At 38.7% G+C, this 139355-nt stretch overlaps 14 protein-coding genes, 6 non-coding genes and 1 pseudogene across 28 annotated transcripts in view; 9 read left to right on the forward strand and 12 right to left on the reverse strand.

The window, feature by feature from the left end:
- Positions 1-10505: 10505 nt before the first annotated feature.
- LOC121808446 (myb family transcription factor PHL7-like) lies at positions 10506-13689 on the forward strand. 3 transcript variants are annotated; one of them, XM_042208945.1, is made up of 7 exons: positions 10506-10661; positions 11154-11369; positions 11846-11922; positions 11998-12040; positions 12163-12220; positions 12724-12793; positions 13027-13689. In XM_042208945.1, the coding sequence occupies exons 2-7, from the start codon at positions 11240-11242 to the stop codon at positions 13489-13491; spliced, it is 843 nt and encodes a 280-aa protein (XP_042064879.1). In that variant the 5' UTR covers positions 10506-10661; positions 11154-11239; the 3' UTR covers positions 13492-13689. The 3 variants fall into 3 exon arrangements, with proteins under 3 accessions (XP_042064879.1, XP_042064881.1, XP_042064880.1); XM_042208947.1 differs by lacking the exon at positions 10506-10661 and adding an exon at positions 10799-10944; XM_042208946.1 differs by lacking the exon at positions 10506-10661 and adding an exon at positions 10878-11031.
- A 186-nt stretch (positions 13690-13875) lies between these two features.
- On the reverse strand, positions 13876-16749 carry LOC121808448 (uncharacterized protein At3g52155, chloroplastic-like). The gene is made up of 5 exons (XM_042208948.1): positions 16278-16749; positions 15996-16095; positions 15741-15920; positions 15185-15302; positions 13876-14432 (listed from the first exon to the last, which is right to left on the reverse strand). The coding sequence occupies exons 1-5, from the start codon at positions 16498-16500 to the stop codon at positions 14352-14354; spliced, it is 702 nt and encodes a 233-aa protein (XP_042064882.1). The 5' UTR covers positions 16501-16749; the 3' UTR covers positions 13876-14351.
- A 761-nt stretch (positions 16750-17510) lies between these two features.
- LOC121806198 (isocitrate dehydrogenase [NADP]-like) lies at positions 17511-21629 on the reverse strand. The gene is made up of 15 exons (XM_042206157.1): positions 21474-21629; positions 20833-20876; positions 20642-20751; positions 20456-20493; positions 20196-20273; positions 20057-20110; positions 19855-19956; positions 19592-19683; positions 18891-18994; positions 18699-18767; positions 18503-18618; positions 18311-18345; positions 18086-18228; positions 17881-18003; positions 17511-17810 (listed from the first exon to the last, which is right to left on the reverse strand). The coding sequence occupies exons 1-15, from the start codon at positions 21520-21522 to the stop codon at positions 17717-17719; spliced, it is 1251 nt and encodes a 416-aa protein (XP_042062091.1). The 5' UTR covers positions 21523-21629; the 3' UTR covers positions 17511-17716.
- A 2953-nt stretch (positions 21630-24582) lies between these two features.
- Positions 24583-26284, reverse strand: LOC121808782 (serine/threonine-protein kinase AGC1-7-like). Its single transcript, XM_042209362.1, has 2 exons — positions 25650-26284; positions 24583-25453 (listed from the first exon to the last, which is right to left on the reverse strand). The coding sequence occupies exons 1-2, from the start codon at positions 26282-26284 to the stop codon at positions 24583-24585; spliced, it is 1506 nt and encodes a 501-aa protein (XP_042065296.1).
- A 1990-nt stretch (positions 26285-28274) lies between these two features.
- On the forward strand, positions 28275-46480 carry LOC121809467 (nuclear-pore anchor-like). Of its 2 annotated transcripts, XM_042210105.1 has the most exons (34): positions 28275-28773; positions 28857-29003; positions 29268-29366; positions 29949-30077; positions 30193-30285; positions 30378-30443; positions 30799-30888; positions 30988-31065; positions 31187-31296; positions 32732-32852; positions 33003-33095; positions 33218-33266; positions 33616-33719; positions 33818-33886; positions 34073-34216; positions 34300-34404; positions 34693-34806; positions 34899-34977; positions 35397-35440; positions 35536-35606; positions 37071-37173; positions 37335-37469; positions 37545-37643; positions 37832-37873; positions 37945-37998; positions 38167-38346; positions 38462-38509; positions 39325-39369; positions 40575-40649; positions 40725-40799; positions 40884-41068; positions 41566-41668; positions 42017-42133; positions 43446-46480. In XM_042210105.1, the coding sequence occupies exons 1-34, from the start codon at positions 28468-28470 to the stop codon at positions 46293-46295; spliced, it is 6222 nt and encodes a 2073-aa protein (XP_042066039.1). In that variant the 5' UTR covers positions 28275-28467; the 3' UTR covers positions 46296-46480. The 2 variants fall into 2 exon arrangements, with proteins under 2 accessions (XP_042066039.1, XP_042066040.1); XM_042210106.1 differs by lacking the exons at positions 28275-28773; positions 28857-29003; positions 29268-29366; ... (4 more) ...; positions 30988-31065; positions 31187-31296 and adding an exon at positions 31323-31347.
- Positions 46481-46983: 503 nt separating this feature from the next.
- Positions 46984-50135, reverse strand: LOC121810082. The gene is made up of 4 exons (XM_042210979.1): positions 49171-50135; positions 48941-49090; positions 47800-47985; positions 46984-47326 (listed from the first exon to the last, which is right to left on the reverse strand). The coding sequence occupies exons 1-4, from the start codon at positions 50098-50100 to the stop codon at positions 47246-47248; spliced, it is 1347 nt and encodes a 448-aa protein (XP_042066913.1). The 5' UTR covers positions 50101-50135; the 3' UTR covers positions 46984-47245.
- A 178-nt stretch (positions 50136-50313) lies between these two features.
- On the reverse strand, positions 50314-51851 carry LOC121807226 (annotated as a pseudogene).
- A 1750-nt stretch (positions 51852-53601) lies between these two features.
- Positions 53602-66902, reverse strand: LOC121807511 (DCN1-like protein 1). The gene is made up of 11 exons (XM_042207756.1): positions 66737-66902; positions 66383-66444; positions 65668-65804; positions 59580-59638; positions 59434-59457; positions 58236-58318; positions 58081-58145; positions 57732-57781; positions 54977-55078; positions 54221-54280; positions 53602-53929 (listed from the first exon to the last, which is right to left on the reverse strand). The coding sequence occupies exons 1-11, from the start codon at positions 66737-66739 to the stop codon at positions 53795-53797; spliced, it is 780 nt and encodes a 259-aa protein (XP_042063690.1). The 5' UTR covers positions 66740-66902; the 3' UTR covers positions 53602-53794.
- A 5261-nt stretch (positions 66903-72163) lies between these two features.
- LOC121810114 lies at positions 72164-72238 on the forward strand. Its single transcript, XR_006052375.1, has one exon. It is a non-coding gene; the product is annotated as a small nucleolar RNA snoR117 (small nucleolar RNA).
- A 65-nt stretch (positions 72239-72303) lies between these two features.
- Positions 72304-72390, forward strand: LOC121810111. Its single transcript, XR_006052372.1, has one exon. It is a non-coding gene; the product is annotated as a small nucleolar RNA snoR116 (small nucleolar RNA).
- Positions 72391-72660: 270 nt separating this feature from the next.
- On the forward strand, positions 72661-72783 carry LOC121810127. The gene has a single exon (XR_006052386.1). It is a non-coding gene; the product is annotated as a small nucleolar RNA SNORD14 (small nucleolar RNA).
- Positions 72784-78231: 5448 nt separating this feature from the next.
- Positions 78232-82954, forward strand: LOC121806903 (ribosome-binding ATPase YchF-like). The gene is made up of 11 exons (XM_042207079.1): positions 78232-78557; positions 78854-79042; positions 79147-79200; positions 79545-79655; positions 80529-80591; positions 80678-80932; positions 81059-81205; positions 81290-81317; positions 81578-81648; positions 82051-82110; positions 82672-82954. Exons 1-11 carry the CDS (start codon positions 78330-78332, stop codon positions 82738-82740), a joined length of 1275 nt encoding a protein of 424 aa, XP_042063013.1. The 5' UTR covers positions 78232-78329; the 3' UTR covers positions 82741-82954.
- Positions 82893-86172, reverse strand: LOC121806902 (scarecrow-like protein 21). 3 transcript variants are annotated; one of them, XM_042207078.1, is made up of 3 exons: positions 86006-86172; positions 85691-85830; positions 82893-84897 (listed from the first exon to the last, which is right to left on the reverse strand). In XM_042207078.1, the coding sequence occupies exon 3, from the start codon at positions 84708-84710 to the stop codon at positions 83118-83120; it is 1593 nt and encodes a 530-aa protein (XP_042063012.1). In that variant the 5' UTR covers positions 84711-84897; positions 85691-85830; positions 86006-86172; the 3' UTR covers positions 82893-83117. The 3 variants fall into 3 exon arrangements, with proteins under 3 accessions (XP_042063012.1, XP_042063011.1, XP_042063010.1); XM_042207077.1 differs by lacking the exon at positions 85691-85830; XM_042207076.1 differs by having other exon boundaries at positions 82893-85830.
- Positions 86173-106596: 20424 nt separating this feature from the next.
- LOC121809521 (OBERON-like protein) lies at positions 106597-109436 on the forward strand. Of its 3 annotated transcripts, none has more exons than XM_042210211.1 (3): positions 106597-106705; positions 107028-108165; positions 108625-109436. In XM_042210211.1, the coding sequence occupies exons 2-3, from the start codon at positions 107028-107030 to the stop codon at positions 109245-109247; spliced, it is 1761 nt and encodes a 586-aa protein (XP_042066145.1). In that variant the 5' UTR covers positions 106597-106705; the 3' UTR covers positions 109248-109436. The 3 variants fall into 3 exon arrangements, with proteins under 3 accessions (XP_042066145.1, XP_042066144.1, XP_042066142.1); XM_042210210.1 differs by having other exon boundaries at positions 106602-106710; XM_042210208.1 differs by having other exon boundaries at positions 106606-106801.
- Positions 109437-113306: 3870 nt separating this feature from the next.
- Positions 113307-113429, reverse strand: LOC121810124. Its single transcript, XR_006052384.1, has one exon. It is a non-coding gene; the product is annotated as a small nucleolar RNA SNORD14 (small nucleolar RNA).
- A 264-nt stretch (positions 113430-113693) lies between these two features.
- On the reverse strand, positions 113694-113780 carry LOC121810112. Its single transcript, XR_006052373.1, has one exon. It is a non-coding gene; the product is annotated as a small nucleolar RNA snoR116 (small nucleolar RNA).
- A 57-nt stretch (positions 113781-113837) lies between these two features.
- LOC121810113 lies at positions 113838-113912 on the reverse strand. The gene has a single exon (XR_006052374.1). It is a non-coding gene; the product is annotated as a small nucleolar RNA snoR117 (small nucleolar RNA).
- A 2380-nt stretch (positions 113913-116292) lies between these two features.
- Positions 116293-118228, forward strand: LOC121808619 (28 kDa ribonucleoprotein, chloroplastic-like). Its single transcript, XM_042209197.1, has 4 exons — positions 116293-116773; positions 117218-117319; positions 117555-117830; positions 117965-118228. Exons 1-4 carry the CDS (start codon positions 116372-116374, stop codon positions 118028-118030), a joined length of 846 nt encoding a protein of 281 aa, XP_042065131.1. The 5' UTR covers positions 116293-116371; the 3' UTR covers positions 118031-118228.
- Positions 118229-120113: 1885 nt separating this feature from the next.
- Positions 120114-123077, forward strand: LOC121808618 (protein SIEVE ELEMENT OCCLUSION B-like). 2 transcript variants are annotated; one of them, XM_042209195.1, is made up of 7 exons: positions 120114-120363; positions 120439-120543; positions 120781-121211; positions 121287-121393; positions 121459-121607; positions 121685-122143; positions 122236-123077. In XM_042209195.1, the coding sequence occupies exons 1-7, from the start codon at positions 120169-120171 to the stop codon at positions 122899-122901; spliced, it is 2112 nt and encodes a 703-aa protein (XP_042065129.1). In that variant the 5' UTR covers positions 120114-120168; the 3' UTR covers positions 122902-123077. The 2 variants fall into 2 exon arrangements, with proteins under 2 accessions (XP_042065129.1, XP_042065130.1); XM_042209196.1 differs by having other exon boundaries at positions 121293-121393.
- A 1383-nt stretch (positions 123078-124460) lies between these two features.
- Positions 124461-126156, reverse strand: LOC121806977 (protein MHF2 homolog). Its single transcript, XM_042207160.1, has 6 exons — positions 126000-126156; positions 125842-125890; positions 125706-125743; positions 125533-125572; positions 124845-124898; positions 124461-124694 (listed from the first exon to the last, which is right to left on the reverse strand). The coding sequence occupies exons 1-6, from the start codon at positions 126021-126023 to the stop codon at positions 124591-124593; spliced, it is 309 nt and encodes a 102-aa protein (XP_042063094.1). The 5' UTR covers positions 126024-126156; the 3' UTR covers positions 124461-124590.
- A 9651-nt stretch (positions 126157-135807) lies between these two features.
- LOC121808783 (agglutinin-2-like) overlaps positions 135808-139355 on the reverse strand; it is a 6146-nt gene continuing 2598 nt past the window's right edge. Inside the window, exon 2 of the mRNA XM_042209363.1 lies at positions 135808-136341. Within this exon, the coding sequence (XP_042065297.1) occupies positions 135808-136341 (534 nt within the window). The remainder of the gene's footprint in view (positions 136342-139355) is intronic.

Consider the following 139355-nt stretch of genomic DNA (forward strand, 5'->3'; position numbering starts at 1 on the left):
TACATGCCAGAACTAAACACATCGAGCTTGATATTCACTTTGTTAGAGACAAGGTTCTTAACAGAGACATCGAGCTAAGACATGTTCCTACTCAAGATCAAGTGGCTGACATCTTTACGAAGCCACTTGGACAGCAACTTTTCATGAAGCTCAGAAACAGACTTGGTGTAGTTTCTCTAGCTTCACTCAGTTTGAGGGGGGTGTTAAAAGTCTCAAGATTGGCTTGATCAACAAGAAGGAGATGGCTTGATCAAGCCATCGATCAAGTGTGTTGAACGAGATGGCTTGATCAAGCCATCGATCAAGCGTGTTGATCGTGGTTGTAATGGCGACCAACTTGATCAAGCTATGAATCATGGTCGTAATGGCCATGTTGATCAAGTTGTGGATCGAGGTGTCAAGCCACTGGACCTCACTGTACGTTGTGTCTATGCGAATGCGACAAAGAAGATTGAAGCATGTGCTGTGCAAGGAGAGCCACGAGCTGAAGCCAAGGACAAGCCAAGCAAGACAGCTAAGGTGGAGGACCACACTTGTACTTTGAGAGACGTGTCGATACGTGGATTAAAGAAGAAGGAATCGTTGAAGAGTTAGCTTTGATTAACATAGTTAGTTTTTATTAGTCTTGTACTATAGAGATTAAGGAAAGATTCTGGATCATTCCAATATTCAGTATAAGTAATAGGATCTGGCTGTAAGTTCAATCAATCAATGAAAAACTAGTCGTTGCCTTCTCAAAGTAATGTTCAAGTTTACTTTCTTTATTATGTTTTTGTGTGTATTCTTTCATCGGAAACGTATCGGAAGTGATCATGTGTAAGAAACAAGGTATTTTTTTATAAAATTAATTTTTTTTATATAACTATTAAAAGAGGAGTTTTTCTAAGAAATCAAATGAATCTAGATTTTAGGAGGCAACAAAGTTTTTTATGAATATTATCACTTTTATTTAACATATCTTTTACAAATTCAATATATTCTCTCGGAATAATGTTAAGAATAATTTTTGGCTTTCTATTCTACTCCCTCATTCCTGCTTTAGCAGTCTCAATTACTTTTCTACACTCGTTTTGTATCTCTACATTATTCTCTCTCTTAATTTACCATTTTTCTCCACTTTAACTATTTATTATCATTTTTACAAAACGAGTACACAAAAGTAACCGGGGCTGCTAAAGCGGGACGGAGAGAGTAGCATCTTAGCTTGCAATTTAAGAGCAGTATGTATGTTGTTCGGTTTTCGATTCGACATCAAGTTCGTCAGTGCCTACAAGTTTGAGGTGTTTTTAGTCGATAGGAGGAAGGTAGTTTCATTGCCTAAAGGATTTTAGATGAAAAATGCTTAGTCATCCGCCGCCACACTCTAACTTCGCCGATCCTTCGCGCCTTCACAAGCGCCAACCCAAGTAGGAAACCTAGAAGAGGTAGTTGTCGACTATGAAGAGAAGAGGCCGATGTGGAAGGAGATGAGGATGTGACAAGAAGGTGTTGGAATCGTGCTTGGTCAAATGAGTTTGACTAATAATAAAAGTTAGAAGACATTTAATTTTGTGAAATTAAATGCAATAGCGTCGATCTACGTTCCGAGTAGATGACAGTAGTATATTCATTTTCTCAAATCCGATTCCCGGTGAGTGAGAAATAATATATTAAAGTTGGTCACAATAAAGCTAGAAATGAGCTATGGGAAAAACTAAGGGATTAATTAACTAAGCGTTAATTATCCCACATCGGGGATGATAAACTTCTTTGATGAAGTATTCCCGCCGCCGCCCGCCCGCGAGCCGCGCACCGTGCCCCGTGCACCGAGCGTCGGGTGTCGGGTGCCGTGTGCCTTGTGCTTTGTGCCTTGGCAATTGGTCTTTGGGCTGTTCTTTGGAGCTGGTCGTTGAGCGTGGTTCAAGCCACGCTTGTTCTTTTTAGACCGCCCCAAACTCCACTCTATCCCCGACGGGTCCTGGTCCACGTCATGTTTCCGCTGGACCCCGACGCATAACGGGAGATAAAATGTCCCCTCTGGACCCCGACGCATAACGGGAGACAAAAGGTCCCCGCTGGACCCCGACGAATAACGGGAGACAAAAGGTCCCGACGGTCCATGGTGTATCCCATCGTGTAGCAAGTCCAGGTGCGTCGTGTCTCTTCAGCTCCCAATTGCTAGTGCACCAGTCAATAACCCCCGGCGGTTACAGTCAAGCCATCATGGCACACATAATGGTTGTTGACTCCATCAATGCCCCTGCGGGTGGACTTGGCCTATAAATATGCATGCATCCATTGCATTCTTTACACAACATACACAAGCATTCTTGCATACAAGCTCTCTCCCTCTCTGCATAATCTTTCCGTCGAAACTCTGCCCCCGTCTTACTCCCGTTCGCCGGAGCTCTGCTACTAGCGGTGCTGCTACTTCAGAGACGAAGTCGTTTTATCTTTGAGGACGACACGCCAAACCGAGAGCACTACCGGGGCGTATCTCGTCTTGCGGAAAGAGGACTCCTCGACTCGGCTTACCGCTTTCCACATATTCCTTTTCATGTAATATTTTTCAGTTGTTTCCGTGTAAATTTCCTTGTTTTATTTTCCGTGTAATTTTTGCCCGGCAAGTTTGTATCTCATATTTCCAGCAATCGCAAAATGAGATATTCTTGCCACTAAAGAAGCTTACACACACCAACTGAACTTAATCAACACCTTTGCTCGGAGATGTCAACTGACCCGTCTACCGCCGCTGCCACCGTTCCATCCACTATATCCCCCGTTGCACCCGTCAACACGTCGTCGGACATAATGATGATTCCGACTTCTGGTTTCTCAACTTCTTCCTCAACAACCCCTTGGGTGTTTTACAACCCCATTAGGATGGTTTCCGGATTCACCTCGAGTGGATTGGTCGGTTCCACTTTCAGTGGTTCCATTGGATCCTTCATTGGGTCGAGTGTCGGGGCATTCGGGAACGGCAGGGGTGCTGGATCCTTCAGGGTCAACATGAGTGCTAGCTCCTTCTGGGGCAGCACGGGTGCTAGCTCTTTCGGGGGTAGTACGGGTACTGGACCCTTCGGGGTCGGCACGGGTGGATCCATCGGGATCGGCACGGGTGCTTAAACCTTCGGGGTCGGCACAAATGCGGGGGCCTCCATGCTCTACGCAATTATGGGGGGTATTTTGTCCCACCCAATTGCTAGCTCCTACGGGGGCAACGGACTTGGTCCCTTTCATGGGACAAACTCGGCACCAATGGCACCAAGGATGATGCCACCCGCCGAGAAGCCATCAAAGTTCACGGGAACGGATTTCAAGAGATGGCAACAGAAAATGTTGTTCTACCTAACAACGTTGGGCGTCGTGAACTTCCTCAAGGAGAACAAGCCAACCCCGCCAAGTGAGGACGAGGCACGTGTCGAGATGTACGTCAAGTATGACGTTTGGCGCAAAGGACACTATCTTTGTAAAAACTTTATTTTAAGTGCTTTAGATGATAGTCTCTACAACGTGTACTGTATTATTCCCACATCAAAACAAGTGTGGGAAATGCTTGATAAGAAGTATCATAGTGATGATGCGGGCACTAAGAAATTTGTAATAGCCAAGTACTTGGACTACAAAATGGTCGATTCCCGACCAATCATGGACCAAGTGCAAGAGTTCCAGCTGATCATCCACGACATCGCCACCGAGGGAATGGCCCTGCCCGAAGCTTTCACGGCGGGCACGGTCATTGAAAAACTTCCACCCGGCTGGAAGGACTTCAAGAGCTACCTTAAGCACAAGCGAAAGGAGATGAATCTTGAAGACTTGATCGTGAAGCTGCACATTGAGTCAGACGTGCGCAAACGCGATGATTTGGCTAAGGGTCATGCCCCACCTGTTGCAAAGGCCAATCTGTTGGAGCGGGGTGGTCCCTCCATCAAACGCTCCCGTCCAGCTGCAAAGTACAAGGGCAAGAGGAAGCAGCCTGCGAGGAAGGTTGAAGGCAACTGCTACAACTGTGGCAAACCTGACCACTTTTCCAAAGACTGCCGCAAGCTGAAGAAGAAGCCGGCTGCCCACGTTGTTGAAAAAGAGTTCAAGGACTAGGATGAAAGTGACCTTATTCCTGTGGTCACGGAAGAAGTCAACCTTGTTGATAACAAAGGTGGTTGGTACATCGACACTGGAGCTACTGCCCACGTCTGTGCCGATAAGAGCAAGTTCACCTTCTACACCTCTGTTGAATGGAGGAAAATCAATATGGGGAATCAAGCCTCGTCTCAAGTCCTCGGCATTGGGGACGTGATTCTCATGATGACGTTCGGCGTCACCATTACCTTGAAGGATGTGCTGCACGTCCCGGACATCGGCAAGAACCTAGTGTCAGGATCAATACTAGTGAATAAGGGGTTTAAACTTGTATTCGAATCTGATAGGTTTTCTTTGTACAAGTTTGGAAAGTCACTCGGAAAAGGCTTTGTAACCGATGGACTTTTCAAGCTTAGTGTAGCTACACGCCATGTCCCTAAGCCGTTGGCTAATAATAAGAATGCATCTATTTCTTCTTACTTGACTGAGTGTTCTAACTTGTGGCACAATAGATTTGGACATGTAAATCCAAATGCCATTAAAAGATTAGTAAGTTTAGATTCACTAAAGGCAAATGAAGTAGAAACTCAAAACAAATGTGAAACTTGTCTCTAGGCGAAAATGATTAAGTTACCGTTTCATTCGGTTGAACGGAACACGAAACCCCTTGAATTAATTCACACGGACGTATGTGACTTAAAATTGGTGCAAACAATAGGTGGTAAAAAATACTTTATCACATTCATAGATGATTGCACAAGATATTGTTATGTCTATCTTTGAAGAAGTAAAGACGAAGCAATAGAAGTGTTCAAAAATTATAAGAACGAAGTCGAGAATCAATTTGGATGTAAAATAAAATGATTCGAAGTGATAGATAAGGTGAATACGTAGCCCCGTTTAAGGATTTATGCAACGCAAGTGGTATAATTCATCAAACGACTGCTTCATACTCACCACAATCTAATGGTGTTGCAGAACGCAAGAATCGAACTCTCAAAGAGATGATGAATGCGTTACTGATCAGTTCAGGGATGCCCCAGAATATGTGGGGGGAAACTGTTTTGACAGCCAACTACATCCTAAACAAAATCCCACGCAAAGGTAAGGACGTTACTCCTTATGAGTTGTGGAAAGGAAGGAAGTCATCCTACAAATACCTCAAAGTGTGGGGGTATTTGGCAAAGGTGATGGTTCCTCCGCCCAAAGAAGTTACAATCGGTCCTAAAACGGTTGACTGCATCTTCATTGGGTATGTACTTAATAGTAGTGCATATCGATTTGTTGTCCACAAGTTTGAAATATCGATTGTGACCGTGGGAACAACAATCGAGTCAAGAAATGTTGTATTTCTTGAAAATATATTTCCTCGCAAAGACAAGGAAAGTATTGCACTCAATTCTGAGACGAGAATTGATGATGAAACCACTAGTTCTAAATCAGTGGATGAAGAGCCAGAATCGCGCAAACGAACAAGGCCTGATCCAAACAATGCGGTACCAAGACGTGGTAGTAGGGTCAGAACACCAAAGACATTTGGTCCTGACTATATTGCATTTATGTTGGATGAAGAACCAACATCGATAAAAGTAGTCTTTGCTGGCCTAGACGGGTTGCATTGGAGAGAAGCCGAATTTGATTCAATTTTGTTAAACCACACGTGGGTGTTGGTTGATCTACCTGAAGGTGCTAAACCTTTAGGATGCAAATGGGTCCTTAAAAGAAAGTTTAAGGCCGATGGAACAGTGGAAAAGTATAAAGCTAGACTGGTAGTCAAAGGCTTTAAACAAAAGGAAGGGTACGATTTCTTCGATACCTACTCACCTGTAACGAGGATTACATCAATTCGAGTGCTTCTCGCGATTGCTGCTGTACACAATCTTGAGATTCATCAAATGGATGTTAAGACTGCATTTCTAAATTGTGACCTTGAAGATGAAATCTATATGGAACAACCTGAAGGTTTTGTAGTACCTGGACAAGAGAAAAATGTATGCAAACTGGTTTAATCCCTCTATGGATTGAAACAAGCGCTGTTGCAGTGGCACTTGAAATTTGATAACGTGATGTTATCAAATGGATTTAAAATCAACGAACGCGACAAATGTGTCTACATTAAGAACACTGATAATGGATATGTTATAGTGTGTCTCTATGTTGATGATATGTTAATCATGGGTAGTAACACCCAAGTGATTAACGACACGAAAGTCATGTTAAAGAGAAACTTCGACATGAAGGATATGGGTCTAGCCGATGTAATTCTTGGAATGAAAATTCTAAGAACATCCGAAGGAATCACCTTAACACAATCTCATTATGTTGAGAAAGTATTAAAGAGATTCAACGCCTATGATGGCATCCCGGCTAAAACGCCTACAGAGCTCAATGTCCACTTGAGCAAGAACAGTGGTGAGCCCGTTGCACAAGAAGATTATGCACGGGTCATTGGATGCATTATGTATCTTACTAATTGCACTCGACCTGATATTGCTTGCGCTGTGAACAAGTTGAGCCGTTATACGAGCAATCCAAGCAAAGAGCATTGGAAAGCTCTTGTAAGAGTTTTGGGGTATCTCAAGTACACTCAAAATCATGAGCTACACTTTTCGATATACCCCGGTACTTGAAGGGTACTGCGATGCAAACTGGATATCCGATAACAAAGACTCACTTTCAACAAGTGGATATGTCTTTACTATTGTGGGTGGTGTTGTCTCGTGAAAATCCACGAAACAGACATGTATAGCCCGATCCACCATGGAATCTGAATTCATAACTTTAGATAAAGCTGCGGAAGAAGCCGATTGGCTTAAAAACTTCCTTGAAGATATTCCATGTTGGTCAAAGCCCGTGCCTCCAGTGTTAATTCACTGTGATAGCCAAGCCGTTATTGGGATGGCAAACAGTGGCTTGTACAATGGTAAGTCTCGACACATCCGTTGACGACATAATACCGTGAGACATTTGATCACAACAGGGGTGATTACAATTGACTACGTGAAGTCATTGGATAATCTAGCAGATCCGCTAACCAAAGGGTTAAATCGTAATCAAATGAATAAATTGCTAGAGGGAATGGGTTTGAAATCCACAAACTAAAGAATTGTCATAGTGGTAACCCAACCATGATGACTGGAGATCCCAAGAACTTGGATCAATGGGAAAACTAAGCTGTGAGAATTCGTGTGAACACTCATCTACATCTATTCCCTAGAGAGTAATAGAGTGTTGAAACACTTGTCTAGTGGTGAGGTTAAGTATACGACTTTTAATGATCCCTAAAGGATCTTGTTGAGATGAAGTTCTCAAGGAGACCGAGTATGGCAAGATACTTAACGATGAATCACTTATGTAAGTGTGAAGTGGGACAGCTTCAAACAATACACTTATGAATCCAAAGTGGTGTCCAAGGCCTGAAATGGACACAAAACGTGAGAACGGATGAGGTTGAGGTGTTTAAGTGTTAACATCATTGTCTCGGTGCACGCCGTGGAGGAATAGTTCAAAGCATCGTGCTACTAGTCCGCCTGTGTATTCGATGGTGTTAACTATGGATGGTTCAAAGCCAAAAACTACCTATCATTATGCTTACATACCTCTTGATGGTTGAGCTTGTGTCTGCATACATATGCATTTGGCAATTTCCACTCATGTGGGGGATTGTTGGAATCGTGCTTGGTCAAATGATTTTGACTTATAATAAATATTACAAGACATTTAATTTTGTGAAATTAAATGCAATAGTGTCGATCTACGTTCCGAGTAGATGACCGTAGTATATTCATTTTCTCAAATCCGATTCTCGGTGAGTGAGAAATAATATATTAAAGTTGGTCACAATAAAGCTAGAAATGAGCTATGAGAAAAACTAAGGGATTAATTAACTAAGTGTTAATTATCCCACATCGGGATGATAAACTTCTTTGATGAAGTATTTAATCAGATGAATTATTATGTGTAATAATTATCGTGGAATAAGATCGGTGACAGAGCCCACACGCACGCGCACGCGCGCCGCCGCCCGCGAGCCGCGCACCGGGTGCCTTATGCCTTGTGCCTCAATAAAATGTATATGTTGTTTATGTATGACCACTTTCTTTATTGTGACCAACTTTATAAACATAATTTGATTATTGTTTTCAAAACATAATTATAACCAATTTTAATATATTATTTCTCACTCACTGGGATTATTATAACAACTGTAACCGTCGGGGGTTATTATAACAATTATGTTTATAAAATTAATTCCATTTACATAATTTGATTATTGTTTTCAAAATAAAATGTATATGTTGTTTATGTATGACCACTTTATTTGTTATAGACGAGTGTGAAAAATCTAGGTAATCTTACTATCAATAATCTTGAAGAAATTTAGGAAGAACTAAAATGAAAACTCAATAAATGGAGTATGAGTAATTCCATGGGATAAGTACAAATTATCAAGTACATACAAAATGTCTTATCAATATTTCAGTTTTGTACAAAAATTTTAAGTTTACATATTTCTACAGAAAGTTACTTAGTGTTTCTAATTAATATATCCCATCAAACTCATCTAACACTTTTACTTTTTTCTTCTTTTTTTATCTTATTAATTCTCAAATTATATCCTAAAATATTAAAGATTTTATATTATTTATATGTAATACTCCCTTCGTCCCTTAAAATTCATCACATATTTCCTTTTTCGTTCGTCCCTAAAAATTTGACACATTTCACTTTTACCATTTTTGGTAGTGGACCCTACATTCCACTAACTCATTCATACTCACATTTTATTATAAAACTAATACTCTCTTCGTCCACGAAAAATATGGCACTTTCATTTTCTGCACTCGTTTTGAAAAATTGATAATAAATAGTTAAAGTGTAGATAAAGTAAAGTACGAGAGAGAATAATGTAGAGAAGTCTCTTGTCTATATTATTCTCTCTCTTACTTCTTTCTCTCCCCTTTAACTATTTATTATCATTTTTTCAAAACGAGTGTAGAAAATGAAAGTGCCCTATTTTTCGTGGAAAGAGAGTATTTAAAAGTATGACCCACATACCACCAACTTTTTTAACTCACTTTCTATTACATTTCTTAAAACTCGTGCAGGGTCAAATGATGACGAATTATTAGAGACGGATGGAGTAATCATTTAGACAAAATTATTCTGTGCGAATGATTCCAAGTAAATATAACTATAAATTACATCTGAAAATTTCTAATGGCAGCCCTCTTATTAAGAAATGAGAAATAAATTTACTAGTAAGTATCTAACTAAATGCAAGTGCAATGTGCAAGCAGGCAAGCAACAAAATCACTATGTACCATCTTTTTATTGAATTTGATTGAAGAAAAAGTAGGAAGCAAATAAATAAGAGGGAACATCATTTTTGGTCCACGAACTTTGCCAAAGTATCATTTTAGGTCCGTGAACTTTGAAAATATCATTTTAGGTTCGTGAACTTTGAGTTAGTATCATTTGAGGTACTTTTTACTATTTCCAAGTTTTTTTGGGCGAAGATACCATCAATACCTTAAAGTGTATATATTTTTAATAAATTTATCATATACTCATATTTTTTAAATATCTTTACAATATATTTTTGACAAATTTTCTAAATATAATTTGACCTTAAATATTATCACTTAATTTTGTGACATGCAAGTAAAATTGCTTCTTCAATTCTTTATATTAATTTTTTTTAAATTGAATAAAGAACTTTCTTTAATAATAAAAAATTGAATAAAGATCTTTTTATAAATATCTTTACAATATATTTTTGACAAATTTTCTAAATATAATTTGACCTTCAATATTATCATTTAATTTTGTGACATGCAAGAAAAGATCTTTATTCAATTTTTTATTATTAAAGAAAAGTTCTTTATTCAATTTATAAAAAATAATATAAAAATTTGAAGAAGCAATTTTATTTGCATGTCACAAAATTAAGTGATAATATTTAAGGTCAAATTATATTTAGAAAATTTGTCAAAAATATATTGTAGAGATATTTATAAAAAATTATGAGTATATGATAAATTTATTAAAAATATATACACTTTAAGGTATTGATGGTATTTTCATCCAAAAAAACTTGGAAATAGTAAAAAGTACCTCAAATGATACTAACTCAAAGTTCACGGACCTAAAATGATATTTTCAAAGTTCACGGACCTAAAATGATATTTTGGCAAAGTTCGTGGACCAAAAATGATGTTCCCTCAATAAATAAATAGAAGAGAAGTAGGAAGGAAATGAAAAAAAGAAGAGAAGTAATTAGATGGAATTTGACAAAATATATCAATTTAGAACACTAAATAACTGTTTGTATATGTAAATTTAAAATTTTCTATGCTAAATTAAAATATGAATAAAATATTTTGTATATACAGTGTAATTATCCTACGGAGTATAATTTTTTTATAAAGTACTATACTATATTCTAATCAAACTTGAAAATAAAAACAGAAAGCTAATCATCCTTTTTGTATACCAAGCCCTCATTTTCTTTCCTCTTTTCGTTTTGTTAGTTCGGAGAATTTTGAATTTCCCAGCTCACTGCTGTTGAAGGATTGCGCCGTGAGATTCTGCAGATCTGTGTGAGGATTTTCTCACTATTTCTAAAATTTATGATGTTGAAAGTTACACCCGATTTTTTAGAACTATTTTCGTTTTTTGTGGGTTCCATGCTTTTGGTCAACTCTTGATATTTTTAAAAAATTCAGAATGCTGATTTCTGAACCTATATGCTAAATTCTGGTTAAATTATTCAAGGAGTGGCAAAATTGAAGCTATTTTTTTTCATTTTGATACTAAGTGCGAACCATTTCATTTGAATTATTGTTGTCAACTACAGCAGTTTGTTCGATATCCATTGTCTCTGTAATCCGCACATCCTTTGAAGTTTATGATTCTCTTGTGTATGACAAACTCATACAGAGGAAAATGAAACATGTTAATGTCGTAGAAGTATGCTCAGAATATGATGATAAGAACTATTTCTAGCGCATGTTTCAAGAATTAAGCTACATATAAGGGTTTCTCTTGCTTTAGTGTGTGGCTGATCAGTATTTTTTTCCTGATAACTTCAGGTTTTATTGGCTCGAGTTTTAGCTCCAATTTAGCTCGTAGGGATGCAATAGTCCAAAATCAGCCGTTGGACTGCGGTACCGGCCGGATGGATTCTATGGGTGGAGGTAACAATGTGACCACCAATGCCAACTTGGCATCAAAGCATCGGCTTCGTTGGACCCATGAGCTTCATAAGCAATTTGTCGATGCTGTAGCACAGCTTGGAGGGCCAGATAGTAAGTGTTTCTGGATCCGGCCACAATTGCAGTTACTATTGTAATGAAGAAGTCGAGTATCGATTAGTAACAACTATAGGAAAAGATTAACAGATTAGTAACCCAATAAAAAAAGAATTAAGAAGAAACAAAATTGTTGCTAGTTTAGCTAAAGTTACTTTGTTCCATCAATCAGGAGAAAGTTTATCTTGGCTTGTAATAGTTGATCGGGAATTGGGGAAGATAGGAGAGTTCCTATACATCACAATATGTTGTAAGGAATTGCACTAGCCGTGTCTTTCACTAGCCAGATATATAAGTGTCGTGCCTAATAGCTGAGACAAAACACATTTTGCTTCGTTTCCCCCACTCTAGTGGCATGGCAAAATAAACAAAAACAGTATCCTTGTTAAAATCCCCAATTGTCGAACATCCTTATATTTTAAAGGGATAGCTTAAACTTATAGCTGCTTGGATGCAATCATCTTTTGGTTCAGGGGCTACTCCTAAAGGCGTTCTAAGAGTTATGGGAGTTCAAGGGCTGACAATTTACCATGTCAAAAGCCACTTACAGGTATGCCACCCATCAGATCCCTTTTTTAGTGTGTTCATCAATCTAGTGTGTGAACTAACATAAAATCTCCCACAGAAATACAGGCTTGCCAACTATCTTCCAGATTCTTCATCTGATGGTAGGTTTTCTCTTGACTATGTTCTGTGTATGTACAGGTAGTAACAATACATTGGTCTTTTTTGTAGAAATTTATTGTGTTGTCGATTAATTTATTTATTCATTTATGCTATGATTTCGAAGGGACAAAAGCTGAAAAGAAAGATTCTGGAGACATGTTTTCTGGCTTAGACGGTTCATCGTAAGTGTATCACAAATTCACAACAATTACAGTATTTATATAATTTCTCATTGCAATAACTTGGCACCTATTTGTATGGCATCTTTTTTACCTTTTTTGTTCTTCCATGTATAATCCACTTTGATGTAGTCTCCTTTATTCTTATTGATGTATCTTCCTTGTGCTTAAATGGTACTCCCTTTGGCCCATTTCAACAGGTCATCTTACCTTATTTGGAGGTCACTACCTAAAATGGAAATTCATTACATAAGAAACACCCCAATGTAACCTACTTAATATTTATATGACATATGCCATTGTGGCCCCTCTTATTTTGTCTCTCTCCCCCTACTTCATTAATTATCTCGTACTTTTTGCACAAATACATCATCAACAAAAGTTACATACATCCCTTCTCCAATTTTATCATAAACTACTCATTTCTGAACAGTTCACTATAGGAAGTACTATGTGTTTATGGTGAAATATATCATGACAGTTCACTAAAAAAAATTTCATTACAGAGGTATGCAAATAACTGAAGCACTGAAGCTGCAGATGGAGGTTCAAAAGCGATTGCATGAGCAATTGGAGGTACCTCATGCTGTTCAACTGTCTGAGATTTATGGTCATTTCACAATTAATTGTGGAAAACTATTTGAAAGAGAAGAAAATTTAGTGGGATCAAAAGTCTTCTTAGCTAATGAACTAAGATGCATGGATTGTTATTTCACTAATCTGGGGCTGCTAGAGCAAATGAATTTTGCCCAAGATACTTGTTTCTTCTTTTGTCTATGAGATATTATGACTATTATAGAATCTTACAGGTGCAGAGGCAGCTACAGTTGCGGATAGAAGCCCAAGGAAAGTATTTAAAAAAGATTATTGAAGAACAAAAGCGCCTAAGTGGAGTTCCCCCAGAAGCACCTGCCTTGGGTGCTTTTGTACCTGAAACAGAGGGATTTTGCCCTGAATTTGAGAACAAAACTGACCCAGGGACCCCTGCTGCAACTTCCGAGCCCCCTTTTGGCGACAAACTTGCCGAAGAACGGAATCCAGCCAAGTGCATTTCGTTAGATGAGTCCTCTCATGACGCTCCACAAACCCCTGATTCTGATTGCCGTGTGTCTTCACCACTTGTCAGCCCAAATGAGAGACCAGACAAAAAGCAGCGCAGGAGCACTAACATTGCATGCACAGCACAAGAAATGGTTCTGAGCCACTCAGTACTGGAGTCGAGCTCGAGTCCCCCTTTTCAGGAGCCAGATTCTAATTTCTTGGCCAGAGAATAATCTGGTCATTAATCAGGGTTTGTCATTGCAGGCAAAAACCAGTTAAAGAGGGTCACAAAGAACCGATTAATACATTATGATGTATGCTTATTGTCACCGTGTATGTATGTCTTGTATCTGAAACACGTATTTGCACTAGGTAGATGAACTTCTGGTGTACAGGTCTAATGAAATGAGTATTTAGCTTTAATAAGCTTAGATTCTGAGGTGAATTCTGGGAAGACTACTGTTCTTTCACCTAAATAACACGCAGGTGATTGAATGCGATGGTTGTTCCTGATATCTTGGTTTGAGTTGTCAATACTTCTTTCCAGTGATCGTTATCCATAATTGGCTCAATGTTAGCTGGCATCAATCCTCGTTGGTTTTTATTAGTCGAACATATAGAAAGAGATAAGAATACACGTTATAATTAGTATACCAATACAAATGAACTGGTCATGATAACATATGCAGAAGATAAAACATCATCCGTGAAGAGAACTCCACCGGAATCTAATATCAACATAATTCCTCTCTACATTGCTGGATGCTCTGAATAGTTCCTAAAATGTACACATAAGATGGCTTTCTTCAATATGTACGTTCATCCGAAATACTATGAACTTTCATAAGCTGAATAAGTATACACGTGAGCACTCATATTTCCAGCAGTCAACACATAGGCTTCATGGTCATACCTAACTTATGGTGACCATAGCTGCTCTATAGTAAGAATACTCATAGAGCTTGTTCGGAAGATAGCAGCAGAAGGGAAATTGATTCCCATAGCTCCTCTATTGACACGAACATGTCAGTTCTCATGATTAGAAGGAGCGGAGCAAGTGCACTGCTATCTGTGATGATAATTTGGCTTCAACTTAAACAACACCTAGGAGATCAGACTCGGGTTTTATAATGGCATGAAGCTTCCAACCACCAAATCCTGCCAAAGAAAATGCCTGGAATTTGAAACAAATATGACGTTAGCTGGCAATGCAAGAGAGATATAAGTCCACTGCTTTTGAACTGATATGATGGGAAGGCAACAGCTGCTGCCTACTTCAACTATCCGAAAACAACAGAATGAATTGAAAATAATTGAAAAACAATTATGAAAACCTCCCAATATGAGGTTATTGTCACCTAGACCAACATTGTTATTCAGCATTTCAGCTCTACAACATTCCTATATGAGATTAAAGACCATTATAACTCACACACACTCACAAATGCACATATAAAGTCAAAATTATATTTAAAAACAAGCACATCGGTGCCTTTTGTTTTGAGCAGGGTCGACAGATCCAATCGAAAAATACAAAAATGCACAACAAGGGTTGACAGATCCCATCAAAAAAACACCAAAACTATTATCAGAAAAAAAAAATGGCTCAGTGTCTTTTGTTTTGAGGAGGTCTTAACTGTTTCTTGAATTGGAGATTGATAAATTTAAGAAAATTGGATGAAAAGACAGATTTCCTTTTAGACATAAGCAAAATGCATTGAAAAGCATCTTCTAGGCCCTTTTAACATGTTCCATATGTGAATCTACATTATCAATGATGGAGATGCACCCCAATCCATATTAATTAACATGTTCTAGCATAAATTAATACTCCATGTCAAACAAATTTTAGTTACTCACTATGTAAAAACTGCAAAGAACTAAAGTATTCAAACTACAAGCTACAGCATAGAGATTATTTAGGACCTCTTCCCATGAATTCCCAGTTGCTTCCAGCAGAGCAGCATTGCATGTCTTCAGTTCTATGGAGGCACCAGAGAACATGGAAGCTGCCTCCTCCCATCCTCTGTTATGGCCCATACACCTGTATATTTAGTACACAAAGAAAGAGTATTAAAAGAGTACAAGATAAAGGCATAGGTTCTTAAGAAAGAGTATAAAAGAAAAAGAATTTTAACAATTTTTACGACCTTGGATCCCCTTGCTCTTAAGGACAACTAGAAGCAATGCATAAATGCATAATTACATGTGTGCATGTAGGTTTGCGTGTTTGTATCTTACTTGTATATTCACTCATGGTCTCTCCATATATGGCAGGGCCAGTAGGACACAAAAAAGCTAAAGCTGTAATATAGGCCTATAAAGGTTCTCTCAATTAAAAGCTCACTACCACACGTAAATATAATTTAGTCGCGTATTCAGTAATAACTTAAAGATTACTATATCTTCAGGACACGTAAATACATCACCTTAATTTACCAATAGATGAAATGCAGAACGGTAATCTACAACCAGCACTCACATTACTGTAAGGATCTCATTTCTTGAGTATTTACAGATGGTCCGTTGAAGGTGTTCTGCTGTCTGTCCATCCATGGCTGCAACAGAGTAAAAGCTTGATATAAAATGTACCTCGGCTTCCAAGAAAGCACGCACTTGTTCCTGAATAATTTTCAATGTTTCCCGTGTTCTCTGTGCATCACTACAACAATGCACACAACTAAATACAAATTCAATCTATCAATCAAACCAAAATCAAGAGGCACCTATCTCCCACCTTGATAGTACAAGTTGAGGAATCCAGCCCAATTGCTCAAGTTTCTGACCTAGTTTGACAGCATCTGCTCGTCCTAATTTACTCAATGGCCGATCATGATCTGTTAAATAGCCGAAACAACATTTACATATTTCCCCCCCAAAAAATCAAAATTACTCTACCCCGATTCCGTCAAAATAGCTGATACACTAGTGCAAATGAGCATTACTTCCACACTATATACATACTGATTTTATTCACTTATTCCCGAAATTGGTAGCTTAGAAACAACAGAATAAGTACCTCTGAGAGAACGATCTTCCCAGGAACTCCTGGCGTGACGGAGCAGTATAAGGCGGCGGGACACGGATTCCGGCGGAGTTTCGGCCGAAGCCTGCTCGTCCGCAGGCGTATCAATTACGAGCGAATTCCGAACAGTAAGCAAGGGCTTTCTTCTACTCCGGCTCTTAGGGAAGCACAGATATTGTGGGGATGCAGAGATCGGTTGCAGCGCGGCAGCAATCATGGCGGTTTTCAAATAAGGAAATGAAATTTATTTGAGGACTTGAAATTTGGTAAGATTTTCTTAACTAACGTCTTCAGGTTTTGGAAACGTTCCCTCCACCATAGAGAAGAGATTACTTCCTCCTCTCTCTCTCTCTGGATGCAAACCGGTGATGGACGGATAGATACCAACAATACACAGACGATATTGAGACCGGGCCGGGCCGGGCCGGGCTTATCCGACCGACCCCATCGGTCCACCACATACAGTGAAACCCATCCAATTAATTCTTCAACTACAATATTTTTGGATAATTTATCAGTCCTCGTTTCCAAAAAGAAAAAAGATAATTTTCAGTTACAACTAATAATTATTTGACTCCTTTTTTCTAGTATCAAATTATACTATTAATATTCACTGTAAAAAATATTGATAGTGTATCATTATTTATCAAATTAAAATTTCACATTTTAGTCACAATATTAATGGAGTCATTTAAAATTATAATGTTATGTACCAACTCACAAAATGCTTTTATGTTAAAAGCAAAAAATTGTAAAATACTCATTTAGAATAAAAAATAAACTTTAATCCAACGTTTAACTAATAGTGTTCAAATTAGTTGTGTGCATTGCAGATTAATTCATAAAAAGTGGCAATGTCGTTTGTACTCTCAAATTTAACGAACAAAATAGATCAATTCATAATGCTAAAAAACTGAAACTATCTAACATAATATTCCCTCCATCCCACAGGAATATACTTTTCAATTTTAAAAACTCTTTTCATTCTAGTGAGATGAGACTTATTATCCATTAACAATACTTAATTACTTTTTGTCTCTACCTCTTTCTTACTTTCCTAATTTTACATTAAAACTCATGCCGAACCCAAAGTGCATATTCTTTGGAGACGGAAGGAGTATGCAAAAACAAAATCATGGTATATGTTAAAATGAAATAATCGTTGATCATCGACGTCTACATTTTTCACACAGTGTAAAAAGAAAAACTAAGCTAAAAAACTTACAATGATTTTAATGACTTTTCATCTGAATTTTATTACTATTTCATTCGACTTGGATAGCAGAATGCTTATGATGATGCCACCAAACGTTTCCGCACTAGTTACTACAGAAACTATGTTGAAAGTACACAATTTTTGATAAAACAATCAGTCGGATTAATAAGAGAAACTATAGCTTTGCACAACAAACATGGAGCTCCGACACTCCCGACTATAGCTTTGCCTTCTTCCACAGCCTACGTCTCAACTCCTCAGCCACCACATCAATGAACTCTTCGGTGTTCACATACTGATCTCTAGACACGCTGCAACAACACACCCGTGTCAAAGGCGACAAAACAGAAAGAAACATTTTTTACAGAAAATTTCACTCACTTGGCTCCATGAGTAAGAATGGCAAGATCCTTGGTCATCTTTCCAGACTCCACACTTGCAATGCAAGCAGCTTCTAATTTCTCTGTGAACTCCAAGAGTTTGGAATTTCCATCTAACTTTGCTCTACAAATATCAAAACAGAGTCGTAAATGAAGAAAGTAGTAACAGCTAATTGCCCCGGTGTCATGGAAAACTAATCATCTACCTGTGTGCAAGTCCCCGTGTCCATGCAAAGATCGATGCTATGCTGTTAGTGCTAGTCTCGCCTCCCTTTTGATGCACTCTGTAATGGCGCGTGACTGTACCGTGTGCAGCCTCTGCCTCGATGGTTTTTCCATCTGGACAGACCTATTCAAATACGAAAAGTTATTGCCAAACAACAAGGAATAGAAAACACAACTTGAAGAGATTAATGATATGGTTACCGCACCAGCACTGATGTCATTAAACCTAGAGATCCAAATCCTGCATCACGGAAAATAGCTAGTTGTAACTACACTATATTCAACAAAAAAGCATGTAACTCCAATGAACCCTATCAATGCAAGAGGCAGACTCCGGTGAATCCACCGTGCATTCAGATGTACGCAAGTCTTTGCCTAAATTTGAAGATTGCACAAACCTTGGGCTAAAAAGTCACTTTGAACATCTCCGTCGTAATTTTTGCAAGCCCAGACATAACCTCCGTCACTCTTTAGAGCATAAGCAACCATATCATCTATAAGACGATGTTCGTACCTATTTTCAAGAGCTTATATTAATATTTATAGATAAGAAAAATTAATTTGCATATCTACTCTTTCATAAACTTGGTATACCAAATCCCAGCAGCCTCAAACTTGGACCTCCATTCTTTTTCATAAACTTCTTGGAAGATATCCTTAAACCTTCACGAATAAGAAAGCAAACAAACGCATTTAAGAAAAACAATGTAAAAGGCTCAATTTGTTAAGTGCGGGCATGGTGGCATGAAATTCAAACTTAGGAGATTAGTCAAAAAAGATGAATACCTTCCATCATAGTTCTTCAGAATGGTATTTTTGGTGCTAAGATAAAGCGGCCAAAGCTTCTGATAAGCAGTGTTCATCGAGGCCTCCGCAAAAGCACGAATAGACTACGCAGCATAAAGCATATAATTACTCTTTACATGAAAAAAGATGCAAAATATTCTAGCAAGTGAATTTTAAGTTTTAAATGCTATCACAATGTTTAAAAAATTGAATCCTAGTAGTCTTTGCAGTCGGTCAAAATTTTTGTTTCAGGCTCAATAAGGAATCCTTCAATGAGAATTTGCTTAAGTCACACACAGTGGAATCTACATTAGCCACAGCATAATAGTAACATTATCAACTAACCAACCTACTTGGGACTTGGGAAGGGCAATAGACTGATAGAGAGAAGAGAAGAAATGAAACAAAGGAAATTACAAACTACTATCAGTTCATCCACTTTTTAAAACTTCTGTGGAACCTAAAGCCTTTTCCTGTATCATTCAAATAAAATTAATACCATGGAAGAAATTATCTTAAGGAGTGGAATTTACGCGTCTTTCAGTCAAAACCAGACATGATAAAGACAGGTGTTTTAGCCTAGGAGCAGAGAATCACACAAGGACAAGGCTATTCCCATCTATCCGATAACCATTATGTTCGGGAACTGCGTAGACATATCAGGAAACAAAAAAATTTAGAAAAATTGAGAGAATTCAAACCTCGTCAGTGTTATACATTGACAGAGCTACACCACCAGGTCCAGTAAAGTTGAACACCTCCATTTCAACGCTCTTAGTACCTCGATCTGGGACTGTAACATACGTCATATCATAATCATATGCGGTCTTTAATCGTCCATACAATATTAAGAGCATTGTAATAGTTTAAGTCAAGCCTCCTTTATAAAAAAGTGGTTCATAAAATACATGGCTGTATTTATGCACTGGGTATTAAGAAACTAGATAACAAACTACACACATACCAAAAACCATTTTGAGTTTTCCAGCTCCTTTAACTACTAAATCAGTAGCTCGATACTGATCCCCATAGGCATGTCTCCCAATGCATATCGGCTTGGTCCAACCTATGAATTGGAATAGTTGCAGGCCTTATATCAGAAAGACCAGATAAAATAAACCCAATTTGTAATCTCAGTAAAGAAATTCATAGTAAGAATTAAGCACCTGGCAGAAGACGGGGGACATTTTTGCATATGATTGGTTCTCTAAATACTGTCCCTGCAGAAGTAATATCCACATTCCCGAGTAAATATCGGTAATTATATTGAACATCCATGCTTATGCTTCTACAGAAATTTCCTACCATTCATGATGTTACGAATGGTCCCATTTGGACTTCTCCACATCTGTTTCAAGTTAAACTCTTTAACACGGGCCTCATCTGTTCAGCCAACCAAGATGACGAATATGTCAAACAGAATATATAAACAGGTTAAACAATTAATATGTATAGATGTGGTGATACTTCAGTTGCATTTATAGCCTAACAAATGTAACATCATTCAAGAACTGCTGAAACATAAGCGAAGTTTATCTAATGGCCTTGTGTCTTAAAGACGATACCTGGAGTAATGGTCGCACATTTAATTGCCACATTGTACCTGGATATTATCAAAGGATAGAAGAAAAATACTGAGGATTTCATTTACGGGGAAAGCTGATAAAAAAAATTGCTCACAGTTCAGTTAAAGCTTCACAACAAATTGATTACATAAGAAAGGAAAAAGAAAATATAAATAAATTACAAACCTAAGGGTGGCTTCTGCACTTTCAACTGTAACTTTGTCGTTTGTAGCATCACGGTGATGAATACCAAGGTCAAAGTACTTTATGTCTAGCTCCAGGAAAGGAAGTATGAGCTGTAAATGTTGTAAACCAATTAAGAAAGCAAAACATTACAATTGTGTTATTGGCAAGGTTTAGGAGATTAGTATCCAAACCTTTTCTTTGATACATCTCCATATCACTCGAGTCATTTCATCGCCTGCACCAAAACTACATTCTTTAATCATGACAGTCAAGCTTTCCGCATGTATACAATAAAGAGGAACTCAGACAAATATGCAGCATTCTTAGTCTCTACAGCAGAGGGTTTTCCTCCAGATATGTCAGCATAAATCTTCAGACAAATCGACTAAACACCTCGAAATGAAACCGACACACACAGAGAACTAGCCGGAGAGTATCACATCAGCGAAATGATTTAAAAAGCACTCAATTAACAAAGATATCTACAATAAAACACTGATCTAAACTTCTAACCCCAAATGACTTTTAACCATCACGAACTAGAATTTCGACTAAATGAACATTCAAAGAATTAAATTCAATAACCCCACTTTGTGAAAATGCTTATGTTACTATAAACAGCCAGCACGCCCAACTAATCAAGATTATGAGCATACATGTAAACTGGGTTTAATCAAGAAACGTTTACAGTCTCAATTTCAACAGCAAAAGCGCCTACTACATAATAAACTTAGTTCGATCAAGCCCACGTGATAAAACAAAGATCAGCAACGAATTGTGGCAGGCAATCAATTCTTAGAGAGGAAATGAGCGCAGAACAGAAGATACCGACCGTCCATCTCGACGATGGGGTTTTGGACTTTAATCTTGTCGAAACTCATCGTCAGATAGCGCAAATTCTTCCTTGGTGATCAACTTAAAATCTTTGCTGAACTGGGTTTACTCAAAGCCGAATTATGCTGGAATAATCTTTCTTTTATCAGCCTGCGCTGGTCCCATAAATGTTTTTTCTTGTTTTAAACGAGTGGGCGGTACTAAGAGCATCTCCAATAACCGGCGTCACCACCGCCACGCCGATTTTTCGCCCACGCCGGTTTGACGCCGAACCATTGGAACCGGCGTGGGCGAAATCGGCGTCGCCATGCCGATTCCCGCACTGACGCCGGTTCCGACGCCGATCCTCACGGGCGCCATTGTGCGTCCCGGATCGGCGCCAAACCGGCGTCGGATTTAAATTTTTTTTTTTTGTTTTTCGAACACACTATATATACGCGCGTTGAACCTCATTTTCATTCGCACCACTTGTTTTAACGAGTACTCTCTCTCTACCTTACTTTCTGTACAAAATCAATAACGAGCAATGGAGAACAACTACGAAGGTACTCCAGTTAATCCCGGGGGATGGTCTCAGACTCCCCCGCCTCCCGGTGTAGGGTCTCAGACGCCCCCGCCTCCCGGGGCAGGGTCCCATACTTCCCCGGCTCCTGGGGGAGGTGGTTGGCCTCCGATGAGCGGGTACTACAACATGTACCCGTGGCAGCATATGATTCCGGGGTGGGCACCCGGCATGCAGCCCCCTATGCAGATGATGCCGGGGTGGGCACCCGGCATGCAGCCACCGGCGCAGCAGATGATGCCACCGGCGCAACAGATTATTCCCCCGGCGCAGGGGACGCACGGGGGGACACCGCCTATCGGCCGACTTTTGATTTTTCCACCGGTTCTTCGCACACATCGACCCCAACGGATGCACAGTATACGGAGACCTTCTCCTTAGCGGACTTGGGTTTTGATATTAACGAGGTATCGGAAACTCTCATTCAAAGCCAGGGAGTAGGGCGGGGTAAGAAGAAGGGCAAGGCGAAGAAGGTCGGCGAGTCGTCGCAGCCCCAAGCCGAAATCCCGGCCGGAGGAAGTGGACAGACGCGGAGAACGTTGCGGTTGCCAAGGTGTGGGTGAGTGTCTGCGACGATCCTCTGGTTTCGAACAACCAGAGGATCGTCAACTTGTGGGCCAAGATAGCCGCAGCCTACAGGGCATTTTGCCCTGAAGGGAGACCGTGCACCGGGGAGGAGGTCCGGAAGTGCTGGGACCGAATCAGGGCTGGCGTCTCTCGATTTTCGGGTTTGTACGCCAACGCCCTCCGCATGCAGACCAGTGGCCAAACAGAGGAAGACTGCAGGAGGATTGCGGAGAGAGCCTACCCCGATCCGGTTAAGAAGTACTATGAGTTCACCTACTGGAACTGCTACGTTGTGCTCAACGAGTCGGAGAAATTCCGGGCAGGCGTCGACGCTGGCTGGCCGAAGAGGCAGAGACTGAACTATACCGGAGATTATAGCGGCAGCAGCGGTGGTTCGTCAGACCTCCCTGAGACGGCCCAGGAGGTCCCGACTCCTCGGTCGTTCGGTCGCCGACCTCGCCCAGTTGGGCAAAGGCGGGCGCAGCAGGTTGCGAGGGGGGCACCCCGAGTTCCCAGGACGTCCATTCGGCATCCCCCCTCGGCAGGTCTACCGAGGAGCTCAAATTCTTCGCGCGCCAACAAAGGCGCGCTCAAATGGTGAAGACCTTAGCCGACTTCCAAGCGGCGGTGGACCCCGAGGTGAAGGATTATCTTCGTGTATTGCTCCAGAGCCAGCGTGAAGAATTGGAGGCGATGAGGAGGGACACCGGCGGGAATAGCCGCGGCGTAGGTGGTGACGGAGGCGGCGGCGACGACGGTGAAGAAGCCCTGGGCGACGACGGAGACGAGGACGGCGGCAATGAGTGATTTTGTTTTACTTTTTTAAATTAATGTACTTTTTAATTTTTGTACTTTTTTTATATTATTGTATTTTTTTTATAATTAATGTACTTTTTAAATTTTAATATTATTATTTGAATTTTCCGTATTTGTCTCGTAAATTAAATTCCGTATGTTGATACAAGTGTAAATTAAATTATATAATTGTTATTAGTGATGTGGAAAGGTAGTGTGAAGGCTATGTGAGGGCTATTTGATGTCCAGTTGATGTGGCAAGCTGATGTGGCAGGAGAATTGTAGTGCTGATAATGTGGCAGTGTGAAGGCTATTTGATGGCTATTTGACGTCCAGTGCTATTGGAGATGCTCTAAATGTTCTTTCTTTTCGTTCTTGAGGAAAACGTGGTTATGCTATAGTGGGGTCCATCATTAGTAATACAAGCACTACATTTGGATGGTTTCGATTTCCGGATAAAATAGTACTGAAATTATTTAATTAGTTATTACTAATTATTATATGATTATTCATCTAGATTGAATTATTATATTGAATCTCATAAATCAAACCCATTATATATTTAAGTATGGTATTGAATGTTATAGACCAAACACATTACATATTTAATTCCAAATATAATTTTACAAATCAAACACATCTGAGACCATGAGATTATGGATAGTAAAAATTACAATCCGATTAGAAATTGGATTACTCGAGCTAATTCGTTCTTGCTGGTGGGTTAAGTAGACTAGTCCAATGGACTGGCGGTCTGAGCTGCAGCAAAATAATTTTTTTTACTTTTTACTTGTTTTTTACTTTAGTACTCTTTCATCGAACTAATCTGCACATTTTTTAAGTACTTTTCTTTTTCTCAGAAAAATATGCGTTCTTTCTTATGTAAAAATATTTAAAAATTCTATATAAATAAATGCTTAATCAATTTTAAGGGTGCTTTGGTTTAATCAGAACACTACTAAAGTTAATTTTTCCCCTGAACCTAGCTTTTTGCTCTAAACAATGCATAGCATATTGTAAAACTCATTCAAAAAATGATGGTTTTGTATTGCAACAACTTTTTTTGCTGTGTAGGGATGATCATACAATCTCAAGCTGCAGCTGCACTAATCCATAATCATCCTTGTATACATACAAAATGAAACATGTACATACAAATATATCGATCCATTGGAATTGACATTCAAAAATACTCGAACTCAACATAGGAGGAATCAGCCGTGGAGGTCTGGTTCTGGTTCTGGTTCTGGTTCTGGTTCTTATCGCTGTCCTCAATCTTCTTATCGGATTGCGGTGGATCTTTACTGGCAAACTGCTTGAAATCAACGGGCTCCGGCACGTGCGGAGGCGTCGCGCATCTAACAAGCGCCCAGTTCACCCCCTCGAAGAAGGGGTGCTGCTTGATCTCGGTGGCGCCCCTCTTGTAGGCAATCCTCTTCTGCGGCTCCTTTATCAACAACCCCTTTATAAGATCCTTCGCCGTGGAGCTCACTTGCGGGCCCTCCGGGAACTTGAGCGGCTGCCCGACGACGTTGAAGAGCGTCGCGCGGTTCCCGGCTCCCTTGAAGGGGGTCGTCCCATGGAGGAGCTCGTACAAGAAGATGCCGAACGTCCACCAGTCCACGGCGCTCCCGTGGCCCTCGCCCCGGATGATCTCTGGGGCGAGGTACTCGTGGGTCCCGACGAAGGACATGGAGCGGACGTTGGTGGGCTCGGCCATGAGCTCTGGGAGGGAGTTTTGGTTGCTGCCTAGGCCGAAATCGGACTTGGATTTGCGGTTTTTCTGTCTTGGGAGGAAGTAGGGGAGGAAGCCGGATGGCTGGATGCAGCCGCGGACGGCGTTTTCGTCGTCTAAGATGGCGTCTGTTGTGGCTTGTGTGGATGAGGATTTGACGAGCGTTGGGTTGACGGAGCAGCGGAGGGACAGGTCGAAGTCGGAGAGCATGATATGTCCCTCCTCTCGTACTAATACGTTTTCGGGCTTCAAATCACGGTACACTATCCCTAGCATGTGGAGATACTCAAGCGCTAAAAGCACCTCTGAGGCATAGAATCTGTCATAGAACAAGACCTTCAGTCTCAGTCGTATTAATTTTTTTTTGACAAAAAACTTTATTTCCTTTTTGTACTACTGTTTTACTTTCTCTATATTAACCTTTAAACATGAATTTCGTATCACCAAAAGAAACATCTCAACTAACTGGGACGAAAAAAGTAGAATGAAAAGAGAGAAGATAGGTGGTAAGTAACCTGGCAGCCTCCTCTGTAAAATGCTTGTTGGGCTGCTTCTGGCGAAGGGAGTGAAGGTTACCCCCACTGCAGAACTCCATGACCAAGCAATAGAACTTTTCAGTCTCAAAGTAAGAATAAAGGGTGGGTAAGAAAGGGTGGTCGAGTAGACCAAGAATCTCCCTCTCGGTCTGCGCCCGAAGCAGCTTATTCCTGCTGGCGAGGGAGGCCTTATCCATGACCTTCATCGCGAAGAAACTGCTGCTCCCACGGAGCTCAACCAGGTAGACGCTCCCAATGTCCCCATACCCGAGCCGCTTCAAGAGACGAAAATTGGTCAGCCCGAGAGGCGAGTCTCTTGAATTGGCGCAACTTATGGCGTCCCATCTGACATCGCCCCCCGTGTGGGGCTTGATGGGGGCGCTGCTCGTGCTGTCTAAGCTGTCGCTTCTGCTTCTGCTTCTGCTTCTGCTGCTGCCCCACCCCTGCTGCGATAGGCTGCTCTTGGCGTTGCTTGCCATGGTGCTGGGGGATGTTACGTTTGTGTTTCTCGATGTTGGGAGAGGGCAGGGGAATGTGTGGGGATTTACGGATACAGGCTCACACGGATTTGCATTTCCCTTAGCCATCTCGTCTTCTCTGCTAGCCTCGTTCATCTACATTTACAACAAAACTACTTATTTTTATCACAACAATACATGTACAATATATCCTTACCTTCAATTCATATGCTACTCAACAAACAATGTTCCTTGTATTCTGAGGCACTTATTTGATCTAATGTGCAAAAGAAAAGAAAAACACACATGCACACATACAAAATTTGTCCAAGTTTTTTTGGTCACCGTTGAAAATTACTTGATTCAAATACATTACCTTCAAATATCAGAGAAACATCAATCATAAGGTGCGGCTAGCGGATATGATCGGTGAATTAATATCTTGAGGAAATAAAAGGGCATTCGAGAAAAAATGGCATTGATGGGTCTACGTGAGAAGATGGTTTGTTGGTATTTGACTTAGCTAGTTAAGGTTGTTGCTAGAATCAGAGGTGTTGGTTTGGTAGATTAGTGACAAGAGAAAATTGCGGGAAACAGGTAATTGTATTATGAAAGAGAGAAAAGAGACGTGCAGGGAGGATAGGAGATACCGCGAGGATCGGCATTTGCAATTCAAGTCGTGGATGTGAATTATTTCCATAGATTCCATTGCCTCTCTCTCTCCTAATTCCATTTTAGTCTCCTAATAATATGTAATTAGTATTCTTTCAAATTTGATCTGAAAGGATAACGTCGATTCTGTGGAATTAGCTAGTTACTTAAAAAACACTACTCCGTATAAGTATATTTTTTGAGTCCAAAAAATGCAATAAGTATATAAGACCGTAATAAAACCATACTCCTAATACTCATTTCAACATATAACTCCCTCCCAACCATTGCATGTCGTGTATTTTTCAGTTTTTGATTTTTTTTTCTCCTACAATAATGACATTATATTTCTATATCATTAAGTCAAATTGTAACCTTAGGTCATCCGCGGCGCTCATAAAAAAAATGGGACTGGGCCGCATTTGGGGTCCGGCCTGGGACGCTGGAGAGGCCTTGGGCCGCACCCAGTTGTTGCCCGTCTCAATGTTTGTTCAACATTTTCAATTTTAAGAGTGAAATAGTTTGAAGTTGTGAATAGTGCAATTTAATGTTTATGGTTTGAATGAGGCAGGGTTATGAGAGTTGTGACCTAACACATAAAATGAAGATAATGATGAAGTGGACGGGACTAGGGGCGTGGCCCGTGTCATTATTCCTTATGTATCATTTTTGCCAAAGAGATAATGATAAACTCAACATGAATGTGATATTTGAGGATGACTTTCATCTTATTTCGATTGATATATTCGAGTTAATTCATAATAATTTAACGTGTTGAGTTTTGAAGTCAAAATGACTTAAAAGGGATAAAGATGAATAGACGCGCAAATGGTGTCATGAAGAGGTTGAGAGTGCCCCTCACAGGTCGCATGCGAGCAAGCATTGCCATGCGACCCATGTAGCAGTGCGTAAGTTTATGAGAGGACGGTGACTACACAACCCATGTGATCATGCGTTGGGGTGGGATCAGTTGAGAGCACATTGTCGAGAGCTAAGCACAGGTCGTGCAATTAGTTGTACAACCACACAGACCCATGCTCACATACAAAATTTCCAACCCTTGTCCTAATTAGAACCATAAACATTGACACTTGACTGTATATGGAAGTCATTGGACAATGCATATGGAAATCGATCAATCATTTATCATTGAACCTTCAATTCCATCTTCTCACTAGTTTGGATCAAGAATTTCCTATGAATTATAGGAATCCTGACGATACGAGAAGGGAATCCTGACGATACGAGAAGGGTTTGAAGATTTTTTTTTTTTGCATTTTGTATCTATGAACTTATGCGGCTATACAATTATGTTAAGTCACGGTTCCTTTTTCCAAATATGGAATGTAGTGAAGTAATCACCTACCGTATAACGGATCTATTGGAATTTTATTTCAAGTGATAATCTTTTTAAGTAAAAAATCATCGTGACGGGTAAAAAATTTACGGTACGCCGCTTAATTAATGGCGTTTAGGGAAAAATAAATTCACGAAATTCCGTCGGTTCTAGTATATTTCGTGTGAAACTGAAGAGCTTCAAAAAACCAGCATCCCTCCGTTTTCTAGCATTCCCCTTAAACGCACACATCTCCCACAATCGAATTTGAACTTAGGGTTTTTCCTTCGTTGAATGAGATACATATCTGAAGAAATTCCTGTTTAAATCGAAGAATAAGGAAGAGGCGGAGATGCCGCTTTTCGTATCGGACGAAGAATACCGGCGGTGCTCGCACGATGCGGCGCTTTTGACGGAGAAAGCGGACGACTTCATCCGTGGACTGTACAATCAAATAGAGACGGTGAAGGCGGAGGCCGACGCTGCCTCCATCACTCTCGAGCAGACGTGCGCACTCAACGAACAAAAATACGTTTCCCTTTCCGCGGAGTACTCTTCTCTCCAGCTACAGAACTCCGAGACAAGTGCTTTGCTCGAACAGCGCGATGCTGAAATTGCGAGGCTGAAAGATGAGAAACAACAATTTCTGCTTCAGTCTGTGAGTCTTTATTTCTACCTTTTTGTTTTAGTCACTTGTTGGACAATTGTTAACTCGCGGTTGCTTTCTGTTTCGGCTCCTAGATTGAAAAGGATGGGGAGGTAGAGAGGTTGATGAGGGAAGCATCAGAGCTTCATAGATCGAAGAGGCAGCTGATGGAGTTGGTGGAACAAAGGGACTTGGAAATCAACGAGAAAAATGCTACAATAAAGAGTTATCTTGATAAGATTGTACGCTGCCTTAATTCATTTTTCTTTCCTGTATATGTTTTTCTTTGGTTTTAGTGGACTACATTTATCAAACCATGCTGCTCTATTTGTCCAGGTCATTGAATAGTTACCTATGGTGTACATAATCTGTGTCTCATTTTAATTTTGATAAGAATATTTTTGAAATATTTGCTTTAGAATGTTAAAATTTCAAGCTCCATCAATAACAACCCAGTTGCATTCATGAGTGTTGCATATTGATTCATTGACTGTCATGATTTGAAGGTTAATTTGACTGAAAACCTTGCATCAAAAGACGCACGGATAAGGGACATAGAATCTGAATTGGGGCGATTGCATGCAACATCCGACCGTTTATTGCAGGTGAGATGATTTGTTCATTTTCCCTAGATAATTTTGCTGTTTCTGTTCTCACTTAACTTTCCATTACAATTCAATTTTCTATCATTGTTTTGATTCTCAACATGTATGTTATTCTATTTAAAATTACTGATATCGACAAGCATCCAGACAAGCATGTGGAAATCTTATGATCAGGACTGATATACACATCTATATATTCCCTGTTTACTGCACTTGCCACTCCTTATACAAAAATGCAATCTGAGAAAATTCATCTAGTGACATCTTCAATTTATTGTAATGTTGTTTTTCCCTGTGGACATTTAAGAGTCTTGTCATCATAAATTCATAACACATATCATGACATTCAATGTCAGAAGCTGGTTAGTCAAATGTATCTAGCACATGAATTACAATATTATGTGTACTTGGTGGACCCTTAAATTTAGAGTATCTTTGATTTGCTTTCTGGCATTCTTTTTTCACATGTTTGATGTACTCAGACCTGGTATTGTAAAGAGTGCCTCTTGACATTTCTTTCCTAGCGAACTTCAGTTTAGTGTATGGTGGTACTAATAATACATCTAATTTGGAGCTGAGCAGGAGAAGGAGCTTCTCGAGAGGCATAATTCATGGCTTAATGAGGAGTTGACGATTAAGGTTAATGATCTGATCCAGGTTCGGAAGGAATATGGAGTATATGAGGCTGATATGTCTAGCAAACTTGCAGATGTAAGATTTTGTTTCTCTTGGACCTTTTGAGGAAGAAAGGAATGATTCAATAGCTTTACCATGCATAGTTTCTTAGAAATATGTTTCACAAGCTTAATCACTTTACTGATTCCAGGTTGAACACAAATTGAATGAGAGTGCCAATTCTTTGAAATTTCACAAAGACAAAGCGAGAGAGTTGGAGGAGAAACTGGCATCGATGGAAATAGTGTGTTTCTGTTACATCTCTAATCTACAAATTCTATCATCACATCAATGTTTGATCACTCTGACTATGTGTTTTATGTCTTGTTTGTTTAGGAGTTGTTGTCAACTAGAGATGCAGCTGCTGCTGCTGAGCAGCGTTCCTCAGCTGAAATTTCAACAGTAAGTTTCACACAGCAGTCATGCTTATGATTTCATCTGAATCAGATACCTGTCTTACCATATTATCTGCTGCATGGTTTTCTTTCATATATTCCAAATTGATTACATTTTGTGAACTTACTATTAGTCACCACTGTTATGATACTTGTTTGAAGTAAAGATGGTCAATGCATTGAGTAAAAATATTTGTACATTGTAGCACTCTTGTCATTCATGGATTTATGTTATCCATTTTCTGTATTTTTTTCTTATGTTTAATTTACGTTGATGCGAGTGACCAGAGTCATTTATTTATATGCACATAACTTTGCTGTACGCCTGTCCCATGCAGTCTAAGGGTCAAATTTTTTTGTAGATAACCAAACTTGCTGATTTATATAAAGAAAGCTCGGAGGAATGGTCCAAGAAGGCAGGAGAACTTGAGGGAGTCATCAAGGCTCTTGAAGTGAGCTCTGCTTATAGATACTATGTTCAATACCAGTTTGCTTCATTAAATATTTTATACATTTGAAATGCTATAATTTATGATGCTTTTTCTAAGCAGACTCACTTAAATCAAGTTGAAACTGAATACAAAGATACGCTTGACAAAGAAGTGTCTGCAAGGAAGGAAGTGGAAAAGGTATGTATGTCAGCAAGTTCATGATTTGCTGGCAATAATTAGTTCTTTTTTAGTTTATGTGTTCTCTTTGTCCGAGTTGTGCCATATTTAACAAACTTCCATTGACTTTCTGCTGGAGTAGGAATATGCTGATTTAAAAGATATGCTACAAAGCTGCCAAACAGAATTGGAGAAGTTAAAAAGAGGAAATGAACTTCAACACCTTCCTCTGAGTAGTTTTACAACTGGCTCGTGAGTTGTTTTGGAACTTTAAATGCATTTAAGTACATATTCTACAAGCTGGTATTCATGCTTTCCTCTTTCTGTATTCAGGATCCTCAATTTGTAATATTTTCTTCTTAATTGGTGTTTAGTAAAGTGGAATGGAAATGGGAAATATAATGGTAATAGGAAATTAGAAATGAATGAATTTGTGCCTCCTAACCCCGCGGGGGGGGGGGGGGGGGGGTTATCAACCGGCATTTTTCATTCCTTCTCCATTAAGTCTGCTCCAAACCCGCCAACCAGGCAGCGCTGTAGTTTCTTGACTCTCATTTTAATATTTACATAATTAATTTGGTCAAAGTTGCTGAACAGGAGGGGAAAAGGCCAGTACATTATGGTAGATGATTTATTTTATGCCATCTTGCTCTACATTTTTTGTTGTGTGCGCTTGATTGACAAATATATGCTCATAGCCTCATACAGACAGTTCATAACTCTGATATGTTTTACATTTCTAGTACAGTTGCACTTACTTTGGAAGTTTCCGGTGGTCTTAGTTTATCTGCAGAATGACTGACGTTTGCTGCATGTATGCTAAATTAATTTATTCATTCGAGATAAAAAAAATTATCATTATATCTCGACTATGATTCTAGGATTGCCTTAATTTAGTCAATGTTATCAATCTCGTGTGGCGGCTTATGGCGGTTTGCCTAAAAACCGCCACAAGGATATGGCGTATTAGTATGGCGGATATGGCGGTCAAAAATTAAATAAATAAAATAATACTTATATATTTATATATAATTCAAAAATTTAAAAATATTAAAAATATAACATCTAAAACACTTTAAACAATTAATAAAGCATAATATACCACTCTAACCACCATGTTTCTTGCATAATGCCCTATTCCTAAATGCAGTACACACGCAATGTTGTCAAATGTCGGATATGGCGGTGCTATGGCAGCGACATGGTGCTATGGCGTTTCCACCACCTAACGCCATGCCATAGCGCCATGGCGCCGCCATATCCGCTATTTGATAACATTGAATTTAGTTAGACACTTAATTAAATTTTTTATTTTGCTATCCAAGCCTTCAATTATTCTCTGTGTACACTCTGATTTTTTTGTTATATTGCTTCTTTTGGAATTTTAAGCCTGTCATTTGTTTCTCCAATCGAAATGAAGGGTCATTGCTGTATGAAGTTAATAGCTAGTACTATTTGTTAATGCAATCTAGTATCCCTGCTTGTTTATGTGTACTATTTTCTAGAAATTCATGAAGCTTATACTCATTACTGTGTCTATGTGATCAGAATAACAATTTGTAACTTTATTGACAAAAAGCTGTTTTTGAACATGCATTCTGATTTGCATAGTTGTGTTTCTCTGAACTTAATATGCAATATTATCTGTGGATGGACTAAACCTGTGTTTGTATGTTCTTTCTTTTAGATTGATAAATTCAGTTGATGCTGGTGAAATGGTTTTGGATGATCGAGCAATTATTCCTATAGTTCCTGCCGGAGTTTCTGGAACAGCGTTGGCAGCTTCACTTCTTAGGGATGGATGGAGTGTGAGTACTATCTCTTTTATGTATCTTGTGATATATCTTAGAGAGCAGTATAATATTCACTTTAGTACTTTGTGCAAAGAAAGTTCGTGGGCCTAACTTTAGCTCATTGTGTAATTCTTTTGATCTTTGTTCTTTATTTTCCTTTTGAAGCTGGGGAAAATATATGCAAAATATCAAGAGGCTGTTGATGCTCTACGGCATGAGCAGTTGGGGAGAAAGCAATCCCAAGCTATATTGGAGCGTGTGCGATCTCTTTGGACCTTCATCTCTATAAATAGAAAGGCTTTTTTGCAGTTGTTGGAAGTATACTCCAAATTCTATTTTATATTATTACTCTTTCCTTACCTTCAGATTTCGTTTGTTAGGTGCTTTATGAAATTGAAGAAAAAGCCGGAGTCATCATTGATGAAAGAGGTATTCTGATGTGTGTGAACTATGAAACAGATTTAGTTTTTGATCGTATATGCTTGCTATTGAAAGTTTGTAACATTAATGTATTACTAAGTACAAGTCGACTCTTTTATATGCTATAGCCTGCCAATTTGTGCCTCTTGTTCCCTTCTTTCCCGTGTGTTATCCTTCTATTCTTGCATTCTCTTGCCATCTCAAATAATACTATTTTTGTAGCGAAAAAACAGTGAAGGGTATAGATCTCTTCTGATGCAATCAATGACTGCTTCACATTTTTTTCTTTAATTTTCTTTCCCTGTCTCCAAATTTTATGCGCTTTGTCAAAGCCCTAAGCAATAAGCTCTTTTTGTAGAAGAACATGAAAGACTTGTCGAGGCCTACTCTGCTTTAGATCAGAAACTGCAGCAGACACTATCAGGACATTCCGCTCTGCAGATTACCGTTCAGGAACTCAAGGTTTGTCACTTGGTCTGTTTTAAAATGTTTTTAACTGAACACATTGGCTCTGTGGGATACTATTCTTTAGGTTGTTGCTGATCCAATTTCTCTTTCAGGCTACGTTAAAGAGGCAGGAGCGTGACTATGCAGTTGCTCAGAAGGAGATTGTTGAGCTCCAGCAACAGGTTTGGTCGCGAAAATTTCATTTTCTTAATACGATAATGTTCTATTGGTTTATTTTAATATGACGAGGCTTTTGAAAAAATATATTTGGGATTTACTTTGTATATGAACAATGTAGTTTTCTTCAGTAGGTAGTATATGGTTGAGGATGGCAACCTTTATATTCTACACCTGTTTTGTTGTCTTAGGTGGCTGTACTGTTAAAGGAGTGTAGAGATGTCCAGTTGCGTTGTGGATCAGTTTCCCCTTATCAAGATGATCAGCTCATTAGTGGGATTTCTGTGCCAGTGGGTACTGAATCTAGAGCTGAAAAAGTCATATTGGATCACCTGGTAGATGTTTGTCTACTTTTCATGTACTCTTGCATTATTCGAGTAAGAAATTAATGGCCATTGAACTTTTTTACTCCTTACAGTTGACCTTCAAAGACATAAATGGATTAGTAGAACAGAATGTCCAGCTGCGCAGTATTGTTCACAATCTATCTGATCAGATTGAAGATAGCGGAGCAGAGTTAAAGGCAATATGCAGCCTCTATGCTATATAATACTCCCTCCGTCCCATAGTAGATGTCACACTTGGGAGATAGCACGGGATTTTAGGAGATGTTATTTTGTGTGTTAAGTGGGGAGAGAAAATATAATTTTATAATTGATATGAGAGGGAACTTTTTTCCAAAAGAGGAAATGTGACATCTTTTGTGGGACAAACTAAAAAGGAAAGTGTGACATCTACTATGGGATGGAGGGAATATTTTCTATCATGTTTATTCAGTGATATTAAACTAGGGACCTTGAAAAATTTGCAGGAAAAGTATGAGAAGGAGCTTCAGATGCATAAAGAAGAGACTGTGTCTAAAGTTAAAGCAGTATTGCAGAGGGCAGAGGAACAGGAGCGCATGATTGAGTCGCTTCATACCTCTGTAAGATTCTAAAAATGCTCGGTTTGTAAATCTCTAGTATTTTTTGTGCAAGTTAAAGTTATATTGGATAAGCTGTTTTGATATGCAAATAGGTGGCCATGTACAAGAAGCTCTATGAAGAGGAGCAAAAACTTCGTGCTTATCCTACTCATGTGCATGAAGCAGTTCCAGGTTCTTCCTGCTGCTATACGTTCTTTGCTGTGTTTTATCTCATGTCCTTTATTTATCCTCTAAACTCTAACAAGTTTACAATGTGGAGTGTCTCGTATTTTGTTATCGTATTGGGCATTCCGAAAATGATGTATAGTTCCCCGTTTTAACTAGTTTCTATTACAAAGTCATGAAGATATTGACTGTATTTTTATATTCAAACATTAGGATTCAAACATAGCCCTTTTCTTTTTGTTGACCTTTTTTAACAATGAACAATAGTGCATCATACATTATCTTCTTTATTTGAGCTTTTGTCCCCTTTTCTGTTGTTTTCCACAATACTCTTCTAGAATCTTTCTATTTTCTGTTGTTTTTAAAGGCAATATTTTCTGTTTCTAAAGAACTGCTGATTAATTAGCGATATATTCATTTTGCAGAGCGAGGAGGCAGGGAGATTATACCGATACAAGAAAATAGCCATGTATCGATCCATAAAAATTATAGGATGATAATTGCATACATTGTTGTTCTGTCTCGTATTCCTCAGCCTTATTTGTATAATATGATAATTTATAGGAGGCATCAAGAAAGCATGAACATACTTTAGAGCGTCTGAGAAGTCTGGAAGAAGATTTGGCGAAGTCCAAGTAAGCATATGCTATGCTTGCTTGTGTTTTATCTTCTTGGTTTTTATGTTGTCGAGCGTCTCATGTTTTCATTCTTGTTTATATTTTTATGATATTCTTTCCGGTAACTTTGTGGTTGTAAAATGAGTTTCGCACCTTTCACTTCTCTTCTCATCAAGTTAAGGGAAAATTGATCTGCTTTATCAACCACCACAGTGGTGAACTAAATTTGAGGTGAAACATTATCAAACTTTCACATCTAAGCACTTCTTATAGGTCACCCTGGGCAAGTAAGACATCTTCTGACATCTTTAGAGCACTGTAGAGCTATTGATTCCTGACCTTTTGGTTAGATTGTTTATCAATATCTCATGGTCTATTAGCCACAGTGGCTTATAATGTACTCCCTCCGTCCGCCATTAAATGTCCCATTGCTATTTTGGGATGTCCACCATTAAATGTCCCATTTCACTTATTTTTGGTACATGGCCCCACATTCCACTAACTTCCACCCACTTTTCTTTATATTCTTAATTCTTAAAACCCGTGCCGAGTCAAAGTTAGCCATTTAATCCTGGATGGGAGGAGTATTACTTTGGGTTTTGCATGTCCTCTCTGAGTGGGTGAAATTTCAAATATTGGTGAAATCTTAGAAGAAACTATAGTGGTATTACAGTATCTTAGTCTTAGCTTGTTGAAGAAATTATGTCCACTCAAATGTGGGAATTCGATCCCAATTGGGCATTGTGTGTGAAATTTAATGCAGCAATCTATGTTTAATTTGTACCATCATATATGATTGGTTGCTACGAATCAAGCTAATCTATTTGACAAAATTGTTACACCAATATTTATTTTTATCAACATCAACTTCCATTGTAAATTTGTAATGCCGGAAACTATTGTATTATGCCACCAGGGGCAGTGCAATTATATTTGAGCATAGATCTATTGATATTATCAGTGGGACTTCCGCAATGAAGTAAACAATGACCAAGACTATGTCCAACTCCTGTTGAATGGATTTCCTAGATTTTGCTATACCTTACCAAATATAGCAGAAGCAAAATTGTTAGTATTATTAGGAACATGATGAAAATTATCTGTTTCAGAGGGAATAGGGAGAAAGTTGTATTAATATTTGTGGAGTTAGTGAACTTGGTTAATTTTATAGGTAAACAAGGCATGTAGACTTGGAAGTTAATGGGATTTGATTTCAGATCAATTGTTTAGAAATCAGTGCAATTTCAGTATTGACTTATTGAGTTGATCGTGCATAGTTATGGGGGAATTAAGTTTTAGTTATATTTCACAACACTTTCTTATGATTCCCATGGAGATGCTTCTGGTAGTAAGATGACTTCTTATGCCTTTAAGTTTTAACACATTAACTACATTGTACTGTTGGATAAACACACAATGAATTCTGTCATTAGTAAGTTTAGCTTTATATACTAATGGAACATATTTATTCTTCTACTTCAGGAATGACCTCATTTCATTGCGATCTGATCGTGATAGATTGGAAACGGTAGCAATGTTTGCAGAAGAAAAACTTGGCAGGTTTATGAAGGAGTTTGAGCAACAGGTTTATTTCTTTGGTGTTATCCTTAGGAGTGGCATAAACCTGTTATTTGTGGAAGCTAATGGAAAATTATTTTACTTGACTATTTTGTATGAATCTCCGTTTTGGGTAAACTTTTTGTCTGATGCGTGACATGTGTTGCCTTGATTTATGGTTTGCACCAGAGGGAAGAGCATAATGGAATTAGAGCAAGAAATGTTGAGTTCTCTCAGATAATAGTGGACTACCAAAGGAAACTCCGTGAAAGTGCAGAGTCCTTGGATGCTGCCAATGAACTGTCTCGCAAGTTAACAATGGAGGTATCTTTTTAGATCTCTCTTCGGTTATGTTAACTCTAAGATTTTTATTGATTACATATATTGTTTCTCTTTTAGGTATCAATTTTGAAGCAAGAAAAGGAAATGCTTCAGAACTCTGAGAAAAGAGCTTCTGATGAAGTTTGTAGTTTGAGTCAGAGGGTTCATCGACTTCAGGTAATCTTCTCTTATATTTTAAAATTTTAACTAGGAATACATTTAGATACCCATGCCATGTGGGTAACTGGACTCTGCGAGTGCAGTATCATAAATATTATTGTAACAAAAACTCCAAGTGATTAATAACGTGTAAAAAGATGTATTCTAACTGGCAATAATTTGACTGTGCTTGTATCTTTGCTCAGGCCACTTTGGACACCATGCAGAGTGCAGAGGAAGTGCGTGAGGTAGCTATTCTTTTCCCACTTTGTTCCTCTTTAAGGTTAGCAGTCGCGACTCAAATGTCTTCATTGTTTAGGAGGCTAGAGGTGTTGAGAGGAGAAAACAAGAAGATTATGCAAACAAAATTGAGGTACTTCTTTCCTGTGATTTGTTGCATATGAGAATGTTGACAGAAACATGGTTTCTCTAACATTTCCAGCATGCATACAAGTGTTGCAGTTGAATTCTGAATCTGAAGTTTGTCAATATGAAAAAGCCCCATTTGTTGGTTACATATATTAAAGTACTTTCTATGCAGAGAGAATGGGCTGAGGCAAAAAGAGAACTTCAGGAACAACGAGATCTTGTTCGAAGCCTTTCTCTTGACCATGGGAGTAGTTTGAAGGATGCTCATAAACAAATTGATGAATTGAACAAAGAATTGGCTAATTCTTTGAGATCTGTGGCAAATGCTGAATCTAGAGCAGCAATTGCAGAGGTGCATCTGTGTTATTAGTGTTTGTTATATGCAAATGGAATTTATGTTGTCATCTTTTATTGCTCTTTTCCTTCGAGTCGATGGTTTTTGTGACTGGTCTGAATATGTTATCCAGGCTCGATATTCTGATCTGGAGAAGATTATGGAATCTACAAGGACAAAGGTATGGCCTAGACATTTTGGATCTTCTATACTCTATCTTGCCTCATCCCCATCCCAGATAAAAGAGTCAGAAAATAGTGTGGGAACAATCATGCATATTATACATTAAATTATGAAAATATTTGTAGTGATGAACTGCTATTAGCGTAGACATTCATAATAAATTAATAATTCACATTTGCATGCAAGTAAATTATGCTCTGCTAGTTCAAGAGTTCTATGGAATTTAGGTGATGATTGGTATGCATGGATGGAATAACGTGAGAATGGAAGGAACTTGGAATGATGATGTGTAGTGAATGAAGTAAATGGCAAACTCCTGTAGCTTTACTAGGAATGCCATACAAATGAAATTGCAATTGCTTTCATCAGTCATTACAGTAGTTGGTATCAAGTTATTAATTCCAGACACTGAATGAAATTTATCTGAAATGATCAAATATTCTGAAAATTCTTTATTATTATGTTATTATTATATTCTGAAAATATTCTTTATTCCATGTTATTAACTCTTGTAAGATATTTGCGTCCTCCTCGTAACTAGTTCAAATTATTAGTGAGCTTTATAATTTTCTTGTGAATTATATTTGATAATATTAGCTGTACCTTTTTTTTTCTTAAAGCCTGTTAAATTCTGAATAAAATTAGAAATCTCGTCTCTAATTTTCATTTCCACCTTAGAGTTTTTCCACATGAATCTGATCAAATGGCCGATGAGTGTTGATAGTGGACCTTCTATTGTCTTTCAAAATTTTCTGTTCTCAAACTACTAGGTGTTTCTTCCTATTTTCTTTCATATTTTTCTATACACTGCAGGGTTCTGACGGTGTTGATAGTGGACCTTCTTCTTCTTCTGAAAAGGTACTTAAAACATTCAGGCTTCTGATATTTGTTATGTATCTTGTCTTTTGTTTACCAACTCGAATAATACCCTCTAAATTTGGTGCAAATAAACATTTTTTACTTGTACACGTGTCCAATCTTTCAATAATTCTTGCTGTTGTTTCTTACACTCTGTAATGTAAAACGATGAAACAAGTAATTATATGGCCGTGATGAGTCATATGAGTATGATAAAGAACAGATTGGCTTTCCATGGTTAATCCTCGCACTAATGGTTATGAACTAATGATATCTAAATTATTAGATATCCTCTCACTAATGGTGCCAGACTGCCTTGTGCCAACATCCTATTTTTTCCCAGCACATCAGCCACCTGCCCCATGTCCCATGTCCCATGTCCGACATGGTGACAAGTGAGATTGTTAGTTCTTTCCTGTTTCTCATTCACGGCGTCCCCTCTCCCAGAAATCAGGATACCTTCTGACCTAATTTATCCATCTTCCCTTGTGAGTCATGTAATAGATTATTCTATCTTCTCAGAGCTGTGGTGCTTGTGCCACCAATGTTGTCAAAAGCGCGCTTGGGGCGTGGGGCGTACAAGTATAGATGAATGACGGTGGTTTAAATATTAGAATGAGATTTTCCCTTTTGCGTCAAGTGTTTTACTGCCATCTAACTAGTCTAGGCACGTCACTGAGAAAGTTGTAGCTCATCTGTTTAACTGCTTCAGCATTGAGGAATAATTAATTTCAGGAAAAATATATGATTAGCAGATTATGACAGCATTGGGGTTAACTTATAGGCAGTAAATTTGTAGGTCTACTACCATGCTGTAACATCACTCTTCTGTTTCTGATATATTTTTATGTTTCTGATAACCCTCTATTGGGCTTGCAATACTTTAAGTATCATTGTTCCATGTAATTCTACCAACAATTTGGTATGGAAGGATTAACCTATAGTTTGTGTTTCCAGGAATCTGTGTGAACAAAAGTCTTCACAGTTAATCAAAATCTCTGCTCCTGTGCTACCTTGTCTCTTTGATCTGAACTTGTGATATCCTAATCTAATAATATTGTGATATAATCATCACCAGTCAGCTTAAAAATAATAACCAAAGTAAAATTTTGGAAATGTTTGTTAGTGATTTCTTTGCTTTGCTGTAAAGAATGAATCTTTTTTTATACACTGAAAATGATCATATTCACTTTCATATGTTTTAGATGCTGGCCAAGTTTAGGGATGAAATCGAGAAATTAAGGGAGGAAGCAGAGGCAAGCAAAAATCACATGCTTCAGGTATGTTCTTGTCTTGTTTGGGTGTTTACATTCTGCCTTTAGTTAGAAGTGCTGAATTTCATTTGTCCACACCAGTACAAGAGCATCGCTCAAGTAAATGAAGAAGCCCTCACACAGTTGGAGTTGGCCCATGAGAATTTTAAGAAAGAGGTATTGTTGTGTTTTATCCTCCCGTAGTTGTCTGCTTCACTGACCTAATTTTCCAGTGCAATTTTATGTCTTTTCATGTTATAGGCTGATGAAGTTAAGAAGTCACTAGAAAACGAGATTCATTTGCTCAGGGAGCATGTTAATGAACTTGAGAGTGAATGTAAGCTAAAGACTGAGGAAGCAAATTCTGCAACTTCTGGGAAAGAAGAGGCTCTTGCTGGTGCTTTATCTGAGATTGCTAGTGTAAAGGATGCGTTTTCTGTTAAAATGTAAGCTTTCATATGCTCTATGTGAAGTTGTGAACATCCTTTCAGTGGATGATTTACAATACATCTTGGAAGGCCTGAGAAGTGAAGTTCATGAAAATTGTTGTGGTGCTAAATAACAATGATACTTCTGCAGCGTTCAAACAATTCTTCTTTGTAATTTGAGTATGCAAATAAACAAGTTGGAGTCAGGTGTATGAATTTGTATGTGGTACTGGACATTAGGTAAAGCTTATGTCAGGTGTATGAATTTGTATGTAGTACTGGACATAATCTTCTTGTTTTCTTGTAGGCACAAGAATTAAGAAATGATGTTTAGAGATTTAAGTGAAGAGAGAATAAAGTAGGAGAGAGTAATTGTGTTATATTTTGCCAAAAAAGGAAATGACTCACTTTAGGTGGGATGTCCAAAAAAGTAATACGAGTCTCTTATGGCGAGACAGGGGGTTATTTTCTTGCATGTGAGATTATCTAAAGTTGTATGCCTTTAATTGTGACAGATCACAGATTGTAGTCATGGAATCCCAAATCTCTACATTGAAAGAAGACTTGGAGTCGGAGCATAAGAAATGGCGAATTGCTCAAGACAACTATGAGAGACAGGTTCCTTCCGCACCACTTTACTCTCTGCTATGTTATGTTACAATGTGTGTTAAAAGTGTAATATGTAGGAATTATTACATTATAGTATTATGTGTACCCTGCCATTTTATATTTATTTTGATTTATAACTATCTCCACCTTTTGAGGTTTAGTCATCGTATCTGTTCATGTTTATTTCTTTTGATTTTGTAATAAAATTGTTTCTTATTAAAACAAATTGTTCCATAACAGTTTGGTAAGAGCTTCAAGTTTATATATTTGTGTACATTTGTTTAAAATCTTGTTTCAAGTAGCTGGTTTTCTGAAAAGAAATACATGACCATATTTGGTTGATGTTTTTTCTTCCAGGTTATTCTACAATCAGAAACTATTCAAGAGTTGACGAAAACATCACAAGCCTTGGATTCGGCACAAAAAGAGGCATCTGAGCTCCGTAAAGTGGTAGATGTGCTAAAGACAGAAAATGTATTACCCCTTTCTACTGCATATGTGATTTTCTCCTTTTATTCTTATGATTGGTGTTAATTTGGAGGCAGAATAGTATTCCCTCCATTCCACAGTAGTAGAGACATTTCATTTTCTGCACTCGTTTTGGAAAAATGATAATAAATAGTTAAAGTAAAAAAAGAGTAAAGTAAGAGAAAGAATAATGTAGATAAGACTCTTCTCTACATTATTTTCTCGTTTACTTTATTCTTCTCTTAAACGAGTGTAGAAAATGAAATGACTCTACTACTATTGAACGGGGAACGGGGAACTGAGGGAGTAGTTGATTGTATAAATGAAGTTGAGAATTATAGAAAATTCCTATTTTTCTTGTGGCATAGGCAGGTATTATATATGTGTGTATATATGGTTTTGTTCAAATAAAACCTTTTATTGTGAGAACTGTGAGAATGCTTGCTTGCACAACACCCATTAGTCACTTGCGCTGAACCTGTAATTTACTGCACTGAACTAGTTCTACACTCAGCAAATATTGCCAGCGAATTCCCATATAGGTTCAATTTTCAAATGACTTATAGGTATAGTGCAAGTCAGTTATATGTGCAGTGGAAGCCTTCTCACAGATTTCACAATAAGAAATTTTTATGTTTAGTAAACCTTATATGTTTATATTATTTGGATTTGGTGACTAGTATTTGTGCAGGTATGACGTTGTTGATTAGGGAAGGTATTTACTGGTATTTTTTAAAAAGGCCACCTTGGGCTAGGAGTGCATTCATTATGTATATATTTGAATTTGGTTACTGGTTTAAATTCTCGTATGACATCATTGATTTTGAATGATTTGTTATTTCTGGTATTCTTTGTAAAAACCACTTTGGACTAGGAGGCTAGGAGCCTACCATTTTTCGTAAGCCTCTAGAAATCATTATACTTGAGTATATGAAATTCATCCATTGTCTGGCTCGTAGTTTTTAATCCCACCACACAGTTGGGCTCATAAGAACATGGAACATATCATTCAATGGGAGGAGGTATGGAATGCTGGATAAGCATATCTGTTACTTATTACGGAAGGGATGAACCTCATCTAATATATAGCATGAAATGAATCTAATGAACATATTTTTCTCCAGTAAATATCTTAACCTGAAAAGCCTAAAAGCTGAGACATATTATTGACAGTTTTATGTATGTATCGCTGTTTGAGTATCTTTCCAGCAGATCCTACGCTAGTTTAGGAAGTTATGCTACTTCAACTTCCTTCCACAGTATTCTTCTTGCAAGAGGTTTATGCAATTTGAGAGATTCTTATTATGTGTCTTTGCAGGTGGAGCTTAAGTCAAAGTGGGAGACAGAAAAGTTGGCCATTGAAGTATATAGGAACGAAGCAGACAAGAAGTACACTGAAATTAACGAACTAAACAAGATTTTGCACAGTCAACTTGAAGCCTTGCACATTAAGTTGGCTGAGAAGGAAAAGGGAATAGCTTCTGGAAGCAGTTCTAAGAACCTTGGGGGTGATGATGGGTTGCAAAGTGTTGTGAACTATCTCCGACGGTCGAAGGAAATAGCTGAAACAGAAATCTCATTATTGAAACAAGAAAAGCATCGCTTGCAATCTCAATTAGAGAGTGCTTTGAAGTCAGCCGAGTCTGCACAGACATTGCTTCAGGCAGAGCGAGGAAAATCGCGTGCATCGTTGCTTACAGATGAAGAGTTTGAATCTCTTCAACTACAGGTCAGAGAGATAACTTTACTGCGTGAAAGCAATGTGCAACTCAGAGAGGAAAATCGGCATAATTTTGAAGAATGCCTGAAACTTCGTGAAGCATTTCAGAATGCTAAAATTGAAATTGAGAATTTGGAGAAGCTTCTAAGAGAAAGAGACAGAGAGTTGGAAGCGTGTAGAAAAGAAATTGAAATCTTGAAGGAAGAGAAAATGGATCTTGAAAAGAGAATTGCCGAGTTGGTACAGAAATGCAAGGATGTTGATGTCAATGATTATAATCAGTTGAAGGAATCTTCCAAGCAGATGCAGATGAGCTTAGCGGAAAAGGATAGTCAGCTGGAGGAGGTTAAGAAGCTTTTATTAGAAAAGCAGGAAACAGTATCAATTCTAGAGCGAGACCTAGCTAGAAGCAAAACAGAAGTGAGTGAACGAGAGAACAAGATTGATGAAGTCTCACAAACTGAAGCTTCTCAGAAATCCGAGATTGATAGACTTAAGCGGAATTATATGCAAGCAAGAAGGAAGTTTGAAAATCTTGTAAAGGAAAAAGATGAGATGAGCAAAGAGGTCCAGTCTTTGTCCAAACAATTAGAGGAGGCTAGGCAAGCCTTGTCCAAACAACTGGAGGAGGCTAAACTTGTAAAACGAAATACTGTCGATTCTGGAGAACAGCAAAAGGAGAAAGATACGAGGATACAAATTCTAGAAAGAACTGTGGAGAGGCAAAGAGATGATCTGAGGAAAGAAAAAGAAGATCACCATAAAGAAAAACAAAAATTTCTAAAGATTCGGAAAACAATAATCGAGTCTCATGAAAATGTCACGCAAGAAAAGAGGAGAATCACTGACGACCTTACAAAGCATAAACAAGCTTTGAAAGCTCTTCAAGATGAAGTGGAAAAAATAAAGAATCCTGGTAGCAGTCAATCAGAAAGTGCATCTAGTAATATATTGGATGATTTTGCTTCTGCCTATTTCCTGGCTGTAGATAATTTTGAACAATTAGCACAGCCAGCTTTTAGTGTCCCTGACTCTACCACGACAGATGCTCCACCTCTTGATAATGCAACATCTGTTGCAGTTCCCACCGGTCAAGCAGTACCATCGTTTCAAACCCCTGAACCTCCTGCTGCCAGTGTTCCTGCAGCAAGAGCTGAGGAGAAAGAGAAAAGACCTGCTTTAACAAAGGCAAACCTTAAAATGGGAAGGAAGCTGGTTCGTCCTAATATTACGAAGCCTAGGGAACCTCAAGGTGATGTGGAGATGACCGAAGGAGATGAATCTAATACCGGATTACCATCCCATAGTACAGAGACTCAGGGAACTGTAAGTGCTCCCGCAACAGCATCTGCACGTAAACGAATGCAAGATGAGATGCTCAATACAGAAGAGACTACCTCTGATGTCCCAGCACCGTTGCATAAAAAGTCAAAAGCTCCAGATAGCCTACAGGTGGGTGGTGACGAACTAGCTGCTGCTCCCACAAAGCTACCTGAAGCTGTTATCACTGAAGAATCATCAGATGATATGGGAAACCTTCAACAAATTAAGGAAGAAGTTGTTGAAAAGGATGAGCTTGACACTGTAGAAGATCAAACTGTAGAACCATTAGCAGATGAAGAGTTCAGTGAACCAGTTGATGCTGCAGATGAAAAATTGGAGAAACCAAGCGACATTATGCTATCTGATGATCAGCTGAGAGATCAAACCGAACTAGATATTCAACGCATAGTTGCAGAGTCAGGTGGTGAGAAAGAAGAGGGAGAGGTGGTTGGAGATTTTGCTGATAATGATGGTGATAGCAGTGCAATCAATGAGACAGGAGGACCAGGAAATGGAGAATTACAAGGCGAACAATCAACGGACCCTGAGAAATCACCTAGTATTGAACCATTGGGCCTGGAAGCTGGGGAGATTGATACATCCGATACACTAGAGGATGAGAAGATAGGTGACTTAAATGAGACCATAACTGACAATTCTGATAAGCTTATCCATGGTGCAGATTCTGGTGCAGAAATCGACAGGGCACCTGGTTCGTCCAATCCTCCCTCTGAGGAAGCATCAATCAGCACTACTGTTGCTATTGTTGATGTTGGTCCTTCGGATCAACCTGGATCGACGCCCCCACAGGACAGTGGTGCAAAACCCGTGTCACCTCTGAACAGTGGTGGATCGACTCCCCCACAGGACAGTGGGGCAAAACCCGTGTCACCTCTGAACAGTGGTGGATCGACTCTCCCACAGGACAGTGGTGCAAAACCTGCGTCACCTCTGAACAGTGGTGCAACAACCATTAATCTACAGGAGAGAGCAAGGCAGCGAGCACACCTGAGGCAGGCTGGCATGGGAGGGGTTACTTCTTCACCAGGAAGAGCTCGTGGCCGAACAATTCGTGGTCGTGGTGTACGTGGTGGACGCACTGGACGTGGACAATCCCCTGGTTAAGGATGTAAGCGCGCTGATGCTTTTCATACTATGTTCATGGTTCTGAAGTATCTGAGCATCTGGTAGTTTACATTTTATCCAACTGGCGATAGTTTTTTTTTTATATCGGTTGTGATGTGTTTTGATTGCGTTCATAATGTTTGGACAATTTTCTTGAATTTATCTACTAGGAAATGATTAAAGTATTGCTCGTGGAGAATGAACTACATTTTATAAGAAAGAAAAAATTGTCAAAATTAAAATAGACTAATTTTGGAGGACGGACTAACATGACAAAAAGTAGACTATTTTTTGGAGATGAATGTAATATTGATTAAGGAAATAAATATTTATATACTAAAAATTAGGTAAAATCAACTCTTACCTTGTGATTATATAATTACCGGTGGAAAATTAAGATTCTTTACTACTACTTACTTCTATGAAAAATAGTCTTTGTTTTTCATTTTGGTCCACTCATCAAAATTAGTTTCCACCAACAATACTTTACCCTCTTTTTCTCTTAACTATCATACTTTACCGATTCATCTCGTTCATGATTTATTTTTTCATGGCCAGGTGTAGTATATAAAATAGGGCCAAGCTGATTTGCAGGCTATGAACAAAAACCACACCGTAAAAAACACAAACAAATAAAAACATAACAGAGACGTTAGATCAAAAACCCAATGCCAAAACTCAAATATAATTTGGCTAAGCATGGACTTGGGGTCCTTATCATATAACCTTTATTTGACCAATTTGGCATATGTTTACGAAATGAGACATATCACTGATGCAAAAGGGCCTGAGGAAAAAATCTCCTACGTGATGAATATCCAACATTGATTGGCAATCAATTTCAAAAGGGCCATAACCAAGTTAGAGAGACAGCTCTTCTTAGTGTTCCATCATTGAAATTATTAAGTTTCTTTTTAAGCAGAATATATACGAGGCAAAGCATCCAAAGCTCACTTGTACTGTTGAGAAGCTTCCATTATCAGCTTATCCATGAATTGGCATTTCTTGTCAAATCCCCAACCCGGATTACTCTGCATAAATAAAAATGATTGAACAAAAAGACAGATAACAATGAGATGTGTGACTCATCATACACGCAAATCAGGGTTGCCCCTTAAAAACATTCAAATTTTCCATCTAAGTAAACCAATCTTGATTCCAATCCACACAAACAAAACTACTATGAGGATGAAACCAAATCTTCAAATTCTATTTTTTGTTGTCCAAGTAAAGTCACCCCAAGTCTATCAATTCAATCACAATGTTGCAAAAGCTGGCATCAAGATCGTTATCCAGCTAAGCTCTCATTATAGCTCATCCCTTGTAAAAGAGTCATCCCAAACAAAATGTTTGGAACTTTTAATAATTTAAATAAGAATTTTAACTAATTAATTTAAGCTTAGAAATATGTAGTAATAGTTTTCCTTGATACTTGCAATAATTTATCCAAAATTATTTTCCCAACAAACAAACAACACTTATGTTTAAGATGTCAAGTTTTTACCTGCAATGAGAGAACAGCACGGTCAGTGAAACGTTTCACAGAAGCAGGTGCACTAGCTGGGAGAGTTTCAGCCACTCGTTCTAGCTCTCCTAATTGTTGCTTCGCAGTCACTCTATCTGGACCAGCATAATGGTCTACAATCGATTTGATAAGAGGAACTCTATTCATTGTTTCTTCCATAATTTCCTGGACAGATCATAAGTCAAATCAATAAAGTTATTAATAGTACAAAGGATTTAGTATGAGCATCCTAATCCCATGGAAGAAGAGAATGCATGAGTAACATATTAGTAAAATATGGAATACTTCACAAAACAGTATGACCAATCCAAGGGAATAACAAACCAAGCCATCTCATCTTTTGTTCCTTCCTCGAAGAATGAAATTTGATGCAAAACAAGGCAAAATGTCGTCAATAACTTACATGCCTTCTTCAGATGCATACTTCTCCAGCAGTAAGATTATAATACTAATGATAATAGAAACAAAACTTCAACAGCAAATTAATCAATGTCCTGATTTGATTATAATATTCATGCTTTAATTGCATTTATATGAAACCAGTGTTTGCTCATTCAGCATGTTTTCTTTTAGTAGATGACCGACCAGACCACCACCCTTTAATGAGGACTCACACAAAGATGCTAGGCGAAAGTCATCAGTAGACAAGACAACTTGTAATGGCTTTCACTCTGTAGTTTCTTTTTTGATAAAACACATGTTTCTTTTTTATTATGTTTATCTGTGCTTGCATTTCATACTCTAAAACACGCAACTACCTTTAAGCACCCTGCATGAAAATGCTAAAAGCAGAGGTCGGCAAATGGTACAAGCGAAAGAGAATGAACAAGTATCCACAGAATCACTTTTCCTAACATTAAATACTAATCCCCCGGGACTAAATGGGTTCTACAATATTCTAAACCACTACTAATTATATGTGACTTCACACATGTATAAATTGCACCTTGCAACACCAACAAAGAAAGTTCAATTTTCTGAGCATACTACTATATTAAGTTTCAGGATTCAAATGAAAAATCCATCAGGTGCCCCACGTAATTGCAGCCAAACAACAAAAGCTTAAAGGAACCAATCACAGATTTTAATTTACACGAAGCATAAGTGGTTCAAAATTTACCTCCCACTCTTCTTGATTTTTAATCCCTTCATATGCCATAAGGAATGGCTTCATCTTCTCGAGTGCATCACGAAGAGGAATAGGAGGTTGCTCATCAATATCAGGGCGCACGCCAAACTCTTCCATGAAGTACTCCGGCTCACATTCAATCTGCATAAGAAACTCCAAAATCAACAACCAATGTACTCATATCAATGATCCAATCTAAATAACAAAACAAACCAGATTACCATTAAGTTCGTCTCGTATGCATCCAAAAGAGCCTCATCCATAGGAGACGGCAACACCCTGTTTGACAATTCCTCAAACCCTTCTGTCAGTTTGCTCATAACCTCCGGCCCCAGTCTCTTAGCCACCTTCTCCTCAGCAGCAGGATCCCCCAAAAACTCAGCAGCTCCATCTTCCTCTACCTCATATCTATCATCTCGGCTTCCTCTTCCTCTTCCTCCTCCTCTCGCCATCCCTCTTCCTCTTCCTCCTCCGCGTCCACTTCCTCTCCCTCCTTCCCATCTTTCAGCTCTAACTTCGGGGCGAGCTCCGCCTCCACCTGCGTCTCCTTTCGACAATATTCCCACTGCCTTTCTTACTTTCTCCTCAGCACTCAACTGCACTCGGGGTTGTTGAGGCTCTGCTTTCGGCTTTTCTGGTTGTGGCGCAGGGGATCCCCCGGGCTTCCCCCGACCAGCACCGGATAAAACACCGAAGATGCTCGACGGAATCGACTTGGCTGGGGCAGGAGGAGCTTCCGATCCGGCGGAATCCGATTGTAATTCTTCGTACTTTGATAGAAACGACATTTGGGGATTAGGTTGCGGCGGCTGAGCTTCAGATTGCTCAGCTGGAGGCGAGAAGGAATTTGGGGAAACAAAGCCAATGCCGTGGCCCCTGCCGAATGCGGCGGAGTTAGTGCCATTGTTGATGGAGGAAGAGAACAAAGGCGGAACACCTCTGCCTCGACCATGGCCGTGCGGCGGCGGAGAGGCGGCGTCGTGGTTGGAAGTTTTGGATTCGTCTTCGGGTGGGGTGTCGACGGTGAACTGGAAATGTGTAGGAGCACCACGGCCTCTACCTCCGCCGCCTGAGGAGGTGGATAGAGCGGCGGGAATGGAGGATGTAGCGGTGGTGGGGCGGTAAGGGATTTTGGAGATGCTTCTTCTCATTTTGTTGAGGGGTTTTCGAACAGTGACTGACGTATTAAACGAATCTTATGTGTTTGGTCGATTTCTATTTTTTTCTTATTTTCCTTAATTTTTTTTCAGTATACTCACTGCATTCTCAAAAAATAGATTAGTTTTGTCGCTTCCACTAATATTTTTTATTATTTCGTAGAAAATTAAAGTGAGACATTTATTTATGGCCATAGAATGAAGAACTGAAAATGAAAATCGGGTGCATTCAAGTTTAAAAATCATATACATACATGTTCAAGGATGAAGATAAAGCAAACAAAATAGCGTTAAAAAAAATGAATTTTGAAAAGATCAACAATAAAGTGAAGCGCGCATGAATGAATTGATTCGTAAAAAATCAGCAAATAAAACGAGCATTCAGATTTTGATGAGTGCAGTAAAGGCCAGGGTGCTGCGTGAAGCCCTGCCGCTTCAACAGCTTCCTCGCCCTCACCACCAGCTTCCGGTTGCTCACTCTCCCATCCGTCTCCGCAATTATCACCTGAATCGCATTGCTCAGCACGCCGTATGCTCGCGTCGTGTCCCCCTCGGGGCTGGTATCCGCCGACGTCTCGTCGGACTGGCACCCGCTGATGAGAATCCCGCCATCTGTGATGCCGCCACCACCTCCAAACTTGCTCCTCACCGCATTCATGAACTTGGTGATCTTCGGGGTGGCCTCGTTCCCGAATATGTCGAACAGGGTCGGCCTCAGCTTGCCTGCGTCGATGTCGTGCTTGCCAGTCTTCTGCTTCAGTATCTCGATGAATGTCGACAGCGGCAGAGATTTGCTCGTCAGGTGCTCCGGTGCTGCTTCTTCTTGGTGGACTTCCGTGCACAGGAAGCTCTTCAGTCCTGAGCATTTCTGTTTGTGTTGTTGTTGTTTCTTTTTGTTCCTGCCCGTGCTCTCGCCGATCTGCTCCTTGGACTCGTCGATTAGGCCTCCGCTGTGGCAGGAGTCGGAGACGATGGTGATCCGGCTTCCCTCGGCTACTTTGTTCACCACCTCTCTGAAGTCGTCGTCTAATTATACACAACTTGAAAATTTCATTCTTGTCTAACGTCGACTTAGTATTAATAAGTGGGTGAGTAACTCATTCTTTAATTATGTTATAGACCTAATAAGAGAACACATCCTAAAATAGCATAGCAGAGAGCTTATTTAGTTTATGAACCTCACATCAATTGCTTTGTGGGACATTGAATCTGTAACACGTACGTACCAGTAATGAGATTCATGTCAGTGGGGACAATGCACTCATCATAGCCGGTGGAGTCGTCGTCGTCGGTCTCGGCCGGGAGGCGGGTGCACGAAGAGGACGTCGCCGGGCTGGGAGGAGGCAACCAGATCGGAGAGGGCGGCGCGTATGTTCTTGCCGGTGGGCTGCGTGTCGGCACTACCCTCTGTATCGATGAGCACCACGATATTCTCCTCCGGAAAACCGTATCGGTCGAGCAGGCAGCGGTGCATCCGCCGCACATCGTTAATGCAGCCCTTCAGCTCCGCCTTGGTGCCCGGGTAGTTGCAGCCTATCAGCACTGCCTTTTTCCTCATTGGATTTTCAACTGTGAATTCTTTCTTACTCGCATTAATATCTTCACCCAAGAAAAATAATTAGTGTTGTTATTTGATGGCCCCATAACATATTTATAAATTATAATGAAGAGGTAATCTGTCTATATACTCCATTCTACTATTTCTATGGGAATAGAGTGAACAGGCAGTGCTGCCCATGTTTAAATTATTTGGCAATATTACTACTCCCACACTCAAACTACCAGGAAATTACTACTCCATTTGTCCTTCTAGAATCGTCTTATTTTTAATAGAGAAAAGTTAAATGCCAACTAATGACACATTACTAAAATAAAATGAGGCATTTGGAATGGACAGCTCAAAAAATAGTTGGAATGAGATAGGGGTGTAAATGTGTAATACTCTTTGATGGTTTATATATTTTCAAACAAAACTATCTTTGATGCCAGCTGAGATTAGTCACTGATGGCGGGCTATAGATATATATGATGCTTCATTAGTATAACAACATGGTACAACTGGACATAGGTATGTTTAATTTATTTTTGTATATTCTTATATTCCATGTGTATGTATATGCATTGATGTGAACGCTAGCGGCAACCCGTGAAGCATATGTAATAATCTAATTGCAATCAAGGATGTATATATTGTTATTATTAACTAGTATCACACCCGTGTGATGCATGAATAGATTTAATTTTATCACCATAAATTCATGTTTTGAATAAATTAGTTAAAATTAGATATATACTATACGGAAAAAAATGTGTAATAGTACGGCCCAGAAAATATAGTTAGACAACTTTAGAAATCAATCAATCATATACACATTTTTCATATAATTGTACTGAAGGTGCGTCATATACTCCATAAAGTAATTCATAACAATGACCACTTTCTTATCTCTCCCACAACAATAATCATAATTTTATACTCCCTCCGTCTCAGTTTAAGAGTCATATTTTATCATTTTCGTCCGTCCCAATTTAAGAGTTTCATTTAGAATTTACCATATTTGGACATAAAATCTAACCTTATTGTTGATGAAATTTACATTAAAATGACACTACTTTCATAAAAATAAAACAAAATAAAATCCTAAACATACAAAAAGTCAAAAGGGTCTCCCTTTTCACTACCTCACTTCAATTATTACATACTCCAACAATTTACTAAAACTCTTGTCATAACTAAATTGAACTCCTAAACTAGGACGGGGGAGTATTATATTAATGGACATCATAATCACTTCAATACCATTCACATCAAAAAATTAACACACAATAATAATCATGATTACTAAAAAGTCATTAAAATATAGAGATCGAGTAGCTAAATATGCAAGACATAAAAAAGTTTATACAATGATGATATAATAATTCATAAGTTTTGTCATCAACCCCATAAATACAAATTAACATTTTCAAAACAATTAATCTCTCTCACATTTTGAAAAAAATACCATAATATATTGCTTGCAATAATAGTGCATGAAAATTATTTTCAAGACTAAGCTCGACACTTAAAACTCTAAACTCGAGCCTAAACATAGCTACAAATTAAATAAATAAATTACCTTTGTGTTGATGCGGTTGGGTATCAAGCGAAGGCCATTCCACACCAACACCGCCGCTCAGAGATGAAGACGTTGAACATACAAGCCATACACAGTATCTCTACATACCAGTAATCATCCCATATGACTAAATACCCCCTAAAATTACAATTGCTTAGTAATCCCTCCGTCCCACTTTAGGAGTTCCATTTCAATTCAGCAAAACATAAAAGACGCACTAAGCATAAATGTAAATCTATTTGGACACATAGTGCATAATATTATTTTAATATTTAGAAAGTATACTAACGAAGAAAATAAAATTAAACAGAAAATCAGAACTCTTCAACCTAATATATGATCGCATTAGGAAGGGCAAAGTAAGAGCCATATGCAATAGAAGCAAGAGCCACTGAGTACATATTTCCTTCCACAAAATACATTGCATCACTTGTTAACGATTCAAAATAAGATATCAATGGTGAACATGCCCCAGAGTATACCTCACAATTGCTTTAAGTTCATTTTTTCAATTTTACATCATCAATCTAAAATGAAACACAGATTTAATTTAATACACAACTAGGCAATCAAAGTTTGTAGCTCCAATCATTCAACTTGCCCTTCTGAATTATGCCATGTTCAGTCAAATAGTCAACAAATTCATCAATCAGATACGGCCAAGCCCCTTCTGGATCATAGTTTGACAATGCAGGGTCCACTATCTGCATTCATGGAACAAATAAAATCCAGAGCAGTCAGTAATTAGCGCAAGCTTTTAGCTAACCAACGCGATGCAACCTGAAGCTGCTGATGTTTTGACACATCCCATGTACAGATTCCGGATTTTAGGTCATTTCCATCTATTATTTGCAGGTGGTAATGCAAATATATGCTTGGTCAAAATTTGGATTAGAACTAGGGTAGCAATGACTCAATGAGCACAGAACTGTAACATAATAAAACAGGGGAAGGAAATAGGAAGATATACAAGAGAGTTTGTATTCATTAATTACCCTTGCAAATTCCAAAAGCTGGGACCAGGTATCACGAGAAATTGCTTTGTTATGCCTAGCCTGAATCAGCAAATAAACACTCAACGTATCAACACATAGCCAGTACAAAAACCAATCTCCTGAGACTGAGAGCAAAATATAAGTTATAAAATGGGAAATTGAAAGACCTTCTGAATGATTAATCTCAATCAACAAAAGTATCTTAAAACATGTCAAAATTTAGTTAAGTCCTACAATGGTATGAGATAAGAATGACTAAGGAAATATATTAATATCCATCCCATTTTTCTCAATTATCTACCATGCAGAACACTCTAAACACGATTTACTCCTTTCCAATATTTGATTTCACTTTTCTAATCATGTATCATCATTACAGTACAATCGGACCCGCTGCTTATATATTATTCTCTTCATACTAACCACAAAATATTTCATCTTTGCATATCAACCACAACGTGGAAAAATAATCAAAAATATTTTCACCTTTCAAACATCCTCCATATCGAAGATATCAAATCCTTCATCAAAGCAAAATAAGGAAACAAAAAGGAAGAAAAAAGAGACTCACTAAGCTTTCATCATCATTTTTTTAGTTGAAAAATGGGAAAGGATTTCAACCCCGATCTCCCACCCTTATGGGTGAGAATTTCTTATATTTTCAGTTCAAAGCGAAATAACACCAGTTTTTCTTAGCATGGCATAATTGAGTAACTCATTCAACAATATCAAGATTCAAGAGACGAGTTGTTCTACCTGCAGGAACTGGCACCAATGATCGACTAGTGGCCATTGCTTTTCTGCAAACAGCAACTGCCACATCCCAATTGCAGTATCTAATGCCAAAGACTTCTGGCCCTGTACTTGAGATATTTAGAGTTCATTATTGAATTGGAGGTTAAACTTACAAAGAAGTCTGATAAATGACTTATGATGCATCTTCATGAAGAAAGAATCGTGATGGCTTGCAGTACAACCAAACAACCAGAGACTAATAAGATGAAATTGGAGATGGACAGAACTGGATGTCACTATGAACTAGAATAAGTACTTCAAGATGATGACAACATGTGAGCTGAATGCAATATTGATTTATACAGATTTTGGTGCTTAAGCTGTTGGAAGGTGATTATGTCCAATGTCAAGCATTTTTATACCAACAGTATTAATTCTGGCAGATAATCCATTCTAGTGAGATATACTAACTCCGTCCGTCATTTATAGTCCCATTTTGACTCGCCACGGGTTTTAAGAAATTGTTTGACTTTGTCAAGAAAATGGGGAAATGAGTTAGTGGAATGTGGACCCCACTTTCATATATTGATTTTATAATAGAATGTGAGTGTAGTGAGTTAGGTGAATTATGGGGTCCATTACATAGAATGGAAAAGGGTAAAGGAGACTTTAAATCGCAGACCCCCCAAAATGGCAACATGTGACATTATTTCACGGACGGAGGGAGTAGTACTTAAACCAGTGTTGTCAGGAGCGCGGGACACGTCGGGGCAATGAGATGAAAATTTGGAGCGCAGGGAGACGGGACCACGAATTTGGCCAAATATTTGTGTCTCCTTTTCGTACTAAATCAAATAAATATATTGATCTAATGTTTATAATATATCAAATATGTAAACTTAGATGTGAATAGAGCTCAAATGGAAAATAGTGAATGCGCAGCTCAAAATAAATACTCCCTCCGTCCCACTCTAAGTGGAGCATTTCTAGTTCGGGACAAGATTTTATGTAGTGTTGTTTTCTGAGTAAAGTAGAGGGAATAAAGTAAGAGATAGGAAAAAGTACAGGGAGAGACGTTTCTAAATTTAGAAATGTGTATTTGGGACATCCCAAAAAGGAAAATGTGTCGCTTAGAGTGGGATGGAGGGAGTAATTGATACCATTGTCATCTTCACTCAAATGATAGCCATCTTCTCCTTCATCAGATCCAACCAAGTTAATATCTTCACTCGCATCATCTTCATCCACATGAGTATAAATAGACTTAGAGCTAGAACAATTTTTATTTGTATTTTGCTTTCAGTACGATAAGATGGTTTGTTGCAAAGCACCAGAAGGCCCTACAACATCTCTCAATTTTAGTGAATCATTCTCAAAGACACTATCATCATCCTACCAAGTAACCATTCATTTCTGGTAGTCAATTTCATTTAGAAGTATAGGATCGGCGGTGTCCTTTATGTTGTATTTATGCCCAAGTGCTCTATTGCACTTCACAAACAACAAGTCATTCAATCGTTCTTGTATCAGACGATGTCTCCTTTTGCTATGTATAAAATTGAAAATGAAAAGGAAAATAAATGACATGTATAAGTTTCTTCAAAAACATAAGCTCCGATGTCATTCATTTACACTAGAGATTGTGAATTCAAGGTCTTACAAGTTGAAAGGCACTCCAATTCCCCTCGTAAACAGTAGCACTACAGATTAGGCTCAAGATTCGAATGCTCGAGTGTTTTTCAACATGTGAGTGGAATTGGTGTGTTTTTCACCATGTAATTTAGACAATCAGACAATCTCTGGCGTAAATGAATGATATATGTGCTTATATTTTTGAAAAACTGATAAACGTCATTTGTTATCCTTTTCATTTATAGATCCATAGCAAAAAGAGGAATCGTCCGGCACAAGAACGATTGAATGACTTGGTGTTTGTGAAGTACAATAGAGCACTCTAGCGTAGATTCAACGTAAAGAGACCAATGATCCTATACCCCTAAGTGAAATTGACTACAATAATGAATGGTTACTTGGAAGGATGGAGCATGATGATTTTGTCTTTGAGAATGATTCACTAAGATGGAGAGATGTTCCAAGAGCTTCTGGTGCGTTGGAACCATCTTACCATACTAGAAGCAACACAAACAGAAGGAAAAGTGCTTCAAGCTCTAAGTCAACTTATATTCATGTGGATGAAGATGATAAAATGAAGATATTGACTTGGCTGGATCTGGTGAAGGAGGAAGTCGACTAGAGTGAAGATGATATATAATTTAGTTATTTGTTTTATGTTATGCGATTTGCTTTGAGCTCTATTCAAGTGAATCACATCTAAATTTATTTTGATATATTATAAACATTAGAGCAATATATATATTTGATTTAGTACGAAACGGCACAAACATTCGACCAACTTCATGGGTCCCGCACCCCGAATTTTCACCTCATCGCCTCGGCGCGCCCCGCGTTCCTGACAACCCCCTGATTGTGGTACAAACTAAGTCTCTCTGAACTTGTTAAAGTCTGTGCAATAGCATATCCTCACATGCCTTCATCTATTTAAGTGGTGAAGCCTTTATCTCTTTAAAACACTCTTAAGTCATTGCATTCCCATGCTTGGTGGTGCAGATTGGTATAATTTAATCTACAAATAATAATACTCACATTGTTTGGCAAACAATTCCTACAGAACTAATTACATTCAGGCTGCCTACTAATCAAATATGATCAAGATTAGTTAATTACAGAATTAGGCCAATTCAGTACAGAAAGTTACCTTCTCTTTTGCCCACCCAAAAGCATAGTTATAGATCTCCCGGAATTTTTCTGGATAATATTAAAAATTAGTTAGCAACAGAAAAGCAGATATGTGAAGTACAAACACGAAACTTTTTTTAAACATTAAAATCATCAATTTCTTCAAACTTTAAGCATGAAAATAGGTTCTACATTGTGCAATACATTTTTCTGAAAAGATTAGAGAACAAGTCATGGAATAAAACATGGAGTAGCATTCAAGATTAATGATGGAAAGGATTTTAAGAAGCCATCTAATGATACTCTGCATTGGATAAACAAATTATTTTCTAAACTAGTGACAAGAGTCACAAGACAACAATACATACGTTCATCTTTCAGTTCAGAACGCATAAATGGTATCCTTTCTTTAAGCTTATCCATTGAATCAATCCTGTGAAAGGCCATTGGCACAAGGTGTTCAATCAAGGGAAAGGAAGATAAATAAATATAAGAAGCTTCAGGAAGAGTTCTCAATACTCACCCAAGAGATTGCAATCCAGTGATGAACTCTTGCTTTGAAAATTCACACATGGTAGCAGCCTTCATATGCCATGAGACAACCAACTACAGAACATAGCATATTGAAAGATAAATGGGAACCAATATAATCCTGATATATAACTAAGTTACATATTTTAAACCAAATCTTTATCTTTTTAGTCACAATACATAACCAGCCAAAATTTTCATAACCAGTCACATTAACTAATGGAAAAAATTTAACAATAGCTATGTTATTAGTATCTGGGCCACCTGTTCTGCTTACCTTGATGAATGCTTTTCCAAGTTAACCAATATCCTATTAACTTAGCATCGTAACAAGTCACTCGAGAATAAATCCCCAAACCTAATCCAAAATCACTCGATAATAATCACTCAGGTGAAAGACATTAATCAATATATATCAGTTTCACATAATTTTTTGGTGATTGTCACTACAGAATACTGATATCATGCGCCTACAGTTTGTAGAAAAGAAACCTGTGCAACCAAATAATCATTGTAAAAGGACAAAAAAGTAGGAACTTCTGTGTTTCTGACTATTGTCACTAATACTATCCTATACGACTACCCTAATCCTTATATTGAAAGTTGAAACCCTTTAGTACTAATAGATATAGAAATTATACACTATGTTCAATAAAAACAGACCAGAAGGTTTTTTTAATTAATAAGTAGTAGCTAAAACACACAACCCCTCAACCATATCTTTGTCCCCCCAAGGCCTCAACCATATCTTTGTCACATAAAACCTGTTTTAATGTTGTTAACATTATTATTGAACCATTGATCAAGCAAATTTGAAGTCTAGTTTGTGGAAATTGGATCCTTAGTGTCATCACATGAAGATGCTATAAGTTCAAGAGAAGATTTAGCAAGTAAAGTAGATACATCTCGATACATTTTTTTTTTGCTGTTGAATATTATCATCGAAGTACTGACTTAGTGGCTACTTTGTTCAAACCGGAGTTTCTTTGTTCTTTTTTTGCCGCGGGGGGGTTGTACAATGGTGCTAAATGATTGACAAATAAGAACTAAAAAACAAAAGCGACCAACTAAGGTTTTAGACTCTCGGCACCAAATGAAAGATAATATGCTTCACGAGAAAGATCATAAGCAGTCCCACAAAACTGAGAAATTATTGAAATTCTAGATGCACAAGTTCAGATGTAACTTACCATGACAATATCTTGGGGATCAACCTAGTAAAAGAAAAGCATTCTGCATGTTACTGGTATATTCACACTCTGTTAAAGATATGTAAAGAAGATAGACAGGGATCCTCTTCTCCAAACATTAAAATAACTGACAGGCAATGAATCACCTGAAGGTCATTGCACAGGAGGGTAATTCCATCAACCAAAATCATATCAGCATAGGGATCTGAAAAATAAGACAACTTGTTGTAATACATTTGACAGGAATAGGATCTAGATGGACAAACATGATCTGTGGCATGCCGCAATCCAAGGAGGATTATTCAATTGTGTATGTTTTTGGAAGCATGGTTTCCTATAGGCTCATACTCTGGCAGAGTTACAGATAACTGCAGTTGGGTTCAGTGTGTGAGGTCAAGATTTCTTTTTGGTTGTGACTTGTGAGCGACGGAACATCCAAAAAGAAAATGAAGACTGAATGTCTCATGCATTTTTACGAAGAATGAAAGCCTTCTAGTGTCGGAACAAGATCAGATAAAGGAGATAGAAATGGAGCAAATTTAGGCTTTTCCGATTGTTAGTTGATACTTGAATTTTTTTAAATTGCAATTCAAAATACACAGCAAGTGAGTGACAAGATCCTAGTGTTTATGAAAATGTATGTTCATATGTATTAGCAAATGAAATCGTCCAATCAAGGGGCCAGATGAACCAATTTTGAAAGTTAATGTACTGTGCGCACCCCATGAAATATTATAGGGGCTAAATGGACTATCCCAATTTAAGCCATCCCCAAGAGACGACTTCAAAAATGAAGATGTTGGACAAAAAATAGGAAGACAAAATGAGGTCATCACAATTGATGTGAATCAAATAGTATATCTTTATTCTCATTGCTTTATATGATTTATATGGTTTGATGTTCGCAAAAGTATGTTTTATGGTGTAGGAAGTGGAATGGTTGGTGAAACGGGACATGGAATGAAGCTCGGAATGAGCACAAGGTCATTGAAGAAAGTCGTGCAAAATGCCCAATTTGACACACTGCCCAGTCCATAATAGGCTGAAAAAGAGTCACCCGGCTGGGTGAAAAAGTGCGAAAAAGTTCCAGTGCACCCTCAAAAAGAGCCACCCGGCCGGGTACGAAGACGCAGCCGCTGAATTCAGTTTTCATATAGTTTGGAGGCCGTTTTTGGGCGATATGCAGGCAGATTTTGGACGAGAAAAGAGAGAGGAAAAGGGAGAAAGAGAGGAGGAAGAAGAGAAGGAAGAAATTTAGGCCAATATTCCAACGATCAGTCTCCAAATCCAAATTCCACTCAACGAGAGCATGATTCCTATGGTTTTTATTGCAAATTCCACCATGTGTTTAGGCTAAACTCTCTATGTCGCTCCAAGTTGTAATCTAGGCTTTGTATGGATGTTTCTACACCATTGAATTCATGTGTTTTGTTATGTGTTTTGTTACAAACAATGTGCTCAATGTTTATACACTATGTTTTTGGCTAATAATGTAGTGTTGTTCTTTCCTTTGCTATTGTCTCTTTTAACATAGTTAAGGAATGTTTGATTGTTGGTATGCTATTGAATTAGAATTGTTCAAAGGATAATTTGATAGCGGATTAAGTAAGTGATTATAGTAGATGTTTATTTCTCTCGCGCTTCCGCGGGAGTTTATATACATTGAAAATTGGTTCATAGGTTATGTTGGTGTGGATACTTAATGAATTTCCAAAGAGGTCAGGGACTGAATTGCAAAATGAGAGCACAAGTTTAAAGGTTAGTTCCTAATGGCTATTTCAGTTGAGAAGAGCGGTTGAGCTACGTTTAAAAAAGTAGTTTGAGCTGAAGATTGAGGGCTCAATAACTGAATCAATACATTGAGTGAATTGTACACTTAGTGAGGAATTAGAGAGGATCATCTGTGTTTCTTGATCCAAGTTCACGAGAGGGTGAGCATATTAATTCTTGAGTATATATTCATCTTTGAGTGAGTGATTGATCGTTGTGTGATTGTAATTCAGTAGTGTCGAATAAAAGAGATTCGTGATTCTCCCGTGGACGTAGGTTCGATTGAGCCGAACCACGTAACCATGTGTCTCCAATTCTCTCACTTTGTTTTACTGCCTAGTTTGTGTTCGACAGATTGCCTGTGAGAAAGTGTTCTTCATCAACCATTCTTTCGGTCATTTCCAACTAATTGCCGCCGTCTGTGAGAATCGAACCCACGAGATGACGACCGCAAAGTTTGATATGGAGAAGTTCACGGGCAAGAACGACTTTGAGCTGTGGCGGCTCAAGATGAAGGCCGTTATGATGCAGCAGGGCTTATGGGATGTGTTGAAGAGCAGGGCCGATACAGATGAAGAAAAGGGTGAAGTCAAGGCTCAAGATCTCCAGGATAAAGCCTATAGCACCCTGATCCTAAGTCTAAGTGATCGGGTGTTGAGAGAGGTTTCAAAGGAAGAGACCACGGCTGGTGTTTGGGCCAAGCTTGAGTCATTGTATATGACTAAATCTCTCACCAACAGGCTCTTGCTCAAGCAGAAGCTGTGAACTTTCAAGCTTTCAGAGTCGAGAAATATTGGAGAGCAACTTGAGGAATTTGCCAAGTGTGTGGATGATCTTAAGAATATTGAGGAGGCTATCAAGGATGAGGATAAGGCGTTGATGCTCCTCAATTCTTTGCCTAAGAGCTTCGAGCAATTCAAGGATGCAATACTGCTTGGGAGAGATTCTAAAGTCACTTATGAGGAGGTACATTCTGCACTCAGGATGAAAGAATTCCATAAAGTAGCTGATAAGCCTATTGATCCAGCTAGTGAAAGTCTGAATGTAAGATTTGATTCAAAGAAGAATGGAAAGAAGAAATCCCAGAAGAAACCAAAATCTTGGAAGGAAAAATCTGGAGATGAGAAGGAAACCAGATCATGTCACCATTGTAAAAAGCCTGGACACATAAAGAAGAACTGCTATGCTTGGAAGAGGAAGCAAGCCGAGGGTGATAAAGCACAGGGTATCCTGATGTTACTCAAGAGGTAGAGGTTGCTCAGGCTATGAATGTGACAGAGGATGAGGCACCAGATGTTTGGGTGATGGACTCCGGTTGCAGTTTTCATGACTTCCAAGAAAAGGTGGCTCATGGATCTACAAGATGCTACTGGTTCTGTACTGCTGGGAAATAACCAAGTATGCCAAGTAAAGGGCATAGGAAGTGTAAGAATGCTCATGGAAGATGGCTCTCAAAAAATGCTTTCAGAAGTCGGATATATTCCATCCATCAAGAGAAATCTGATCTCTCTTGGAATGCTTGAGAGAAAGGGTTTCACATCCATTTTAGCCGGTGGTTTTATAAAGGTTATAAAGGGCACAAACATTCTTATGGTTGCTGAGAGAGAATAATTTGTATCATCTCAGAGCAAGAGCTATGGATGAAGATCAGGTGAATGCAGTAGCAAAATTGAAGTTGATTGATTGGCATCACAGGCTTGGTCATCTGGGGCAGGTTGGGTTGAAAGAACTTGCCAAGAAAAACCTAATAGCTTTTGATGGAGAATCAGATGAAGATGAACACAGATCTTGTGAAGAATGTAAACTGGGAAAGAGCAAGAAATTACCATATGTTGCTGGAAAACACACTTCATCAAAGCCATTGGAGTATGCACATGCTGATATCTGGGGCTATCACCAATTCAGAGCATGGGTGGAGGCAGGTATTTCCTTTCAATTATAGATGATTTTTCTAGAAAGATTTGGCTTTATGTGATGAAAGAGAAATCTGAGGCCTTCACTAAATTTCAAGAAGGTGCACTGAAGCTGAGACTGAAAAGGGTAGTGTTTTAAAGTGTCTTAGAACAGATAACGGCCTTGAATTTCTTTCAGCTAAGTTTGATGCTTTCTACAAAAGTAAAGGGATAAAGAGGCACAGAACCGTTCCTCACAACCCCCAACAGAACAGAGTGGCTGAGAGAGCCAACAGGACAATTCTGGAAAGGCTCAGGTGTATGCTCATCTCATCAGGTATGCCTAAGCACTTCTGGGCTGAGGCTGCTTCAACACCTGTAATGCTTATCAATAAATGTCCATCTACTTTAATTGATAATGACACACTAGATATGAGATGGTATGGATCAGCTGGTGACTACAAAATTAAGAAATTTTAGTTGCAGAGTGTATGCGCATGCTAAAAGAACCAAGCTAGATCCTAGGGCCCTCAAGTGTGTTATGTTGGGATATCAGAAGGGGGTGAAAGGCTATAGGTTGTGGTGCACGGAAAAGGGAATGGGACAGATGGTGATCAGAGATGTGGTATTTAGAGAAGATGAAATGCCATACATGCAACAGAATTCAGATAGTACTGAGTTTGAGGTGGAGCTCACTGGGCATGAACAAAAAGATGCTAATGATAAAGTATCCAGTGAGGAGGCTCCAGAAATGATTCAAACAGGGGAAGCAAGTGAGAAGCAGAAGAGTCACATTATAGCAAGGGATAAACCAAGAAGGAACATCAAGCTTCCATCCAGGTATAGTGACTATGACATGCTTTACTATGCTCTCACAGTAGCAGAAGAGATTGAGTATCATGAGCCTTCAAGCTATAAAGAAGCAGTAAGAAGTCATGAGAAAGACAGATGGATTAGAGCGATGCAAGAAGAAATAAACTCACTCTACAAGAATCACACCTGGATTTTGGTTTTGAGACCAAGCATCAGAAATGCATAGGCTGTAAATGGGTGTACAAGAAGAAGATAGAAGCATTCAGAAACAATTAGGTGAGATATAAAGCAAGGCTGGTGGCTAAAGGGTTCACTCAAAGAGAAGGGATTGATTATAATGAAATCTTCTCCCCCGTGGTGAAACACAGTTCCATTAGGATTTTGCTGGCCATTGTTGCTCACAAAGATTGGGAGCTTAAGCAGATGGATGTGAAAACAGCTTTCTTAAATGGAGAGTTGGAAGAAAAAATATATATGGAGCAGCCTGAGGGTTTTGTGAAGAAGGGAGAAGAAGACAAAGTCTGCCTATTAAAAAGAAGTTTGTATGGGCTAAGACAAAGCTCTAGACAATGGTACATCAGGTTTGATGAATTCATACAGAGAATTGGTTTTGAGAAATCTCTATATGACAGTTGTGTCTTCATTCAGAAGAGTAAGGGGACAGATATTGCCTATTTGTTACTCTTGTAAATGATATGCTAATTGCAGCAGCAACATTGTCTGAAATTCAAGATATCAAGAATGAGCTGGAATCATAATTTGATATGAAGGATTTAGGGACTGAATTGCAAAACGAGAGCACAAGTTTAAAGGTTAATTCCTAATGAATTTGAAGGATTTGTTGGTGTGGATACTTAATGAATTTCCAAAGAGGTCAGGGACTGAATTGCAAAATGAGAGCACAAGTTTAAAGGTTAGTTCCTAACAGCTATTTCAGTTGAGAAAAGTGGTTGAGCTACGTTTATAAAAGTAGTTTGAGCAGAAGATTTGAGGGCACAATAACTGAATCAATACATTGAATGAATTGTACACTATCTTAGTGAGGAATTAGAGAGGATCATCTGTGTTTCTTGATCCAAGTTCACGAGAGGGTGAGCATATTAATTCTTGAGTGTATTTTCATCCTTGAGTGATTGATTGATCGTTGTGTGATTGTAATTCAGTAGTGTGGAATAAAAGAGATTCGTGATTCTCCTGTGGACGTAGGGTCGATTGAGCCGAACCACGTAACCCTTGTGTCTCCAATTCTTTCACTTTGTTTTACTGCCTAGTTTGTGTTCGACAGATTTCCTGTGAGAAAGTGTTCTTCATCAACCATTCCTTCGGTCATTTCCAACAGGTTATGTGTTCAGCTAATTGTGAACTACTCATCATGTACATGTTCAGTGTATGTGATTAGGTTGATGTTTTAATCCCTTCATATGTTCCATAGTTAAAGGTGTAGAACAATACAAGTCTAATGAGCAACTTGGAGTGGCATGTTTTCCCGTTTGAAAAGTCTTTCCTTAGTTAACTTAGTAGCTTTATTTTGTCATAAATTTTCAGAAATCAAAAATCAAATCTTTGTATGCTTTTATATGCTCTTAAGTGTAAACAAACTTTACCTCCCTGTGGATCGACACTTGAAATACTACTACGACACTGTAATCTTGCAGTATTGTAGTATTACTAGAGTTAATTAAATAAACTTCATAATTTGTGTTAACTGGTCTAGATACTCTAAACTACGCATCAACAATATAATAAATTAATAGATTACCTTTGTATCTATTGTAAAGCTCCTCTAAATGCCTAGTGTCAGCAGCAGACTTTGCATGGGAATGGCTATAGAATATGTCAAATGCTCCTTCAAATTGCCAATCACTAGCCTTCAATGCTTGGACAGCAACTTTTTCACTGCATAAAATATAGTAGCCAAACAAACTACAGGATCACTGTATACAAATTACAAATTGAAGTGCATAGAATACAACGTTACAAGGACCAAGAAGTCAAAATCAAAGGATTAATTAAATTGAAGTTTGGTCCTGTCCTGCCCTCTAGTAATTGCCAGATAAGAAAAGGGGTGGAAATTAAATCACACCCCTAGTAAGATGGTACCAAAGGGTGAAGAGTATTTTAGTGAATGATTTATCCCAAGCATGGTATGGATAGTCCAATACTAAAGCATCAATAACTAAGGCAAATAGTCAGTAAAGGAAGATACGTTATATTTGCATAAAGCAAAAAAGAGATCAACCACTATATTGATGCAGTTTGATATATAGTTAGCCTTAATTTAACTAAGAAAGGTCCAGAACGGTAGAACCTCATTGAAACCATGAAGTACCCCACACCCCCAAAGGCAAAAAAATAAACAAAAAAATGACAGTTAAGCACATTGGGGAATCAGCAAAGAAGCACATAGGTAACAAGGACAAATTTCGTCAAGAAATTGGACAGGAATTCAAGTCAAAATTGAGTACTCAAGGTACCTCGACCCAGTAATAGACATGAATTGTTGCACTTTGTCACGCTGCCCTCTGCCCAGCTTGTTCTGCCAATAAATAGCCTATCAGTAATCAATTGTGCATAAAACTAGAAGAAAAACGAACAAGTTAATTAATTTTCAGCTCGTTTTTGGAAACAAGATAACTGAGGAATTCAGTTGAGCAAATCATTACAGTTAGCATCAATGACACTTCTAACACAAATTACGGCTTATATAGTGGTTGAAATACTTTGAAGTTTATGTATTAAGCATATTAAGCTGGAGATTCAAAGCTGTAGCATGAATTGAGCAATAACCGATAACATCCACAAAATATATTGATAAATAGAGCATCAACCATCTTTAGAAGATCAGAGAAACCCTAATTGTCGAGATTTGATCCAATTGTCGAAGACTGTGACCAGAACGACGCGAAGATGAGCTAGGGTTACGATTAATTGGAAGAATTTTCACTCCAAGGCGCCCACAGTATTCCTGTTCTCTCTTTTCTCTCTTGATAAATTTATGTTTTCTTCGTTTGGTGAATGAATTCCTTCTCTGCTGTAGCTTTACAGGTAGAAGGCTCACGATTGGTAGGCCCACAACTCCTCTAGAGTAGATCCCTCCATCCAACTTAAATTAATCCATATGATCAAATTAAGATCAATATCAAGGGTATATTAGTATGAATTTTATACTATTTTAATTGTCAAAAATATTAGAATATACTATTAGACGACATTGTGTAAGACTATAAGTGGTCAAATGTTTTATCCATATTTTCTATTTTCCACATTTTACATGTTTTTCCTTATAAGTTATAACTCAATTATGGGATAATTATAAACTATGATAAAGTTATGATGATATAATTCATCATTTTAAAAATTATGAAACTGACCAAATTGGTGCAATGTATTCTTTGAAAATAACAAATTGCCCAAAAAATATTAATATTTTTTAAATACACATCCTCACAAACTTTAAAATTCAGCAAAACAAGTATGAAATTTAACATTATTTTAATTTATCCCACAGCGAAATGTTCAAGTCGACGCATGGAATATATTGTTGATAATTTAAATTGGAGGATGAATTAAAACTCAGCCAAATTTCATGATTTTTGCGGCAATTTTATCTTTAAAATATTATACTGAGTGTATTATGAGTGTAAAGTGGTAGTAATATTCACCTTTTTAGTTAGTTATTTTTGTTAGTTGAGTGCATTTTTTATTCTTACAATAAAAATATACATATACTTTAATTAATTAATTCCTTTAATTAATCAAAGAGTAATAAAGTAAACAAAAGATGTAAATATAAATTTCACTGGTTTAATTAATGATAAATAAGTAAACAAAAACAGAAAATTTTACAATGTGCAGAACTGTCATAGAATTAAACTGATTTGCTTTAAATAACTATATTATATTGAAGACTTATCGATCTGTTTTTAATGAGACTTCTCTCTTAGCTAGTGCTTTTATCAATAATTATGTTCTTTTTTGTTTATATGACTTTAGAAGTATTAATATGGACGAAAATCACGAAATACATCCCTTTCAATATATATTACATGTGCATACGTGTTTGGACGTATATATTGAACGACTTTTAATACACTAGTATGATGACAAATAGTTGAATATGAAAAATACAAATTGTATCACAATTTTAAATAATAAATAGTACAAAATAATGTAGAGTATTTTATATCCAATATATATCAAGTTGTTAATATACTCAGATGTTTAAATATTAGTAACAAATTACTATAGATCAAAAGTTTAAATAAATAGAATATATATTTGATACTTTTGCTTTCTTTAAGTGCTACAATTGCTTTGTTCACTTACAATATAATTTAGTCGAATAAATAGACAATCAAGTTTATCAGGCAAATATAAATTTCTAACACTCCAAGACATCAAATCGAGCCTTAACCCTCAGACGAACATTGTACTTGGTCAAACGACTTTGACTAATAATAAATGTTAAAAGACATTTAATTTTGTGAAATTAAATGCAATAGCATCGATCTACGTTCCGAGTAGATGACCGTAGTATATTCATTTTCTCAAATCCGATCCCCGGTAAGTGAGAAATAATATATTAAAGTTGGTCACAATAAAGCTAGAAATGAGCTATGAGAAAAACTAAGTGATTAATTAACTGAGTGTTAATTATCCCACATCGGGGATGATAAACTTCTTTGATGAAATATTTAATAAGCTGAATTATTATGTGTAATAATTATCGTGAAATAAGATGGGTGACAGAGCTCACACGCGCGCACACGCGCACCGTGACCCTGCACCGGGCGCATGCCTTGTGCCTTGAATCTTGGCAATTGGTCTTTGGGTGGTCTTTGGGCTGGTCTTTGGGCCGCTCTTTAGAGCTGGTCGTTGAGCGTGGTTCAAGCCCCGCTTGTTCTTTTTATACCACCTTAAACTCCACGCTATCCCTGACGGACCCCGACTCATGGTGGTTCTGGTCCACGTCATGTCCCCGTTGGACCCCGACGCATAACGAGAGACAAAAGGTCCATGCTGGACCCCGACGCATAACGAGAGACAAAAGGTCCATGCTGGACCCCGACGCATAACGGGAGACAAAAGGTCCCCGATGGACCCCGACGGTCCATGGTGTATCCCGTCGTGTAGTGTGTCCAGATGTGTCGTGTCTCTTCAGCTCCCAATAGATAGTGCACCAGTCAGTAACCCCCGGCGGTTACAGTCAAGCCATCATGACACAAATAATGGTTGTTGACTCCATGAATGCCCAATGGGTGGACTTGGCCTATAAATAGGCAGTCACTCATGCATTGCATACGATCGAACACACAACAAACTCAAGCATTCTTGCATACACGCTCTCTCCCTCTCTGCATAATCTTCCCGTCGAAGTCTGCCCCCGCCTTACTCCCGTTCACCGGAGCTCTGCTGCTAGCGGTGCTGCTACTTCAGAGACGAAACAGTTTTATCTTTGGGGACGACACGCCAAACCGAGAGCACTACCGAGGTGTATCTCGTCTTGCGGAAAGATGACTCCTCGACTCGGTTTACATCTTTACGATTTATTGTTTCGAATTCTTCTTTGTAATTTCAATTATGTTTATTTCCATTTAATTTCTTCATTCTTCATTGAGTTGTATTACGCTCGGTTAGTGTATCTTTGTATTATAGTCATTTTTTCAACCAACAAACATCATATCATGTGCAATATCATTTCGCACAACACTAAAAATATAAATTGCATTCCATTGATTAGTTTACCAAAAACTGAAGAAAATAATTTTATAAGAATAATAAAAAATATATATAAAATTATATGGACCTCTTCATTTGTTTTGTCCAGATTTCAGGTAGCCAAATTCAATTAACATTTGAACTTTTAAGTGATTCACATACTAAATAGAACTCCCATCCTGCATCCATCAATATTCGTCCAATTTTGCTAATTTTGTTATTCCATTAATAAATATCTCATTTGTATTTTTACTAATTCTGATAATAGATCTCACATTTCACAAACTTTTCTAATTCACATTTTTATTATAAAACTACAATTATATAAAAAGTACGATTCATCTTCCACTATTTTTTATTCGCTTTTCATTTCATTTCTTAAACCCGTGCCAAGTCAACTTGTGACTCCTATTCGAGGTTGATACATACCAAACGGGATAACTCATCCCAAAACACTAGTTTGTTAGGAGAGAGAGTTCATTTAGTCTATATACCCCACATCGGTTGTTCTCACAACCGATATGGGAATTGAGTCCGTAACATTCGACCCTTCTTTAAGGGCCAATGTCCTCGTTGGTCACGGTCACGTTGGTCACGGTTGGTTATTTGCCAGGCCACCACTCCGAGTTCTCGTTGGTCACGGCGGATTCTTTGCCCGGCCACCACTCCGTGGGTCACCACTCCGAGCGGCCCCAAACGTACTCGTTGGTCACAGTGAGTTTGTTGCCCGACCACCACTCCGAGCCGTTTGGGCTCTCAATGAAAGCACCAATTGATACAGACCAAACGAGAGAACTCATCCAAAAAAACTAGACGGTTAGGAGAGAGAGTCCATTTAGTCTATATACCTCACATCAGTTGTTCTCACAACCGATGTGGGAATTGAGTTCGTAACATCACGAGTGGGTACAAAATTTTATTAAGTGTACCATTTTCAAAAGATAAATTAAATTTGATCAAAGTCGCCCTAAAATCATTTAATAGTCCTTATCATATTGTAAAATAATATGTTTCCTTTTGATTTATTAGTTTTAATAAAAAGTGAACTACACCAAATATCCCTAACTTTTTGACTTTTTGCACCAATGACCCCTACCAAAAAAAATAGAGCCAGAAACCCTAATGTTAAATATAATCACGAATCATGTTTTTTCAGACCAAAACACCCTTAGGCCCTAAAAGGGCTTTTTTGTCACTCCATTATATTGATGACATGTGATTTCTGCCACATTTCTGTCAGCAACTTTTTATGTAATTTTCTAATAAGTTCTAGTACTTCATATGTAATTAAAATTTTGTCATTATTTACACTTTTTAATTTTTTTTGTAATATATATATTTATTAGTATCTGCATTAATTAATATGAACATAATAAAATGAGACCCTTTCCTCCTTATAAAACTTATTTTCTGGTATTTTTCGTGTTTTTATTTTCCCTAATTTGTTTTATTTACATTGATTTATGGATCAATTTTATTTATTATGAAAATATCCTAATTTTACAGTATTAATTTATAAATTTATATTGTCTTAATTTCAAATACTATTATTAATAAAAAATCTCAAAGGATTAAATAGTTTATATATCACATGCTTCAATTTTTTCAAAATATTACTCATATTTCAATTTTATCATGAATGACAAGAAACTATGCAAATTTATATCTAAAGATTGAATGTTCATATGATGTAAAAAATTTCAAAACTAAATTAAAATTCTCAATAAAATATCAATCATAAAAATCGTCTTAAAGTTGGACTTAGAGTAACAAATTAGTTCGATGATATATAATGAAATAATATTTTAAATGTCAGTGTGTTCAATAAATAATTATTGTATCATTTAATTAAATGTGAAGTATTTTTTATTCTGTGTATTATTGATTTGAATTTTATTTCATAAATAACTTCACTTTTCCATATTTATGTCTCTCAATGAAGTTCCTACATGATATAACTAGTATATAGTTGCCACTAACTAAAAATAGAGGGATATAAGAATTTTTTTGTACAAATATTGACAAAACATTAATCACATATGAAGTACCAGAACTTATTAGGAAATCACATAAGAAGCTGCTAACAGAAATGTGGCAGAATTCATATGTCAGTAAATTTAGGGATTGCCAAAATGCCCTTCAAGCTATTTGGGCATTTTCATCCAAAAAGTGACTAAAATCATTCGGGATTATATTTAACGTTAGAATCTTTTGGTGCTTTTTTTTATTAGGGATCACCGGTGCAAGAAGTCAAAAAGTGCGGGATATTTTGTGTAGTTAATTCTTTAATAAATGGATTTATGATGGTTTCGTGTCTCCCTAGTTTTTTCCTACTCCAGATGGGCCCAAAAAAAATCGATAGGCCCAAATATAGTGAATATATCCAAGGTCATGTTCAAATACGCGATTAGGGTTTATGGCCTAAAGCCTTTAAATACTCATCAGGCGAATTCATCGAAATCATTACCTCTTTTCTCTCCTCCGCCCAACTAAACTAACCGTATCTAAGTATGTTGAATTGTTAAATCTATCTATTTGGCCGGTGATGCACAGAGAATTGTCCGTACCATCTGATTTCCTTGATGTATCGATCTCGAATATTTCTGAGGCCTCTTTTACTCGGAATTTATAGTTTTAATTGCAATTTTTTAGACTCGAATTGTGATTTCTTCGAATCAGGCGGTGATGTTGAAACATATACCATCAAACTATGAAAGCCTTGCTATTTGGCTTGTTGATGCGAATTACTAACTATTCTGAGCCTTGTGATTTCTGTTTTGAATTCAGGTTTTTGTTCCAATTCATAGGCAACGTTTTAGAGTCGCTGGTGCACTGTACTTGAATGGTGTTTTCAGCGCTGTACGTTGCCGATAGCAAACTCACAGGGTGTTGAGATTCTGGCATTGGCTTATTTTTCCTTGAGCTTTTGCATTCAGATTCAGATGCGCCTAAAATCTATCTATTTTACTTACAAATGTTTAATTGCTCCCTTATTTTGCAAATTATTTGATCAGTTTGTTATTGAGATTGGAGAGCGCAATGATGCTAAAACGTAAGGCTTGTTTCTCAAAACATTCGCAGTGGCCGCCTAAGTGCTTTCGCCTTCGCCAGGCTTGAGAGCATATGCTGCTTTTTCCTTCCTTGGATGTCTGAGCTGCTCTCTCAATTAGGGGTGTGTATCTTACCGAAACCACTATACCACCTTACCGTAAATTCTGTATGCGGAAAAATTATACATTTATCTTAGTATATCGAACTTTGGTATACCTTATTTTCTGTATGGAGAATTTTCATACTGATATCGTACCTCATTTTCACTATGACGTACCAAAGTTCGGTATACCATACTTTTGCGGTATACCTTACTTTCAATATCAATGAAAATGGAATATTTGAGTTTTTAGAATACTATTTATATTTTATTGTAATTTAAATAATATATGTGATATTAAATACTAGTATATTTTATTTATATTATATTATATTTCATAATAAATTTTATAATTTAAAAATATATAAAATATTTTATATATTATTATATTCATATTTTACGGTATATATCAAATTTCGCTATGTCGTGGTATATAAAAATGTATACTTTTATCTTACCGAAATATTTTAGTAAGGTATCACACCGTACCGAAAATTACGATATACCAAAAATTCGGTATTTTCGGTATTTTTTCCGTACGATAAGGTCGGCATTTCAGTATTTTTCCTCAGCCCTACTCTCAATATTTCATTTTTAAAAATTTTATATCAATTGAAACTGAATATTAAGATTATTTTGATAAATTAATCATCCTTCGATTTTTATTGTCATCATCTTTTTTAATTCTCTAATTAGTTTTTTTGTTTGCTCTAGTTTTTCTAAATGTCTAACATGTGGAGATATTATCCAAGTTTTAAAATCTCTGAAAAGAACAAATTAAAAATTGGAATTAAAATGCATAAAATTACATAAATGAACAATTGAATTTAAAAATACGTTTATTATAAAATAAATTTTTATTACTTAAATTATAATGCAAAGTGAAAAATATAGGCATGATTCCCCTCAAATGCCCCTCCACAATCCCAGTCTTGAAAGCCCAGCGTGCCTCTGAGGCAACCCGCAACGAGTCATGTTGGTGGCCTGCATTCCGTCACTAAGGGATGGGATGGCGGCGTGACGCGTTGCAGCGCCTCGTCTTGTCCCCAGCCCGTTCCACGTTCTCTCCCGCCGTGATGAATGGCAAGACATCTCATCACGCGTCGAGGCGACGTGGCGCGCTCCGGCGCCATGCGTGACACCCACTCGCCGGCCAGCGAGTGGGCATCGTCGTGCTGATGCAATAAATTATTTTTTTAAATTCGAATTAAATAAAAATTAAAAACAGTAATATTACCGTTATATTACCGTTTTTTCCTTTTTTTATTTTTATTTTTTATTTTTTTACTCTATAAATACTTCTAATTCATCCTCATTTCACATACAACTACACATTTATTCTACCCAAATCATCTCCATCTCAAATTTTCACCTAACCTAATTATGGCGGTGGCGGCTCCGGTGGGTTCGACATCAACGCGTTCGGCGACTGAGGGGGCATGTACAATGTCCTCGGTGGTGGTTCCGGTTCGTCGACGCCGGGGGCTACAAACCACCCCATTTTGATGTGGATGTATACGCCCGTCCCTCCGCCCCGAGGTATTTGCAGGGATTATCCCAGATTCGGGAGGATTATTCCGTTGAACCACTCCGGAAGAAGGCCGAAGCGGTGGAAGCTCCTGGGCGGAGGCGGACGAGGAGGAGGAGGATCTAGGCCGGCATCCGTACGGCCTCAAAAGAAACGCTGGCGGTGTACAACGCCTGGATCAGCGTCTCGTACGATCCCATCGTCGGGAATCAACAGTACCGGAAGTGCTTCTGGGAAAACGTCACCGAGGCCTACCATGAGATTAAGCCGAAGGGCTCCCACCGCCGCACATATAAGATGCTCCGCGCTCACTTTGACTGAGTCGACGACAGAGAGGTCAAAAAATTTTGCGGCATCTACAAGAATGAAGCGGCTCATTACCAAAGCGGAGCCACGGGAGCCGACATTCTGAGTTCAGCTTTGCGAGTCTACTTCGACGACACCGGCAAACAATTCAAATATATCGATGTTTGGGAGGTCGTCAAAGACGAGGAAAGGTGGGCCGGTGGTGTGAGGTCCAGCTCGGGCTCGACCTCGAAGCGCACGAAGCACACGGCGGGTGGCCAATACTAGTCTAGTGAGGGCGGTTCGGGCAGAGCCGCAGGCGAGTTTGACTCGCAGGAGGTTGAGGTCATGGCAGACGATGCCGGGGGGACCTCCCGTGGGCGCCGTTGGCCGCAAGGGAGAAATGCGGCGAAGGCGGCTAGAGGGAGGAGGGGCCGAGCCGAATCAAACCAGGCGGGCTCGGGCTCGGGGGGACCCTCGAACTCCCTTATGTCCATGTACATGACAGCCACAATGGCGGACACTTCCCGCATGACGCCTCTCCAATACCAAGCCTATCTTAACGGAATTGCGTTTATGGCTGCACAACTTGGCATTCCTCCTCCTCACGGCTTCAGTGCACCTCCACCGCCTTCGGGGGATGATTCGCCAGCGGAGTAGTTTTTTTTTTCTATGAAATTGTATTTTAAATTATGTCATTTTTATTTTTTTAGGATTTTAATTATGTGTTTTTTTATTTTTTGAATTTTAAGTTGTATTTTTATTTTATGTTGTAATTTTATTTTATTTTTAATTAAGTGTTTTTTTTTAATTGAATTTGGTTGGAAATAAAAAAAATGAAATTGAATGAATAGTAATTTAAGGGACGGTTAAAGGACGGATGGTTGCAAGTTATGTCCCTTAGTTAAGAGATTAAGTAAAAAGTAAAGTGGAGCCCATGAATAGTAATTTAATAGACGGTTAAGGGACAGATAAGTGACAGCGTTGCGGATGGCCTCAGTGTGTCAGAGCTCCCCTCCAATGTGAATGCTTAGAACTATGTGCAATGCATGCTCTTAGAGAAAATAACTTGAAAATTTAAACTAAACTACTAAGCAATTTATAAATGTACAAAATTTTATCCCTCACCTATAATTAAACATCCCGAAAATAACTTCTGACTGATAATTTATTCACCACATTTTTACCCATAATTTGTAATTTTACTTGTGGGAAGGCCTAGCTTGACCAATTCTGGACGATGGTTATCAATTGATCAACAGCGTGGTGGAAGGAGGAGACGTTGATCGAAGTGGACCATATTGGAGTGTTGAGGGAGATGTAGTGGGAGGAGACGCAGCGGTCCAAGCACTTCAGTGTCTGATTGATTCTATCGGAAAGTTTATCGCACAATCTACCATTGAAGTAGTTAAATATCTTAAGAAGTCGTTTGCTATGTCTCATGTAGGGATGTCAATCGGGTCGACCCAACGATTTTTTGGCTAACCTTACTCGGATTGTGGGTCAATCAGATGTGAGCTAATTGAGTTGTATTTTTTGAGTTATAAAGGTTCTACCTTAATCCTAAAACCTTGGAATTCGGGTTAGCCAGGTTAATCGGGTTGCTACCAATAAAATTGACATGTGATCAATTCAATAAATAATGATAAAATTTAGTTATATTTATAAAATATTAAGTATTTATTTATTATAAATTTGAGATGCATACTTTAAACTCAAACACAAACATAATCAAATACTAATATTTGAGATTTGTTCAAAATGAAACATGAACATATTTCAAGAAATTTTAAAGCATGTTTTAGAAATTCAAATAATTTTCAGTGAATTTTTTTCACAACAAAAAACACTCTCATTCAATTTTCAATTTTCTCTATAGATATCGTTCAATTCCCTTCACATTTTGTTGCAAAAATGTTCGTCGGAGGCAACCATGGTTGGAGTGAATTTTATCTGAACATGCCATATCGCCAAATTCTTGGATCTGTCGGTCCGCATACGGCCCATCCAAGCTCAAATGAGGATGTGTATATCCCATATAAGTCCCCGCAATCCCGCATGCCCAACAACCCGACACAGTCAGACTCACAGGAGGAAATTTCTGCGTCCATGAGCCTGAACTTAAAACATGCAAAATCCGGGGTTATCAATATGTAATAATATTTTTTTATACCTATGATGCTTGTTTCATCTACATTTATCTAGCTAGCTAGTTATACAAGTATTTGCCTTATACAAAATCTCCTTGACTCATAATTTGAAGCAAACATTAGAGCATCTCCAAGAGAGATGGTAAATGGAGAGATAAAGAGAAATAACTATCACATTTAGAGCATCCACAACCGTGCTCTTGCCAGCGGCACGGTTGTGGGCCCGGGCGGTACTATTCATGCCTGCTCTCTGGCAAGAGCACAACACCCACAACTGTGCTCTTCCGCAAGGACGAGCACAATTAATATAAAATTCAATTAAACAAAAACATTTCCATAATATTAAAATCCATTTAAAAACCACAATAAATATTACAAATTACAAATAAAATTAAAAAAATACATAATTAAAATCCTAAAAATTAAAAATTACATAATTAAACTTCTTAAAATTAAAATTACATAATTAAACTCCTTAAAATTAAAAATTACATAATTAAAATCCTAAAATTAAAAATTACATAATTAAACTCCTAATAAGACTACGCATCCGGCGGGATCAACCCCAATATTACAAATTCCAACTGTGGGAGCCCGAAGGGTTATCGTCTTGGCCGGACATAGTGATGTTGTAGGGTATGAGAGAATGAAGATGAAAATGGATATGAGAGAATGGAGATGAGAATGGATATTGGAGAATGATGATGAGAGTTGTGTAGTTTGATGTGAATTTTTGGGGTGAAATTGGGGGTATTTATAGATGAAAGTATGTATTTTTGGGGTAAAAAAAATGAAATTTTTTTTAAAAGGTGTAAAAAACGGTTATAAACGGATATATTTTTTTGGGGAAGTGAATTTTTTTTTTATTTTTTATCGGTTTTTTTTAATAAAAAATCGATTTTTAAAAAAATAAAATAAAAAATGTTTAAACACAACGGCTATGCCGTTGACGAATGGGAGCGCGCCACGTGTGCGTCCGCTGGCACGGACGTGCTTGATACATCGAGCAGCGTCCGTGCCAGCGGCGCGGACGGCGGTGGCGACGGACGCCACCGCTGTGCATGCTCTTACTTCTTCTTCATAAAATTTCATGTTCCAATGGTAAGGGTATTTGAGGAGGTATTATACCTTTCTAGTTTATCTTATTTTCTTGGAGTCCATTACTTTGCCTTATTTGCTTGGAGTCCATTACCTTTTAAGAAAGTATAATAACCTTTTTGAGAAGGTAAATGAGAAATAAACCTTCTCAATATACCTTTCCCCATTGGAGATGCTCTTAGAGGTTTTAATATTAATTTTCAACCAATCTTATGTATTTATTAAAATTCATGAAGTTCTCAATAATCAATATGGCCGATTTTGTGTGGACATTGGAATATAAACAAACTAGAAAAGAAAATGAAATACTCCAGAATCAAGAAAATACCCACACTAATTCTCTGATCATACCTATCTCTTTGTACCTGGAAAAAATTGTAATTTTAGTAGTAGAAAATTTTATCAAGTATACAAAAGAATAAAAATACACACTAATTCCACTGCTCACCACAAAACCTCGACCTTCAGTTGACACAATCTCTTCATCAATAATGTCGAGATTAATTCTGAGCCCTCATTTGATTCCTTCAGTATCATCAGCATCATTATCTGTTGCTCACAAATTTCCCCTCATATTCCAATGGCCCAATCTATCCAAACCCCCTCACTCGATGCTCTTATTCAACCGCCGCTTCTCTGCCGCCAAGATAAGCATGAGCCTCAGAGCCGGCATTGTTGGTCTCCCCAACGTCGGCAAGTCCACTCTCTTCAACGCTGTTGTATGCACCTTTCTCAATTATTCAACTCATTCTGTTTATCGTCGAGCGACTTTATCTCAATATTTCCATTTCAATTGGTGAATGCACATATATTTAATTGGAATATTACTGTAAATCCTTCTGGTTCGGGTGCTCGTTAGTTCAAGTTGTTTCGCCGCACTTCTCAGCTTCTGTTATTTTACATTTTTGAATTTTAATGAAAATTCACGTGTTGATTTCAGATTATGCTTTGAAATAAATTTGGATGCGCTTTGTAGCTTTACAGTGATTATATGCTTTGATGACCTTGTTTGTAGGTTGAAAATGGAAAGGCTCAGGCTGCAAATTTTCCGTTTTGTACAATAGAACCGAATGTAGGGATTGTTGCTGTCCCGGATCAACGCCTCAATGTACTTTCAGAGCTCAGCAAATCACAGCGAGGAATCCCGGCATCTATAGAGTTTGTTGACATAGCTGGTCTTGTAAAGGGAGCTAGTCAAGGGGAGGTGAAGCATTTTAATCTGATAGTAGTATATACCTTATGATTAGCAATAGTTGAGGATTCTAATTTTCTTGTTTTGTGGTTTTGTTTATGATTTTTTGGTGGCAGGGTTTGGGTAATAAGTTCCTATCACATATTCGTGAAGTGGATTCTATACTCCAAGTATGTAGCTTTATATTGAATTTGAGCATCTTCATTGATCATTTAATCTTCTTAGTAGGTGTATTGTTGGAGTTGCTAACATAAAACTTACATTATGCTTTCCTTGGATTCTTGGAAGCCTTTGTTGATTTCATGTACATTTGTTGTTAATTGTTGTCTATTTTGGGTTGCCTTGTTGATGGAAGGCGAGGGGAAAGCTCAAAGTGGTTCTTGATTCATGATGAACCAACCATATTCTCATGATGATAGCAATAGCTCATTAATATCTTGGCTCTCTTCCAGTATTTTTTAAGCAATGTGTTTGTTACTTAATTTATACTATCAAATTTTGGATACCATTCTAGGTGGTGCGTTGTTTTGAAGATAACGACATTGTTCATGTGAACGGAAAAGTTGATCCAAAATCTGATATTGATGTCATCAATTTAGAGTTGGTATTTTCAGATATAGATCAGGTATTCTATACTTTCCTACAATTCCATTTTTATTTCATCATGTATAACACTAGTAATTTAAAATATAGTCCACGTAGTTTCATAATCAGATAATCTCATATAACTGCAGTTATCAGTACAATCTCATTATTTCAAATATATTGAATATGACTACCAAATTGTACAGCATCACTCTACTTGCTAGCCACTCACATATCTCGACCAAATAAAAAAAGTATGGAGCTATCAAGAAGTAGATAGAGCTTAAACATGACTACCATACTTGGGATACCTAACTTAAAGATTAAAAGTAAAGAGTAACTTAGCTGGTTGGAGGCTATTTTTAGATCGAATATATCAGTCGTCTCTCTCTTTTATACTGACATTTTGCAGCAACTCAGCGGGAATCGAGGAGCTATGTACGATACATTAAAGCAATTCAAGAACAGAAAATGCTGAATTGATAGGAAATAACACCTGGAGCCATGGATTATTATTAATTCCCTAGCACAACTATTGTTCAACAAAATATGATCTACCTGATAACCCATGTAAATCCCGACTGCACTGACTCATCTTAGGCCATTGCAAAAACCTTTTCACGAAATACTAAATGAATAAAATAGCAAATAATAACCAATAAATTAACAATAAAACACACTTAACAGGCCGCCCTGCCACTTCTTGTGCTGAAAATTGAAATACTCCTTCAATGATTCAACTGGGGCAAACCTGGGTGATGGGCCTGATGCCGCATAATGTATCTACCTATCCCTGTTTCAATCACTTCATGATCACCCAGTGGCATTGGCAATTTCTGAGAGCTTTGTGATATAGCATTTACTCCTGTTTCAAGAAAGTAACACTGAATTTGTGCCTTGGGCAAGAGTACAGGTTGAGAAAAGATTGGATAAGCTCAAGAAAGGCAAAGCCAAAGATACACAGTCCAGAGTGAAGGTTAGTTCTTCATGCTCTTGCTGACTATTACAATTTTCTCATAAGTGGAAAGCAAGCAAGCGTCCTGAACGTTAATCTGCTTGCAGGAGGAAGCAGAGAAGTCTGCTCTGGAAAAAATCGAGCCGGCACTCATGGATGGAAAACCAGCTCGATCAGTTTCTTTGTCAGATTTTGAAAAGGATGCCGTGAGGCATCTATGTTTACTTACTATGAAACCTGTTATATATGTGGCAAATGTGGCAGAATTTGATCTAGCTGATCCTGGAAATAATTCTCATGTTAAAGAAGTCATGAACCTTGCTTCTGACTTTCAATCTGGGCTAATAACTGTCTCAGCACAGGTAAGATGTTTCTGTGTATCAGAATATATAGAGAATTTGTTAAAAAAGATATCTTATCCTCACAGAAGCAGATTTCATGGAACCTTTTTCTTCCAGATAATTAAGTTTATGTTTCTCAAACTCCAGGTTGAGGCAGAGCTTAGTGAATTGGTACCGGAAGAAAGAATTGAATATTTGGCATCTCTTGGAGTTAAAGAAAGTGGGTTGGGTAATCTCATAAGGGCAACATACAGCCTTCTAGGACTGCGCACATATTTCACTTCTGGCGAGAAGGTAAAACAAAACTGAAGTTTTCTTTTGAGCAATAAATGTATTCTTGCTTTGGTGCTAAAATTTTCTTTCTTGAAAACATTATAGGAAACAAAAGCCTGGACCATACGAGCAGGTCATTCCTATCTCTCTTTCTGTCAGCTGTTGTTTACATTTCATGAAAACCATAAATAAAGCCATTGCTAAACTGGAGCACCTGAATGGAAACATTGGTTGAGAGAATTTGAAAGATTGCTGATGGAATCAATACTTGAAATTGTGTTTTCTGCCCTAAAGATGTTGGCCAAATCTGGGTTATTAATTATATCGTCTTCTGGGAGGAGATATGCAAGGTACACGCATGTATTATTCCTAATTAATTCTTAGTGTATGCAGGAATGACTGCACCGAAAGCAGCTGGCGTTATTCATTCCGACTTTGAGAGGGGCTTTATTAGAGCAGAAACGGTAATAGTTAACTGTACAAACACTAGAGCTTTCTATAGAAGGGTCACAATTATTTATATTTTTTCACAAATAACTGTAAAGGTGATAAAATTAGCTAATCCAGCATATTCTTAATAAGGATTCGTTTCATATACTCTATTTATCTACTTCATGCTGTAATTTTTTTTTTCTGATATCTGACATTACCTAGAATCTATTTACTGTTTCTTTAAATCTATGGATATTATAGAATTTTCTATTTAAAAATGGAACATGGTTTACATATAAAGCTTCGAGGGAATCGATGAGCTTCCTAGTTTTCTAAGTAATGCAATGTACAAGGAAATCTATCATTCTAGAAGGAATGCCCAGTGCATCATCTTTAAATGTATTTAATCCTTTTGAAAACAATTGGTTTATTAGGTTGCCTATGATGATTTCATTGCTGCTGGTTCATTTTCGGCTGCAAGGGAGAAGGGTCTGGTAAGTCGATGCTCTGTTCTTAGCTCTTGTTCCTATGGCTACTATATTAATTTAATAGGCTGATATCTTGTTTACTCTCAGTGAATCGTCAAATTCTCTCACCCCAACCCCAAGCCTATTGAAACATAAATACATTAGGCTCCAAATATACTAACCAGTTTTAGCTGGAAAACAGACAACCTATGTCTAAATGAAGGGAATTTCTAATTTTCCTAATTCTGCTTGTAGTTCCTATCGTTTTCTTTTCTGTGTGCTGATTTTGGAAATACTTATGATCAAATGGAAGGTTAAACCTCTCATCTGTAGGATGCCTTGATATTGCTACTTTTTTGTGCACCGTGCATAATTGTGATGATCAATCCACCCAACAGTGGTGACCTGAAACTTCTCAACCATAACTGAGAATTATCTCAGTAAAATATTTTGAAAAAGGATATAATCTGCTTGTAGCACACCTTTTTTGACTTTTAAAGATATTATAATGTTATGCAATTTCAGTTATTGCTTTACTATTCCAAATTCACATGTTGATTATACATTTAATTTGTGAATATCATGCAGTTAAGATCTGAGGGTAAAGATTATGTGGTGCAAGAAGGGGATGTGATGCTATTTAGGTTTAACGTCTGATAGGAAATGAAAGATGGATTATTACTCGATGGAGTTGGTCAGCATGCAGGAATGAGGAAATCTTGCATCAAGACTTTATTCCTTCCTATTTTTGCTTCTTCTGATATACTAACATGATTCTTTTACTAAATCTTACATGTACCACACTTACATTTCACATGATAATATTTACTGATTTTATTTATTATACTAATAAAAAATGTACTGTTGAGGATCCACATGTATTTGCACCAAGAAAGCATGATCCATGAAAGATGTCACGTGGAGACGAGTACATTTAGGAAATAGACAACAATGAAAGTGGTCACATAGATAAGAAAACTGATATGAAAATGATTCATACAGAGTAGCATACTTGGACGAACATCTCTCTGCTTTCATCTCCAAGCAGAAAATGATACAAGAGCTCTGTTCTTCCATCCAATACAAACAGCACCATCGGCCTCTGCTAGTCTGTAATTGGGGCTATATTCTCTCAACATAGTCCTTACGCCACTTGTAACACTCGGACTGAGTCCAATTTGCGAGAATCCAGCCATTCTTAGTCTCGACCTCCATTTACCAAACACCTCGTGCCTTTCCATCCTCTCGTTCCCCTCGCATGCTATTATGCTCACCACATCCTTAGCCACACAATGCTCCTCTGCATTAATCCTCTGCATCTCATCTCTTGCCAACCCTGCTGCATCTATGCACTCGAACATCGCTGCGTAGTATTCCAGAGTTTCACGAAATCGTTTCGAGAAAGTAGCAGTGTTGGTGTTCGATTCCTGCTCAACAAGGGTCATAACCTTGGGAGACAAGCTCTTCACCAGTCTAAGGAGGCGGTCTCGGTGATTGCTAGTGCTCACGCTCTCGTCAGGTATGTGATGCAGTACGTAAGGAAAGTTTACAGCTAGTGCTTCCCCCTGCTGTACCTTAAGATTCTCTAGTGTTACATCAGAGCCTGATGTTCCTGCTCCATGGAATTCGAAAGGTACTCCACACGACTCCGCTAATTGAGCTAATCTCTGACCAACTAACTCCAGCCCTCCACCTCGAGCATGAGCTGATTCAGAATCATCCACACCTGTGATGCGAACATATGGTGGACCATCAGACCGACGAGAGACAGCCTGAATGAAAGACAACCATTGACTTCCCTGTGCAATCTGAAAATCGATGATGTGGATTCTTTTTTCGTTTTCCATGGCTTCCCCAATGACAGTACCGGCAGCCATATAAGCAAATTTGTAGAATGGGCAGATTTGAGCAATCAACTGCATGTGAGACATCAAGTCGGGACCTGATGGTTCATCGCACTTCAACTTTTTGCAGATTAAGCTTCCAGACGAGAGCAATCTTGCCCTGAGCGCTTCCAACACGTACGCACCTAATCTCTGTAAAGGATCACCTGATACCGAAACCCTTTCCTGTATTATGTCCATCAAAGTCTCTGCAGCTGATGCTGCAATCTTTCTTTCAGAGAAAGGGACGATATCAGCTTCAGATACTACTTCAGCGCAGGCTATGAGCAGGTGTTTCAGGTCCATGTCTGGGGCCATCTCTACGATTTTATGGTACCTAGTGGAGTAACAAAGCTGCACTGATTCATCAGTTAATGATCCATTATAGTCACTACCACATTCAGGTCCGAGTAACTCATTACTCAACAGCCATAGAGAATGAGCCAAATTGCTCTCATCATTGGCTTCAAAAGAACCATTCAGAGATGAGCTATTCTCCGAGGAGTGATGGACATCTGATGCATAAGAATGAGAATGTTGTGGAGAGAAGGGACTCTTATTGGAAGAGACACTCACAGCTGTAGGTGAACTGAAGACAGCATAACCAGTCATTGGTGTTGATTCCAGTGTGTAGAATGGTTCAGCATAAGCCTGAAAAGAAAGTTCAGTATCTTGGCTTTTACTAGGCAGAAGGTGAGAGTTGACACTTGAACAGGGTAGAGCTTCCTGGGATGCCTTCCGCATCACTAATCTATTTCTTCCGAAATTTGACTAGAAGCCTTCTTCCCAGATCAGCCTTCTTTTAACTATAAAGTCACAAATGGCACCAAGGTTCACAAACAACAAGAAGGGTTGTAGATCCACGAGCAATATAAGTTCAGAAAAATTACAACTACAGAGTATATCATAACAAACAAAGACGAACCCAAACCTGCCATTCCAAAGAACAAAGGGTCAATGCATTTAAAGTTTTCAACAATAGAAAGTCTTATTACCAAAATAAGCTAAGAGAGCCTTACATACCCTCTCCCGGAGGTGGGTTAACAAAAAGAAAGAAAGCACGAGACATCAAATACATGCAACTTTGCACACATAATTTCCATCATATACAGCAAACCAAATTAATTGATAGGTATGTATCCAACTCATAGAGTCAACTCTGTCAATCCAAACAAGGAATAGAGAAAAGGTTGCAACTTTTATAAACAACTCATGCTTCCATGAACAGAGAGAATGAAACTCCTACAGAGTTCTCGAGTTCGACGTTTTTACTATTTAGTTCGTTTTATGCTTGATAGCTCGTGAGTTGTGATAAATATCCGCTATGAAGGAAATACTAATAAGGAATGCTCATAATGATACTGAATGGATTCATTACTCTTGAGGATTTTTTATAACTAATACTACATGAGTGAGTATTATATCTTCATCACTAGGATATCCTAATCCCACACCTTTCAATTGGATAAGAATCGAGCAAGTTATAGAAATTCCCAAAGTTCCAACCATCTTAGTAAACAGCTTGTTATTTTCATATATTTAGCGCTAATTACCAAGAATTCGCTAATTACTTCCTTATCATGAGCTAAACAAATCGAAAAATCTATGCATCTCTATAGGCGTATAAACACCCATCCCTGAACAAAAATATTAAAATACAAAGGAGAAAATGTAAATAAAAACAAAAGAAAAAATAAAGTGAATATTGAATGAATACAGATCACCTGAAAAAAAAAGAGGTTAAACGCGTATTTATGTTCGAAAAGCTGAAATATATCAACGGAAAGGCAGCATAAATTCCTCCACCAATACAAAATTTCAACACCTCAAGTAATCACCAACAAGTAGAATCAGTATTAAGATGCTGCAAATTAAAATACACAACAAGAATAAAGTCAAAACAATTTGCACAAACAAAATCATCTTCAACCTAGCCTCTGGAAAATCATACTCCTTTAGATTACAAGCTATGAAGGACATAACTGAAAAATAAGAAACACAAACGTAATCAGAGATGAGATTGCGTAGCAAGAACATACCTCGGATAAAAATTATGGAGTTCTGTTGTTGATTTGTGATTGAAAAGAGTAGTTTTTATTGCGTTGCAGGTGAAACTAAGCGACACCGTAGAGAGGAAAGCGCGTGTTGTTTGTTGTTTTCTTGTTGAGAGAGAGAAGTTTCAACTTAAAAGTGTGAAATGGTGTGAAAATTATGTTAGGAAGTCCTAATATGTGCACTTAATTAAACTGAACACAAGATGTGAAAATTGTAATTTTAATGTATTCTATAATATTTATCTTGAATAGAAAATATATGCCATAATTAACAACTTTAACTTCATGGAACAACTCAATTAAAGTGTCTAATCACCATCCAAAAACGTGTTCGATTATTTGAAAAAAATTCCGTATGATTCCCCGAGGATATTATTATCAGAAAATAAAAAATGAATTATGGATTAAATGTGTTTCAACTTTCCGATTAATTTTGATTATCCAATCAGCTAGTTTAAAAATTACCACTTGTTTTACTGTTAAACCATAGATAAAAAAAATTATAAATAATATTTGTATTTTGTAAGTTACTATTCTCCTCGTTTTATAATAATATAAACATTTAAGACGTGTTTTAATGCAATAGATAAAGTAAATAAGATAAAAAAAAATAACAAAATATTTTACTGAACAACATAGCACACCGCATTAAGAGCACCAGCAACGCGGGCAGCCGGCGTTCCGCGTGCCGTTCCTCCGGAACGAAAGCGCAGCGGAACGCGTTGCGGCGCATGGTTTCGTCGCGGTGCCGTTCCCATGCCGTGCCGGGTGCCGGCGGCACGACTCGCGGCACGGTCTGTGCCGCCACGCGCTTCGGCGACGTGGCTCTCCCCGCGTCGTGTGTGACGCCCACTCGCCGGCCCGCAAGTGGGCGACGTCACGTGCTGACGCAATAATTATTTTTTTTAAAAAAAAAATTGATTTTATAAAAAAAAATTAACGGTAATATTACCATTTTTTTTACCGTTTTTAATTTTTTTAATTTTTATTTTTATTTTCTTATTCTATAAATACTCCTAATTCATCCTCATTTTACACACAACTACACATCTATTCTTCCTAAATCAACTTCATTTCCTCTCCAATTTTCATATTCAATCTCTTCACAAAATGTCCGGCGACGGCAACTACGGCGGTGACGACTCCGGTGGGTGGGATCTCAACGCGTTCGGCGATTGGGAGACCATGTACAACACACTTGGTGGTTCCGGTTCGTCGACGCCGGGCACCCAAGGGTCGGCGACGCCGGGTGGGTACCAACCACCCACTTTCGATGTGGATGCATACGCTCGACCCTCCGCCTCGCGGCCTTCTCAGGGATTGTCCCAGATTCGGGAGGATATCCCCGTTGAACCCACCCAGGGAGGAGGCCGATGCGGTGGAAGCTCCAGGGCTGCGTCTGAGGCGGCCGAGGAGGAGGAGGAGGAGGATGAACCAGAGGATCTGGGCCGGCATCCGTACAGCAACGAAGAAACAAATGCGGTGTACAACGTCTGGCTCACCGTCTCGTACGATCCCATCATCGGGAATCAACAAGCCGCCAAGTGCTTCTGGGAAAAGGTCAGTGATGTCTACCACCAGACTAAGCCGAAATGGGCCCGGAAGCGCAAATATACAATGCTCCGTTCTCACTTTGGCCGAGTCGACGTACAGGTCAAAAAATTCTGCGGCATCTACTCGGCAGAAGCGGCGCACTACCAAAGCGGAGCTTCGGGCGCCGACATTCTGAGGGCGGCTTTGCGCGCCTTCCACCAGGACACCGGTCTACAGTTCAAATTTGTTGATATTTGGCAGATCGTCAAGGACGAGGAAAGGTGGGCCGGCGGTGTCCGCTCCAGCTCGGGCTCAACCTCAAAGCGCACGAAGCACACGGCGAGTGACAACTACTCGTCTGGTGACACCGGTGAGGCCAGCGAGGGTGAACCGCAGGTGTTTGGGGGTACGGCCGGCGAATACGGGGGATCCAGCCGTGGGCGCCGTCGGCCGCAAGGGACGAAGGCGGCGAAGGCGGCTAGAGCGAGGAAGGGCCGAGGCGAATCAAGCCAGCCGGCCTCGGGATCGGGCTCGCGGGGAGGCTCAGACACACTTATGGTGGCGTACATTACTGCCACAATGGAGGACACTTCCCGCTTCTCGCACTCCCAATACGTGGCCTGGTGGAACGGAATTGTGCATATGGCGGCACAACTTGGCCTTCCGACTCCCCCTCCACCTCGACCGCCTTCGGGGGATTATTCGCCGGCGGAGTAGTTTTTTTTATTTTCCCACGTTTAATTGTGTGTTTTTTATTGTGTGTTTTATTATTTTTTTTAGGATTTTAATTGTGTGTTTTTTATTTTTTTTAAGTTTAAGTTGTAATTTTTTTTAATGTTGTGTGTTTTTAATAAAGTGTGTTTGTTTTAATTAAATTGGGTTGGAAATAAAAATAAGAAATGAAATTGAATGAATAGTAATTTAAGGAACGGTTAACGAACGGATAAGAAACGGAGGGTTGCAGGTTCCGTTCCTTAGTTAAGGAATGGAGTAAAAAAGTATAGTGGGGCCTGCAAATAGTAGTTTAAGGAACGGTTTAGGAACGTTATAGGAACAGCGTTGTGGATGGCCTAACAAAATAAAAGTAATTATTTTTATAAAACAAATTAAAATAAAAAATATCTATATTTTTATGTGAGTGGGACCAATATTTAATTGGCATAACTAGTTAGAACCAATATCATTTCATTATCATTAGAATAAACAAAAAATAATTAATGCTATAAGGTGACGATTTTTTTATGAGTGATGCTAAATGGCCACATGGCCAGCCATAATTCAGTTTTTCTTTAAAAAACTCAGACCAGTTTGAATAAAATCGATTCACCTTACATGTAATAATTTTGTATGACAAGTCTACCCTTATTTAATAGTATTTGTTTTCTGACATAAACTGCTCACTTACTTCGTAAGAATAAGAGCATCCGCAGCGGTGGCGGTTGGCGCCACCGCCGTCCGTGCCAGCGGCAAGGCGAAGGACCGCCACCGCTGCAACCGCGCCGCTGGCACGGCGCTGCTCGATGTATCGAGCACGTCCGTGCCAGCGGACGCACACGTGGCGCGCTCCCATTCGTCAACGGCATAGCCGTTGTGTTTAAACATTTTTTTTTAAAAATCGGTATTTAATTATAAATAATGCTAAAAATAAAAATAAAAATTTTCCAAATCCCAAAAATATGGCCGTTTTTTTCCCGTTTTTTCTGAATTTTTTTTTATTTTTTTTTCCCAAAATCATCTATAAATACACACATTCATCACTCATTTATCACATCAATTCATCTCTCATTCATAATTCTTATACAAACTATCAACACATTCAACCTTCACTCAAAACATCAAATGGATTTCACTCATCTCATGGCGGAAGCGGAGCGCGAAGAACAAGAATACTACGAACAACATCGTGCCGCTTACGAAGCATATGTCGCGGCGAATACCCCCGCTCATCCTCCTCAACGCACTAGATCAAATCGCCGCTACATCCATCGTGACCGGGAGGGAGCCCACGAAAGGCTCGTTGCCGACTACTTTGCCGACCATCCGCGGTTTCCGGCAGATTACTTCAGGCGCCGTTTTCGCATGTCAAAGCGCTTGTTCATGCGAATTGTCAACACATTGTCCGCACGTGTTGAATACTTTCAAACAGGTGTAGATGCAGCCGGCCGGCAAAGTATCACGGCGTTGCAGAAGTGTACGTGTGCCATCCGACAACTCGCTACTGGGCAAACGGCCGACATCTTCGATGAGTATTTGCATATCGGTGAGTCCACTGGAATCCTTTGTTTAAAGAATTTTTGCGAGGGCGTTCGTTCTGCTTTTGGGGATGAATTCCTTCGGTCACCCACCACCGATGATTGCCAACGGTTGCTTCGTCTTCACGAATCAGTCCATGGCTTCCCCGGAATGCTTGGCAGCATTGACTGCATGCATTGGAGGTGGAAGAATTGTCCGACTGCTTGGAGGGGGCAACACTTAAGCGGTCACAAAGGCGGCGGCCCAACACTTATCCTTGAGGCGGTCGCCGACTATCGCCTATGGATTTGGCATGCATATTTCGGCGTTGCCGGATCCAACAACGACTTGAACGTGCTCTATTCTTCACCACTCTTCAATGATGTGATGAATGGTGTAGCACCGGCGATCGACTTCACCATCAACGGAAATACATACCGCATGGGTTACTATCTCGCCGATGGTATCTATCCAAGGTGGTCGACGTTCGTGAAGACGCTCCACAACCCGCATGACCCGAGACGGGTTCTTTTTGCGCAGCGTCAAGAGTCAGCGCGGAAGGACGTCGAAAGAGCCTTCGGGGTCCTTCAAGCTCGATTCAACATTGTGAAGGCCCCGGCTCGGCTGTGGTACGTGAGTAATATCGCCGACATCATGTTCACGTGTATTATATTACACAATATGATTATAGCCGACGAAGGGCCGAGAGCGGCTAGCTTCTACGACGAGGACGAAGCCGGAAGCTCAACAGCGAGGTCTCCCCCACGCCGTGGCGAGCATACGACGGTTGGCCAGAGGATCGAGACAAGACACACAATGCGCGATACTCGAATCCACAATCAACTACAAGAAGACCTAATCAACCACATGTGGGAGAAATTCGGCAACGAGTAGTGGTTTTTTTAATTTTTAGGATTTTAATTATGTAATTTTTAATTTTTAGGATTTTAATTATGTAATTTTTCATTTTTAGGATTTTAATTATGTAATGTTTAATTTTATTTGTCATCTGTAATATTTATTGTGGTTTTTAAATGAATTTTAATATTATGGAAATGTTATTGTTTAATTGAATTTTAAATTAATTGTGTTCGTCCTTGCGGAAGAGCACAGTTGTGGGTGTTGTGCTCTTGCCAGAGAGCAGGCATGAATAGTACCGCCCGAGCCCACAACCGTGCCGCTGGCAAGAGCACGGTTGTGGATGCTCTTACCTCCTCTCTTCTTTCGGCTTCGCCAAATGAAAACTCTTCCAGATCGAGCTCGATTCCCTACCCTGGCCACTCTCTATTTTAATCTCTCCGATGACTCTCCCCCTCCTCGATCCTTCTTCTCTGGTCACTCTCCTCTCTCCTCCATTTTTCTTGGGCAGAAAAGCAAAAAATGTTCAGTTCAAAATTAAAGAATTAAAAATCAAAAACAGGTCTTTATCCCCTCACGATTGAATAGCCGGCCCTAATGCCTAATCCAGTGGCGGACGCAGAAAAAATTCTTAGCAGGGGCTTCACTGTATATATGATAAAATAATATCCCTATGATCTACTTAAGATGACTCGTTTTCTTTTTAGGACTCCCCTTAAATTGACATTTTTTTATTAGAAACATCGTCATTTATATTTTTTCTTTGTTTATTAAATCTCAAAAAACACTACATAAAATCTTATGTCTAAAAAAAACTTAGCTTTTAAGCCAGACAATGAAATATATCACACAAAAAATCACAAATACGACAACTATAAAAATACATCAAACTAGTCCAATGTATACCAAATCAAAATATTAGCGCACTTCATGCTATATTTATACTACTTATTTAAAAAAACGATGAATATTGAATTCTATGTATTGTCACATATTGATTAGACCTTTTAAAGAGTGTAAATGTTATTTGAATCAACTTCAAAATATGTAACTTGAACAACTAAAATTCTAATCTAGCATTAAAAATTTATCCCCAACATTTTTAAAGTAAAGAAAAACAATCATAAATTTAATTATTTTTAATAAATCACATAACTTTATAATGAATTATACTATTTCACATCCAATGCATAGTTTTTTTAAAATTTTATTCTCAAATTTTCATAATAAAGTAAATATAAAGAATTACAATAAAATAAACAAATATATGCATGATTGAATAAAAAATAAAGAAGAAAAAACTGAACTTATAAATTAAAATTGCCCCATGATAAATTTTACTGATATGTGGGAATAAGTTGAAGCCACTAAATTTACTAACTTTTTGGGTCGACCTCAATTGCTTTCTTCTTTATATAGTTAATTAATACCCCTCTGTCCCATAATAGATGTCACACTTTTCTTTTTAATTTGTTTCATAAAAGATGTCACATTTTCTTTTTTAGAAAAAGTTCCCTCTCACATTAATATAGATATATTATTTTCTTTCTCCACTTAACACACAAAACAATACTCCCTCCGTCCGCCATTAGGAGTCCCATTTATGGGCGGCACGGGTTTTAAGGAATGTTAAGAAAAGTGGGTGGAAAAAAGTTAGTGGAATAAGGGTCCCACTTGTATATATTAATTTTAAATGAAATGTGAGTGAAATGAGTTAGTGGAAGGTGGGACCCTATTACCATTTATGGTAAAGGTGAACCGGGACTCTTATTCGCGGACGGACTAAAATGGAAAAAACGGGACTCCTATTCGCGGACAGAGGGAGTACCTCCTAAAATCTCATGTCAATCTACAAGTGTGACATCTACTATGGGATGGAGGAAGTATTATTTTTAATATCAAGCTATTGATTTTTAGTACTTGGAGTATAAAATTGATACTGTAATTTTTTAAAAAAGTGAAATTATATTGTTAAAGGCAATGCAGGTAATAGGCACAACATTCAATAAAGCAATTGTTCTACTGTACTTATTAAAGTACTAATAATATAATAATCCTATATTAATTCTCATCTTCTTCAATTCCTTCATCCTTGGACATTGGGCGGCCATTTCTTGTCATTATTTTCTTCTGTAAAATTTTCGATTTCCAGGTTCAGATCAGCCCCTTCTACCATTAAATTTTTGTTGATTTGGTCTTCAAGGGCACTATCTTGGCAAGGGCTGAAGCTTGCTTTAGAAAATTTTAAAATAATTTGATGTAGAAAAAGGGAAGAAATTTTTTTGTTGGTATGTGCTTAAGCCCTCCCAGAGCCCTTATTGTGTCCGCCACTGGCCTAATCAATAATAATGGGATTTGAATTTTTGTTGTAGTTTTTTAATGTGAAATCCAAACACTGAATCTTAAAAAACAAATAAACTAAGAAAATAAGATGATAGATAATCATGGTAGTGGCCAACAGTTAATGGAAGATGGTGAGTTGCAGATTTACTGGGAAGATGAATACGCGAGAAAGCGGGGATGTGCAGTTGGAGACGATAACCCATTTTATTTCTTTAATTTTGACTTCTTATTATTTTAATTTATCTATATATTGATTTTATATATTTAATTATTATATTATTAATTGAATTATAAATCTCTTCATAACACTAAAATATTTTAGTAGTGCTATTTTCTTCAACAATCTATGATAGTACAATATAGAATAAGTTGGTAATATGGAGTACTACAATATGAACTGTGAAATTGATAAACCGTTGAAGAAGAAAATCAATGTTACTTGCGATGAAAATAATAATAATAATAATAATATTATTATTATTATTATTATTTTATTTGTAATTGTTCATCTAATATTTCCAATTAATAGTTGAACCAATGACTAATATCTCGAATTATCACAGATCAATTGAATCTAAAATAGTAAAATCAATAAGAATTTTCAACTGTTCAAATCAATTGAAATAACAACTTAATTCTCAACAATATACTACTATTGATTAAAATATCTAAGTGGTCATTTGAACTTAAAGTCAATTAAAATTCTAGTAATTTGTATACTATAATCATAAATAAATGGAATTCAACTAAAATTCCAAGTTATATAAACGACTAGAAATATTTGTATATACTTAATTTCTCACTAATATCATCAAATGAAATTATCATAGTAATGCAATTATTTTATTAATAAATAAATTTAAAATTTCTAAGTTATAAAAATGACTACATGATTATATACTTATTTTCCTTGTGTTATCATCCAACGAAATAATAATAGTATTTCACATCCAATTATTTTCTTATTAAATAATTCTTAAAATTCCAAATTATAAAAACGACTACATGCGTATATACTTTTTTTTAGTGTTGAGTTACATGCATATATACTTTATTTCTTAGCGTTATTATCAACAATTTAATTATAATCATTCACATCCAATTGCTTTATTATTAAATAATTTTAAAAAATATAAATTATAAAATGACTACATGCATATATAATTATTTTCTTAGTGTTACTATCAAACGAAATAAATCATAGCCATTCACATCCAATTATTAGATAAATTTTAAAATTCTAAGTTATATAAACGACTACATGAATATATAGTACTTAATTTCTTAGAGTAATGATCATTAAATGAAATAATCATAGTCCTTTTCATCCAATTACTTTATTATTAAATAATATTGTAATAACTTATCATAAAAATTGACTAATTCATATATATTTAGTTTTTTAGTGTTATCACCTGATGAAATAATATAATTATTTCGCATCTAATTATTTATCACTCTTTAAATAATTCTTAAATTATAAGTTATAAAAACGATTATATGCATACTCTATGCATATATACCTAATTTCTTATTGTTGTTATCTAATGATATAATACTCCTATTATTTTGTATCCAATTATTTTATTATTAAATAATTCTTAACATTTTAGCCAAATAATAGTGTTATTATCCAATTTCTTTCAATTTCTGAAATTTCCTTAAATGAATGACACCGTTTTTTCACTAATCATGCATATTTAAATACTCCCTCCGTCCCACAAGAATATGCACTATTTTCTTTTTAGTCTATCCCACAATAATATGCACTATTTCCTTTTTAGTCTATCACACAATAACATGCACTTTCTAATTTTGAACAGTCTTTTCTCTCTAATGAGGTGTGACTCATTTTCCACTAACAATATTTTAATTACTTTTTTTCTGTCTACCTCTCTCTTACTTCACCAATTTTGTATTAAAACTCACGCTGAATCCAAAGTGCATATTCCTTGGGAATAGATGGAGTATTTCCATATATAAACCATTTAATTTGATATTAACTTTCAAATTTAATAAAAAGGTAATTAAGTAAAGGAATAATAGTCCATAAAAATCAATTTAAAATTTAAGGATATTTTGTCAATATATCTTTACACCCCCTGCCAAAAAAAAACAAGAAGGGCCTAATCTAGCAAGTTCTCGTACTACACTAATAATTAGTAATATTCGATTATCAGTGGTTACATGGCTTTAAGTTAAGGATCCGATAATAATTAGTTTTGGAAAATAGAGTTGTAATTATTATAGAGAGAGATTGATTTCAAATTTAAAATTAAAATTAAATGTATTCTCTCCAAAATTGATAGGAAAAGGGCGATTATGTAAAAGTATTTGAGCACTATCTAAAACTATTATTTTATTATATTATTGTGTACATCTATTTACAAAAATGCCCCTTTATGGCCAGCCATATTATGGCCGCGTAGCATTATCCTTTTTTCATATTGTTTTCTGAATATATCTTGTGAAACTATGGTTATGAGGAGAAAGAATCTGACACAATGTATAGAAGTCAAACACGCAGAAACAGTAAAAGCAGCAATGGTGGGTCATACCATAAGAGAGTGACTGTTAAGAGCATCCACAATAGTCGACGAGCCGGCGGACGAGCGACCGGCGAGCCGCTCGTCCGTCGCGCTCGTCCACTATTGTGACAGGCGAGAGGGTCGCGGACGAGCTGGGCGGACGACCCCTCGTCCGTCGTATATCTCGCTCGTCCGTCAGCTCGTCCACCGTCTCGTCCGCTATTGCGGGCACCCGACGGACGAGTGGTTTTTTGATATATTTTTTTAAACCTCTATATATACGGCTCGGTTCAGTTCTTTTTCATTCGCACCACTTGTATTAACGAGTTTATCTTCTTCAACTACATTTCTCGACATCCCGAAATGGCTAGTGGTAGTGGTAGTGGTAGTGGTAGTGGTGCGGGCGGTGGTGACTGGGATAGTGAAGCATCGCGGCAAATCCGCGAACAGTTACGGGCGTATACGTCTGCTGATATAAACCGCATGATGAGGGCGGTCTCGTAGCAGCAACAGCAGCCGGCGATACCTCGCCCCATCCAGCATCGAGCTGTAGTACCCCGAGACCACGTCACTGCACACCAACGGTTGTTTGAGGACTATTTCAGCGAGCAGCCGCGGTTTGGGGACAACTTCTTCTGGCGGCGTTTTAGGATGCACCGAGATCTATTTATGCGTATCGTGAACGCTTTAGAGCGTCGGTACAAGTACTTCCGGTTCAGGAGGGATGCGAGTGGCAGACCCAGACACACGCCTATACAGAAGTGCACTGCTGCAATTAGGCAGTTGGCTTACTGATAAGGCTCATTTCATGCATCGGTTTTGAGGGTAAAACATATACTACTTGATCGGTTTATCGCGCAAACAAGTGTTAAAATGTGTAGAAATGCTACTTGTCCAAGGCAGCAAGGCCGAACTGATCAAGCACGTACAAAAGGCGAAAAAGGCCAAAAATCGGGGGAGTTGATCAAGGGGCGAGGTCAAGCAGTTAAAGTGGGGACCGCTGGTTTCTAGAAGGAAAACGTGAGGAAATGAGCTGGATGTGGCGCACCATTCTGTTACCCAGGACGACGTTCTAGAAGGGGACACGTGCCAGCTTGTGAAGACGCCAGGACGAACCGATCAGAAATTTGTTATCCAAAAGCGTCGTTATTCTAGAAGAAAGAGCACGTAGCAATCAATGAGTCGCTCATCCTCTGCATGAGTGAATATTCCCTGTCAAGATCGTTATCCAGCTGGAGGTCGAATCGAGCTTATAAATAGAGGCTGCGCCACCACAAGAAAGTATCCGAGACTTTACTTTCCGCCTAGTTTAGCTTAGTTCAGCTCTCTAGCTTAGTTTAGCTTAGTTCTGCTCTCTTAGCTTAGTTTAGTTCAGATCTCTAGTTTAGCTTAGATAGCGTAGTTAAAAGGGCGACCGAAGGGAGCGCTGCAGAATAACTATTTCTGTCGGCGTAACTTAAGTTTCCCGCTGAGATTCTTCTCAGTTTACCGCTTTCTTTATTTTCGAAGTGTTAGCTTAGTTTATTTTCACGCTGTAATCGTATCTTAGTTTAATCGAAGTTATTCTCTCTTTTAAATCGCGCATTTACTTTACTTGACCCAGTGTTTAAATTTTCGTTGATCAAGCTAGCTAGTTTGAATTCTGCCTAGATAAAAACCATAGTTAAAACTCCCAAGTTAAAGCGTGGCAGCAGCTAACCCCCCTGTTCACTACTCACACACTCGACACACCAACTTCTCTGTGGGATCGACATCGAACTTGCCGCTTTACTGTTAAAGTAGTGCGAAATCGGGAGTTATAAATATTATCTTTGGCGCGTTTCGGTTCGATGATTGATTCGAATAAGTGGCAACGACAATTTGCTAACTGGTCCAACCGATTCAGTTATCCTCCATATAACTTGATCCAATCTTAATCTGCGCGTTTCCGAGCCCGCCAAAATGGGGCCGTTGCCGGGGAAGCATGGTGTTACTTTATGTGTTGTGTGTAGTGCGTAGAAGTAAATAGTTTATTTCTTTCTTTTCTTATTTGTTTTTCCTGCTGTTGATGAGAAGGTACCACCAAGGAATCATCCTTTGATATATAGAAGAACTAACAATCGTTGGAGAGTCCAGGAAGCCGACGTAGTTACCACTCGTTACAGAGCAGCTTTAGAGGCAGCAGCAGCAGCTGAGCAAAACCCACTACCACCACCACCAAAGCAAACAGAAGCAGAGATGGCCGTTGTCATCGACGACTCGGAAATCGGCTCTTTGCACGCTCATGATGAGAAGGAGCCCACACATGCCATTGCCGCCACTCCTGGGATGCGGACCATCGCTATCAAATAAGGAGTGCTGGCCGTCTTGACCCACTTCTATGGTCTCTCGAAGGAATGTCCGTACGCCTTTCTGGAGGAGTTCTGCCGATACTGCGATATTCAGCCCGTCCCGGCTGGATCCACGTCTGAAGATTACAGGCTCAAGGTTATCCCCTTCGTTTTGAAAGGGGACGCAGGAGTATGGCTGTCAAGGCTACTAGAGGGATCCATCAGGACTTGGGCGGAATTCCGCATGATATTCCTCGACTGTTTTTTCCCAACATCAAAGACAAGTGTCCTGAAAAGGGAGATTACAGAGGCCAGACAAGAGTACGAAGAGCCCCTCGGCCAGTACTGGGACAGATTTCAAGGGCTGCTTCAAGCATGCCCCAACCACAAGCTGGGAGAAAAGGAGATCTACTTGATCTTCTACGGCGGACTCACGGTGGACAGCAAGAACGACCTCAACCTCGCTGCTCAAGGGTATTTCTCAAAAACCCCTTTTAGCCAAGCTAAGAATATTCTGGAGAGCTGATCGAGGCCAAGCGGTCGTATGAGACAACCCAAGGGCAGTACAGACGAGGGGCAGTGCACGCAGCAGAGGCGCGCAATGATAAAAAACTAGAAGCTCAATTTGAGCAAATGGAGAAAAGGCTGCTGGAGGCAGTGGAGAAAGCCAGACCACCACCACCAACTGCACCAAAAGAAACGCAGTATGTGCCGCAACCACCGCCGCCAGAGGAACACCATTACTACTACTGCGAGTTTCCCCCTGAGGTTGAGCAAGTGAATGCCGCAGGCCACTGGAATGCAAATGGCAACTGGATCCAGGGGAAGCAGAAAGATGCTCCATGGAGGGATCACCCAAACTTCAGATGGACCGATCAAAATCAGAACCAACCACAACTACCCCCTCTACAGCAGACGCACTCCTCTGACGGGCAGTCCAACTAGCCGTCCCGAATCATGGATAGACCAAACACTGGAGGAAACAAAGTGCAAGGGGGTCAGGCAGGTTGGTCAAGTGCCCCTCAAGGAAACTGGTCAAGCGGAGGACAATCCAATTGGTCAAGCCGACAAAAGGAAGGAGACTGGGGAGGATACCAACACCAAATCCCCCAGTATAGCAACCAGGGAAGGCAGTCAAGTAACCAAATGGTGAGTTATGTTCCACAGTACTTCCAAGGGAACCAACAAAACCACCAGTTCCAGAGCCAACCAGAGCAGTATGGATCGTCCGGTTTCTATCAGCAAGGTTATGGAGGAGGCCGATTTAATCAGAGAAATAACAGGCAGCAAAATAAAAATCCAGGGGATATGACGATTCCACATCAGCCCAATGATGCGGTGCGTGAAATACATGAAACCCAGAGGGAACAGAGGGCTGCATTAGAGATGCTTACCAAGCAGTTATCTCAAGTCGCCATATCGTTGGGCGAGCTGAGAGGTAATGAAGGAAAGATTCCGGCTACAGTGCAACCACCAGCAGGGCGGGAAAACGTCAACACAATGTCCCTGAAATCAGAAGGAGTTTATCAAAGCTCAACTACAAGTTTTCCGACACCCAGGATCAGTCATAATGCAAACTCTAAATCCATCACCTCTGATCAAGTCATAGCGGAGGAAGAATCTGACATCCGAAAACAGGTTGCTGAAAAGAGAATGAGTATCGAAGCAGAAGAAGTGACCAATATGGTCCGACCTGGTGATCTTCCTCCCAAGAGAACTGACCCAGGGGTATTTACGCTCCCAATCTCTGTCAGAAACGTCCAAATAGAGCACGCAATGTGCGACCTAGGGGTCTCCATCAATATTATGCCATACTCTATATTCAAGAAGCTGGGGAATGCCAAGCTCGTCGAAACTACTATGGAAATACAGTTAGCAGACGGATCTTGCATTTACCCCGAGGGAGTTCTGGAAGATGAGGTCGTCAAGGTAAACAGATTCATGTATCCCGCGGATTTCTTTGTTATAAAGATGACGGAACCAGGAGCGGAGGAGTCTATTGGAATCCTCTTAGGGAGACCTTTCTTATCCACCGCCAACACGATCATTGACGTTCGCCAGGGAACAATTAATTTGGAGTTTAAAGGAGAGTGGCTTACAGTCGAAATTAATAAAGCTGCAAAACGGTTGCAGGACAGAGAAAGCATACAAACTGTAGACGCCATTGGCCCTCGGAGACAGAAGCATCCGATGGAGGAGTCCTTCAAGGAGCCACCATCTGTCTCCACTAAGAGTAAACTGATCAGGAGAGAGACAGAAGATTGGCTTGAAGCGACAATGACTGGAGCAAGGGATGATCAAGCCGTTGGGGGCGCAATTATGGAATTTTGCCAGCCATCGCGACCCACCGAGGCAGGAGAGGGTACCCAACCGAGAAGGGTCGAAAAACCTCCAGACCGAACCGCCCCACTAAAAGGAATGCTGAAAAGGGATCTCTCGCTTACAAGGCAACTACTCTCCCAACATCACTCCCAGCTAATGCCTAAGAAGCAAAGTTCAACTTGGTCGGACCTTCGAGCAGTCACGGCAAAACTTCCATACCCCATTGACCAAGAGGAGATCAGAGCATCGTTAAGACGCGCTGGAGCCCATAGAAGACTCATAAAGGATTTCGCCGAAAGAGCACAGGTCCTGACGAAGTCACCCCGGAGCAACGTTAAATATCCTGATGTCTGCGAGACCGCGTTCCCGTTTCTTAGAGATCGATTCAGGAGTTATTCTATGATACGCGGTCCTGACTGGAATCACTCTTTTGAAGTGATGTGTGAAGCTGGTGACCATGCAATCAGAGCAGTACTGAGTCAGAGAATCCGAGGGAAGAGTCATGTGGTCCTCTACGCGTCAAAAACATTGGGTCAGGTGCAAAGAAACTATGATGCGACCAAAAAAGAAATGCTGGCAGTAGTTTTTGCATTTGAGAAGTTCAGACAGCACCTTCTTGGTTTGAAGGTGCTGGTGTATACTAACCGTGCGGCCATCAAGTACCTACCGTCAAGGGAGAAGTCAAACCCGCAATTGATCAGATGGTTACTTTTCCTACATGAATTTGAGTGGGAGGCAGTTGATAGGAACAAATGTGAAAATACAGAGGCGAATCACCAGCGCCGAGCTCTGCAGGAAGAAAGAAAGGGGGGCCTTTCAGACAGAATTTCTGAAAAGCACTTGTATTTGATCAAGTCCAAGTCTGAGAAACAGCGGGTCTACCAAAAAGGGAGGACTGATCAAGGAAGACAGAATAGCTGGGAACGACTTGAATCCAAGAAGGCAAGGCTCGCAAGTAGCAACGGATTGAAGGAAGAAAGGTTACCCGGAAAGGACAAAAGGGAGGCGTTTGTAGTGGACTACATGTCACTACCAACGCCTAGCTCGCGCCAGTAAACATGTAAAATGAGTGATCGAGTATTCATGGATAGTCTGCTTGATCAATCGATAATGTCTAAATTTCTTAATCTGATCAAGTGACATTCCAAGAAAACTCGGTCAGCCCCTTGTTAGTGTAAATAGTCTTTAGTAGGTTTAGTTTTATTTAAATCAAAAGTCAGGAAGTAAAAGCAAGAAACTGATCAAGTAGGATTATGTGAGATGTCATGGCCCATGTGATCAGTGCAAGTTGAGTTCAATTAGTGGTGCAGGGATTGAGTTGATTAAAAACAGGAGATGATAAGAAGTGTGCAGTAATTAAAGGAGTGTCATGCGGCGCCGACTGTTGAAATGAAAGGACACCCTGAAGAGAGAGGAACGAAGCGTGTCGGGGAAGCTTTGCCACCTGGCATTCTAAAAAGGCGCATTGGTATGCGAAAGGTCGCAGAGACTTCGATAGGAAGGAATCTCAACAGTCGGAGCTCAAGCATAAAAGGGATCTTTCGGATCTCACTTTCCATCAGCTACCTCTTTACTGTCCTTATCTAATTCTCTCCAATGCAAATCACCTGCAAACATAATCAGAAAAGATGAAGGACAATCAACTCGAAGTTTCCAGTACTTCCTCGTTTTCTTCAGGAGCCGGCATCAACAGTGATAATCAGAGATCCTTGTTACCGCCCAACCCACCAACAACCAGAACCCCTTCATTACCTCCTAGGGTCATCGGCCCACTCCCAGTTATGAGCCCGACTGACATAAGGCGTGTGGGTTTCTTACTCAGAAATTTCCCCGCCGGCGCTGACCCCGTGGAAAGACACATCGCCGTCAAGGTTCGCCAAACAATTTCTCGACCAAAGGACTTCTCTACGCCGCCACCGACGGAGGGTATGCTTGCTCAGAACACCAAGTCACTACCCAGTGGCAAAGACCTTATGCACCTTCACGAAGGGGTGCCTCTTCCTAGTAATCCCCTATGGCAACGGAAGGAGACAGAATGTGACCTTTCTTTGACTATAGAGGTTTACTCCATCCCGAAAAGGACGCGTCACCAGACTCCGAACCAACTCCTTCTTGAAGCTGAGGGTTCAAGGCAGCAGGTGGATGAGAAGAGACAAGTAGACCGAGGGACCATGCCAGCCGCAGAAGCAAGCAAGACTGTGGGAGGCAGCCAAATTAGAGCAGAGGAAGGAAGTGTTCTTCCTCATCCGAAGAAGGACCACCATACCAATCAAGGTGTGAAAGTCCACTAACGCCGCCAGCATAAGTCTTCCCCTCCCAAGGAGAAAAAGAATAAAAATTCCAAAGAGGAGGAGCTCCAATAAACGTAAGAACCATGGAGGCAATAAGGAAGGCCTGTGAAATGGAGGCTATAAGGAAGACGTGCAACATCCCCTGATCCAACCATCCAGAAGGCAACAGTATCACCCTCAACTATGTTTCTTTGTGCAAATTGTGTTTTGACTCCACTCTCACACTTAGTTCTAAGTCGAGACTAAGTGTGAGATGTTTATGGAAAATTGTTTTTAGTTTTGCTTAAGTGTTTTGTGTTTCTTAGCATGTTTTGATTATTGGCACCGCCTCACACTTAGCCCAATGCTTGGTCTAAGTGTGAGAAGTTTCCCTTGTTTGTTTTTGTGCAAATTGCATGTACCTAACCCTTCTTTCCACTGCATCCAGTCCCTCGAGGACGAGCTCATATGCAGTGGGGAGGGGGGACGGGTTAGTTACAGAAAATCATACATGCTAAAATTTTTCAAAAATAACAAATTTTAGATAGCAATAAGATAGGAAATATGCATGAAATCGGATAAATGAAAGACTTGATTACTTCGTGGAAGAGTTAGAGAAATGATTCAGTACGCTCACATGTAAAACTTGATTGCAAAAACTTGATCAATTTGAATGACGCAAGTATGATGAAATTGCTCAATTTCTAAACCAACTGTGAAGCCTCTCTATATGTGAGTTATGAGCCAAAAGTAGAACACTTTCTACTACTATTTACAAAAGAAAAATTACGAGAGGCTAACTTTTAATATTGAGATGAAAATTACACAAGTAGTGAGGACTAAAGGCATTAGGATTTAACCAGTTGAGCCGTTTTTCTTCTTTCGTTCCACGAACCCGCCTCATTACTAAAGGCACCCCTTAGTTAGCCACTTTGAGCCCATACACTCTTACCCATTCTTTGAAACCTTAAAACCAAAAATTTTCGTATCACGTGAGGGAAGAGGGTCAAGGAGATGAAATTTATCAAGGGGAACAAAAGGGGATAGCAATAGAATAAAAAAAATTAAAAGGTAGCCGGGTCGATCAAGTTAGACAATCTGGTTGATCATATAAAAAAATTGAGAAAAGGTTTAAGAAAAGAAAGGGGTAGGAAATAGTTGCAACCTGACCCAGGAAAAAAAAAAAATAAAGCCGAAAGTTATAAGGCTAAGGGTCAACATTGACCGAGAAGGAGCATCAAGTGGAAGAAGAAATAAACACCCCAAATTTGATCCAGCAAGTTTAGTCAAATCTTTGGCTTTTTGACTCATGTGATTTTCTCTTTTAAACTTAGAACCCCTAGGACCCTACCCTAACCAGTTACTACCATTAAGCCGTGTTACAACCCGAAACAAAGACCTTAAGGAACTATCTTGTGCAGTCCGATTCAAAGTATTAAATTTGTAGCAACACCGAGTGAACAGTCCTAACATCTCTGGTGAGAAATGAGTGACTGAGTGAATCCAACAATGGTTTTTAAATTGAGCAATCTTGACAAGCTGACTCCTTGATCAAGCAGAAGCGAAAAAGAAAAAACATAAGCTACTGGTTAATGGTATGACCTCGACCTCGGGTATGATTGTTGGAAAATTATTCGGTCCAATGCATACATGTGAATACGTGTTTTTAGTTCTTGTTCTTCTTTCTTTTGCTTGTGAAATAAGTAAACCATGCCTGAAATTTGCCTTATCTTTTTCTCTTTCTTTTTCTTTCTCTTTATACTTGAGGACAAGTATGTTTTAAGTGTGCGCAGTTTGATAAGGCTCATTTCATGCATCGATTTTGAGGGTAAAATATATACTACTTGATCGGTTTATCGCGCAAACAAGTGTTAAAATGTGCAGAAATGCTACTTGTCCAAGGAAGCAAGGCCGAACTGATCAAGCACGTACAAAAGGCAAAAAAGGCCAAAAATCGGGGGAGTTGATCAAGGGGCGAGGTCAAGCAGTTAAAGTGGGGACCGTTGGTTTCTAGAAGGAAAACGTGAGGAAATGAGCTGGATGTGGCGCACCATTCTGTTACCCAGGACGACGTTCTAGAAGGGGACACGTGCCAGCTTGTGAAGACGCCAGGACGAACCGATCAGAAATTTGTTATCCAAAAGCGTCGTTATTCTAGAAGAAAGAGCACGTAGCAATCAATGAGTCGCTCATCCTCTGCATGAGTGAATATTCCCTGTCAAGATCGTTATCCAGCTGGAGGCCGATCGAGCTTATAAATAGAGGCTGCGCCATCACAAGAAAGTATCGGAGACTTTACTTTTCGCCTAGTTTAGCTTAGTTTAGCTTAGTTCAGCTCTCTAGCTTAGTTTAGCTTAGTTCTGCTCTCTTAGCTTAGTTTAGTTCAGATCTCTAGTTTAGCTTAGATAGCGTAGTTAAAAGGGCGACCGAAGGGAGCGCTGCAGAATAACCATTTCTGTCGGCGTAATTTAAGTTTCCCACTGAGATTCTTCTCAGTTTACCGCTTTCTTTATTTTCGAAGTGTTAGCTTAGTTTATTTTCACGCTGTAATCGTATCTTAGTTTAATCGAAGTTATTCTCTCTTTTAAATGGCGCATTTACTTTTCTGTTATTACCTGCAATTTACTTGACCCAGTGTTTAAATTTCCGTTGATCAAGCTAGCTAGTTTGAATTCTGCCTAGATAAAAACCGTAGTTAAAACTCCCAAGTTAAAGCGTGGCAGCAGCCAACCCCCCTGTTCACTACTCACATACTCGACACACCAACTTCTCTGTGAGATCGACCCCGAACTTGCCACTTTACTGTTAAAGTAGTGCGGGAGTTATAAATATTAGCTTTGGCGCGTTTCGGTTCGAGGATTGATTCGATTAAGTGACAACGACAATTTGCTAACTGGTCCAACCGATTCAGTTATCCTCCATATAACTTGATCCAATCTTAATCCGCGCGTTTCCGAGCCCGCCATTTATGGAGGCGCGGCCGACATGTTTGACGAGTACCTCCATATCGGCGAGACTACTGCCCGCGAATGTCTCCAGTATTTTTGCCAGGGCGTCATTCAAATATTCGGGGAGACGTACCTGCGGAAGCCTACCCCTAAGACTGTTAGGAACTGAGGGATATGCACTGGACGGTGCACGGGTTTCCTAGGATGTTGGGCAGTATAGATTGCATGCATTGGGAGTGGAAGAACTGCCCTACCGCCTGGAAGGGTCATTACACGACCGGCTTCAAAGGCAAGAATTCGACGATGATCCTCGAAGCCGTAGCTGACTACCGGCTTTGGATTTGACATGCATATTTTGGAGTAGCCGAGGGAACAATGACGTCAACGTCCTCCAGTCGTCGCCCTTTTTCAACGAGCAGTGCCAGGGCGTTGGTCTGGCCATCAGTTTTGTCGCCAACGGCAACTAACATCATATGGGCTACTATTTGGCGGATGTGATATACCCTAGGTGGTCCGTGTTTGTGAAGACGATCAGATGTCCGCTCGAAGATAAGGTCTACTTTGCGAGCCGACAAGAGGCAGCGCGCAAGGATGTGGAGCGAGCATTCGGTGTGCTCCAGGCTCGATGGGCGGCGGTGAAGGGTCCAACCCGTTTGTGGTATGACGACTGCATTGCTGATATCATGTACGCGTGTATTATCATGCACAACATGATTGTCGAACAAGAAGGTCCAGAACTGACTGATTGGACCAATGAAGATGCCGCCGGGCCAAGCCACGGCGTGGCCACCGCCAATGTACGCATGCGGTTACCACATGATGACGTCGGGCGGCTCCATGCCCATGCCGACATGCGCCAACAAGAAGCCCATAGTCGACTCCAACAGGATATAATTGAAGAGTTGTGGGCGCGGAAGAATGCACGTTGATATTTATGATGTCATTATTTTTTTAATTGTATTTTTTAATGTTTTTAATTTATAATGAAATTATGATTGCATTTTCCTCATATTTGTGTCGAATTTTGAATTTCGTATTAAATTTCGTATAAAAATGTGAAATTGTGTTGTTGGGAAGTCCTAGTGCTAGTCCACTATTGTGCAGAGAAGTTTTAACGATGTGACAGTGGAGTGGGAAGTAGAATGTATTTTTGGGAAGTTCTAGTGCTAGTCCGTGAGAAAGTACTTGCTAATGTGGATGCTCTAAGAGGTCGATTTATTGAACATCGATCGTATATCGACTGGTCAAAGAGAACGGAAACCCAGGGGACTTTATTTTAACGCTGGTGGGCTAGGGTTTCTAAATCCAAGCAAAAGGGGCAATTATTCAGCTCAATTGCAAGGTTAGGTGCGTGGTGTAAATTCGTTTGCTCCAGATCTCGCTGCTGATCTCTTTGGCTGTGTTAGATTCGCATTTTATTCTCGGCTCTGTAATCATGGTATAAGTGTATATTTGTAAAATCAAATTGTTTCTATTTCTTGTTTTGAAGCATAGATCACTGATTTTGTAGCTTAGTTTGAAGAATCCTTAAATTCCCTGTAAATTTTACTGATTTTTCACTTGTTAATACCGACCTTTGTTTGGGAGTTTTTAGAGTGAGAGGGCATATGCTATGTCTTGAATAAAGAAAAACGTTATTAAGTCTGATTTATGCTTTGCTCCAGATGGGGACGCCGTCTGGATCTCATTTCAACAATCAATCCTCAATGTTGCCTCCTCGTCAGCAACCTCGCCCTGGTGGTGGGGGGCTGCAGACCTCCCTGTCCTTAGTTTCAGCAGATGCGTGTGGATCTCCTAATCTTGAGCGGGGCTCGAATTCTGATCAGGTGCACGAATCTCCATCGGAAAGTGCCAGTTCACGAGAAACCTGGCCCACAGCTGATGCTTTGGTGGCAAAAAAAATGGAAAAGGAGAAAGAGAGAGAGAATGGATTTGCTGAGCACTCTGTTGTCCGCAACTTTTCGAGCTCTGATAAGATGTCTCTTCGAGATGTGGCGCGAGAGAGAGTGGACATTGTGGCAGAGAAGATGCAAAACCTCCCGGACAAGTATCTTGACAAGTTTAAAAACGAGCTCCGTACTTTCCTTGAAGGCTTGGGCGGTTCTCAGCAAAGAGAGGAGTTTCTGTTTCTTCAGAAGCTGGTCCAAAGTAGGGGTGATTTGACAGAGCAAACTCTGGTCGTGGCACACAGAGTTCAGCTAGAGATTCTTGTTTCTATAAAGACTGGTATTCAGGCGTTTTTGCATCCAAGTGTTAGCCTCTCCCAAGCTTCTCTAATTGACATTTTCCTGTACAAAAGGTGCAGAAACATAGCCTGTGGAAGTGCATTGCCAGCAGAGGACTGCATGTGTGAGTTATGCTCAAAGAGAAACGGTTTCTGCAACCTTTGTATGTGTACAATCTGCAACAAGTTTGATTTCGAGGTTAACACATGCCGCTGGATAGGGTGTGATTCATGCTCTCATTGGACTCATACGGACTGTGCTATTCGAAATGGGCTTATTGGAATGGGACCTTGTGTTACTAATGGTTCGAGCTCTGCAGAGATGCTTTTAAGGTGCCGAGCTTGCAATAGGACATCTGAGCTAGTAGGATGGGTAAAAGATGTCTTCATGCACTGTGCACCTAGCTGGGATAGGGATGCACTAATAAGAGAACTTGACTTTGTAAGTAGAATTTTCCGTGGGAGTGAAGATTCAAGGGGCAGGAAGTTGTTCTGGAAGTGTGAGGAGCTTATGGAGAAATTAAAAACTGGGGTTGCTGAAACTGTGGCTTGTAAAGTAATCTTAATGTTGTTTCAAGGTAAGCTTCTTCTGATGTTATTTATACTGGATATTCATCTGTGTGCCATTGAGAAATATGTCTCCACACATTGACAGTATGTATAAATTCTTTGAATATTCTTACGTGTTTTGTTTTCACAATTTTTACTCTTGGCATATTATGTGGACAAAATGCTAAACCGCCATTCTGATTTTCATACTGTAAAATTGTTTATCTTCTGGTAGTTTTCTGCTTTGCTTCTTCAGGGATTTGGAAATGCCTCTTTCTGTTTATGATGTTAATATGCCAAAAGGACAATCAGTTATGCACTTACCTAGCTCGTTTTTCTGCTTTCAGCGTCAGAGGCTCTTGGAGCCTGCTTTATGTTGTTTTTGAGGAATTAGAACTTTCTAACCAAAAATGATAATATTTCACATGTTTCCTGTAAGTGTCTTTCTTCTTCCATGAATTCTGAATGTGAATGTGTTTTGTTTTTAGAGCTCGAGGCAGACCCCTCAAAGAACCAAGAGAATGAAGATGGCAGGATGATATCGCCCCAGGAGGCATTCAATAGGATAGCTGATGTGGTACAAGAAGCTGTTAAGAAGATGGAAATTGTTGCAGAGGAGAAGATGCGGATGGTAAAAAAGGCCCGCTTGGCTGTAGAAGCTTGTGAGCAAGAGCTGAAGGACAAAGCGCGTGAAGTTTCTGCTCTGAAGACTGAGCGGCAGAGGAAAAAGATTCAAATTGATGAGCTTGAAAGTATTGTAAGGCTTAAACAGGCTGAGGCAGACATGTTTGAGCTGAAGGCCAATGAGGCTCGCCGTGAAGCTGAGAGGCTGCAAAGAATCGCACTTGCCAAAACTGAGAAGTCAGAAGAGGACTACACTAGTAGATATCTCAAGCAAAGATTGCACGATGCTGAAGCTGAGAAGCAGTATTTGTTTGAAAAGATCAAGCTTCAGGAGAGCTTGAGACCAACACAAAGCAGTGCCGGAACAAGTGAGCCTCCCCATGCAATGTACAACAAAATCCAGGACCTGCTGAAGAACATGTACAGCACCTCATCCAAGGCAGATGCCCAGTCGAGTGACTTCCACTCTCTTGGCGCCATACCTTGAATCTACAAGTCTGTAAATTACATCCTTTAAATTAAACATGACAGCGTATGGTTACTGTTTCAAATCTTCAATGTACGCTGCTGAACCCTTTCTACTGATATTAGAAGTGTCAACTTTTGATGGAGAAATGTATATTTCTATTACTATTTGTTATATAACTTGTTTACCAAATCAAGGTTAGTTTGCTAATGTTCATTCTTCTAGAAAATCGATAGATGTGGAACGTCGGAGAATTCTTTGATTTCGCTACTTGTTTTCTGTGTTTATGGGAATACATTGTCATTTGGTAAAATATGCTCATGTTGTGAATTATGGTTAAACTATGTATAGAAAATCAAATATGACACACTCATACTTGTAATGGATTTGAGAGGATATTGAAGATGCATTGAATGTTTTGGGCGAAATTTTTATAGTAGTAGAAAATCTGGATGCCGCCCGTTACCGAGGTCAACTATACCAGCTATGCATAATTGCTCTTTGTTATTTATATCATATTTAAATTATTACGTAGTGTTAGTTGCTTCATAGTAATAATGCCTGTGAAGAAAGAAACCGTTGGTTTGTATATTTGTTTGTTAATATTTTGATGATGATTGGGGGACAAGATTGGGATTTCCAAAAGTAGATCGCATCTCACTGTTTCTGTGTTTAAATATTTCCATCTTGATTTGATAACACACCCCCACACACATCACACTCTGCATTCTCATAATTTGCAGGCTTCTAAACAAGCTTGGACGACTATGGCGACAGTCTTATCCAACGTTCTAGTTGCGATCATCGTGTTATTGAGGTTGTCCATATGTTCAGGTAACACTAGTGGAGCTTTATTTGATTGCATCTGTTAGTTTGTTGAAGAGGGTGAGTCATCAATTTGGTGTGTGTAGATGCACAGTTTGAGGACTACTGCATAGCAGGCGAGCAATACAGAGATGATGAGCTGATGTACGCACTGAAGTGAGCATGCAGCAACGGGGCAGAGTGCAGCGCTCTTGAAGAGCATAAGCCGTGCTTCTTCTCCAACACCACCAAGGACCACGCCTCTTATGCATTCAACAGCTACTATCAGAACACCAAGCACATTGCTATTTCATCGCTGCTGCACTTTTGACCGCTCTTAATCCAAGTAACCATTTCTTCTCGACGTCTTAGTTCTGAATCTGGCTAAACCATTTCAAAGTTTGGCAAAAGATAAACTAGATAAGATATGAGTGATACTGCTAGCAAGCAACCACACATACGTGTGTATGTGTGAAAGAGAGAGAGATGGAGTGGCTGTTTGAATGATATACCTAAACATATTGGATTTGTTCAGGAATCTCTTTAGTTTTAAATCATTACGGTTGTTAATTTTGTTTATGGTAGTAAGAAGTGTGACCTATTTTTTAGTGCACATGGTGCAGGTCATGACTCGTGCGTATTCGAGTATATCCCATATCCGTAAATTGGATTGCAGCTTCGGCCTCCTCCTCACACGAACGTGGTGCTCAAAGTAGCAGCTCCTGCTTTCCATCAAGGCCGGTCTTTAGGGGTTTCCATTTCTTTTCTTCTTCCATACTTTGTATTTACTATCTTTATAGTTATTCAGATTAAGTTGATGATTTACCATTCACAAATAAAAAAAATGTTTGATTATATATTTGAAATCCTTTTTTCTTTAAGAGGTTCTGAATTCTTGATTTTAGCTAATGAAGCATCCAACGTGTATAACTATAACAAAAAAGATTGATTAGTTAATGATAATGAGACTATACAGTTCACGGTACTCATGGTCGAAATATAGGATCTGTGGCCGCAGATCAGATATTTGATTTTTGATTTACTAACCATTAGTTAGAATTCTAATATACTCCCTCCATCCACAGTAAAAGCTCTATTTTGTCATTTTGGTTCATCTCACAGTAAGAATCCTATTTTACTTTTTCCTCTAGCAATTTATCCCACGTATATTTTTTTATAAGACTAATACCATATATAAGCGAGAATCATTTTTCACCAACTAATTCAACCTACTTTTCTAGGATTCATATTTCGGGACGGAGGGAGTATCAAATACATAGTTGATTACCAATAGGACAACTCATATTTCAGGACGGAGGGAGTATCGAATACATAGCTGATTACCAATAGGACAAATACTCCCTCCGTCAAATAGTAGTAGACGCATTTCTTTCCAGCGGCACGAAGTTTAAGAGAAAGGTGTATAAGGTATAAAACAAAAAGATAAATAAAGTATGAGAGAAGAAAACGGTAGAGAGAATAAAGTAAGAGGGTGACAAAAGTAAATGAGAAAAATGTGTTAACTTTTACTAAAAAAAGAGAAATGAATCCACTATTACGGAACATACTAAAATGATAAAATGAGTCTATTACTCCCTCCGTTCCATAGTAATAGAGTCATTTTGCCGTGTTGGTACGTTCCATAGTAATACAGTCGTTTTTTTTTAGTAAAAGTCAACACATTTCTCCACAACTACTTTACTCTCTCTTAGTTTATTCTTTCTTCATCTCTCTACCTTTTTCATTTTCCACTTTATTTTCCCTTTACTTCACTCACTTAACACAATTTTTCTTAATCTCTGTGCCGAAAAAAAAACACCTCCATTAATATGGAACAGAGGGAGTACTATGGAACAGGAGTATATAATTAAAAATAATACAGGGAAATTTTACTCCACAACACAATTATTAGGCACTGGTATTTTCACGGATAATTCTTCACACTGACCCCTTCTTTGTTCGTCTCCAATTGGGAGATAGCGCGATCCTTCGTCGTTTTGTTATACATAGGAGGTTTACTCAACGACAAGTCAATTTAAAGTATTCATTGTGTTGTGGACTTAACAGTATTTAAATGTTTAAAACTTACCACATTTTTAAAATTAGTGTTTTAAAAATCATACTGTCAAGTGAATTGGCGAATCCATCTGTTCATGGTTTAGCTTAATTTAGTAGTCGACTTGGAATAACGAAGAATAGCTCAGCCATAGTCCAACCACAAACTCCTCCGATCAAATCATTAGTATTAAAACTTCTCCTACCACATCAGCAAGACAAGCAACTGAATAAGCAATAGCCAGCCATATCCCAGCCACAATAAACAAAATTATTAAAAACAAATAATTAACAATCACACAAAATACGGAATTAAATTTACGACACGTATACGAGAAATATCAATAATAATATTAAAATTTTAAAAGGTACATTAATTAAAAAAAATACATTAACAAAAAAATTTACATTAATATTAAAAAAACTCCTACTCCACGCCTGAGCCCCCACCTCACACCACGCCGTGTATATAGTGTTTTAAAAATTAAATAATAATAAAAAAAATTAAATAATAAAAAAAATCTCACTCACCGATCTGGAGCCTGCAATGACGGCGAGGAGATGGCGAGCACATCGCCGAGCACTTGGGAATCGACGTGCGTTCGCCGTTTTTCTCGCCAATTTGGCACTCATCGGCTGCAATGATTCAGCGAGCGAACCGGCGAGCACCAAGAATCGACTAGCCAGTGCGCTCGCCGCTATTAGAGATGCTCTAAGTCATATTTCTAAGTTCACAGCGCATTCACATCAGAGGAAGCCGTGACACATACATTTTATGGGGAGGGGCATCTCGACTCCCACTGTGGAGGGAACAAGCTGCAACGGCAGAGGGGTGAAACTGGTTTTGTGCATTGGAGGGCATCATTGCTGGGGCTGATGTGTGTACAAAGGGATTGTTGTTTTTTTTGTTTCATTTATTAATCTCTATTTTCATTTTGCATTTTAATTTAATTAATTTTTATTTTTATGGTAAATGTATTTTTTAAATCAAATGTTAATTTATGCAAATTTTTTAAACTTGGATAGTAGCACCACAAATTCGCCACTTAGAAAAACTAGAGTAAAAAAACTAATTAGAGAATAAGAAAAGATGATGACAATAAAAATTGAAGGGTTCACAGAAAACTTTTCAATGAGATACGCTTGATTTTTTTTCATCATAATAATCTTAATATTAAGTTTCAATTGATATATAATTTAAAAAATGAAATATTGAGAGAGCAGCTCAGACATCCAAGGAAGGAAAAAACAGCATATGCTCTCAAGCCTGGCGAAGGCGAAAGCACTTAGGCGGCCACTGCGAATGTTTTGAGAAACAAGCCTTACGTTTTAGCATCATTGCGCTCTCCAATCTCAATAACAAACTGATCAAATAATTTGCAAAATAAGGGAGCAATTAAACATCTGTAGGTAAAATAGATAGACTTTAGGCGCATCTGAATGCAAAAGCTCAAGGAAAAATAAGCCAATGCCAGAATCTCAACACCCTGTGAATTTGCTATCGGCAACGTACAGCGCTGAAAACACCATTCAAATACAGTGCACCAGCGACTCTAAAACGTTGCCTATCAATTGGAACAAAAAGCTGAATTCAAAACAGAAATCACAAGGCTCAGAATAGTTAGTAATTCGCATCAACAAGCCAAATAGCAAGGCTTTCATAGTTTGATGGTATATGTTTCAACATCACCGCCTATTAAGAAAAAATCACGATTCGAGTCTAAAAAATTCCGAATAAAACCAGTTTGAAAGAGGCCTCAGAAATTTTCGAGATTGATACATCAAGGAAATCAGATGGTACGGACAATTCTCCGTGCATCACCGGCCAAGATAAATTTAGAAATTAGTACTACGATTAGTTTGATTAGAGAGAGGTGAAGAAAAGAGGGGAGAAGAAAGATGTGATGATTTGGTTGAAACTCGCCTGATTGCTGCTTTTAAAGCTTTAGGCCAGAAACCCTAATTGTGTATTTGGACATAAATACCCTTGGATGTACACATTTTGGGCTTCTTTGTTTTTTTTTGAGTTTTGACCCAATTGGAGATCGGGTCCAAAATAAGCCTCTTTAATTAACAATTTTATCCAAATCATTATTATTATTATTATTTAGGATAAATTCCTCATTTCCAAGCTTTATACATTACTAGGTCTCAAAGAATTAAAAGTGTGAAGAAATTAGATCCAACATAAAAATAAATGAGGAAAAAAAAACTAGGAAAATGATGAAATGCATCCTAGGATAAATGAAATCATTATAAATCATGTTTTATTTATAAAAACTTACAAAACGGATGTTATCATATTATAAGTTTGTTAAATTTTCCCTATTTGAATGCCAGTTTTTTTAAACCCAACTTCTGCACTGTTTTGAATCCCAGCCTTTTTGTTCGCATTTTCTCGTTAGCAATAAACTCGGTCATTTGAGGTTTTCGTCTATTTGTTACCATGAAGTGTTAAAATTTTATGTGTTGATTTTACGAGTTTGATTAAATAGCCCAAATTAACTTTAAAGTAGTGATCCATTCAAATTGTTTTTAAAATCACAAGTATATTAATAATAAGAATGAACACAAGAATCCCATAATATGAATCTATCTGATACTTTTCAATGAAAATAAATTAGTCACTGATAGGTAAACTTATTTCATGATCGGAGAACTTTGGTTAATCTCAAGCTTTTTTCGGTGTTAATTTGTAAAAGAAAAATACTAGTACTACATTTTATGTGTTGCACGTTGGTAACAAATCAAGCAACCTTTTATTTTGATTTTAATTTTGTATAATATGTGAAGTAACGGATCACTAATTATACTCCATAAAGATTCAACCAATTGTAATTTAACAGTGTTACGCGTTACCTGTGTGAAAAAAATCAATCAAGGAATAAAAAGAAATTGCAATGCAATAATGTATAAAACTAACCTACATATTAATTTCACTGAAAAGTTGCTTTAGAAAATGATAATAAGGTGAAGAGAATGACTTGTAATGATCTTCATGGCTTCAAGTCAATGCTAGTGTGATTTTTAAATTCCGATATGACTTGTTATGACCTTCATGGCTTCGAGTCAAAGCTAGTGTAATTTATCATTTCCCATGAATTTAAAAAACACATATAGTATATAAAACATCATGGAAAATTCTACGATGATATAATCCATCAACACATTAAACTTTGTAAGACTAAATTTAAGAAAATGCTTCATCAAATAAATTGTAGAAACATAAAGATAGAAAATATAATTAATAATTGATGGATAGTAATTTTGAAATTCCACTCAAAACGATAAATACCTTAATAATAATTTTATTGTTAAATATTCCCCCCGTTTCATAGTAGTGCGTCATTTTGCTATTTTTGTACGTTTTATAGCAGTGGAGTAATTTCTTTTTTTGGTAAAAGTCAACACATTTCTTCTCACTTACTTTACTTTCTCTTTTCATCTCTCTACCTTTTTTATTTTCTAATTTATTCTTCATTTTTTTAACTCACTCAACACAAATTTTCTTAATTTTCGTGCCGAAAAGAAATGACTCAATTACTATGGTACGGATGGAGTAATAAAAAACGAATGCAAAAAATATCTAAGTATTGTATTGCCTCAATTGTCACATGTACTTCGACAAAATGGAGTATTACTATTTTTAAAAAGTTAGTATTAAAAATGTTTAATCTATACTCACTTCGTCCTTAAGAATATGTACTCTTTTCTTTTTAGTCCGTCCCACAAGAATATGCACTTTCTAATTTTAGAAAGTCTTTTATCTCTAATGAAGTGAGACTCATTATCCACTAACAATACTTTATTACTCCCTCCGTCCCATGTTACTCGCACCTTTTATTTTAGGCCGTAAATTTGGGATTGGTTTTTTAGTGTAATTAAATTAGAATTTTAAGTGTAATGAGACATCACTTAATAAAGGAGCTCTTAACTTAAACTAACATATTAATTAAATGCATTAATTCTAACTTAAACTATAAATAGTGTAAGGAGTTTGTGACGAGCCGAAAAGTAACAGTGCAAGTAACGGAACGGAGGGGGTACTTTTTTCTATCTACCTCTATCTTACTTTATCAATTTTACATTAAAGTTCATGCCGGGCCCAAAGTACATATTCTTTTGGGATGGAGGGAGTATATGATAAATTCATGTTATTAAAAATGTGATAAATATCTGTCGAGTAATAAATAGGAGTACCATTATCTTCATTCGCGACCAATCCATTCACCACAAACCCTACTAAACCCCTCCTCTCCTCCATCTCCACAATTTCTGCAAAAACAATGGCTTTTGCAGCAAATACTGCGTTGATTTCAAGCCCAACGCTCTTCACACCATCAAAAATCTCATGTTCTCGCCTTTATCTCTCCGTTCCGTATAAAACCACGAAATTCCAGCTTAACTGCAAGCCCTTATCCTCACTTCCTCTCACTCCTTCATTCTGTCTCAGAAGGAAGGAGAAAAGCGTTTTGTCAGCTCTCGGTGAAGATTTTCCGGCAGTTCTTGATGAAATTGAGGGGAATTCTAGCTGGGATGTGGCCGTGGAAGGAGAAGAGGGTGAGGGGGGTTTCGTCGTCCAGCCACCGGAGGAGGCGAAAGTGTATGTAGGGAATTTGCCTTTCGATGTTGATAATGATAGATTGGGTCAGCTCTTTGGCCAGGCTGGAGTTGTTGAGAATGCTGAGGTATAATTGTTTTCTTCTTGTTGGTTTGGAAATTTCTTTTATAGCGGTGGTTTTTAGTGGAAAAGGTGTTAAATGTTTTTGTTGGAATGGATTTTGGTGGGTTTGATATGTGAAATGGTAGGTTGAGTTTGTTGTATTTGGATTTCCATGGCTGTTTTGTGGGTATGAAGATTTATTCTGTTCCATGATTTGAAATGGGATGAGATAGTTATGTGTAGATTTCCTTTATTGTTTGTTGGCTTTGAGTATGTCTCCCATATCATGATTTTGAGTGGGTATGCAGAATGGACTAATTTGATGATGTGAAATGTGTGGTGTGAGTTTACTATGTTTGATTTTCATATGAGCTTGACATACTTAACAGATTTTCTTTGGTCTAATGTTTGAGAGGAAAGATTTATGTGTAATGAGTTTGTTGCGTTTTTGTTTTGTTGATTTATGCAGGTTATCTATGATAGGATAACTGGTAGAAGCCGTGGGTTTGGCTTTGTGACAATGAGCACTGTCGAAGAGGCTGAGAAGGCCGTGGAGTTGTTCAGTCGTTATGTAAGTTTGATAGCTGTTTAAGATTGGTGTTTGCTATGCATATAGGAATAGGAAGTTAGGAACTATGGACTTCATTACATTATGCCCTCCTTCAAATAGGCGAATTATGTCTAATGTGATATGAAAGTCATATACACGCTTTTTTTCTAAATAAGCAAGCAATGTATCTATCATTGTTGACTAGTTCATTCCTTGATGACTCTCCAGTAGTGTTTTACCTTTCCTTCTTGAACAGGATATGGACGGCCGGTTCTTGACCGTTAATATTGCTGCTCCTAGAGGATCACGCCCGGAACGTGCTCCTAGAGAGCCTGGTCACAGAATATACGTTGGCAACCTTCCGTGGTCTGTGGATAGCGGCCGTCTTGAGGAGCTTTTCAGTGAGCACGGTGCGATTGTTAGTGTACGGGTAGTGTCTGACAGGGAAACTGGAAGATCGCGTGGTTTTGGCTTTGTAGAGATGTCGACGGAGTCTGAGATGAATGATGCCATTTCCAGCCTTGATGGAGAGGTGAATCCTTTTGCTTTCTATCACTAAATAGGGAACATTCGTTGGATGACAATGATTAATTTAGGGTTTATCACAAATTTGTTTGTTTATTGGTGTGGAGCTAATAATCTGCAATTTCAATTTGGTTGGTGCAGGTTTTGGATGGGAGGCCGATCAAAGTAAATGCTGCCTTAGAAAGACAAACTCGGGGCAGGTTTTAATTACATGTCTTTGCCTTTTTTGTGATGGGATTTTGAATCCAAGAGAGTTTTTCCACACATTTAGCATCTTAATTAAATCATTCTGTGAAATACTGTATTTTCCGGAATGAAAGAGCAACTAAAATTCTCTTGAGGTTATATTATCTTAGACACTATTCCATTCAATGGATTAATTGCTGAAAGGTTCTTAAAGTTTAACCTTATTTTATTTTTCACATGCTTCATTAAACTATTGCAACAGTACCAATTTTCAACTTACAGACAAACTTTGATCTAATGTTGTTTTTAAACATATTTTATAAACTACTGTACTACTAATACTATACTGTAGCTTATAGTAGTAAAATAGACACAGTTCATTTAACTTCCAATTTATTTTTTTCTTCTGAATTTGCAACACATGGATATAATTTCAACGACTGAATGCTGAATTACCAATTTTAGAGTGTTACTTCTCCCGTATTCGGTCATGGATTATATATAAATCCAGGAAAACATGAAATAACAAATCACATAATTACAGTACATATTTCAAATCATTTTGGAGTCTCGCAATCATCCTCTAGTGTGCATCCAGTTATTGTTGGGACATGTTCGTGCCTGTAGAAACAATTTTTAGAGGTATCCTCCGAGGCAACGCAGTTTGAACAGACTCGGCGAAGCATCTTCCATTAATAATTGATGCAGTCTCTTCGCTTGTTGAATATTGAATCGCCTCGATGTGCTTTGTGCATTTTGGCCCCGAGCTTAAAGTCGACTCTATGCCACCCGCTCACTTGTCAATGTGACAAACTTTTTCCCACGGTAAGACATACTTGAAAGTCTTCTTGTCGTCAACGTCATAGAGTGTTCGGATTTTAAAATATCCGCTTCACTCGATCCACATTGTTGTAAATGTCGTATAACCTTTGAATTTTCAGACTCACTTGGTCAAAACGAGCCCTAATCTTCTTGTAGAACAAAGTCCGTTTATATGCTTCAACTACTCTCTTCCAAAACGCCTCCGCCTTTTGGTTGCATTTGATGATCAAATCCTCTGAAGTATCGACATAGATTTTCGAAAATCCTCCTTGTTTCCTCCAAGGCTTAGGAAACGTGAGCGTAAGATCTATCTTCGGAGAGTTGTATTTTGTCCAATGACTGTGGGGACATCCAACATGCTAGACATTTGGGGGAGGTAGACACCTTAGGGTGCAATGGGTGGGGCGTCAAAGACCCGACATCACTGGGAGCGCACACATGCAATGAGCCCGTAAAAAACGAGTTGGTCAATGTCCATGATTATTTTAAAGCCCATAGTCTCTGTGTTACCTCAACGGCTCAATCCCAACCCAACTTCATCTATTCATTTGATGAATTTGGACTACCTTTACCCACTTTACATATGATGTGACATCATAAAAGATGCAGGAGCAATAGGATAATTTCACTGAAGCTTATCAGCAGCAACAGTGAAAGCTAACCGGATTTCCACATTTCAAACATATATAGATATCCCTTTTACTTTTGCTGCAGCTAAGTAAGGAACTATAACTTGTCTTTATGTAAAATATGGCAATATTAAAGTACTGCTGCTATAAAAGCATAGAAAAACAGACTCCACAGCAATATACAATCCCCCCCTTCCTCACCAGAAAAAGTAAAGAAGCATCATGTGCTTCATTTGATTTCTTTATGTTTCCCCCTTTTTCCAACTCAGTTCTTGAAAAATAAAGTAACTTAATTGATTGTTACCCACTTTGATTAATTTGATTATTATTTTGTGTTATTATAATAATTTAACTATATATTCCTCGTCCAATTCAAGATGGTCATATTCTTGAATGGCACGAGAGCCCAAAATTTATATCAAAACTAAGGCCAAATATGGATCTTTATAATGTACTTTGGCTCTAAAATTAGGACTCAGTGCTCTCTAGTATAGGGAAGTTGGATGGAGGGCTACACTGGAAATTGAGAATAGTAAGATCCTTATCCAAATTTAAAAATGACTTCAATCATTTTAGACCATTTTACAAGCAAGGAACTTAATGCTCCCTTTATTCCCCTGCTTCGCCCCCTATATAATGCATGCATTTTGTCATTAAAAAACACAACACAAAATCCTTGACAAAAAGCAAAATACATAAACGTATACAATGTCAACCGCAATTGTCCCAGCTGGAAATCCGCAGCTCCTCCGCCACGACCGCCGGTCAATGTTTTCCGACGACGTGGAACTGAGGAAGCAAATTCAGGCAACTCATGCTTACGTTGAGCGTACCATAGACACAGAATCAATTATTGTCATAGTTAAGGATATCTTCAATGTTGTTACCCCTGGAATTCACAATGTAAGCACTTTTGAATTTTTTTTTTGGTACTTGGTTTGTTTAGATATGCCTTAAGTAGTTGTTCTTCATGACCAGGGTTCGACGACTCGCACTGGAATCCGCGATGAAACGGCCGCACTGACCAGCTCTGATTGCGTCGACGATGCACTAGCCTTTCTGTTGAACAAGATCTCTATTGAGGTTGATCTTTAATTTCAATCTTGCTATATGTTTCCTTTTATTTAGATATATTTGATCACTTAAGGTTCGTTAGGGTTCAAACCATCCCACATCGCGAAATTAGAAAGTGTTCAACTAATATTTAAGTACAACCTCCGTTAGTATTAGTATGTGGGCTTAGCCAAAGCGAGCAATATCATACTAATGTGAGTTTGATTGGTTTAGTAAATTAGTAAATCTGGTGTTTCCTATGATCAGTTGTCCTGCAAGTGCTCGGGCGGAGGCGACAACCATACTCTGGCATTGGAGATTCTGAACGCTCTGTCGAGCTACACTTGGGAGGCGAAAGCTGTGGTGGTCCTAGCCGCATTCGCAGTCAGTTACGGCCAGTTCTGGCTGGTCGCGAACCACTTCACGACAGAGCCGCTGGCCAAATCGCTGGCAATGCTGAAGCTTGTTCCGGATATAGTTGATACGATGAAGTCAAGATTGGAGCCCATCAACACCCTAGTTAAGGTGTCGCTGGAGCTAACGAAATGCGTGGGTGAGTTTCGTCGTCTGCCTTCGAAATACATATCGAATGAAGCAGAGCCGATGGTAGCGGGCGCGAGTCACGCTCCAGTTGCTGTGTATTGGATTGTCAGAAGCCTCATTGCCTGTGCCTCTCAGATTCTTGGCCTCACTCAAATGTAAGACTTTATTGGTTTAAATTTGGGGCTGATTACTTTGTATATTTGTGTTGATTTTAGGCCTAAAATGTGCAGCCATAGTTCGCATGGAGAGACATGGGAGCTCTCAAGCTTATCACACAAGTTGGCCTTCATACTAGACACTCTCAATACACAACTCCAACTCTGCCATCGACACATAGGTATTACTCTTATCAACTTAGTTTTATTAAATACTCGTATCTGATGATGATCTCGGGATTTATAGATGAGAAGAAACACACTGAATACTACGAAACAATCGGGCATCTATTTGGGACGACGCCCCACATCGACAACCAGAGGATACTGAACAAGATTCTCCATTTGAAGGATGATTCCCTCCCTCTTGCAATAGCCAACAAAAGGACAACAAAGGTATCCAAATAATAGAATTAAGTATGTAATGGTTTTCTGATAGTACCATTTTTCTAACACAAATCATTACCATTCAGGTAGGAGTGGAAATTCTGAGAGGAAAGACAGTGTTGTTGCTGATATCGGACGATGAAATCTCCCAAGACGAGCTTCTCATACTCGGGCACATGTACAGAGATTCAAGAACGAAGCAAGAGTTTGAGTACGAAATAGTGTGGCTACCCATGTTGGGAGAACATCATAAGCTAGAGCTGCTGTTTCCGCGGATGCCATGGTACGCCTTGCACGACCCGGCCTTGGTAGAACCGGCTGTGGCTAGGTACATTAAGGAGGTGTGGCGCTTCACCAAGAAGCCGATGCTCGTGGCATTGGACCCGCAGGGCAGGATGGTTTGCCCTAACGCGATTCATATGGTGTGGATTTGGGGTAATATGGCCTATCCTTTCACTAACAAACGTGAATTGGACTTGTGGAATCATGAGGAGTGGAGGCTGCAGCTTGTTGTCAATGGCATTGATCCAACTCTATTGGATTGGGTAACTATTTGTATTTATTTATTTATTTATTGTCCTAGATGTAGTGATAAAATTTTAACAAATTTTTTTTTCATTTTTTTGGTATCAACAAGATTCGTGGAGAAAAGGTCATATGTTTGTATGGTGGCGAAAATTATGAGTGGATCCGGGAGTTCATCAAGACAGCAAGAGAGGTTGAAGTTGCTGCTGGGATCAAGCTAGAGATGGTGCACATTGGTAGGGCTAAGAGCAGCGAGGAGCGTTTTAGAAAGCTCAATGACATTGTGGCTGGCCGGAGTGAAGTATGGGACGATCCGACATCCAATTGGTACTTTTGGAAAAGGCTCGAAAGCATGATGTACTCAAAGATTCACCATGGCGCCAAAGTTGTAAAAGAGGAGGCAACAGGATCAACTGACAATCCTGTTGCTGGCGACCACATCCTTGGTGAAGTGCTCACCCTGCTCACATTTGGTGGTAGTGAGCAGGGTTGGGCACTGTTCAGCCAAGGGGCAGGATTGGGGACCGGGCAGATGGCTCGGGCTAAAGATGACCAGATGCTCAAAGCCCTAGTTGAATTTGGGAAATGGGCCGAATTAGCTAGACAGCCCAAAAACTTTGTGCCGGCGCTCAATGATTATCTGACTGGCCTTCACACGGTGGAGCACTGCAACCGGCTTATTTTGCCGGGGGTCGATGACATCCCAGAGATGGTCGTCTGCACAGAGTGTCACCGAAACATGGAGAAGTACTACATGTATCGTTGTTGCACAGATTGAAAGTGCGATTTCAATTGAATTTGTTGCTTTGTTGGTAGCATGATGCATGGGAATAAGCATATAGTATTCTAGTATGTTTGATTTCACAAATAGTTTGTGTGGGGTTTGTTTTTTTAAGATTGTGGTGATAAAGACTGGTGAGAGAGTTATGTATCAGTAAAGTTGATTGATTTAAATCTTGTTTTTTGGTATTTATTTGCATTGTGTAGCAAATGACTCAACCATTTAATATTAAATTAGTTTTTCTTTTTCTTTTTCTACGTAGGAATCTGATCAACTTGATGTGATGTGTAAAAAAATTTCTACACAGGAATTTGAAAGAAACTACTCCATAATAGATTTGTTTTACCTAGAAAAGGACCATGTTTGCTTATTCATAAATTGGTTTGGAAGAGAGCTCAAGTCAATGGTATGCATGATAGTTGTGTTAACATGAATAATGTTGTTGAGTGTGCTAAGCCTTTACATATCTAGTCCTTGCAAGTATCATTATGAAGCTTTGGATTTCAAATTTTTGAAAGGAGCTATACTCATATTGGAAGAAGAATTATAACTTTGAATGGAATCCTCTGTAAATGATTCTGATGAATGCGTTACAAGCAGCAAAGTTTAGGTACTGCTTGGAGTTGATAAATGTAATAGGGTTGATTGGCTGGAAGCTAAAAATTCGTGACAAGATGGAGATTTGTAATGTATGACGTCAAAATTTCTTTTAATTGTAGAAGTCGAGTAATCAATAGATGGTTCTACTGAATAAAAATCAATAGAAGAAGTCGCGTAAACAATAGATGATAACTCCCGTGAACGTAAATCTTGTATTCTCTGTCCCATTCAATTTGCTCTGTCCCATTCAATTTGCTTTGTTAAATAGAAACATTTATTTATGGCACAAGATTTTATATAGTGTTGTTTTGTAAGTTAATAAAAATAGAATAAAATAAGAGAGTGGAAAAAGTAAAAATGATGTTTTTATTATAATTTTCCAAAACACATGCGAAAAAGAAATCTGTCCCATTCAATGGGATAGAGGGAGTACTAGTTAGTATACACAAACCAGTGATGCATAGCAATGAAATACTCCAGATTATAGTCTGCCCACCGAAAATGCATTCCCCACATACTAAAGTTACCTCTTATCCAAAAGGACTAAGCTTTTTTGTGAAGAGTTCCAGGAGATCTAACACAAAGACTAAAGTTTATTCATCAGATTCATGCCGCAGAAGAACAGTTGTCACAAGAGTCAGGGACTCAAAAGTCCAAATACTAAACTATCCTTGGTTAATCTTCTCCTAAATTCTGCTGTATGGACAGTAAACTCCTCACCTTTCATCGGTTCACCGTTCACCAGGTTCAAATGAAACCGGGAAAGAACAACAAATTAGATTTAGATACTAGCTAATCTTTAACCTAATCCACTCTCTCTCAATATGCATTGAAAAGAAGTTCTAGTATTCATTATCTTTTAACAAGAAAACATAACAGACTTTTTACAAACACAAAATGGTGAAGAACTCATGACATGATTATAGAGACCATGAAGAATTTCAGTGGTAAAAGAGTACACATTCTGAATGATAGGAATATGATTAAATCAGTTTGAATCAAAATATGACTTTCAGGAGCACTAGTTGGGTTTAATACATGACTGAACTGAAGTAACTCCACAGAAAATCAAAGCTCAATGGTACCTCAAAAGTCTAAAAGTAATTGAGGAAGTATCCTTTCTAGATGAGTTGCTTCTATTTTCAATGAGCCCTCTGCTTCAGCAATGGCAGCAGCACGCTGGATAGCCTCTAGAACGTCATACACAGAGGAGAAACAGTATCACAAGTCATTTCACAACGCAAAATATTGCAGAAGATGGCAACTAGATATGTACATAAAGAGAGCTGCTTTTTCTTCAATAATTGAAAAGCAGAGCTGCATTGGTGTGTACTACTAACCTGCCACAAAAACTCGGAGGAGTTCACAGCTCAGCTTCAATGCATTCCCGTTGGCTGTATTTGATAAAGAACTAAAGCATTATTCTTATTCCAGGTAAGTGAAGATGTAATCAACAAGTTTGTTCATATAACACAGCTCGAAAGATTTGTTCTCAAACACTAGGCCACCTACCTAACTGAACTATATGGGGAAGGCAAGTTTGGTTGAATCAGTAAAGGAAGTGGTACTTGTTAAACACAATTCTTAAACAAACTCTGCATTACTCAAAGACTCCTCAAGAAAATGTCAAGATTCTAAACACGGTCGAGCATAAGAAAAAATATATCTCTAAAACACAGGTTGGTTCAACTAGGGGAAAAACACACACGGTGCAAATGAAGAGTAATTAATCAAGCAGTACAAAGCTCAAATTCATTTCATCAGACGAGGTTCACTAAACTTATAAAAAATTTAACCTTCTGAACAAAAAACTTTTTACAAGAGATCATTTCTACACCGCTTGCTGATATTCCAACAAATACTAGTAGTACTTGATTTCGAGTTGAATCCATGCGTTATATAACTATCCACCATCTTCCAATCATCCATTCTACGTCTAAATTCGACTGCTTCACAGGAATAATATAAAATACTAGCTACTTCCAAATCAATCATCAGTTAGCATAACCAAAACAACAGAATTCTCACCAGGAATTTGCCTGCTTCTCTTCGTCGTACTTGGTCCAGCCTACAGATAAACCAAATTCACAGTGCTTCAGAAAACCTTACACGGTTATTGCATTCAGCATATACATATCACGGTGGAATGAAACTGAACGGAAAAGGGAAACTTTTGCACATAAATGCAACTGAAATTGAACCTCTGCTTCATTTTCTGAGAGTTGATTCTTCTCCCGCTCTGTCCACAACACACACAAGCGCTAAATATTAATTTGAATTTTGAAAATTAATCAAGAAGAAGAAGAAGAAGAAAACATAAACTAGAAAATGGTATACCTGCTCCTCGTTTTTCCCAGACGAGTTTGAAAATAGCGCGAATTAAATCCTATTTCATGAACACCAGCGAAAATTAATTGAAAATCACAAAGAAATTCGAAAAAACAAAATGCGATGGAAAACATAAAAATAAGTGTCTATTTCTTGGTTAATTTTACCGGATCGAATGTTTTTTCCTCCATTGACGGGCGAAGATTGAGCACAAGTGAGTAGCAGAAGAAATTTGTTAGGATTTGGGAAAAGTAAATTGTGCAATTTGTAACAGAAAACTATCGTCACTTATTTTAGGTATTTCTGATAATAACCCCAAATACAATTTGCATTTTACATGTTAACAACCAAAAAAACTGAATGTTTATTTACAGTATTAACTATTTATGATTGTACCCCAAATAAATTGCAATGCACACCACTCAACAATTTCATCTATTTCATGAATTATTCTACAAAATAATACTATTAAAATCACCCACAACTTTTATAACCTCGTCATCTTTTCACTTCTACCACTACTTGAATAAATTACTTTTTTTTTTCTTTCAAATTTTCAATTATATTCCACTTTGCAAAAATTAAATAACACATATAAATAACAAAGTTACTTCATTAAAATTTATTAATATTAAAACTTAAAGCCACACTTCAAAGCTGAAATCTATTTGTGTGTGTCTAAATTTCTTCAATAAGATCGGCTTAGAGACGATATGGACTAGTTCTTCATGTAAAGAAGCCAGAAATTCTGGAGGTGCACTTTAGGTTGTAGGCTCGCTTGCAACTCTCGAAGTAGATTCGCCAGGTTCATCCTACTAATTAGCCGTGTTGTTTTGCGTCTTCTATTATCATGTTATTCATTATAATGCATACCTGACGTCGAAGATGCACGATGGATACCATGAAAGTATCGGGCCGTTGAATATCACCCAACATGGTCAAAGCACTCCGATGGCATGCTACACGTATTTGCTTATCGCCTCCTACCTTTGAGCAAAGTCATCTTCAACTCCCACATACATATGATCGATTTCACGGATAATTAAAGGTAGTTGACAAGTACTACTATATATCATTTGCAACATCACAAATTCGAAAACCACTTAAGTATAACATTGCATTTATATTATCATAATATTAAATATACCTCAGTTATATTGCTAACTCAATATTAAATTGTTAACTACAACTTAATGATAAACATTAGATCATTAAATCAAGGCACAAGATCATTCAACCACAAATATCAATATAGTGTACAAAAAATATCAACGAGGGGTATTAGAGCATCCACATCCGTGCTCTTGCCAAAGAGCACGGATATGGGCCCAGACTCACATTTATTACTTTTTTACTCCCTGCTCTTCCCCAAGAGCACAACACCCACGTCCATGCTCTTCCGCAAGGACGTGCTCAATGGTCCCACCATTCCATTATTTAATTTAAATAATTCAATTACTAAAAACATTTCCACAATATTAAAATGCATTAAAATATCCGATACCATTACAAATTACTAAAAAATTAAAAATTACATAATTAAAATCCTAAAAATTAAAAATTACATAATTAAAATCCTAAAAATAAAAAATTACATAATTAAATTCATAATATTAAAAAAAAACACTACTCGTGGCCGAATTTCGCCCAAATATGTTTGATTAGGTCTTGAGCTTCCGGCTTCATCCTCGTCGTAAAAGTTAGCCGCCCTCGGTCCTTCGTCAGCTATAATCATGTTGTGCAAGATAATACACGTGTACATGATGTCGACGATATTCTTAACATACCACAGCCGAGACGGGGCCTCTACAATGTTGAATCGGGCTTGAAGGACCCCAAAAGCTCTTTCGATGTCTTTCTGAGCAGACTCTTGACGCTGTGCAAAAAGAACCTGTCTCGGGTCTTGCGGATTGCTGAACGTCTTCACGAAAGTAGACCACCTTGGGTAGATACCATCGGCGAGATAGTAACCCATGTGGTATACATTTCCGTTGAAGGTGAAGTCGATCGCCGGTGCTACACCATTCAAAACATCATTGAAGAGTGGTGAAGAATAGAGCACGTTCAAGTCGTTGTTGGATCCGGCAACACCGAAATATGCATGCCAAATCCATAGGCGGTAGTCGGAGACCGCTTCAAGGATAAGCGTTGGGCCTCCGCCTTTGTGGCCGCTTAAGTATTGCCCCCTCCAAGCAGTCGGGCAATTTTTCTACTTCCAATGCAGGCAGTCAATGTTGCCAAGCATACCGGGAAAACCGTGGACTGTTTCGTGAAGATGAAGCAGCCGCTGACAATCTTCGGTAGTGGGTGCCCGAAGGAATTCCTCACCGAAAGCAGAACGAATGCCGTCGCAGAAATTTTTGAGGCATTGGATTCCAGTTGACGCAGCCACATGCAAATACTCGTCGAAGAGGTCAGCCGTTTGCCCAGTAGCAAGTTGTCGGATGTCACAAGTACACTTCTGCAACACCGAGAGACTTTGCCGACCGGTTGCGTCTCTACTTGATTGAAAGTATTCAACATGGGCGCACAATGTGTTGACAATACGCATAAACAACCGTTTTGACATGCGAAAACGGCGCCGGAAGTAATCTTCCTGAAACCGCGGCTGTCGGAAAAATAGTCGGCAACGAGCCTTTCGTTGGCTCCCTCCCGGTCACGAGGTATGTAGCGGCGAATTGATCTAGTTGGTCGAGGAGGAGGGGCGGGGCTGGTGGCGGCGACATAGGCTTCATAGGCGGCACGATATTGTTTATAGTATTCTTGTTCTTCGCGCTCCGCTTCAGCCATGATATCGGTGAAATCCATTTTTAGAGAGGGTTTGAGTGAGAGAGGAAGATGTAGAGGAAGATGTAGATGAGTTGTATGAAAAATGATGAATGAGAGATAAATTTGATGTAAAAAATGGATGATGAATGTGTGTATTTATAGATGATTTTGGGGTTTTAAAAAATAAAAAAAAATCAAAAAATTCCAAAAAAAGAGTAAAAAAATGGCTATATTTTTGGAAATATGAATATATATTTTAATTTTTGGTATTATTTTCGATTTAAAAAAAAATAATTCCAACGAAAAATCTGTTGGCGAATAGAAACGCGCCACGTCGCCTGCTCAGCGGCACGGACGAGCTCGATGCATCGAGCAGCGCCGTGCCAGCGGCGAGCAGAGAGGTGCTGCGCCAGCGGCACGGACGTTGTCCGTCCCAGCGAGCACTGCGGATGCTCTTAGTGACAATTAACAAAAAATTAGTTATAACTAACTTTTAAAAAAATCTTAAAAATTTAAATGATTATAACTATCTCAATTTTAATTATATTTTTACCCAAAATATATTAAATTAAAGATAATTTTATAAGGATTGCAACGAGATCCTACATGCATATGTTTCGATGTCAAAATTTGATAAAGTTTTCGTAAATATTCATAAATTTTCGTAATTTTGATACAACAGTTTTATATCAATGCATCTTATATAATATGTCAATATAGTGTTTGTACAATATCAATATGAAATTGTGTTTACATTATCATGTCTTTATGTCGATATATTTAATACACTTTATTGACATTGTTTTCTTAAACCCTAAATTTGATAGTTGTTATTATCTTTTTAATATTAAAAAATAAAAAATAAAATAATATATAAATTCCATTAGATCTCTAAAATTTTATAATCTTAAATTAATTGTAGTTAGCAATTAAAGGAGTAGTTAGTAATTAAAGAAGTAGTTAGTAATTGAAGAAGTAGTTAGTAATCGATCACGTACCACCTCACGCATATCAAGCTCACGATCATTAAGTTATCAACATATCATAGAATATAGTTCAGCTAGTGATGAATCGGCGAATTTTTGATGGTGATGAATGCTCGTAAAAATAAAGGAAGATCAACACAGAGATTTACGTGGTTCGATTTACTGAGGTAAATCTACGTCCACGGGAAGAAAAGAGGGCAGAGTTGTATTGCTTGATCTGTTTTCTACAGCTAACAATACAGACTTGCTATTTGCTATTTTCTCTCTAGAGAGCTTAACAGAAGTTAACAGAAGAAGATTATCTATCTGACCTAGGTTCTATTTATACATTGAACCAAGATCGTGGCATGCAGCATTTATTAGGTAATGGATGTCGTGGAGGTCGTGGCGACCTTGCATGGGTCCACTATCCTGCATGAGTTAATGACTGCTTGACACCACTAAATAGATCGTCGGTGTAGCGGAGGTGGAAATCTTGCATGAGTCCACTATTTCCTAGTTCGGTCGAATACTGAGACCGGACTGCTGAATTATTGCCGAGCAGCTTTTGCCGATCTGAGAGTAGAGCTTGATGCCGACCAGAGAGCAGAGTTTGATTGGTTGGCTTTTACCGAGCTGTAGGCTGGGGCCGAACTCTGTGGTTGTGCCGAACTGAACTCTTGAGTCATGCCGGACTGATACTCTTTAGCCATGCCGAACTGATACTCTTTCTTGGGCTTTACTGCTGTTGGGCTTGTTTAGTATTTGCTTAGTACGTACTCCATCACTACCCCCCCCGAAAAGTGAAGTGAATCATTTCGGCATTCTGGATCAAGGTACGGGGTAAGTTGATGTTTGTCCTCGATCTGATGAAGTGAACTCTTCTTTGACCGGACTTGGTTTGTGTCCTAATTTGGCGAGTTTTATCGCTCGGATCGAACTTTCCGTTGTCCTAATTTGGGGATCGGACTTTCCCTTGTCCTAATTCGGCGAGTTTTATCGCGTGGATCGGACTTTCCCTAGTCCTAATTCAGGCAAGTTTTATCGCGAGAATCAGACTTTTGTTGCAGTTCGTTTCAGACGAAGTGCTTGATTCTTAAGCTGAATTGTGGTCTTGTATCTTCTGTAGAAGCTTTGACTCACAATCGTTGGCTTGTTGCAGCTCGTTTCAGACGAACTGCTTGTTTAAGCTGAATCGTGGTCTTGTATCTTCTGTAGAAGCTGTGACTCACAATCGTTGGCTTGTTGCAGCTCGTTTCAGACGAACTGCTTGTTTAAGCTGAATTGTGGTCTTGTATCTTCTGTAGAAGCTTTGACTCACAATCGTGTGCTTGTATATGTTCTAAGAAGGGGATCAGCCTTCGAAGAACAAGATACCTCAGTAACATTTGTAAGAGACGACACACACAGAGACAGACAAAACACACAGACAAAACGCACAGAGACAAATAAAGACCAAGCAAACAAAATAAAGCACATTGAGCAAACAGGACTCAAGACTGACTGACCGGACTGTCTCTTACAAATGGAACTTTTTGAGGTTGGAAATGTGCCATGTTCGGGGTACCTGTTCTCCTGACATGTGAGCCAATTTGTAAGACCCTTTGCCGAGGACTTCTGACACCCGATACGGACCTTCCCATGTGGGTTCGAGCTTGCCCAGCTTTTCTGCTCGGCTTACTTCGTTGTTTCTCAGGACGAGATCTCCCACTTGAAATTGCAGCTTCTTCACCCTTTGGTTGTAATATCGGGCTACTTGCTCCTTGTACTTGGCTGCTTTTATGCATGCCAATTCTCTTCTTTCTTCGGCAAGATCTAGCTCGGCTCTCAGTCCGTCGTCATTCATTTCTGAGGAGAAATTTAGAGTTCGGGGACTGGGTACGCCGATCTCCACCGGAATTACGGCTTCAGTGCCGTACACAAGGCTGTACGGAGTTTCACCGTTGGAGGTTGTGGGTGTAGTTCGGCAGGACCATAGGACTTGAGGGAGATTTTCTACCCATTGTCCTTTGGCTTGTTCTAACCGAGCTTTTAACCCTTTCACCAGGATACGATTTGTTACCTCCGTTTGTCCGTTTGCTTGTGGATGAGAGACTGAAGTGAACCGCTGTTGAATATTCAGCTCTTGGCACCAATTCTTGAACGTCTTGTCGGTGAACTGAGTCCCGTTATCCGAGATGAGGATGTGGGGTATGCCAAATCGGCACACTATGTTCTTCCAGACGAAGTCCAATGCCTTTGAGCTCGTTATCGCAGCTAATGGTTCAGCTTCCACCCACTTCGTGAAGTAGTCCACGGCAACGATTAGGAATTTCATTTGCCGAGGAGCTTGAGGAAGTGGTCCCACTATGTCTACGCCCCATTGCATGAAAGGCCAAGGGCTTTGCATAGTGGATAGATCGGTCTGCGGCATCCTTGGGATATTTGCATGGATTTGGCACTTCGGGCATGTCTTGACGAGCTGCACTGCTTCTTGTACCAAGGTTGGCCAGTAATATCCCCATCTTAGAACTTTTTTAGCTAAAGCTCTAGCTCCGATGTGGCTGCCGCACGATCCTTCATGAACTTCTCTGAGGATGTAGTCCGTCTCTTCTGGTCCTACGCACCGCAATAACGGCTGGAGGTAAGACTTTCTAAAGAGGACTCCTTCATGAAGTTCGTACCGGAGTGCTCGGCACGTGATCTTCCGAGCTTCTCTCTTATCCTCGGGCAATTGTCCTTGATCCAGATACTGCAAGATTGGCGTCATCCAGTTCGGCGAGCTGGACACTGAATGTACCTCGGCTTCATCAATGCTTCGATGCATTAATTCTTCCGCCTTTGAGCTCGGATCTGAGGCCAACTTACTTAAGGTATCTGCTCGGCTATTTTCCGTCCTGGGAACGCGGATTATCCGAAAATAGGAGAAACTTCGGCTGATGCTTTGCGCTTTGTCCAAATACTTCTTCATTCTCTCGTCACGGGCTTCACTTGTACCCAACATGTGATTTACTATGACTTGTGAATCACAATGGACTTTGAGAGATTTGACGAGCAGACTTTGCGCTAACTGGAGTCCGGCAAGGAGGGCTTCGTACTCGGCTTCATTATTAGTAGTGGGGAATAGGAACCGAAGTGAGTAGGTTACCTCGTGTCCTTCAGGAGCGACGAGTAAAATACCAGCTCCACTTCCCATCTTGTTTGAAGCTCCATCTACGAATGCGCTCCAGCAGTCTGGCGGCTCTACCTCGGATTCCAAGGGCTGTGCTAGTTCGGCATTGGCAGAATTTTTCTGTTCGGCAATGACAGGGATTGCTTGATCGAACTTGGCCTCTGTAAGAAAATCTGCCAAGGCTTGTCCCTTGATGGCTTTCCGCGGTAGGTACTCGATTGAGTGTTCTCCCAGCTCTATGGCCCATTTGGCGATTCTACCTGATGCTTCTGGCTTGGTCAAAACTTGCCGAAGAGGCAGATCGGTTAAGACGCATACCTTGTGAGCATAGAAGTATGGCCGCAGTCTCCTTGCTGCATTTACTAACGCCAGAGCAATTTTTTCCAGAGGTTGATACCTTGTTTCTGGACCTCTTAATGCTCGGCTTGTAAAGTAGATGGGAAACTGCTTTAGGCCTTCTTCTCGTACAAGCACCGCGCTGATGGTTTGATCTGATGCCGCTAAGTATAAGAATATTACTTCGGCTTCGGTTGGAGCGGAGAGAATAGGAAGCTCGGCTAGATAACTTTTGAGCTCGTCAAAGGCCTTTTTCTGCTCGGCTCCCCACTCGAACTTTGGTGCCTTTTTCAACACCTTGAAGAACGGCAGTTGCTTTAAATTATATTAGGGGATTTACCGTTGCACATAATTCTTTATAGTTAACATACACTCTTTCGGGACTGTTAGTTATATAAATAGGATGAAAAAGTGGTGCAAATGTTTTTAAAAATTAGAAATAGACTCGAATCATTAACATGTAGTGTAAGAGAAAAAAAATTACAATTCGAACCATCCCTCTATATTTATAAAAAAACGTTCCATTTTCTAAGAAAAATTACTGAATTTATTAATAATTTAAATTAATAAATGATAAACTTATTTCTACTAAGTCGATGAAGAAAATAACTTGATTTATAAACAACGATAAATTTTTTAGATTATTGAAATACGCGGAGGAAATATTTCTAATAAGAGCGAATTACACAAATAGTACCTGGTCTTTCACTTTCGTAGAAAAAAGATAACTGATTTTTGTTTTATATCGTTTTTGCTACCTCGTGACAAAAGTAATCCTATGACCTATGCAGGGATGAACCTAGTCGTGGGCCAAGCAGCCGCTCTAGCAGGGGCTTGGCCGGTGCCGGCAGTACTCACACTATAGCTGTCTGTGTCTGCGCTGTAAACATTATTTTACTGAAAGAAGAAAGGATGAAGGGGAAGGAGAAAGGGAGAAGGAGACGAGAGAGAAGAGGGAAAGAATTTGAAAGTAATTATAACGATTAATTTACAGTTGTGTGGGGTCCAAGGTGGATTTACGTTTTACAATGTTTATTTAAGACATTATTGGAGTCCTACTACTACAATTTCTAATGTAGTTTGTTTTGAGAGATTTGGAACAGTGGATATAATCAAATAATTTGCATTTTTTTTTAATTTTCGGAATGATACTTCTATATGCTAATTTCCTTGCATTTATAGTATAATACTGTATTGAGTTAATTTATACGTAACAAATTATTTTACATATCTCCAAAATATCACAATTAATGTGTATCTATGTTAATGTATAAAATGTTAGTCAAAATCTTGTTAATTTATTTGAAAATAGAATATAAAATTATGAATTTTGTATTTTTATATTTCAAATTCAATATGTAATTGTGTTTTCATCATTTTATAAATTTTTAAAATAAATAAAGGAAGTAAGAATAGTACTCCCTCCGTACCACAAAAGGAGGTAAGAATGGTACTCTTTCAGTCCGATAAAATAATACTCTCTCCGTTTCATAAAAATATGGACAATGGATATGACACGAGAATTAAGACAAAATTGGTAAAGTAAAAGAGAGAGAATAATGGTATGTTAAATTAAGAGAGAGGAGGAGAATGATAGTTACATTAGTGTTAGTGGATAGTGAGACCTACATTATTAAATTGATATAACTTTTCAAAAATGGAATGGACATATTTTGTGGGACGAACGAAAATGGAAAGTGCAAATATTTTTATAGGACGGAGTGGGTATGTAATTGTATTTGGACATCCTAAAATAGCAAACTGAGACCATTTTTCGTGTGCGAATGAAGTATTATTTTTTACTATAATTTTAGCACCGACTTATTCAAAGTTCTAGTTCCGTTCCTGGACCTATGTACCACACATGTGATTTCTTCTTTTTTCCTTTCTTCTTTTTTTTCTTCTTAGTTTCTATTTCCTCTTTAGTTTTTCTTCCTTTTCATTCTTTTTAGTGTTTTATGCATAGACCTAATTGACATTCATAATATAAATATAAAGCGCCGAATTAAATCGATTAAATATTTTTACTTTAATTGTATTATATCATTTTAGGACTGAAACACCTATTTAAAAATATTCAATCATTTTACATCATTATAAATATAATTCATAATTTTAAATTTTATTAAAACTATAATGATTAGTTAGTAATTTAAGATAAACTAATAATTATTATAATTTAATATTATATGATTCATACTTTAAATAAATATATTATACTTATTCATTAATTATGAGTAATTAAAATTAAAATTATAATTATGTATGAGTCATAATTTGAATTATATTAAACAGTAATTAATTTATAACATCGTAAAAATAATATTAATAATAATTTATACATAATTGTAATTATGACGTATGAGTCATAAGGGCTCTCTCTTAGTGTAATGATTTTTATGTTTTTCTGATCTAGTAATTGTGTGTGTCCTTCAGTTTTTTGTAGTGTGGAAACTTCTGAGCTAAACGACTTTCCTCGCAACAAAAACTGCTTGCAGGTAGCTTGCAATGCATCCATCATCCATGAGTTTGCAAATTGCAATGGTGGAGTTTATACTACTATGATCGTACAGTCAAATAATTCATTATTCGACCAAAAATAATAAAAACTGACAGTAGTAATTTTATAAATCCAGTGGTACATAACGCACGCACACAAATGGATGAGACCACCATCTTATTTCAATTAGGGACTCAACGAGAGCAAGCTCAATCGCTAGTCCTTATTCACATTCAAACTTCACACCATGAAAATCACACATATTGGCGAATGTGGGCGTCGCGGTCGGCACTGGTATGCACAAGAGTGGAAGTGAAATACCACGATATGAGGTCGTGAACGGCGACTTGGCCCCCGGTGGTAGCGGATATTCCGACCTCAACCTGCTGAGGGAGAATGGTGCTCAAGTCGTACACATAGCTCACCTCAAAAGTTTTAGAGCCCGCCGTGACGTGAACGCTGATCACTTTGGTAGCTTCCTCGTAGTCGATGCGGGCAGTCACCTCCTGCCCAATAAGTGCGTCCCCGACGTCGGTTGTGTTTTTGGAAACATTTGATTCAATGTCAATCCCAACATGAGGGTAACTCGGATCCACTCCGGGGTTGGTGAAGATGTCGAATTCCACCGCGAAGGTGGATGGATTTTGACCGGATTCGTCAAATATTCCAAAGCTGCCGCCGGTGAAACCGATTGGGGAGCCAACAGGCTGGATGAAGAAGGTGAAGCCATCGGCTGGGACGTCGGTGTCGCCGGCTTTGGGTTTTATGATGAATTTTACGGTGGTTTCTGTTGGGATTTACGCACACAAGGCTTTCACACCCTCAATAAGATCACACACACACTCACTGTTGTATGAGATCACACAATGCAGGAAACACACACACTCACACTTTGAGTATTGAAGATGATAATCTTGGAGAGAAAACTGGAAAACTCTTTATTGATAAAACTCTATACTAAACTACATACATGGTGAGCTATTTAAAGCTCTATAATCACGTAGCAACTGCTACTAACTAACTACAAGAAGAATCAAGAAAGCAAGAGGAATAACCGCTACATCTCAGCTAACTAACTGCTGCTCCAACGGCTAGTTCGGCTAGGTTGCTTCTACCTTCTCGGTTCAAGACCGAGCTCCTTCCTCGGCTCAATACCGAACTCATTCTCGGCTTACAACCGAACTCTTCCTTCTCGGCTTACAACCGAACTCTTCCTTCTCGGCTCATTCCAGCTCAACGCCGAGCTTCCATACCGAGCTTCCATACCGAGCTTCCTTACCGCTGAGCTTACCGACTTCTGCCTTCTTCTTCTTCTTCTCGGCTAGTTCCAGGCTAGTTCCAGCTCGGTAAGCCGAGCTTACCGAACTCCTTTCTAGCCGAGCTTCTTCCAACTGAAATGAGCACTCCATTATTACAATTCTCCACCTGAGGGCTCATCTCAGTTCTTGCACAAACATTGATCCATTTCTTGCAATGATCAAACTTGTCTCTACCTAGAGACTTTGTTAGCATGTCAGCCGGATTGTGCAAGGTGTTAATCTTAATCACCTTCACTCTCCCCTTTTCAATCTCATCTCTAATGAAATGCAACTTTATGTCTATGTGCTTGCTCCTTTCATGAAAACCCGGATGTTTAGCCAAGCACATAGCTGAGCTGCTGTCACAATGAATCACCATTGTCTTTTGGTCAAAACCAAAGTCAGAAATCACTCCCTGAATCCAAAAACTCTCCTGTACAGCTGCAGTGAGAGCTATATACTCTGATTCTGTTGTTGAGAGAGCAACAACACTTTGCAACCCTGACTTCCAGCTGACTACAGTTCCAAACATGGTGAAAAGATAACCTATTTGGGACTTTCTGTTGTCCAGGTTTGCAGCATAGTCTGCATCACAATAGCCCTGCACAACCTCCTCAGATTCACCTTCCCAGCCATTGAACACAATCCCCCAGTCCTTAGTTGACTTCATGTACCTCAATATCCACTTAAGGGCATTCCAATGCTCCTTTCCTGGGTCTGCCATGTATCTGCTAGTCACTGAGATAGCATGAGCCAAATCTGGTCTTGTACAAATCATAGTGTACATAACACTTCCAACCACACTAGCATAAGGGATAGCCTCCATCTCATCAGCCTCTTGCTTAGTTTTAGGGGCTTGTTCCTTTGATAGCTTAAAACTCTGGGACAGAGGAGTTGATGCAGCTTTTGCATTTTCCATTTTGAATCTCTGCAACACTTTCTCAATATAATCAGTTTGCAGCATCCACAGCTTCTTGTAGCCTCTATCTCTCTGAATATGTATGCCTAGGATCTTCCTTGACTCTCCTAGATCCTTCATTTCAAAGCTTGACTTCAGATCTTGTTTAACTTTCTGAATTTCTGTCATAGAAGGCCCTGCAAGTAGCATATCATCCACATAGAGTAATAGGTAGGCAATGGGAGTCTTGCCTGCCTTCTTGATGTAGATGCAATCATCATATTCTGACTTGGAGAAGCCAATCTTCTTCATCTGTGCATCAAACTTCTTATTCCACTGTCTAGGACTTTGCTTAAGTCCATAAAGACTTTTCTGTAACAGGCACACCTTGCCTTCTTCTCCAATCTTCACATAGCCCTCTGGCTGTTCCATGAAGATAGTTTCCTCTAGATCTCCATTGAGGAAGGCTGTCTTCACATCAAGCTGTTGTAGCTCCCAGTCAAGCTGATTCACCACAGCCAATAGAATCCTAATCGAAGTGTGCTTCACAACAGGTGCAAACACTTCATTGAAATCGATTCCCTCCTGCTGTGTAAAGCCTCTAGCCACCAGCCTTGCCTTGAACCTGATTCTGTCTTTATCAGTGGTTTCTACCTTCTTTTTAAACAACCACTTGCAACTGATCAGCTTCCTCTCCTTTCCATCTGTATTCAGCTTGGATTTGTCCACCAAAATCCATGTTTTGTTCTTGAGTAAAGACTCTATTTCCTCATTCATGGCTTCAATCCATCTTTCTCTATCTTTACTCTGCATAGCTTCTTTATATGTGAGTGGATCTGCACCATCAATACCTTCAGCAGCACACAGAGCATAATACACAACATCAGAGAACTTTGTTGGTGGCCTTGTTTCTCTTCTAACTCTGTCCCTTGCAAGCTGATAGTCTCTGATAGAGTCTGATATAGACTCACCAGCCTGGTTGCCCTGAGTTGGAGCCTCTTCTTTATCTGAATCAGACTCACTCCCTGAGGCAATAACTCCACTTGCTCCTAGGCCAACCCCCACAGGCTCCACCTTGAAGAAATCACCCTCATCTTCATTGGAGTCCGGCTTATCTTTCAGGAATGGCATCTGATCCTCCAAGAACACCACATCCCTACTCACCAAGACCTTCTGCTTACCGGGCTCAATGCACCAGAGCCTATACCCCTTAACACCTCTCTGATACCCCAGCAAGATACATTTCAGAGCCCTAGCTTCAAGCTTACTTTGCCTAGCATGAGCATAGGCTGCACACCCAAACACCTTGTATTTTGAGTAGTCACTATGAGCTCCATACCACATGTAATCAGGAGTTTCAGATTTCAGGGCAGTAGATGGGCATTTATTGATGAGATAGGCTGCTGTATACACAGCCTCACCCCAGAATCTGCTGCTCAAACCAGACCCAAGAAGTAAGCACCTCACCCTCTCTAGGATTGTCCTATTCATCCTTTCCACAACACCATTTTGCTGAGGATTACCAGGAACAGTCCGGTGTCTCTTCATACCCTTCTCTTTACAGAACAGATCAAACTCAGCAGACAAGAACTCTAGGCCATTGTCT

The sequence above is a fragment of the Salvia splendens genome, chromosome 6, assembly GCF_004379255.2.
Source record: "Salvia splendens isolate huo1 chromosome 6, SspV2, whole genome shotgun sequence".
Classification (NCBI taxonomy): Eukaryota; Viridiplantae; Streptophyta; class Magnoliopsida; order Lamiales; family Lamiaceae; genus Salvia; species Salvia splendens.

What these genes read in the sequence shown, in the direction of transcription:
- LOC121808446 (XM_042208945.1), top strand. Translation starts at nt 11,240, where the DNA reads ATGGATTCTATGGGTGGAGGTAACAATGTGACCACCAATGCCAACTTG. An exon ending in ATGTCAAAAGCCACTTACAG is followed by an intron (nt 11,923 to 11,997) that starts GTATGCCACCCA and finishes AATCTCCCACAG; the next exon opens with AAATACAGGCTTGCCAACTA. An exon ending in GATTGCATGAGCAATTGGAG is followed by an intron (nt 12,794 to 13,026) that starts GTACCTCATGCT and finishes AGAATCTTACAG; the next exon opens with GTGCAGAGGCAGCTACAGTT.
- LOC121808448 (XM_042208948.1), bottom strand. Translation starts at nt 16,500, where the DNA reads ATGATTGCTGCCGCGCTGCAACCGATCTCTGCATCCCCACAATATCTG. An exon ending in GGAAGATCGTTCTCTCAGAG is followed by an intron (nt 16,096 to 16,277) that starts GTACTTATTCTG and finishes GCTATTTAACAG; the next exon opens with ATCATGATCGGCCATTGAGT. An exon ending in CTGGGAATTCATGGGAAGAG is followed by an intron (nt 14,433 to 15,184) that starts GTCCTAAATAAT and finishes TTCAAATTCCAG; the next exon opens with GCATTTTCTTTGGCAGGATT.
- LOC121806198 (XM_042206157.1), bottom strand. Translation starts at nt 21,522, where the DNA reads ATGAGTTTCGACAAGATTAAAGTCCAAAACCCCATCGTCGAGATGGAC. An exon ending in TTTGAGGCTGCTGGGATTTG is followed by an intron (nt 18,619 to 18,698) that starts GTATACCAAGTT and finishes TCTTGAAAATAG; the next exon opens with GTACGAACATCGTCTTATAG. An exon ending in ATTCTTACTCATGGAGCCAA is followed by an intron (nt 17,811 to 17,880) that starts GTGAGTGAAATT and finishes GTGTTGTTGCAG; the next exon opens with CGTGTCTAGAGATCAGTATG.
- LOC121808782 (XM_042209362.1), bottom strand. Translation starts at nt 26,284, where the DNA reads ATGAACGAGGCTAGCAGAGAAGACGAGATGGCTAAGGGAAATGCAAAT. An exon ending in TTTACAGAGGAGGCTGCCAG is followed by an intron (nt 25,454 to 25,649) that starts GTTACTTACCAC and finishes GTTCTATGACAG; the next exon opens with ATTCTATGCCTCAGAGGTGC.
- LOC121809467 (XM_042210105.1), top strand. Translation starts at nt 28,468, where the DNA reads ATGCCGCTTTTCGTATCGGACGAAGAATACCGGCGGTGCTCGCACGAT. An exon ending in CTTCTTCTTCTTCTGAAAAG is followed by an intron (nt 39,370 to 40,574) that starts GTACTTAAAACA and finishes CATATGTTTTAG; the next exon opens with ATGCTGGCCAAGTTTAGGGA. An exon ending in ATGAGAATTTTAAGAAAGAG is followed by an intron (nt 40,800 to 40,883) that starts GTATTGTTGTGT and finishes TTCATGTTATAG; the next exon opens with GCTGATGAAGTTAAGAAGTC.
- LOC121810082 (XM_042210979.1), bottom strand. Translation starts at nt 50,100, where the DNA reads ATGAGAAGAAGCATCTCCAAAATCCCTTACCGCCCCACCACCGCTACA. An exon ending in CATACGAGACGAACTTAATG is followed by an intron (nt 49,091 to 49,170) that starts GTAATCTGGTTT and finishes TTTCTTATGCAG; the next exon opens with ATTGAATGTGAGCCGGAGTA. An exon ending in GTGCTGTTCTCTCATTGCAG is followed by an intron (nt 47,327 to 47,799) that starts GTAAAAACTTGA and finishes TTATTTATGCAG; the next exon opens with AGTAATCCGGGTTGGGGATT.
- LOC121807511 (XM_042207756.1), bottom strand. An exon ending in TCCTGTGCAATGACCTTCAG is followed by an intron (nt 59,458 to 59,579) that starts GTGATTCATTGC and finishes TTCTTTTACTAG; the next exon opens with GTTGATCCCCAAGATATTGT. An exon ending in AGCTTTTGGAATTTGCAAGG is followed by an intron (nt 53,930 to 54,220) that starts GTAATTAATGAA and finishes CCATGAATGCAG; the next exon opens with ATAGTGGACCCTGCATTGTC.
- LOC121806903 (XM_042207079.1), top strand. Translation starts at nt 78,330, where the DNA reads ATGTCGAGATTAATTCTGAGCCCTCATTTGATTCCTTCAGTATCATCA. An exon ending in AGGGAGCTAGTCAAGGGGAG is followed by an intron (nt 79,043 to 79,146) that starts GTGAAGCATTTT and finishes TTTTGGTGGCAG; the next exon opens with GGTTTGGGTAATAAGTTCCT. An exon ending in ATTTCACTTCTGGCGAGAAG is followed by an intron (nt 81,206 to 81,289) that starts GTAAAACAAAAC and finishes AAAACATTATAG; the next exon opens with GAAACAAAAGCCTGGACCAT.
- LOC121806902 (XM_042207077.1), bottom strand. Translation starts at nt 84,710, where the DNA reads ATGCGGAAGGCATCCCAGGAAGCTCTACCCTGTTCAAGTGTCAACTCT.
- LOC121809521 (XM_042210208.1), top strand. An exon ending in AATCTTAATGTTGTTTCAAG is followed by an intron (nt 108,166 to 108,624) that starts GTAAGCTTCTTC and finishes TTTTGTTTTTAG; the next exon opens with AGCTCGAGGCAGACCCCTCA.
- LOC121808619 (XM_042209197.1), top strand. Translation starts at nt 116,372, where the DNA reads ATGGCTTTTGCAGCAAATACTGCGTTGATTTCAAGCCCAACGCTCTTC. An exon ending in TGGAGTTGTTCAGTCGTTAT is followed by an intron (nt 117,320 to 117,554) that starts GTAAGTTTGATA and finishes CTTCTTGAACAG; the next exon opens with GATATGGACGGCCGGTTCTT. An exon ending in TTTCCAGCCTTGATGGAGAG is followed by an intron (nt 117,831 to 117,964) that starts GTGAATCCTTTT and finishes TGGTTGGTGCAG; the next exon opens with GTTTTGGATGGGAGGCCGAT.
- LOC121808618 (XM_042209195.1), top strand. Translation starts at nt 120,169, where the DNA reads ATGTCAACCGCAATTGTCCCAGCTGGAAATCCGCAGCTCCTCCGCCAC. An exon ending in TTACCCCTGGAATTCACAAT is followed by an intron (nt 120,364 to 120,438) that starts GTAAGCACTTTT and finishes CTTCATGACCAG; the next exon opens with GGTTCGACGACTCGCACTGG. An exon ending in ACTCTGCCATCGACACATAG is followed by an intron (nt 121,394 to 121,458) that starts GTATTACTCTTA and finishes CGGGATTTATAG; the next exon opens with ATGAGAAGAAACACACTGAA.
- LOC121806977 (XM_042207160.1), bottom strand. Translation starts at nt 126,023, where the DNA reads ATGGAGGAAAAAACATTCGATCCG. An exon ending in AGGAAAAAACATTCGATCCG is followed by an intron (nt 125,891 to 125,999) that starts GTAAAATTAACC and finishes TTCATGAAATAG; the next exon opens with GATTTAATTCGCGCTATTTT. An exon ending in TCTCAGAAAATGAAGCAGAG is followed by an intron (nt 125,573 to 125,705) that starts GTTCAATTTCAG and finishes GTTTATCTGTAG; the next exon opens with GCTGGACCAAGTACGACGAA.